The sequence below is a fragment of the Pangasianodon hypophthalmus genome, chromosome 8 (assembly GCF_027358585.1).
Source record: "Pangasianodon hypophthalmus isolate fPanHyp1 chromosome 8, fPanHyp1.pri, whole genome shotgun sequence".
Lineage (NCBI taxonomy): Eukaryota > Metazoa > Chordata > Actinopteri > Siluriformes > Pangasiidae > Pangasianodon > Pangasianodon hypophthalmus.
Genome location: NC_069717.1, coordinates 7,992,010 through 8,136,188, shown reverse-complemented (window position 1 = coordinate 8,136,188; position 144,179 = coordinate 7,992,010). Strand labels below are relative to the sequence as shown.

The 144,179-nt window shown below is 38.0% G+C and overlaps 6 protein-coding genes across 10 annotated transcripts; 4 read left to right on the top strand and 2 right to left on the bottom strand.

Annotated features, from left to right (window-relative positions):
* Positions 1 to 18,859: 18,859 nt before the first annotated feature.
* Positions 18,860 to 25,718, bottom strand: LOC113534163 (transmembrane protein 26). Its single transcript, XM_026926795.3, has 3 exons — positions 24,786 to 25,718; positions 22,383 to 22,524; positions 18,860 to 20,964 (listed from the first exon to the last, which is right to left on the bottom strand). The coding sequence occupies exons 1-3, from the start codon at positions 25,016 to 25,018 to the stop codon at positions 20,299 to 20,301; spliced, it is 1,041 nt and encodes a 346-aa protein (XP_026782596.2). The 5' UTR covers positions 25,019 to 25,718; the 3' UTR covers positions 18,860 to 20,298.
* Positions 25,719 to 43,393: 17,675 nt separating this feature from the next.
* tmem115 (transmembrane protein 115) lies at positions 43,394 to 50,815 on the top strand. Of its 2 annotated transcripts, none has more exons than XM_034306868.2 (3): positions 43,394 to 43,458; positions 46,101 to 47,113; positions 48,534 to 50,815. In XM_034306868.2, exons 2-3 carry the CDS (start codon positions 46,257 to 46,259, stop codon positions 48,757 to 48,759), a joined length of 1,083 nt encoding a protein of 360 aa, XP_034162759.1. In that variant the 5' UTR covers positions 43,394 to 43,458; positions 46,101 to 46,256; the 3' UTR covers positions 48,760 to 50,815. The 2 variants fall into 2 exon arrangements, with proteins under 2 accessions (XP_034162759.1, XP_026786133.1); XM_026930332.3 differs by lacking the exon at positions 43,394 to 43,458 and adding an exon at positions 45,013 to 45,377.
* A 3,009-nt stretch (positions 50,816 to 53,824) lies between these two features.
* On the top strand, positions 53,825 to 61,574 carry rhoab (ras homolog gene family, member Ab). The gene is made up of 5 exons (XM_026930345.3): positions 53,825 to 53,968; positions 57,969 to 58,126; positions 59,573 to 59,693; positions 60,321 to 60,451; positions 60,812 to 61,574. Exons 2-5 carry the CDS (start codon positions 57,971 to 57,973, stop codon positions 60,983 to 60,985), a joined length of 582 nt encoding a protein of 193 aa, XP_026786146.1. The 5' UTR covers positions 53,825 to 53,968; positions 57,969 to 57,970; the 3' UTR covers positions 60,986 to 61,574.
* Positions 61,575 to 69,938: 8,364 nt separating this feature from the next.
* Positions 69,939 to 101,195, top strand: sema3h (sema domain, immunoglobulin domain (Ig), short basic domain, secreted, (semaphorin) 3H). Its single transcript, XM_026930949.3, has 17 exons — positions 69,939 to 70,400; positions 77,977 to 78,131; positions 78,972 to 79,034; positions 79,120 to 79,239; positions 82,908 to 83,001; positions 83,129 to 83,248; positions 84,190 to 84,335; positions 84,611 to 84,725; positions 91,233 to 91,302; positions 94,462 to 94,606; positions 95,207 to 95,426; positions 95,547 to 95,635; positions 95,721 to 95,762; positions 96,255 to 96,409; positions 96,579 to 96,640; positions 98,723 to 98,865; positions 100,101 to 101,195. Exons 1-17 carry the CDS (start codon positions 70,301 to 70,303, stop codon positions 100,518 to 100,520), a joined length of 2,259 nt encoding a protein of 752 aa, XP_026786750.1. The 5' UTR covers positions 69,939 to 70,300; the 3' UTR covers positions 100,521 to 101,195.
* A 5,647-nt stretch (positions 101,196 to 106,842) lies between these two features.
* borcs6 (BLOC-1 related complex subunit 6) lies at positions 106,843 to 116,038 on the top strand. 4 transcript variants are annotated; one of them, XM_053236400.1, is made up of 6 exons: positions 106,843 to 107,033; positions 108,973 to 109,463; positions 110,585 to 111,053; positions 111,341 to 111,504; positions 114,832 to 114,915; positions 115,027 to 116,038. In XM_053236400.1, exons 2-6 carry the CDS (start codon positions 108,981 to 108,983, stop codon positions 115,150 to 115,152), a joined length of 1,326 nt encoding a protein of 441 aa, XP_053092375.1. In that variant the 5' UTR covers positions 106,843 to 107,033; positions 108,973 to 108,980; the 3' UTR covers positions 115,153 to 116,038. The 4 variants fall into 4 exon arrangements, with proteins under 4 accessions (XP_053092375.1, XP_053092372.1, XP_053092374.1 ...); XM_053236397.1 differs by having other exon boundaries at positions 106,848 to 107,033; positions 108,970 to 109,463; XM_053236399.1 differs by lacking the exon at positions 106,843 to 107,033 and adding an exon at positions 107,051 to 107,306.
* Positions 116,039 to 117,879: 1,841 nt separating this feature from the next.
* On the bottom strand, positions 117,880 to 124,069 carry si:dkey-72l14.3 (Glyco_hydro_56 domain-containing protein). Its single transcript, XM_026914400.3, has 4 exons — positions 123,408 to 124,069; positions 122,889 to 123,284; positions 122,661 to 122,750; positions 117,880 to 122,303 (listed from the first exon to the last, which is right to left on the bottom strand). The coding sequence occupies exons 1-4, from the start codon at positions 123,906 to 123,908 to the stop codon at positions 121,749 to 121,751; spliced, it is 1,542 nt and encodes a 513-aa protein (XP_026770201.1). The 5' UTR covers positions 123,909 to 124,069; the 3' UTR covers positions 117,880 to 121,748.
* Positions 124,070 to 144,179: the final 20,110 nt, after the last annotated feature.

Sequence of the window (144,179 nt, the reverse complement as noted above, 5' to 3'; positions counted from 1 at the left end):
CTGCTCTCCATTTTTTTTTTTTTTATTGCAGCACAAGACTTTATGTACAATCCAAGTTAAATACTCACTTACCAGTTAAATACTCACTCACTTATCGTAAAACTATTAGTAACAATCACACACATTTGGGCTCTTTTATCAAACTGGATATGAATTCATTTTATTTGTAAATCATTTGCAAGATCATTTACACAAGTAATGTGGTATTCATGAAAGTCATGGAAAATTCAACCTTGGAAAAAACTTTGTTTCCTATGAGAGCTCCTCAGTTGGTGTAAATTTATGTAAATATAAGAATACTCACTAATAACTAAACTTGACCGATAGGCTTCAAATCGTATCTGTTTTTTTTTTTAAATGTATGGATAATGTTGTATTGTAATCTGTATATAAATCTATTTATTTCCATTACACACAAGAATTTTGTGAAAATTTTGTGAAATCACTCGTCTCCTATTAATGATTTGAAAGAAAGTTAATCCAAAAGAAATTCATGAATTAAAACAAATAAAAATAGCTGCAATGGCTGAACTGCATTATTGGAAATTTAGCACCACATAACATGCATACATGGCGCTCCTTCACTGTTTAGTCATTATTTAGTCAAATTCAGCTCTCTGTGAGTTTTGTGGGCATCACTAGATGTGTATCAGCTGTGCCATGAACACATGTGGTAATTTACAAGTGATTAGCATTTATCAATATAGAAGCCAAACTTTTGTACATCTGAGATTTTTTTTTTTTTTGGTTTGACCTGCGAAAACACTTACACACAACTTTGTTAGATTGATTAGATCTGAAAGACTGATAAATGAACCTATTGCTGGACAACAGCTTTTTCAGGGGCTGGCAGTAATGAAGTGCAAGGCGCCAAGAGGCCTTCTCAGACTGATACCCATAATCACAGGAAACACTTTATACTGAATTAGCGTCAGCTCCAAATTAAGCAATAAGCAGGTAATCAAAGTTGTTTGGCTCTGAAAATAACTCCTTCCCAAATAACAGATATATGATAGTGGCTTAGTGGCAAAATAAGCCTTTAAAGTCCTTAAAACAAATTCAGCCTGCACAACAGAATTTATTAGCCAGTGATGATTGACAAGAAGAACATGATCATTAAAGGAATATGCAATAACTTTTGAGTGAAGCTAAAAAAAAAAATGTAATTTAAAAAAATCGCATTCATTTAATTGTTGAAATAAATGCCAAGCATCTACAGTGGCTCTAAAACCAACTAAATAAGAATTAACGATAATGATTATAATAATTAATAATTTAAAAGAATTGCTATTAAATAATAATAATTGTAATTAATAATAGAAAACATTAGTAACAACTATTACTTACTGTCTCTTTTTGTTCTCTCCTCAAAGGTTTAAGAAGTAAAGCCTTATTTATTTCACCTTACTGCAATATTTCTATTGCACTCTCAAAGCCTGCGGTTTACAGCAGTGATAAATCTCATTCAGTAACTCTTACTCATGACTGCTTAATGTTTTCGGAAAACAAAAACCCTATCCCTAGCACATTTAGCATTTCAAAACTGCATCGGTGTGTATTTATATGCAGTATTGCATGTCCTTTGTTTGTTTTATGAGTGTGTTACGTTGCGTTCTACTGCATGATAAAGTGCTTTCTCTTCCTCCGTGTGTCAGATTGCTTAGGTAAACTGCACAGTGGCTTATTATGTATTCACTGATTGTTTACATGGATCAGGTACTAAGCTCAGTAAATACTGCTACCAAAGTGAACCTGTTTGTGTTGTTGCCTTGTTGGTTTGTTTGCTTAGTACTTGCTTGTCTGCTTTTCACTGATACCCAGGAGCTTCTACAATATGTCAGTGCAGAGAGTGTGAGACAGTATTAATTATTTAGCTTTGCTCAAGAGGATACATGTAAGAAAAAAACAAACTAAATAACCTTCCTTATCAAATAAAATGTTACAGCTACACTTTGACTGTTAGGAGTTATAAATTATTAATCTTCAGCTTGATATGCATAGTTTTTAATAGCCTTCTCTATATTCCACAAGGCTAATCATCATCTCCCAATCAATTTTTCATCATATTTCATTATACTTAGATGTATGCAATAAAAAATAGATTATGTCAACATACTTAGAGATAAGTAATAAGAGATAAGATGATGTCATTATAAGAAAGAGATTATGTCACTATAATTAGACGTAAGTAATAAGTAAGAGATGATGATGTCATTATCCTTAGACATACTGTAAGTGATAAGTAATGGAAAAAATAATTTAAAAAAAACATAATGTAGTGATACTTCAACAGAAAATGTGGATTAAATACGAAATAGCTTTTTTTCCTTTGTTGGGCAATGTAATACAATTTAAAAAATAAAAAAAGATTAATTCAGTGATGTATGAATAAGACAATGGCAAGCATTGAACATTGGGTAATGTCTATACTCAGACATAAGTAATAAGAAAAAGATGATGTCCATGTAGATAAGTAATACAAAATAGAGAATGTAATTTATTTTACTGTATTTACTACATACAGTTAAATGTATGTAATAATAAATACATTAGATAAACATTAGATACATCCAAATAAATACAACAGGACTGTGTGTTTTGTTCTACCTGGGGCCATAACCATGCCATAACAGAATGATCAAAATGACCTTCTCTTTATTCTGTTATGTTAATCTTTGTACATGGCATTGAAAACCAGGCCTGAAATTGTTAATGGGAACAAAACATTATATTATTAACTTACATACATTACATAAATATGCTGTTTTTCAGGTTTTTATTCAAACTTAAATATTGAGGTGAAATTGAGATGGGAAATAAATATTTGAGAGAAAGGGAATGAGTTTCATAACTTTCATTCTCTTTAATGCTGCCTGTGTTTTTCTTTCCAAAAAGCTTAAAAAGCTCTTAAATGATGCAATTATACCCTGTGAGTCTTTGAACGTTACCCAGACAAACATGTGAAGTCTTCCTAATTGAACATAATCACTGTTTAAACAAGCCCGTCTTTTGTCTTTTGCCTTCTAAGGAAAAATGATTTAAGTGTGTAAGATTTTTTTCTCTAGTCTTTTTCTTCTGTTTGCCTCTTTATCATAAGCGGCTCCTTTTCTACAGAGACATTATCTAGCTTGTGTTTTGAAGTAACAGCAAACCTGCACTCCCAACTACATTGTGCCACTTAAACATCTTCCAATTCTTCTTCAGCCAGTCAGCTCAATACCGTATCGACATGCATCTTAGACTGAGGCTTAGCAGGTGAGAACACTCTGAATGCCCCGGTGACCCGAGGAGTGTGAGAACGTGTTTTGATGCACTGAGCCACCCTGATAATAAAACTGCATGATTAAGTGTCAGTCAATGTACAACAAAACATTTTAATGTGGAATACTTCTCGCTTAGTGAAAAGGTAAAAATGTCCACTACCCTTCTTGGGTTTCGTGTTGCAAGTGTGTTACATCAGACACCTGGGAATCTGATCGGGGAGGGTCTGACTTCATCCAGTGTTAAATGTACTTGTTCTTTTATAATTGCCTTTTTGGAAGTTCTTATTGACTGCTAATTATACTGTTGTACATGCTTTTATTCTGTACAAATGGGGCACCAGTGAAAATAAGATTTTTTTTTTTTTTTGTCTCGGAAGAGATAATCCCTGTGGAAATAAGTCAAAATAAATTAAAAATATAATAAGGAGCCAGCATTTCTCTTGAGAATGGCTATACTCCATTCATAATGTATGATTTTAGTTGTTCTTTCTTTATTTCCTGCCATTTAAGTGGCATATTAAATATGTATGTACAATTCAGAAAATGCAAAATTTTGCATCTCCCGTGGTTTTGGAATGGAAAAAGGGGAAATGTACCTCTATTTTAGTGTATATATAACAAAAAAAGGAATTAAATATGTTTTAAAGAATAAAATGTGTGTGAATCCTGAAACAAGACAATGCAAAGCATATAGCAAGAAAGAGTTTTTAAAAGAAATTCTGTCAGGTCTGTCTCTGTCATAACAAATGATATGAAGAAGGAAAATATTACAGCTGAGAAGATCCAAAAGCTGTGCAATGGATACAAAAGAGGCTGGAGGCAGTTATAAAGGCAAATGATGACATATAACTTATTGCAATACTCAAAAGCAGGGTGCAAAGTTTTGAACTGATATAATTTCGAGAGTTTTTTCCACGCATAATATCTTAACATATACCATTTGAAATTTTTAGCATGTTTGTAAAATCAGGAACATCTATAAAACCTTATCAATTATATGTTCTTTTGCTATAAATTAAATTTGTAACCACTCAATGCTATGACTTTGATGCTCTAATAATCTCTGTAAATTGAGGTTTTGGTCTGTGGGAGCTATATATTTTTTATAATCATTCAGACAACATCCGGATTTAATTTTAATATGTCTCAATCTCAGCCAATCGTTAGCAATTATCTCTGTTTTATTTCCCACCAACCTCACTTTTTTATTCATATAGTTTCAATAGTATCATGTAGGACAATGGCTGCCAGGATTCTTCTTGGTGCATCTGAGAATATGAATGGGGAGGATCTAATTCAGGAAATAGGTTAGTGGTAAGAAGACTTAGCTTTGTTTAATAAACAGACACACTGTTTTTTTATTTCCTGTTCCTATACAGTTGAGTTCAGGGATACGTGTTTTGCAATGTGCTAAAAACTGCTTAAGTGCTGTAAGAAAATTATATACTATATTGGGATGTGGGGCAACTCATCAAGTCCCTTTCATTTCGTCTTACTTAGTTTTTCCCCAAAGGAGGCCCAACAATCCAGTCCACTAGTTTATCAAACAAGCAAACACACTCACTCTCTCATACATGTCAGCACAGCTGAAAATCCAGTTATTAAAGAAGCTGAAGTTATAATTCACACTTCATCCTGGCAAAAGAATAGTGTAAGTAGAACAGAGGAAGACATCAACCTACAAACTCTCCTCATGATTCAGTCTTCCTGATAGTTCCACATGGAGAGATGTCATTTACATGTTAAAGCATACAATCTGAGGCATCAGTATCAGCATTGCCCTTAGAAGAATTGGTTTGATTGTTTTTTGATTGGCACTGCATTTTTGTAATTGAACTCTTGCTCTAATTTGTTTTATTCTACTAATTTATTTTCTCCCATCAAATGATGGTGAAAATCAGCTCCCCAAAATAAACAAGTCACATCTTGGATAAATCTTAATGAGACAAAGCGAAAATGGGAAATATAGCAGTGGAGTGACTGCGAGGGCTGAAACTGGGTTAGTTAGTTTGATTATGCATCTCAGAACATCATTTCAATCTTCTATTATTCATGTTACACCTTTAAAATGAAAATGCAATTCAGGTCCTGGCTGTCAGAGTGAGTGAGAGGAAAGAGAATGATGAAGGAGGCAGAACATGGACCAGAACAGCACACAGCATGGAAGACGAAGACATGCAGCAGACACGTTCTTCTTACTTTCATAAAAATGTAGTTTAAATTTTTCCAAGTTTTATGTTAAGAAAATACTGTGGAAATGTGCATGTTTAGCTACATCCAGTAGGAAATGACATTATACAGTACTGTGCAAAAGTCTTAGGCATCCTATTTTTTTAGTACAAACTTTGTTATAGAGTTTTATTTTATGACTTCTGCATTATCGAGTCAGTACAAAAACATTTGAGATTTCCAAACATTCGTTTTCCAAGCACAAAATTTGTAGAGAAAAATATTCTTGTGACAGTAAAGAAAGCAGCATATTAAGCAGCATATTGCGTAAGAGACATTTTTTAGACAAAAACATAATGAAGGCTGCTGGGTTTTGCTGCAAACATAAGAAACAAGTGCAATAGTCAAAGTCTCCAGAAGAACTGTGGCTGATTCTGTAAGATGCTCAGTAAAACTTACAGCTCATTTCCTTATAAAACTGCACAAATTGTACCTGAGACTACTATTTTTTTTTTAAGCAAAGGGTCATCACAGCAAATATTGACTTAGTTTCATTTATTACTGTTTAGTGCTCTTTATAGAATTTTTTAAATGTAGAAACCTTTAATTTGATTATTTTTGAAGGCATCTTTGCTCTACAGCTTTTCTTTGCATGTGCCTAAGACTGTACTGTATATCTAGTGAGTTGGAAATTAAGCCACAACTGACTCCATGAACCACCTGTCAACTTGCCTTTAATCGTGATCACATGCTAATAATAAAACATATGGAATGATTTAGTTTCTAAAATTGAAAACTTTAGACTTTTGAATGGTTAATTAGTTTAGGGTTAATTAGCTTGTTAGCATATCTATGACCAGGGTTAACTGGAATACAGGAGAAAAGCATTGATGGCTGAATGCTGAATACATTGCACGTGTTCATTAACATATTCATTTAAATGCTTAAGAAGAAAATGCAACTGTGTGGGATGGTGATTCACCCTTATTACTCAAATTACATGAAATGCTTCTGTATGGTGAATTTGCTAAATATAATCTTCTACTAAAATTAGTCGACATGAATGATATCGAACTGCGTGTCCAGACTGCTTAAAGTAACTAATTTTACTGTACCATCTGCAGCTTCAGGTTAATCCTGCCTAAATTTGAATATAACAGAGGAAAAGTTTAATTAAAAGTATGAAGAAAAAAGTACATCTTTGAAATCTTAAAAGTGTTTCACTGAGGAAACCCTCTGTAACTGACAAGAGCTATATTCTGTAACTATAAAGGTTATATTCTCTCACTTTTATGTGAGACTTCAAGATAGAGACATGTACACAGCGGTCTCTCTGGATTACAGCAAAGATGCTATTTGTGTGTTCTTTTGTTTGCCACTGTGTTCTGTATCTTCTTGTCTGACATTATTTCATGTTAAGTGTAGCACTGTGATTCTGGGGGGAGCTATATTTCATCTCTAACTTTATACCTGTCTGTGAGGAGAGGAATGACAGTAAAGACTACTCAGAAAAGGTCCCTGGAGCTAGAACATGTTTAGCTAGTAAAGAACCCGTATTTATACAATCAAACCCTTAAGGAACCTTTGAAGAACCTTTTTTCAAAATGTGTGTATGTATATATATATATATATATATATATATATATATATATGTATATATATATATATATATATATATATGTATGTATGTATCTATTGCTGTTTGGACCACATTGCCAAAAAAAAAATAGAAAGCTATTCAAATGTTGTGCACTTGGATTGCTTGGTAGCCTCAATGTCCCATTCACACACCAACAAGCTGTCTGCTAGACAGCTTCGTATATTGTACAAAATAGTGATGGAAGCACTGATCTTGATCTTGAAAATTGTCCACAGTATTCAATAAACTGCCAATAAAGTAAACATGATGTACAAGTGGAGTCTTTCAAAGCAGAGAGCGTTTTTATTGCAGGCAGGCACAGCTGGCATTTCGCAGTAATTTCTTCCACTGCCTGAATGATAATTTTAAAAATCGTGCTGGTACTTTCAATTCTCAAAGGTGTCACAGTCTTACATGGTTGTGACCAACTTTGGAAAGTGTGCCTATGTGTTATTAACCTACATTGAAGTGCTTTTTTAAAGCAGTGAGGTGTTTGAAAAGTATTCCCTGACAAAGTCCAAATTGTAATCATAATAAGCTATTGCCTTACCAAAATGTATCCTGGACTAAATACAAACACTGTACCGCCATCTTAGCTAGCTGGCTTGTCATACTAGGACGTAAATGAACCAATGCAGCCTTATACTTAATTTAATTGTTAATTCCTTGTTAGATTTGATCTAGGTTAAATTGGTTTAGCTAGTTAAATGTCTTCATGCTCTGTAACCCACATACTGCACACATACTGTATACATAGACAAAAACAATGCTATTAAGACTTAAAAGCTAGCAGTTAGTAAGCACATTTGGTGTTTCTAGCTGAGTTTAGTTTCAGTTGTTTGCGTGATGGTGGTTTAATTTGCTCAGAGTTGTCATATCATCTATTTAAGTCTTTATTATTCCATAAATACTTTCTATTCATTTAATAAATAAAAGTGTACCTGCTGTGTTCTGCCACAGTCGTAAGTGAATCAGGTAGCAACACTGTCAACAACATTTTCCTCAATGACCAAGGAAACTTATAATGCAGCATGTTCACAAGGTAATATTGGGGGTGTTGTCATATACATTTATATATGACAATATGGTAATATTTATATATGACAATATGGTAATACTGGGGGTGTTGTCATATACATTCAGTGTCCACTTTATTAGAAACACCTGTATATCTGCACTTTCATGCATTTATCCAATCGGCCAATCATGTAGCAGCAGTGCAATGCATAAAATCATCCAGATTCAGGTCAAAAGATTCTCTGAAACTGAGCAGTTGAAGATTGGACAGAGACAAGGCAACATTTTTCCAATCTTCAACCGTCCAGTATCAGTGAACCTGTCCCTACTGTAGCATCAGATTCCTGTCCTTGGCTGTCAGCTTGAACCAGTCTGGCCATTCTCAGACTGGGATATTTTCACCCATGGAACTGAATGATTTTTACATCAATTCTGTGTAAACTCTAGAGAAATTTGTGCATGAAAATCCCAGGAGATCAGCAGTTTCTAAATTTACACAAACCAACAACCATGCCATGGTCAATGTCACTGAGATCTCATTTTTTCCCTCATTTTAATGTTTGATGTGAACATTACCTGAAGCTCTTGACCTGACTCTGCATGATGTTGATGATTGACTGCATGAGTGTGCAGGTTTCCAGATGTTCCTAATATAGTGATAAAGTAAGGTAAGTAATAAACACCTGAGGAATTATACAATTCTACATATTCTGCACTGTATTCTCCCAGATAGTTAGTTGAAACTAGCGCTTCTGTCTGCATACCTGATCAATAGATGACAGATATGAAAGATTTGATTCAGAATTGTAGAGAAGTTTGGATAAAGGGTATCACTTTGGGAAGTGCCTTGAACTGCTTCGAATAAATGTGTAGTTATGGTAGGCAGTAATCAAAGAGTAGGACATGAGTATTTCAGAAAGGATTGGTGTCAGACTCACATTCCTCAATCGCTTTATCTTATCAGCTTTGATGAGCTCAGGTTCCCTTCGAAAGCTTCGTGCATCACATCTAAGTTGATTGCTAATCATTATGCTCTGTGTGATGGTTCAGATAAAACCATCCAGGTTTTATCCAGGTCAGATAAGTGTCCAGGTTTCACACTGGATCTGGAACTGCAGCTATAACTGCAAACATTTCAGTAGAGAAAATGATGTTACATCACACTAAATCTATGTTAGGTTTAATGCAGAGTTTATTGAGATGTTCAATTCCTGACAATATGCCATTACCGTTTTTTTCACAGATGCATTTGGAGAAAAATTCAATTTATCCAAAGCCTGTTATATTCTGCTCGATATTATTGTAATGTTATGATGTGTATAAGTTTATAAAATGCCATAAGTGGTTTGAAAATGCAACAAATGTTGATTCATGTTCATTTAGATTCATTCCAGCGTAACTGAATTTGTCTGTTATCTAAGCTTTTTTATTGTCATATTATCATTAGTCTCAGCTTCAGATAGACTGTTCATGTCTCAACGAGTGTCTGTTATCTTTTTTTTCCTGGTAACAAGCTTCAGATTTCTTTCTTTTCTGGTAACAAGCTTCAGAATCTTGAAGGTTGCAATCTGATTGGCTCTCCACACTACCATGTATATTCACTTCTGTGAATCCAAAAACCAACTTATGAACACCATAACACAATGACCTTTGGAGCAAAATATAGTCACTGGATGAAACAAAGCACTCTTTTTTTTAGATTTGTGTTTAAAATGGTTAGTGGCAAGTAAACAAGGTCAGCCTTTTGAGTGTCAATCAGAGAGGCTTGAAAATCCTTGATGAAACACTCCAGGCTATCAAAAGCTAGCTTATCTAAATTGTCACACATTCTGTAAATGTCTGTTTTCTAGCAGTAGAAGTTTTACAGGTGGTCCAGGGGGACAGTGTGTCTGTAACAACAAAAATAATGAATTAGATATAAATAATAGGAACCATGAATGTCAAATAATGGCAATTAGCTAATAAAAATTTCTTGCAATGTGTATGAATGGGCCAAATTAAGTCACTATTTAGTGACCTAGCTAATTAGCAGTATATATATATATTATCAGTATATATAGTTCAGACTAAATGGTCTTACCTTGACACCCCAATGACGGTGGTCTAGAGTCTCCACTGCAGCCAAGACCTTTGTGCATCAATTCGGATATGTGTGACTTTGAGTGAATAAGAAAAGCTTAAGCAGACTCTGTAGTCCTGAGTGGAAGCAGAGATGGAAAAACATTTTCTGTTTATTTGCTCTCCCAAAAGCCTGAATCAGAGATGACATCAGGAATGGGTCACCCTTAACAAAAGAAATGCAATGAACTAGGTCAGTCATATAATTAGTCCAACTAAAACCAAATGCGATGTTCAGCTGTGATCACAAAGGACTTATTTCCACCTTTTCATCAGTGTTGTTGGAAATTTATAATGAACGGGAGTTTATAATGAACTTTATAATGAACTGAATAGAGCGCAATCTCATACGTTCTGTCCAGCATGGTCAGATAATAGTGTCCAAAATGATTGTCAGTAAATGTAAAATGCTGCGTCTTGCAAAATTGCTGCATATTCAGCCTTCTGGTTTTTAACTAGCTAAGCTATTAGCAATGATGAAGCTGAAAGACAAATCATGTTACGTGCAAAATGGGTTTTGAAAGAATCTGCTTAGTCATTTCTGAGGTATGTAATTTGCATTCAAAAGTCAATTGAAAGCCATTTGATTAATTGAACAATGTTACTTCCCAAAAAGGAAGCGCTGAAGGCTGCTTAGTGTGCAGCAAATCCAGCAGATAACATCAGGCTCGAAAACTGAGACTGGAAAATGCTACAGACAATTCAGGTCTTCCATAGTTTGAAAGGTATGTAACAGCAGGCACCTACGCACAGAGTTTAAGCTCTTAAAAGCCCCTGGCATATTTTGTCGCTCTCGGCTAGACCTGACAACACAAATTACTCTTTGCCTGTAATGGACAGGGAATATGAGTAATTATGGTGGATGAATCATCAGTAAGGCTAGCTTAAACTAAGCACCTTATTTTCTCAAGTCAGTGCAGATGAATGCAGGTAATTGAGTCAAACTTACTGTGTCTGTGGGAGGCTGGACAAAGACCTAATAAGGGACTGCTACAATAGCAGCACATCCACTCCTGGACATCTCTGAAGCTTATATATGGACACTGTTCTGAGATTGTTTGAATGTTGAACCAATAAATACTATACTATGTGATCTCATAAAAAAACAACCACTAACCCTAACATTAACTTTTGCAACTTTTCATCTGAATGAATCCATGCCATTGTTAAAAATTTACAAGACCAGATATGCTTGAACCTCTATAATGGTGGTTCTCCCTCACTCTCAGTCCCTCACTCTCAAAGATTCTCCCTCACTCTCAGTGCTAATGCTAATTGTCAAGTAGGTTGTTCTCGATAATAATATACTCAAATTATACAGATGTTTTAGGACAATATGATATGGAGGTCATGTGTTATGTGATAATTATCACTGTACTAAATGTGTTGAATGATAGTGGAAAAACTGTAGCTACTGCAGGACTCATAATTGTTATACATGGACAGATAACTGATGATGACTCAGGGTGCTGAAGATTCATGGTACTGTCAGCTTTTGAAACCTCTCACCATGATGAATAAGTCCATGCAGTTACCTGTATGTATAATGGCTTAAATGTGCTTCGGCAAATGGAGTACTGCATCTCGAATGTAACTTGTATGTAGTTCCAGCCACTCATGCATACTTCATTTAGGTTTGCTTAGAAAGGGCAGACCTGTATTATCTTCAAAATTAATTTTAAAAATTAGTTATTAGATTATAAAGATTAATATAACAGGGAAAAAAACTGATTCTTGAAGCAGAGTCAGAGATAATGATCTAATTTATATTCATTTCTGATTAATTTGAGGACTGTATGTCACATCCCTATAGTAGTAGAATTAATGGACTTGGGTCAGGTAGAGTATGAGTATAAGACTTAGATAATATAGCTTACAAATCTACTCGTTATGTTCCAAGATGTACACTTTTTCTTGCATTGTTTCTTTCTCAACTTTCTCACATCAGCATAATTGACATCACTGTGATCCACATTGCCAGTTTTCTAGCTGGAGAAGCTTAATTCTAGTTGGCCTGAGCTATTTATCTGAGCACTGGTTTCAAGAATTAAAACGGGATGCCAAAACTAATGAAGCGCTGTGAGTTCTTTGGAAAGTTAGGAGCTCTTAGCTTCTAAAAGTGGTTCTGATTGAATCCTGTCTATGTAGAACGCTACAACAGGAAAAGTCCCTGTTGTAAGTTTCCACATAGAAACTGTATTTCCCCAGAGGAATGACCAAAGTGATGCTATATGAAACCTTTTTTGTTAAGTGTATGAGCTTAATTTGGAGTTGATTCATCTGAAGTAACCCCTTTATCCTGGTCAGAGTTGCGTTAGATCTGGAGTCTATCTTGGGAATACCAGGTGCGAGGCAGCAATATATACTGGATGGGAAGCTAGTTCATCACAGAGCCCCATGCATGCACACACACACACACACACACACACACACACACACACTCCTTCACACCTACAAATCCACCCATCTGGGTGGTGGGTGGAAACTGGAGAATCCAGAAAAGCCCACACAGGCATGGGGAGAACAAACTCCACATAGACAGTAACTTTGATTGTGACGTGGATGTTGGTGTCAGACGGGCTGGTTTGAGTATTTCAGAAACTGCTCATTTCCTGGGATTTTCACACACAACAGTCTCTAGGGATTACACAGAATGGTGCAAAAAGCAAAAACATTGAGTGAGGGACAGTTCTGTGGTGGAAACACCTTGTTATGAGAGAGGTCAGAGGAAAATGGCCAGATTGGTTCAAGCTGCCAGGAAGGTTATAGTAACCCAATTAATCGCTCTTTACAACTGTGGTGAGCAGAAAAGCATCTCAGAATGAACAAAACATCAAACCCTGAGGTGGATGGGCTACAAGAGCAGAAGCCCACATCAGGTTCCACTCCTGTCAGCCAAGAACAGGAATCTGAGGCTATCATGGACACAGGCTCACCCAAATTGGACAGTTGATGACTGTAAAAAAGACCAGGTGATTTTTTTTCTAATCTTTAACTGTCCAGGACAGATAATAGCCATTCTGGTCAATCTGGTCATTTTCCTCTGTCCTCTCTTAACAACAAGGCATTTCCACCCACAGAACTGTCACTCACTCAGTGGTTTTGTTTTTCGCACCATTCTGTGTAAACTCTAGAGACTGTTGTGTGTGAAAATCCCAACGATGCCATGGTTAAAGTCACTGAGTTCACATTTTTGCTTCATTCTCATGTTTAATATGAACAGTAACTGAAGCTCTTGACCTGTATCTGCATGTTTTCTGCTGCTGCCGTGTGATTGGCTGATTAGATAACTGCATGAATGCGCAGGTGTACAGGTGTTCCTAATAAACTGGATGGTGAGTGTATATAAACTGCAAATACAGGAATGGAGAAATGCTTAACCTGGACAAGCAGACAAGCAGACATTCTTTCCAGAAGCATGAATATGAAGACACATGGGAACAGTGACAAATTGAGTGTCTGATTCACCTTGTGATTCATGAGACTGTCATATGACATCAAAGCGATAGTGAGACAACATACAGTCCCCTCGCATTAAAACACCTCATCAAGTGAAAATGAAGATGCTAGTCAGACTCAAATAACATTTTTACATGTTAGAGAGAGAGAGCAAGAGAGAGAGACCACAGCTCATAACCAAAATGTTAGCCAGAGACATTCTGCCTTTTGTCGAGGGTGCAAACATGATGCTTCATCATCAGAGATATTATCAGGACAGAATCAAGACTGCTGCTACATTAAGTCACCCTCTCCCAGGGAATAAGGTACTTGTTTATTTACCATAGTCTGTATTAATGCACATAATTACCTGTACATACACACATGTGAGTTAAATGTTAGGTGTTGCTTTTTAAGCTAGCTAATTGGACTTCTGGATAAGTATAATATGGGACCAGGCAGGCAAATTGGAGCTTTCACCTGATAATTAATTGGCTAACTAATACATTTATTATTTGTTCACCGCTAAAATAGGTTGTAACATTGGGGGTTTGAGATGTCTCACAATTCAAGTGAAGATAATACCCCTAGAGACAAAATGTACTCTTTTAGATGTCAGACAGACAAGGTTTGGAAAGCAGCCTAGTTTCATATGCCACAGGATGACCACCCCTCTGTTCTCTGCTGGCTTCTTGAATTCTTACATAAAGTCCTTGTATAAGCTTTGATCCTACTTGAGGCCTCTTTTTAAAAAGACACTGATTACAGGTAATGTAGCACCTGACTGATGTTTCTTTCTTTCTGCCTTTACAGCTGGTTCAAAACTGTTGAGAATAGAAAATTGGAAATCACTGCCCACAGCCTAGACGTCCAGCAGAGTCAGGAAGGGAGGGACAAGTAGCTCGTTTTAGACAGCTCTTGTGCTTCACGCAAAAGACTTGTGTCCTCCCTTTCACCCTGTGTGTGATTTTCATAGATGAGTGAGGTGTCTGGTGAGATTTGGCTTCTTAATAATTCATTTTGGCACCTCCGAAAAAAGAAAGTGTTTATCTCATTTATCATGTTCCTATGTCAAGCTGAGGCACAGAGGCAAAGTTATTATAGTCTGCATATGAATTATTAGCTTTAAACTCTATTAGGATCTGAAACATACACCCTGATATATATGTGCTTAATGTACAAGATTTTAAACACTGTATGAGAAATTTGGTGAGATTTTTTTTCCTCACTCACGGTTTTAGCCTTCAGATGGAATATACAAATAAAAAAACAGCACAACTGGCTGTGAATTTTGGTGTGTAATGAGGCAATTCCAGCATTATGGATGTGACATTTGGACTCATATTGACATACGAAATGTCTCAGAGCGAGCACAAGCTTAGCATCAGTAAGACAGTCTGAATATCCTGGGCTTTTAGGGGAGAATATAGATACGTTTTAAGATCTCAGATATTTGTTTACATATAATAGGTACCCAAAAATGATCAGTGTTCCAAATGTGGATTCAAATGACCAGGCTTCTTGTGGGAGATAATTCATTTTGTGCAAACAGCAAAATTTAAAGACCATCGCAGCAACAGTATAATATGTCGTGTTTAAACACGCTACAAACACGCGCCAATCTGTCATGAATCTGTCATCAACTGATGCTGAACAAGATGCTACCTATCTTTCAACATGTCACATAGTTTATTGATTGAGTGCACATGTACTTTATTTGAAACTGTAGTAGCATTATGGAGAAGTTGTTAAGATATAGATTATTTACAAAACATCAACAGCCAAAACCAATCCAATTAAATTTACCGGAAAGCGCAAAGTGCAGAAAACTTACTGACCGTTACAAAACGCTGACTCTGGAGACTCCTTCCATAAATATTAAATAAGCATCTCGTAACAGAAACTTCACCATATCAATGATCATGTTTTTCGTGGTTAAATATCATTTTTATTCCTTTACTACTTAACCTTAGATTATGTGGCACATCCACCATAGACATCCCTGTGAATTAGTTGTTACTATAGAAACAATAACATATTAGAATAAAAATTCTGACCAATCAGAATCAAGAATTCAGCAGTACTACGTTATAAAAGAATATTGTTTTAAGAATTATTATTAGAATGCAGTGTCCTGTAGGTTCTGCAGTGTTTTATTAAAAAGATTTACTTCATAATTAGTCATTTCTGCATCTTGCTGTTGGCCACTTGCCATTTCAGGAATATATTTTCGAAATGTTCCTATGTTATGTAAGAAAATTAGTTGCTAGTGTTAATGTCGAGTTAAAAGCAGCTTGCTTTATTTGTCAGTCATCTCTTTGCGCTCTCAGTGCACATGATTGAGATGGAAATTGCTCTTATGTGTTGAAGGAGAAATCAGAGTGAGTCAGTGAGACATGTGGCTCAGAGTTAATTCAGAGGACAGGTTAATCATGCCGGCAGCTCTGCTACAGATGTGCACCTGCTCACTCAGCAACCTGTTCTCTCCCGAGAAACCCAGTCATTACCCTGTCTGTGTGGATGTGTGTGGGTGTGTGGAGGTATGTGTGGGTGTGTGTGGGTATGTGTTTTAGTGCGTCTGTGAAGTCTGAGTTCATAATTCTTATTGTTTGCCCATGCATTTTTTTAATTTCTTCCTATTCTGTTTTATTATTTCTCAATTCTTTTGCTTTTTTCACGTTTTTCCTCCCCTCTCCTCTCTCTATGTTTTTCTAGGGCAGATGAAGCTCTTTTAGCGATCGTTGATCAGCTGACTGTGTGCCATCCTCCCACGTCACATTATCGTTAAAGCTCCTGTGAGCGAGAGTCGCTCTCTCTGCCTTTTTCTTTTCTCATCGCCTTTGTTTTTCTTCTCAGCCTTCCAGGTGCTCCCAGCTAAAACGCACATCACACACACACACACACACACACACACACACGCACACACAGACACCCCTTCCTACCTCTGCTGCCAGCCTACCAGCCTACCACAGTGCCAGTCTCATCACTTTGAGAAATTGCTGACATCTGATCCAACTCTGTCTTGGTGTGAAACTCCAGCATTGTACCACATGACTGATTTATAAGTCGTGATCAGAGACAGACTAAGTGCTGATCTTCAGGAGGTCTGTCTTTCCTCTGTAAAATGTAAATACGTTTTGATGACTTTGTAGCCAGGAAATCTTTCCCTAGCCATGAATTCCTATTTAACTGCATATTTTTCTGAAGGCAAAAGCCCTGTGTACATCACTGCACTGTGGAAAATGTCACAGCCCCGCCGAATCAAAAGCACATCCTAATGCAACTGACATAATGGTTTCCAGGAACTATCATCTCATCAGTACATGATGATTTTAATGGATAATAGAAACCATAAGACCAAACTTATAGTACACTTTTTTTCAGCAGACTCATATTGATAATATGATAATATAGATAATATAATATAGATAAGATTGAAACGCATTCTATGAAGGCCATATTCACTGTTATAACTGTGCTTTTCATTATTTGTACATTGGCAGTGATTCACTGTAAGCATTATTATAGATTTTAACAATGCCTTAAAAAGCTCTAATAATATGCTATAAGTAATTCCTTGATAATTTTGTAATGCAAGTGCACTATTCATTATAATGCCATGTGCTGTACTGCACAACCTTAATGACATGTGAATAATTATAAAATCAACAGTAATATTTGTTAATACTTATAAAACATTACAAAAACTTTATTTCATATTAACTACAAAAAAAAAAAGAGCCACAGTATGGCGGTTTGAACACAAAATTAAAAGGCACGTTACAAAAAAAAAAAAAAGTTTCCAGCTAACTTCCTAACTTCCGCAAAGCAGCAAACTCAGTGTTATAGATTACAAACTAATAGGTCTGTATGTTAGAATACTAGTATATACAATAAAATTCATTTAAAAGTAAAGAAATGCTTCTTTGTTTACTAGTGATGCCGTGAGCAGCCATGTTGATTTTACGCCTGATATGTTGAGGAGACCTTCCTGACATTTCGAGTAAGAATTCCGAGTAGAGAGGCATTTCTTTGGCTTTAGAAGGTTGGAAATCACACGCTTTAGTCAAACACAGCATATGACATCCAAAAATGACATGTACACACATACAGTATGTCACACTTTGCTTCTTGTCCCTCCAAAGTTAAGGAGGTGTGTGTGTGTCATTTCTGTAATGAATCTCGTATTAAGTGTTTCCATATTATATTACATAAACAAATCGTGTCTTTCACCCTACCTGTAATGAAGAATAACTGGACATATTCACTTTACTTGATGCACTCAGAGATAACATTTTAAACGTTTATAAAGTTTTACTTGTTTATAAATATTACAGTTGCTTTATAATTATACACAGGTCATTATTAGTTATAAAAGTTGTGCAGTATACCACACTATTATCAATGAATTACTTATGAGCCATTAATAAGTTTATAAAATGTTTACAAGGAATCATTACCAACTTGATTCCTTGTAAACATTTTATAAGAATTATAAGCACATTTATCATTATTTATGGACATGGGCTTAAAGATTAAGGTTACATATATAGTTTTATAATAATAATAATAATAATAATAATAATACAGCAAGAGACAGAGGAAGGTGTGTGTGTGTGTGTGTGTGGTGGGGGGCAGCAAATCTGCAGATTTGAACAGCTAATACCCTCAAACAGCAAGATGTGAATTAGCAAACACATCTAGTCTATTTGCCTTCAGGCTTTTTTAAAGACTGTACATTTGCATATATTGCCTCTGACTTCACACAAGCTGCTATAGATTTCCCCACGCTTTCTCTCTGACTTGCTCTGCTTTTCCGATTCAAAAATTGCTACAGTGAGTAGGACTTTGAAAACAATACTGTACTTAGAGAGAGAGGGAGAGTGTTTCATTATGTTTTATTGTTCTCAGGAGACGTTGCTGCTTTTTTATTGCAAAACAGCACGAGAGAGAGAGAGAGAGAGAAAGAGAGAGAGAGAGAGAGAGAGAAAGCCAGCCATTACCAGTATGAGTACTGTGACAGTATAACACTGATAATAAGGCAGTGAGTGTGAGACTGAGGTACTGCCCATTTCTTATTTTAGACAGATTATGGAGAGTATGTAAAAATGAGAAACAAGCATGGCAGTATGATATATGTTTTTATTCGAACTCACTGTAGTTGTACACAATTATAATATACATACGGTATGACTATATGACACTATCTCTAATTAATCTTCAGGTTATACCTGGACAGTAGATTTTGAGGTAGAAAGATTTTCCCAAAAGCTTTGAGCATAGAGAATACTCTATATCATGGAAATGATGTAGTAACTGAGACTGAGACCATGTTCACAAGACCTGACACTGAATGATTCTTACTGCGCGTCTTCAGAAAAACACAATCTGCCTGATTCGTGTTCTTCATAAAAGCTGTATGAACAGAGGGTTTTTGCAGCTCTTTAATCAACCCCAGACAAAAAAAAAAAGGTTTCATTTGATGTTAGCAAGCAAGTAGTTGTGCCCTGTCTGTCTTTGTTATGGTGGCTTAAATAATACGCGAACACTGCCATCTCATGGTTCTTAAGGCTTCTGTCCAGTTCACACTGTTCCAAATGACTGTTTTCAAGAATGTTAGAAATATGTTTTTGGAAGCATTCAATAAAAATCCGTATTGTCTAAGTGAATGTTGTTATTAGTTAAAATATAAACTTTTTGGACAAACTATGGTGGCATTTCCAGTTAAACTTTAAGCAATGGCTTATATTAAACTGTATATATAAGAAATAGTTAGTGACCTTTTATTTTATTGGAAATGATCAACATCTAATTGGAAGCAACCAAGATCTTGTTCTCTCTCATTAGGCATTTGTAGTACACAAGATATATTTGTATTACAATTAATATTAGCAATATCTATGAATCTTTTATCTATAGAATTAACTGCTGTAGCCTGTCTTTAATTAAATAATAGGATCTGAGAGCAGCCAGTTAATAGGTACTTAAATACAAAGATTTGGGCCTTTAAAAGAACATTTGTTTGCTATTTTCCTAATTTAATTGGCTCTCTGTAGCTTTTTTGTTTGTCTCTGGCACTAGTATTGCTTATTCTGTAATAAAACTCCAGGCGGTATATAATGAATAACACCTCTGAACCATACAGAACTAAAATGGCACAAAAATAGTCCCATGAAAAACTTTTTTCAATGGTTTATTCCGCCTTTTTTGCTATATCAAGTTAGAACAGCAGGTAGGAACAAAAGAATATTGAAAAATCATAATTAGAACTTGGAATATCATGGTGAAAACCAGAATGTTTGAGATAATTTAGTGATGTACAAGCCAACACATAATACAATGTGAGGACACGACGACAGGAATGGCTACTCTACATTGTCCCTAGGTGTGAATGAGTGTGTGAATGGCATCCCATTCAGGGTTTATTCATTCCTCATGCCCAGTATTCCTGGAATAGGCTCTGGATTGCCCTCAACCCTGACAAAGGAAACGCGGTTCCTGGAGATGAATGAATGAACATGCAACGTGAGGTAGAAAGCTGAAACGTCTGTGAACTTACTATGCCTTTCAACTGACTGTTGAAAATCTGTTTACTCACAGTATTGTAGATTCTCACCTAACCTTAATCTGAACTTTAAATTGAAAAGTTCAACTTTAATCAATGCTTTCATTTACCCCTTGGCGGCTAGACTCTAAAACTTCGAATCTTTCACCTTCAACTCTTTCTGTCTGTCTCTGAGGTTCATTAGGTGATCTTTCTCTCCCCCCAGGCCTGTGCAGCTCAAAGTGTACCACACCAATCCTGTACAGCTCCAGCATTACAATGAGAATGTTCTTACACGTGAAGAAGATCATCAGCTGATTCAGAACGTTTTCTCTAAGCATCAGGTAGAGGCGGTACACGAGGAACGGGCCATCCTGAAGCCCCACAGTAAGAAGAAGGCTCCAGATTTCACTGGAGCAGCAGGAGGTATAGGGGCAGGGCAGTAACTCAGGGCTGGTGGGTTTAAGATGGATCTTTGTATGGGATTTAGGGGGATTTGTTTGTGTCAGAACCAAAGGGAATTGCATTAAGGCCCAGGAGAAGAGGCTCAGCCCCACAATAATTACAGCACGGTTGGTTTTCACTTCAGGCTCCTTGAAAGTGTCAAAAATGTCCAGGATGTCTGCACCCAGGCCCACATAGACCATGAGGAGTTGTGAGAGCTGGTCACGTGACATGTCACCTTTGGGCATGAGCCAGCGTCCTAGTACCAGTACGATAAGCATGGTCTGCTCCAAACCAGCTGCCCAGTTTTCAGGTTCCAAATCTGCTAATCCCTAAGACAGATATAGATGCAGAGCACAATTAGAATATAACATCTGGCAAGAAACACAACTGAAGAATGTAATACTCTTTTCCAATGCCATTATGAAATTCTCACATACAAGCCAGAACACATACACAGAAATAGGAGACACCAAACACTCTGAACTACTTATATATTAATCTTTATAATTAGCATGCAATCTTCAGTGGTATCCGAGATTTATTTTGTAATGAAAACCTTTTAGTTTAAATTTAGTTTATCAAAATGTTGGTCTATTCTCACTTTGGTTAAAAGTTTCCTATATCTATATATTCCTTTATATATATATCAATGCCATTTTGCTTGTCATCTCTTAGATTGCTAACTAAGTCTTTGGTGCAACTTTGTGCAACTGCTTTGTGTACCTGCATTGCATTCTGGGGTCCAGTGTTTGCTGTCTCCACTACTTCTACACTGGCTTTCTCATTAATATCACATTGAACATCTTGCTTTTTTATTTTTAGCTAACAGTGAAAACCTCCTATATTGCACTAGTTTGATGTGATCGGAATAATGAAAACACAGTATCAACCAACAAATTAGCACCAAAATCACTAAGCATATCACAAATAATTCAATATAAGCACATTAAATGTGTTTTTTTCCTTTAACTTCTTCTCACTGCATTACTAAAATGTCTAGTCCAATGTAAATCTCCAGACTCATAAATCCTTGATTTACATCTACAGGGCTTAGCTCATGCCATGATGGCTGACTGGCCTTTGCTTTAGCCATATCAGCAGCAACATGCTAACCCCATCAGAGAGCAAGAGCCAAAACCCTGTGATGCCTCTCATTTAATCTCACTCTGACAGTTTCAGATCTTTCAGCTTCTGAAAAGAGATCAGAGGAAGGATTTGGGGTTTGGGAGCTCTGCTGCTTGGAGATATCAGCAGCTAAAGTGATTATTAGCTGCTTCTGATGATGATGCAGGCTACAAGCAGCCTACAGGTTAGTCAGACAAATTGCTAATCTTTCAAGGAAGATTAAAAAAAAAACAAAGATCAATAGGTGGTCATGGATATGAGGTGAAATCATCGCTTTAGCTCTAATCAGATTGCAGTGTTGACAATACAGAACAAACCAGATACACATATACAGTATGTGTTTGATCATGCTTTGTGATTCATGTGTCATTGCTCTACAGCTGACAGAGAGCATCAAATATCCGAGAGCATCAAGTATTAGCTGCACCTGCACCTGCTTTTTTGATGCTAGGAATAAAAGATCAGGCAGATTTTTGTACAAACTCCACTTTGCCTTTCATATGCAGGCCAGTAAGAGTACACATGATGCTGGGTAATCACTCTGAGATCACAGGCCCATACAGTACATTTCATATGAAATAGAAAAGTGATGTTTCACTTCGAGAAATTTCACGACACCCACCGCTGCTATGGGGATATGAGACAGGAGGAGAAGATCAGGTGAAGACGAGTTGATTGGCAGCTTGAACTGCAGCAGGTTTAGCTCCAGGAACCAGATGGAGGGAATCACAGTACTGAGATAAAGGAAGACCATGGGAGAGAACCTGCACAGAGGAACATCAGAGAGAGGGAGTCAGTGGGGGATTTCTCAGCACAGTCTTTCAGATTTAGACATGTATTGATCTATGCTTCTTCTCACAAAGCTTGCAGGCAAATTGCCAGATTTTTTTTTTTTTTTCATTCTTACATTGTCTATTGCCTGGATTGGAGGCATGTTATTTTCTCTTAATGTTAGTTTCATGATTTGTAGTACTTATTCTCCCAAATATAATATTGATCTGATAGATAGCTAGATAGCTAGCTAGATAGCTAGATAGATAGATAGATAGATTTCTGTTAATGAATGTGGTATTTTTTTTATCCTGCATGCTACATATCTGACAGCATGACTCACGACCGCACATAAGTAAATACCCCCTTCTACTCATATCTACTGTGTATCTGTATTCAGAAACCATATTTTAATGCATTCAAGTTAGATTACATGCATAGATAGATAGATAGATGGATAGATAGATGGATAGATAGATAGATAGTAGGGGTGTAACATTATGACACTGTATTTGTATCTGAATCTGTTTAGTGCTTCAAATATCCGTACCTATATTCAGATGTAAACCCGGAGTAGGTGTGAACTAAAGCAGAAGGGTGTTTTTGTTTTGTTTTGTTTTGGCACTGGAAAACACGGAAAAGAAACAGATGCAGAAATGCCAGTTTTGTTTGTACCTGCCCACTATATTTTTTATTTAATTTTATTTTCTAACTAGCCAGCTAGCCGATGAGCTATCAGTGAGTGTGGCTTCTTCAGGAACTATTTTCTTTCACAGAGCAAAATTAAACAAAATATTTGGCCATATTGTGTCTGAAATATCAGTTCTTCCATATTAATAAAAAAAATTTTGTTCTGTTTCCCAAAATAGAAACAAACCTGTAACCAAATTTAAACCACTATGACCCTGCCCAGGCAGTTACTAAAGATGAGTGAATGATTTCTGTTAATGAATGTGGTCTTTTTTTATCCTGCACACATATAAGTAAATACCCCCTTCTATTCATATCTACTGTATATCTGTTTAGAACACATTATGTTCATTTCAAATAATGTATACACATTAGATTACATGCATAGATAGATTGATTGATTGATTGATTGACTGAGTGACTGATTAACAGATTTATGATTAAGACTTAAAAACAGCACAGAAACAGAAGAGAAAATGGTTAAGGATTAACAATGAGCTAGACCACAGAGGCTCTTACTGCTGCCAGAAGGGACTCAATTCAGACTGCAAATTACTCCCATCAGCTATGCAAATCCCTTTCGATATAGCCAAGCCTCTCTGGAGAAGAGAAGGGAGACTTCAAAGTGTGTGTGAGAGAGAGAAAATGAAGAGAGCACAGTGTCAAAAACTGGAATGTGAATAAAAGAGAAAATGAGTAGGAAAAGGAGAGCAAATGAAGGCCAGGAACATCATGAGCTATGAGTCGGTTACAGGCCCGAAGACAGTGGAGGCGGTTAGGATCTAGAGATATTTAGCACTGAAATCTCCAGTGATATGATTTTGCTTAGCAAGTTTTTAAAATGTGATCAAACAAGATCATTATGTGAATGTAGATATTATAAAGACACTGTGAGCTGAAATATTAATAGCAGTATTAATAGAAGCATCACTTGGACACAAAGGAGATACAGAGGAGAGTCTACATGTGTGCTCCACTCTCACAAAAAAAAAAAATTCAGTATACCATGGTACCATGACTTTGGGTTGCCTCAGTTAAATTACAATTTTTTCTTTTTTTCCCATTTTCTCCCTCATTTCATCTTGGCCACTTCCCACCCAACAGTGTGCTTCCTCTGAGACATGAGAAGCCAGCCAGTGCTGCTCTCCTAGTGCTATGCCACTAGGCAGCTGAGCACACCCAGACAGAAAGCGCTATCTACCCTCTTCCATATACATGAGCTCGCAGATGCCCCTGATTGGCTAGTGTCACTCTGATTGACAGGGGAGACAGTAATGCTCCTCTTATCCAGAGAGCATGGCCAATTTTTATCTCTTGGACTTCCAGCCACAGATAGTTGTGGATTTGAACTCATGATCCTCCGAGCACTAACCCATTTCTTACATCCAGTCAAGAAGCAAAAGCTTATACTGTATGTGGTACAGATTAAATCTTTTGGTGTGGACAGGCTAGCTGATTTGACACTATATGATGTGAAGTGCTGTATCAACAAATTGTGAAATTTAGTTATTTCTCAGTCAAACATCTTGCTTAGAAATAACACAAAATCCATATCGAATATCACCATTTCCACTCTGCATTGCGGGTGCATTTGATAGTAACGGCCATCTCTACACCCAGCAGTGCCACGCCCATCAGCAGCAGCCAATAGCAGGGATCACCCTTCACCACCACAACACGCCACACCGTCACGATGCCATGCACTGTGAACAGGAAACGACTTAGCAGAGCCAGAAGGACGTCCAGAACTTTGCACATTGTCCCGTCGTTGCACTCTGGGAGGGGGGGAGAATACATTATTCTCTCTGAGAACCATTATGCCTAGTTAATACACTTCCAGCCAGAAGTTTTTTAACAGTTTTATTACAGTTTTAACATTATTAGTGCCACATATAAAACGAAAAGGTTGCAGAATGGCAATTAAATAAGGGAATATATTAAATAAATGTTCAGCCAAACACCTCAGTCTTTGAATTTCAAGACTAACGGTCCACTCTCAGATCGTAATGGGACTTTAAATTAGGGCTTTATTAAAGGCAGGTGCACTTGGAGGGTAAAGCAGTCAAGCCTGTAGATAAAAGGCCCATAGACAGTGCAGGAATTACTTATGTTGTGTGTTTAATTAGTAATTACAAGATCTAGGGCTTTTACAATTACATCCAGTTAACTTCCAATGAACTTAAAGATCAAAAAGCCTTTTCTGTTCACTTATACCTATTCCTTCCTTACTCGTTTTTGAACGGTTTAAATAATAAAACTCAAATAAATAATGTATATTGTATCATATTAAAGGCAAACTAATGAATGCATGAAGTTTATACAGGAACAATCTCCAACACATAATTTTGCATCTATAAATGTGCAAGTTTAACATAACACTGAAAATCATACAAACCACAGTAGAATGATTTAAATATTTGGCTCACTGGTTAATTGTCCTTGACTGGACTACTGATTCACATTTGCAGTACAGTGATCATTCCTAACATGCCTGAAAGGCTTGGATATAATTAATTAAAGAGAAAGAAGAAGAGAAGATGGAGGAGAAGATGAAGAAGAAGTAGAAGAAGAAGAAATAGAAGGAGGAAAAGAGAAAGAAAAAGAGGACAACGAAGAAAACAGAATGAAAAGAAGAACAAGAAGAAGGAATACAATACAATAAGGATAGAATAGCATAAAAGAATGAAAAGAAGAAGAAAAAAATAAAGGAAGAAGAAGAAATAGAAGAAGAAAAAGATGAAGAAGGAGAGAAACAAATAGAACAGAATAGAATATAATTGAGGGAGAAGGAAGAAGAGCAAAAAGAAGAAAGGGAGGAAGAAGAAGAAAAAGAAATAGAAGACAAAGAAGAATAGAATAGAATAACTTTATTTAATAATTAAACATATTTTAACACTAGTCAATTAGAGGATTATCCCAGGAATGCCATAAAGAAATGACAGATGCATTTTTATATAGTGTTTTTGTTTTCAGTTTATTAACCAACTGAGAAAGGTCATATTTTAAAAGTCAAGTTGAATTTGATTTTCATTCGTTCAAAAAGCAGCAGATATCAGACGATATATCACTTAAAATATAAGATGAAGTCAAATTAAGTAAGATTGAATACTCACCCAGTCAATACTAAAACCAAGGGACTAAGTCCAGATCTCCAGTGAATGTCCTTCTGAAAAAGTCTCTCTCTTTTACGTGTGTGTGTGTGTGTGTGTGTGTGTGTGGTGTGTGTGTCATTATTGTGCTGCTGATAACATTTCCTGTTGGTGTATTAACATCAGTCATGATGTCATCTTTAAGGGCCTCAAGAACAAAGTTATCATTAGTATGGAGCTGGCTTGCAAGAAGGAATTTTCACACACACACACACACACACACACACATTTTCATGTTTTCACAGCAGCCTGACTAGGTGCTAATGATAAATAAATAAATAAATTTCTCTCTCTCTGAATTTCAAAATGAAGCTATTCTGATCTTCCTCTTTAGGATTTAGTCTAGTCAAGTGAGTTTTTATTGTCATTCCTCTACATAGCTTATACACTGAAATGAAATGTCATTTCTTCAGGACCATGATGCAACACATGACAGTGCATACAGTACATAAAGTGCAATACACAACAGTGTGAGACGAGTGCAGGACAATAAATACACAGAACAGAACAATAAATACACAGAAGAATAAATACACAGAACATGGGCTGTAAAGTGTAAACAGTTGGTAGGGTAGCAGCAATACGTTTAGTGCTGCAGCTTTGTAAAGTGCAGTGTGCAGTGGTATTTAGTCATACAGGGTTAGGTGTTTGACTAGCCATTGGGTGTTGATTTAGCACTTTTTATTAACATTTATGAATATCCAGCATGCAATATATGTGCCAGACAAATGTAATTATGACCAATTGGAGAGGCTCTTGAAGGAATGACTGTTTATAGCTGCTATAATGTAAGCGATAACAGGAACTGACTTCATTGCACAATGTTAGTTATAAACTAAATAAATAAATATATAAATGTAGTTATAAACTAAAAAAAAAGTATGATGTGCTATTCTTTAATTAATAAATAAATGTAATCCTTGGTGAACTGCTGTGGTATAAGAAGAATAAAACACTTTGGGATGTGCTGTTACAGGAAAACAAAAAACATCTATTGCATTCCATTGTTGATTATTTTCTTATAAGAGCAGGTCCTGTTTTATTCCTTCCATAAATCAAGTGCAGTAACACTTCCTATGAATCCAGTGTTCATAATGCATTGTAAATGCATTTATAACATGTTATAGTTATATGAATGCCACTTCAAAAAGCATGAGTTTATGACGTGATGATGTCAGGTTAATAACATGTAATATCTAGTCATAAATGCATTGTACATAGTAATGTTGTAATGCACTATAACACAGACTGTGGTTATATGTGTACTACAAGTTATATAATGCATTATAACATACGCCCTTTATCAAATACTTGGATAAGGTGATATCTGTACATAATGTGAGTGATTTTACTTACACATCTGGATTTAATAGATCTTGACTTGCAATAACATGAACCTCAGGGTTGGGCTGGTACATGTGCTGTGTAATTTTAATGATGGTTTACAGATCTACCCATATTTATGTGGTATAGTCCGAATAAATTAGGTCTGTTCATGTGGACAGAAGAGAGTAATCCATTCAAAAGTTGTTTTGAGTAATCTAAAGGCAGACGCAACTGGCAGGATGTGATAACAAGCTCTGCATTCAGCCCTCAAACGTAGTGGAAAAACAGGTGGAGGACTTAAAAGACAAGGAAAAAGGAGGAGAGGTGTAGCGGAGAGAAGAAAGTGAAGTTAAAGCTATACACCCTTGTTATCTGTTTCAGGCTGTTGTTTTCATTTCCTATCAGATTTTACTATGTAACAGCTGTGTAATATGTGTAATATGTGTATTATGTGTACTAAGAAATAAGAAGAAAGTGAGTATTTAGATCTGGTGTTGTAGATATGGTGACATAAAATGTCTTTTTAGAAAGGTTCAGATAAGCAACTAACATGACTGAGTTGCCAGAACAGGTACCTTTTAATTCTTAACCATTAATGCTTAGTTCATAGATATAAATAAGACAATTTGAAATGGTTATATTTTGTTTCACAGTGGCATTTCATGTTACTGTTTTGACAAGCATCATGGAATGTACACGACTGTTCTTTTAATCCCACTTAAATCCTTTCCTACAGAAAATTTGACCAATCCCAGCCGCTCCTGCAGTTATTTTATCTGATTGTACCCCTGGCCATGATATATTCTAACAAACTTAGTTGGCTCTATTTCCCAAAATATAAAAAAATTATTCATTTAAACCACGATAACTTCATATCTAACTTAAATTGAAATCCACCCACTCACAAGAATTTTTTGTCTCAATACACACCTCTACTGAAGAGATGAGACAGATAAGTCTATTTTGAACTCTATCCATTCATCTTTATACATTCTTTTTTATTATCAGCTTTTTTAAAAAGTCATGTCATCATTTCACTACTCAGACCAGAAAGGGTAAATGAAATTTAAAAAAAAAAACTTTCCTAGCTTTAGTTCTCTCTTTGCAGCAAGTCTGTGGGGCAGTGAGGTCCCTTCACCTAAATTATTCAAATAAATGCATGTGATTGGATCATTTGAAACAGAGGATCTGCTACAGAAGCAATAATGATTCATGTTTAGGAAACTAAAGTTTTGAACTATGCCATTTTGTTTTTGTTACATGTTAATTGGTTCTGCTACAGTATTTTTCCAGTGAAATACTCTGCTGGGTTGACATCCGGACTCCACCAGTTGACAGTCTCTGTTTTAGAGGGTACCCAAATAAATATGCTAAATATTCCATTGTTTGAAGAAAAAAAGTCCTTTTCAGCGCATCTCGGAATTCTCATTTAATCAGGACATTTATGAGTATTACAAAATCACCTTGTTCTGCGTCAGTGTGAAATGGTAGTTTACAGCAAAAGAGCAATTCATTAAATGATTAACTGAGAGAAGATAAGCTTTTTCAACAAGTTCTTGTTTTTAAAGGAATACTCTAGCATTCTTTTCAGCCTAATCTCTACCTGATCTGTAGTGATTGTTCACTTACAGCGAGCATTAATGTCAACATGGTCCCCTGTACTGAGAAAATAATGGAAAACTCATTTGTGGAGTAGAAAAATGGACATTTGTTGAATTCATTCAATAATTGTCAATTTCAGAAAGTATTTTTTTTAAAAGAAGGCTTTCATAAATTCTTTGTCTGGTAACTCCTTCTTTCAGAAATGGCATTACTTTTTCAGAGGGAAGAATCTGTGCTTGTGACTGTGGTTATATGTGTACTACAAGTTATAATGCATTATAACATACGCCCTTTATCAAATTGTACTTGGATAAGGTGATATCTGTACATAATGTGAGTGATTTTACTTACACATCTGGATTTAATAGATCTTGACTTGCAATAACATGAACCTCAGGGTTGGGCTGGTACATGTGCTGTGTAATTTTAATGATGGTTTACAGATCTACCCATATTTATGTGGTATAGTCCGAATAAATTAGGTCTGTTCATGTGGACAGAAGAGAGTAATCCATTCAAAAGTTGTTTTGAGTAATCTAAAGGCAGACGCAACTGGCAGGATGTGATAACAAGCTCTGCATTCAGCCCTCAAACGTAGTGGAAAAACAGGTGGAGGACTTAAAAGACAAGGAAAAAGGAGGAGAGGTGTAGCGGAGAGAAGAAAGTGAAGTTAAAGCTATACACCCTTGTTATCTGTTTCAGGCTGTTGTTTTCATTTCCTATCAGATTTTACTATGTAACAGCTGTGTAATATGTGTAATATGTGTATTATGTGTACTAAGAAATAAGAAGAAAGTGAGTATTTAGATCTGGTGTTGTAGATATGGTGACATAAAATGTCTTTTTAGAAAGGTTCAGATAAGCAACTAACATGACTGAGTTGCCAGAACAGGTACCTTTTAATTCTTAACCATTAATGCTTAGTTCATAGATATAAATAAGACAATTTGAAATGGTTATATTTTGTTTCACAGTGGCATTTCATGTTACTGTTTTGACTAGCATCATGGAATGTACACGACTGTTCTTTTAATCCCACTTAAATCCTTTCCTACAGAAAATTTGACCAATCCCAGCCGCTCCTGCAGTTATTTTATCTGATTGTACCCCTGGCCATGATATATTCTAACAAACTTAGTTGGCTCTATTTCCCAAAATATAAAAAAATTATTCATTTAAACCACGATAACTTCATATCTAACTTAAATTGAAATCCACCCACTCACAAGAATTTTTTGTCTCAATACACACCTCTACTGAAGAGATGAGACAGATAAGTCTATTTTGAACTCTATCCATTCATCTTTATACATTCTTTTTTATCATCAGCTTTTTTAAAAAGTCATGTCATCATTTCACTACTCAGACCAGAAAGGGTAAATGAAATTTAAAAAAAAAACTTTCCTAGCTTTAGTTCTCTCTTTGCAGCAAGTCTGTGGGGCAGTGAGGTCCCTTCAGCTAAATTATTCAAATAAATGCATGTGATTGGATCATTTGAAACAGAGGATCTGCTACAGAAGCAATAATGATTCATGTTTAGGAAACTAAAGTTTTGAACTATGCCATTTTGTTTTTGTTACATGTTAATTGGTTCTGCTACAGTATTTTTCCAGTGAAATACTCTGCTGGGTTGACATCCGGACTCCACCAGTTGACAGTCTCTGTTTTAGAGGGTACCCAAATAAATATGCTAAATATTCCATTGTTTGAAGAAAAAAAGTCCTTTTCAGCGCATCTCGGAATTCTCATTTAATCAGGACATTTATGAGTATTACAAAATCACCTTGTTCTGCGTCAGTGTGAAATGGTAGTTTACAGCAAAAGAGCAATTCATTAAATGATTAACTGAGAGAAGATAAGCTTTTTCAACAAGTTCTTGTTTTTAAAGGAATACTCTAGCATTCTTTTCAGCCTAATCTCTACCTGATCTGTAGTGATTGTTCACTTACAGCGAGCATTAATGTCAACATGGTCCCCTGTACTGAGAAAATAATGGAAAACTCATTTGTGGAGTAGAAAAATGGACATTTGTTGAATTCATTCAATAATTGTCAATTTCAGAAAGTATTTTTTTTAAAAGAAGGCTTTCATAAATTCTTTGTCTGGTAACTCCTTCTTTCAGAAATGGCATTACTTTTTCAGAGGGAAGAATCTGTGCTTGTGACTGTGGTTATATGTGTACTACAAGTTATAATGCATTATAACATACGCCCTTTATCAAATTGTACTTGGATAAGGTGATATCTGTACATAATGTGAGTGATTTTACTTACACATCTGGATTTAATAGATCTTGACTTGCAATAACATGAACCTCAGGGTTGGGCTGGTACATGTGCTGTGTAATTTTAATGATGGTTTACAGATCTACCCATATTTATGTGGTATAGTCCGAATAAATTAGGTCTGTTCATGTGGACAGAAGAGAGTAATCCATTCAAAAGTTGTTTTGAGTAATCTAAAGGCAGACGCAACTGGCAGGATGTGATAACAAGCTCTGCATTCAGCCCTCAAACGTAGTGGAAAAAAAGGTGGAGGACTTAAAAGACAAGGAAAAAGGAGGAGAGGTGTAGCGGAGAGAAGAAAGTGAAGTTAAAGCTATACACCCTTGTTATCTGTTTCAGGCTGTTGTTTTCATTTCCTATCAGATTTTACTATGTAACAGCTGTGTAATATGTGTAATATGTGTATTATGTGTACTAAGAAATAAGAAGAAAGTGAGTATTTAGATCTGGTGTTGTAGATATGGTGACATAAAATGTCTTTTTAGAAAGGTTCAGATAAGCAACTAACATGACTGAGTTGCCAGAACAGGTACCTTTTAATTCTTAACCATTAATGCTTAGTTCATAGATATAAATAAGACAATTTGAAATGGTTATGTTTTGTTTCACAGTGGCATTTCATGTTACTGTTTTGACAAGCATCATGGAATGTACACGACTGTTCTTTTAATCCCACTTAAACCCTTTCCTACAGAAAATTTGACCAATCCCAGCCGCTCCTGCAGTTATTTTATCTGATTGTACCCCTGGCCATGATATATTCTAACAAACTTAGTTGGCTCTATTTCCCAAAATATAAAAAAATTATTCATTTAAACCACGATGACTTGCTGTGACCAGGATAAAGCACTTTTTTTTTTTTTTTTTTTAGCTAGTAGCTGAATGAACAAATGCAGTAACTGCATTGCACAGATCCATACATTCCCCTGTTAATGAACATGGCCTTCCTTTGTCTCTTCATATCTAACTTAAATTGAAATCCACCCACTCACAAGAACTTTTTGTCTCAATACACACCTCTACTGTAGAGATGAGACAGATAAGTCTATTTCGAACTCTATCCATTCATCTTTATACATTCTTTTTTATTATCAGCTTTTTTAAAAAGTCATGTCATCATTTCACTACTCAGACCAGAAAGGGTAAATGAAATTAAAAAAAAAAACTTTCCTAGCTTTAGTTCTCTCTTTGCAGCAAGTCTGTGGGGCAGTGAGGTCCCTTCAGGTAACATATTTAAATAAATGCATGTGATTGGATCATTTGAAACAGAGGATCTGCTACAGAAGCAATAATGATTCATGCTTAGGTAACTAAAGTTTTGAACTATGCCATTTTGTTTTTGTTACATGTTAATTGGTTCTGCTACAGTATTTTTCCAGTGAAATACTCTGCTGGGTTGACATCCGGACTCCACCAGTTGACAGTCTCTGTTTTAGAGGGTACCCAAATAAATATGCTAAATATTCCATTGTTTGAAGAAAAAAAGTCCTTTTCAGCGCATCTCGGAATTCTCATTTAATCAGGACATTTATGAGTATTACAAAATCACCTTGTTCTGCGTCAGTGTGAAATGGTAGTTTACAGCAAAAGAGCAATTCATTAAATGATTAACTGAGAGAAGATAAGCTTTTTCAACAAGTTCTTGTTTTTAAAGGAATACTCTAGCATTCTTTTCAGCCTAATCTCTACCTGATCTGTAGTGATTGTTCACTTACAGCGAGCATTAATGTCAACATGGTCCCCTGTACTGAGAAAATAATGGACAACTCATTTGTGGAGTAGAAAAATGGACATTTGTTGAATTCATTCAATAATTGTCAATTTCAGAAAGTATTTTTTTTAAAAGAAGGTTTTCATAAATTCTTTGTCTGGATAACTCCTTCTTTCAGAAATGGCATTACTTTTTCAGAGGGAAGAATCTGTGCTTGTGCGTTGTAGTTGTGTTCATAAATCTGTATGTTTCCAAATAGCTAGGCGTCTAGCCTAATGGCAGTCTAATCACCCATCTCTGACTCTGATCGTGTTAGCCTGGCTACAAAAGCACAACAAGAGAGACAGAATAGAGCCACGAGATGATGTAAAATCTCCTAAGAATGACAGTGATTCAAATACTCAAATGTGCACATAGACACCACACGAAAGCACGGTTTGCTGCTCGTGTAGCCACGGCAACTAAGAAATTGTTAAATGCAGAGAATGCCTTTAACAATAACCATGTAAGTGTAGATGAATAATCCATCTGTTACATCATAATTCTGTTCTCAAAATGACTGGCTTATAGTCAAAGACAAAAATGTTGGGTGCAAGGAATTTAGCAAAATCACATCAATAACAAATGACAGAGCGTGCTGAGTGGCGCATACACACCACCAACACACCAAAATGTAACAAATGCCTTTACACCTCCTTTATAAGTGAGTTTCAACTAACGTAGAAATTCCTGTCTGTGGTATTCATCCATGCGTTACAGACGTGGTGAATAGAGACTAAGTTTAAAAGTGCTGGCCTATTCGTTTCTCAGTAATTCATCCACAAAAAAGTAAACTACCTTAGTAATTTGAGCATTCTGATACTGGGCCATCTACAGGAGTGAGAGGCACATTTTAGTTTATAAATGTGTAGTGCTGCGGGCTTCACATAGGAACATTAGTTCAGGAAAAGACTGACTGTCAGGAGAGATTTCAAGAGAGGACAAATGGTGTTTGTGCAGCAGTTTGAGTGGCCATTAATTCTGTCCATTAAGAAGCCCTTTGCTTTCCCACCCAGTCACCTCCAACTGCCTCTGCCGTTAACATGCTCTGTCTAGAATGGGGCAGTCGCATTGTGGATGGAGTCATCAGCATTTTTATGAGGTAGGAGAATGGGAAATGCCAACGTCATTATAACTGACTGGCAGACGGGCAGATATCTCTCTAAGGCTTTGAGGTGGTGCTTAAATTGGCCTTTCTACTATCACTGGATCATCTTTGAAGAGTTTTCTCTATATGTGAGCTAAACATCCAAGGGTATACGTTTTAATGGATATTTGCACATATTTGTGTCTGAGAATGGGTTGTAAGGGGTTTTAAAATAAATTTCACCCAGTGCAAATGGGTCATATGAGACAAAATTGGCTTGTACTTTAGTGTAAATCTGCATAAACTGCTTTTATGTTTTGGACTGTGCATATTCCTCATATTTAAATAATGCAAAAATAACCCAAACATGCTCATTCAAACTATTCTAAATCACAGATGCAGGACAGAGATCCAGTGGATATCTGGTTATTGCCCCTTAAATTACACATACAGTACATACACATTCATATTATAGACAGATCTTAAATTATGACACAATCATGAGGCAAATAATGATTGTGAAACAAAAACAGTAAATATCATCATATTAAAACAATGTAGTGATGGAAAGAGGTTGTAAAAACACAAGTAATTGTGATTCATAATAAACAGCAGGCCCTCACCAGGCACTTTATCAAGGAAAGAGGCAAATGTCCAAGCCTTCATTAAAACCCCTCTGTAGTAGTGTCTGGTGTGTAAGTGTTAAAGGGTTCTGTCCTGAGAAGCTAGACATTCAAATCATTCACTCTACGAGGTGACCACAAGAGGCAATATTGCTGTACACTGTATGCCAAAGTGATCAACAACTGAATTTTTATGGCCATGGCTTATTATTGTGCTTCTATATTCAGTGATGCTTTATCCTGATCAGGGTCATGGTGGATCTATAGCTTATCCCATGAACCACCATGCACACACAAATTAATACACTGATTCTCATCTAGGAGCAATTTAATGTAGTCAATCCACCTACTGGCATGTTTTTGGGATGTGGGAGAAAACCGGAGAACCTGGAAAAACTCACATGGAAATGGAGAGAAAAAGCTGACAGACAGTAAGCTGTGCTCAGGATCTAACCAAGGACCCTGGAGTGGTGAAGTGGAAATGCTATCCACTGTGCCACCCCAATAAATAACCTTTCCTTTCACTTTTTACATCAATTTCCAGTATGACAGTTTTGGAAATATTTTATTTTGCATGTTGTTATACTGCTTACCATTTGGACATTTATAATTCCCAATAGATAACTCACTGAGAAAACAACAGATGTTGCACATCAGCTCTTACTAAAATGTTTTGTAGATTGGTGAGTCTTTGAATACAATGTGATGCTTATCCAGACCATTTGTACAAAACTGATCACTGACAATAATATTTACATGCTTCCTTTGGCTACTAGAGAATATAGTATAGAGAACAAGCAATCTTCAGCTCAGGGTCTTCTCTGGTCCAACTGTTTGGACACTGCCTCTGAGAGATATTTTGAAAACTGATCAGTAATCCATTCCTTAGCATAAAGAGCATTAGGACAAACCATAATGTTTACAGTTTCTATCTGAGGGGTTTTGTATAGGATTTATACAGAAGTCCACGCTGACTGAATGTTAGAACCAATGTCAAGCCAGTACAGCTCAGACTGAGTAAAATCCATAGTAAACAAACATTAGCATTCCTGAAGGTGTGGAAATCAATCAGGTGGTCCTTACTCATTATATATGGTATCATTTCCACCACAGAATAGAAAGCAAAAAGGAATTGTGCTGTTGGTTATATATGACATCCCACCCAAACAGGCCAACAAACAATGAGGCAAAGCATTTTGGACCCCATTCTGACCCCTGATACCTGCAGATAAAAGTAGCTAAGTAAAAAGTAGAAAGTAAAGTAAAGTAAAGTAAAAGTAGCTAAGTAACCACTATACTAGTGATATCTTATTTCACCAGACAGCAGTAGGAGGACAGGTGGTTTAGGAAGAACTCAACTGCCTTCAAATGTCACATTCACATAAAAAGAACCAGTAGATGTGTTTAAAATGGCATACGTCTTAGTGATGTGTGGTTTGTGAACGAGTTGGCCCTTTTAGCTAGCTCGTCGCAAGCCAACTGGAATTTATGAGCTGTTGAGGTTCATTGCTTTTGTTTATGGATGTTGGTTTTTTAGATGTAGATAATGATGCCTCCAAGGCTTGGATGGAAACATAAAATGTGATTCACCACCTCCAGGTAACACTTATAAAAAAAAAACTTTCACATATTTATGTTAAGGGCAATTAAACAAGAAGAGATAAAGTTTATGCAACAGTGTCAGCCACAGGCAAAGAAGAACAATCAGTGGTCATGATATCGCAAAATAGTTTCATCCTAGATAAAATGGCAAGGTGATATCTGGGAGCGGAAAGGGTTAACTCTTATTGATCATCTTATTGAGCCAAATAATCTGACTCACTGAAAAGAGTCATGATTCCCATGGCTATTTCCATGTCTGTGACTGTTTCTTGTAGTAGAGTACATTGTAGTGTAGGTGTTCTAAAAGTGTAGGTGTTCCTAATAAAGTGGACAGTGAATGTTTTCTATCATTATCTATCTATGGTGACAAGGAAAATTGGTCCAGTTGAAAGTTGTATAAACTCTATATTCCCTATACCTCCTGTAATGTGACTCAGTAACCGGTCACTTAATTCATGGAATCAAGAATCTGTTTCTAAAGACATGACTAATCATCTGTGTAATAACACATGACAGCCGACAGAGGACAGTGTCACACTCTGGGTATAAAATCGAAGAGGAATTAGATGGTCCACAGCACATGATAAGCCTAGGAGCACATGTCTAAACACAGATTTAAGAAAATAACAGAGGAAATGGGAAGGCCTCTAGAGGAAGAGGATGGGGAAGACTGTAATGTTGCCCGGCTCTCTGATTGGGCTCAGGGGATTAGACTAAATGGCTGCAACCCGTGCTCAGCTTCAGTGCCCTGACAGCAGCGCAAGTTAATTTCCTATTTTCTCCTCGGCCCTGCTTCCTCTTTAATTCACGCTCATTAGGCTGGGTTCCCTGTGAGCTTGTCTTACTGTCCACCTCAGCATGAGCGAATGCACCAGGGTCAGACAGACAAAAGACAAGTCACGCACGACAGCAGTGTCTGCACTTCTGTTTAATATGTTCAATTAACTTTGGACAATGCAGCTCATTTGTGCACACCAGTAAAGAAAGCAGTCAGTCTTCCCACATTTGTATTGCAAATAAGGAGCAGGTGTAAAATATAATTAACAATCAGGTTGGCCCTTAGAGACGAGGTGGAAGGAAATAATGAACATGGATTTTATTGTGCCAGAGCATAGAGTGGAAGAACACTAGATCTGCTGTAAGAGGGCTGAATATGTGGTCTGATTTTTATTGCATGTAAGTGTCAAACACAAGGCAAGGCCATGACCTGATGCTTTTGAGATGAAAAAAGGCTACTGTAGCCATATAATTAGTTTCAAACAAAAGACTAGAGTCAATAATCACAAGAAAAATCTTCCACTTCTGCACATTATGTAACTGAAATGCAGTCAAGAGTTTACTACATAATTAGAAAGCTTACTTCTAGCTGTCTGTGGTTCTAGTAGAAGTACTTTTTTCTTCTTATTGGAATTAAGTAGGATATTTCTAGGCATCCAGTGTCTAAAACAACACAAAACAATTAATTAATTACTTTGTCTGTGGTTTCTAAAGTAGGGGAGAGCCGGTACAATTGTAACTTTTTTGTTTGCTTGTTCGTTTGCTCGTTTGTTTGTTAAATGACTCTTCATAGACAGATTTCATGCTTCCCACAAAACATATATTTGCTTCTTTTATCAAGCAAATAAAAATCTCTTAACATTCGAGACAGCTATATCACAACTGTATCCTCAAAGAGGCACAATTGTAACATGGAGTGGGTCAATTCTAACACTAATCAATAAATGCTGTAAACTTACATGTGCATCAGGAAAAATCAATGTTGAACCGTCATGCATTCATTACTCTGTGTGATATACCTTTTTCACCCCAAGGTAATAAGGCCTGTTAATAAGCACGTGACAATGCTACAAATTAGCAGCTTGCCTGATAGCTAGCATCCAGCTTCGTTTTTAGCAAAAAGTCTGATGAATAATAAAAGACTTTACTGTTCATGTGAAAACTTTTAAGTACTTTCAGAAACAACAGTCATTGATTTTTCAATATGCTGGATACATCAAGTCAGTCAACACATCCCTATGTCTCTCGTTATTCTCACAAGACAGTAACCCTCCGTTCATGCGTGACCATGGCAAGCAACAAGTGACATTTGAGCTGAGATTTTCACACTTCTATACTGGTTAGGTAAGACGCAATAAAGCAACAAATCCAAACAAATGATTCCTCTGACCAATCCTATGGCGCATGCTGTCCAATGCTTCTTCAGTTCACCACTCACAACTTTAATTCCTACCTGCAGTTAGTTCCCATTTACTATTTGCTGCACAAAAACTGAGGAAAAAACATGTAAGGTTTCATCTTATCCTGTCATAAACAGCCTTTATGCATTATGTCTTCATGCATGCATAATGCATAAGACATAATGGGTGAAACATTCATGCATAATGTCTTTATACATTAAATGCGTGTAAAGCCATTATGAAGAAAAATAAAGCTTGTAAGGAAGTAGCAGAGATTGTTGGTGTCTCTGGTGAGTGTATTTAGCTATTAAAGTTAGCTTGCTTTGCTAATCTGCCAACAAAGCCAGTGCAAAGCCTAGTATGTAACATATAAATAGAACAACTCATTTTCACTAGTTAGGTTTAGAAGTTAAATATATCTAGTACCTAGTGCATGCCCACAATTGACAAAACTAGCAGTCTATAACCCAAGTGACTTGCTAGAGCTTGCTAGAGTGAACGTAGGGTCAGGCATTTGGTATCTGCTGTGATGTTTATGCTGTGATCACTAACATTTAATCATGTAAGTAATCACTGCATGTAACATGACATGTAACATCTTGGTGCTTACAGAGAATTTCAGTTCTAAAATAACATCTAGATTGTTTTATATGATGTACCATGCTAGGTATTTTCTGTATTTTGAAAATACAAAAATACAGAGCACAAAAACATGTGCCAATGCTTTATTATGATCGTCAAATCCAATTGCAAAATAGTTGTTTGTATCTCAACCACATATATTGGAAATACCGCTCATCCCTGCCTGAGACAGTCCTGGGATTTAAGTTCACAAAGTTCCCTTGTCTCCACTTTGCATGCGTTTGAATTCTTTACAGAGCTCTTGTAAGCTGGGATGTGGAGCACAGCAGGTGGAAAGGAGTAAAGATGAAAAATATACCCATCCTGTGCAGAATGACTCAGTCTTAAGAGGGTTGATTATAGTGCTTGCTTAGAGCTACCTGAGAGCAATACATTACAGGTTTGTCTTATTCAGAGGAACACCAGTTACACTGATCCAGTGACTTGGATCACTTCTGTCTACTAATATCTGTTTCATATAAACTGTCAGTAAGATATCCTACTCACAAGGAGGTATTCCCTCTCTCATTTCTCTCATCTCACTCCTTCTCTTTTTCTGTCTCTTTCTGCAACACAGTCATCCATCTCCATCAATCAACACCCCAGGAGGAAATGGAGAGAATCAGGATGCTACGCTACTGCTCTAGGTTATGGCCATTTGAAGAACAAATGAGCAAGATGAATTAGAAATCCAATGAGACAATTGGACAGATGGGGGTTGGAGGGAGGGAGGGAGGGAGGAAGGGAATGAGATAATGAAGGACGGAGGAAATGAGAGAATGATAGAGGATTAAATTATTTGACAGGCACTACCACAGCAGCTGTACGTCTGCATAAACAGGACAGAGCAATCCACCAAAACAAATACACACTTTTTCTGTCGGAAAAATATGACTCACTGCAAAGCTATAGTAAGTTACATAAAACTGAGCTCTGTGATCAAAAATAATGGCATTTCAGGTAAATAGTCTTTGTGCTTCGATGATTTTATTTAGCAAAAATGTGTGGCGGCCTGGGAAAGCTCTTCATATGATCAAATTTTGACATTTTATACTATACATAGTTCTGAAAACTTCAGGCTTTCCTGAAATGATTGTTTCTCTTTTGCACATATCTCAACCAGAGGTAAAGTTCAAGCATTTTTAAAGCTTGGTTACCCCCAAAAATAAACAAAATAGAAAGCGTTAAATGATTCAATTCCACTGTAAGGTGACCCATTTATCACTACATTTATAGATTTATCTATTTATGGAAAAACAACATTAATGCCAAAATTTTAAGAATTATAAGTTTACAATAAGAAATAAGTTGAAAATCCCCCTTCGGCGCAAGCATCAGCATGAATCAGCACTTCTGTGTTTTTGTTCTGGTTTGATCACTGTTCATATGCATTTTTTTTTATTCTAGTTATGCCTCCGCCCCATCTTGTCATTGGTTTATTGCCCTACTGTGTCATTATTGTGTTCACCTGTTTTCAGTTAAATTCTGTTAGCATATCTGTGTAAGCCTGTGTGTTTCTTTGTCTCATGGTGAGGTCTTATGTAATGTGTGGTGAAGTCTTAACGTGCTTTCTATCCACTAAGTTTAAGCCTTTTTTCCTGTTTTTATCTAGTTCCGTGTTCCTTGTTCCCTGTTCCCTGGTATTGACCCATGCCTGTTTCCCCAGTTCTTGATTATGGATTATCCCTGTGTTGTGTTGTGTTCTCTGCCTGTTCTCTGACCCCTGCTTTGAAATGTATTGATGATTTTTTGAACTGCCCTAAATAAACTAAACACTGATCTCAGACAAATGCATCTGGCCTCTTTAGCTCTTAGTTACATACATCAGTCTCTGTCTCTTCACCTGAGGTAAAAGTCACTTATGAGCCTCATTGTCGTCTGTTCACTCGAATGATCTTTGTTCACGCCAACATTGCTGGAAAAAATCACTGATTAATTCTGTCTGTTCTCTTCTGTTGACTATATTTTTGATTATTGATGTCTTTTATTAGCTGTGGGGTATTAAACCTGTAAGTCAAGTGCATTTGTCAAGGAGGGTCTGAGATTACAAGATCCATTTTTAATAAATCTATGGCTCAAGCATGTAAGTGAAAAAGAGTCCAGTAGTCATAAGAGGTTGATTATATTCCACTAGAGGGGTGCAGCGAGCTCGTTAAAAGTCTCCTTGAATAAGCAGTAATGTAGCACTTTACTGTAAGTGTTTCTTTTTATGCATTTCTCGATATTTGAAGTAACCTTAAAGTGTAGGCCTTGTGGAGTTGTAAATGTATATTACATTACCTTAGAGTTTTGCTAGCTGGAATGTCAAAACGTTAATGCCTTATATCTCAAAATGGCTCCTCACCAAGGTAAATTTTATAATACCAAGGTCAGAATAAATATGGTCAGAGAGAAGTGATTAAATATTTTTCCTTCTGTACAGCCACAGAGACCCGAGTTTTCCCTCCGAACAGATATTTTATTGACAGCTGCGAGGAGAATTCAACCAAGTGTTCTGACTGAAAAATCCCTGACCCCTGTATGTGATTGCATGTGGGAGAGAGAGAGAGAGAGAGAAAGTTGTTAATAACCACCTTGCTCAGTCATTATATCCAATTTGTATTATTATCTAGTGTATTTTAATAACACTGTGATCTTGTGGTAAAAGCCTGCTATTAAGCTTTGATTTAATAAAGGGTTGAACACTAATGAACGGTAATTGCAGAGTTACTAAATCAGCTTTTGTGCCTGTGTTATCAGTGAAGTAGTGGAATTTGTTTAGTGTGTGAGTAGATAGCCTTATTCTGTAAATGTTTTTTAATTTTTTTTTTTTTTAGTTTTTTCATAGCCACTCCAGAATCGGGGTTAGGTGGAAGTGAAGGGAAAGAAATGGGCCACTTTTAACAAGCATTAAGAGAATTTGAGAAATGCGTGTGCATCTGCAAATGTTATGAGACAAAAGTAAAAAGTATGTGTGGTATAGATGTAAACAAATATGAATACGTTATTTGAAATTATTTGCTGTAAATGGATACAAATACAGATGCATATAGGAGGCATACTATTCGGTTTTGTTTCGTTGTTTTGGAAAGCTTGCCACGAAGGTCCACAGGGCAACTGGTTGAGACTAGAGCTGTGCATCGGGACTGGGATCTTGAGGGATGCCATCAAAAAGTCACTCAAGGTGAAGGTTTTTACGTTGGAGTGGGCGCGAGCAAGCAGTCAGATATGAAGCTCACAGGACAAACACAAAACAGGTTCATTAAAATGAAAGTACAGCTTTCATTCATCCTTAGTAACTGCGTGGTCAGGTTTTGGAGGTTTAGAAATTAAAAAAAACCTTTTTTATTAGTCACATATAAAGTGCCTCCAGAATGTATTCACCCCTAGTGATTATTTTTCTTTTTGCTGTGATGCAACATCAAATTTAAGTATATTAGAATGGGATTTTTTTCTTCTTCTTCTTCTTCTTTTGAAGTGACTGTACAGAAATAAAATTAAATAAATTATTTAGATGTCCTCATCTAAAAAAATCTAAACACTGCTTAACTGCTTAAGTGTCCATCCCTTACATTCAATACTTTGCATTGTCCTATTGCAGTAATTACAGCTTTGAGTTGTCTCGGCTGTTTCTCTATGAGCTTTGCACATTTCGATTTTGGTATTTTCTCCCATTCCTCAATGCAAATTTTCTCTCCCACATTAGAGGGAGATTGTTGGTGGATAGCAATTTTCAGTTCATGCCACAGATTTTCAACAAGATTTCAGTCTGGGCTTTGACTTGGACATTCCAAAACACAAACTTTCTTTTTTTTTTTTTCAAGCCATTTGTTTGTAGTTTTGACCTGTGCTTTCGCTCATTGACCTGTTTTGACCTGTACTTTCGCTCATTGACCTGAATTTCTGCGGATTTCTGGCTGACTGGAACTTGTATTTGGCGCCATTCATGTTGCCCTTGATTGCAGCAAGATCTCCAGTTCCTCCTGCTGAAAAGCAACCCCAGAGCATGATGCTACCACCACCATCCTTGACACAGGTAGGAATGATGTTACCAGGGTGTTGGGCTGTATTTGGTCTGTGCGAAACATTTGTGTGAAAGATTTTGACCAAATGGCTCAAAATCTTTTTACAACAGCTGTCAAATTTTGTCAGTCAGCAAACTCAGCAAACTCAGACGTGCCTTTATATTTCTCAGAAGCGACTTCCTTCTGGCCACTCTCCCATACAGACCAGATCTGTTAAGAGCTCATGATATTGTTGATGTCTACTCAGGTTCTCCTTTGTCAGCCAGTGAGCTCTGTAACTCCTTCAGTGTTGTAGCTAGCCTGTTGAACACTTATCTGACAATTGCCCTTCTTGCCCATGTGCTCAATTTGGAAGGATGGCCTGATCTTTGAGGTATCTGGGTTGTTTCTTACTTTTTTCCGCTTCGTTATAATGGATGTCACAACGCTCCTAGGAAGGTTGAAAGCTTTGCAGCCTTGCTGCTCTTTTTCTCCACCTCACCTCTTAACGACTTCAAAGCTTCACAGGCAGTTCCCTAGTCCGCATGACAGCAGAACTAATGTGTCATTTTAGCTGTGAGACCTCCCAAAGTCAGCAGTATTTATTGTGCAACCGTACCGTTGGACATGTGGATTTGAAATGAACACAGGTGTACCTTAACATAGTTAGTGTGAGTCCTCAAAGAAAATAAAATACTAGTCCTAATTTAGACTGTCAAAAGAAAGGGAGTGAATACTTATTAATTAAGCAGTTTTTAGATTTTTAAAAAATAATTCTGAGGAAATTTAAATAATTTATTTAATTTTGTTTCTGTACAGAGTCACTTCAAGAGGAGCAGAACAAATCCCGTTCTAATATACTTAAATTTGATGTTGCAGTACAACAAAAAGAGAAATAAATAGGGATAGGGATAAATATTTTGTAGAGGCACAGCAAATTACATTACAGCGAATGGGCAGTGCAGTGTAGTCCTTGATGCCACATGTGATCTTCTTGTGGGCAAAATACAATGATCACGCCTTATTAAGCTGTGGCGATGACTTAATTATCTTGTTCCCTCATGTTACTAAATCGTGACCATGACTTAATGATCTCATTCTCATGCCTTACTAAGTCGGGCCACACATTAGTCTCCAATTTCCACGTGTTAATTCTTTATTTATTTATTATTAAAAAGGGATGTCACAAGCTGGGAGGTGTACTATTGCATTTAATGTTTGGCAAAAATGTGCATTTGTTGGGCAGTGGTGGGTTACTGATCAGAAGGTCAGGGGTTCAAGCCCCAGTGGTGCCAAGCTGCCACTGTTGGGCCCTTGAGCAAGGCCCTTAGCCCTCTCTGCTCCAGGGGCACTGTATCATGCCTGCCCCTGCACTCCGATCCCAGCTTCCTAACAAGCCGGGATATGCAAAGAAAAGAATTTCACTGTGCTGTAATGTATATGTGAGAAAAACAGCTGAACAACTGAGGAAAAAATGATAAATAAATAAATAAATAAATAGACATTTGCACTACGTGCACAGTTACATGAAAACTGCGTGCATTACTGTTACTACGTTTCCCAGCAGCCTTTGCGCCGAGCTGCCGTAAAGCGATGCTGTTATGGTCCGACGGTGACGTTTGCAAATCTGGCGTTTGTGCTTATCGCAGTGCTGGGTTTAGCTGGGAGTGCCTTGCAGCAAAGCGAGTGTATTCTCGGTACACGTCAACGTGTGACCTGCAGGAACGGATATATATTCGTTGATACGCTGGACGGACACGTTGGACGGCTGGTTCGAGTTTCACGGACATCCGAGTCGATCAGAATTCCTTCTCGAGGCCTAGTGGAAGGCGTGAATCCTCGGGCTAACCTGCGCGCTCCGGCCGGGATGACAGGACATGCTGCCGGGGAGAGCTGTTGATGTCTTACGCTAATCTTGCCCATACGAGGGCAAGCACCTGAACTCAGAGAGGTTGCTTAAAAACTGCTCGACTGTCATCTGATAAAAAAATGAAGCAACATGTTTTAAAACATACTGAGGGACAAAGTTCTTGCTAGCTAGCTGGCTAATCAGTGCTTGAGTCATAGTCAGAATTGAAGGTTTTAATGTGTGTAGGTGTGTTTTGTAACTATGCTAGGTTTCTCTCGTACAAGCCTTTCTATAGACCTCAACAGTTTCACTCTCTTAGCTAACATTACTTTTAGTTAAGTTAGCAAGCTAGTGACGTCATTTGTATTTTTACATTGTTTTGTATTGTTTTCTCTCTCTCTCTCTCTCTCTCTCCTTTGTGAAGTTAATTGGACAGGACACATCTGATCATGTTACTGAGAAGTCCTCTGTTTTGAAGACTCTCAGACTGCAGATATCTTACTGACTATCAGAAAGCACTGACACTGGAGACTCCTTCCATAAATGTTAAAGAATTGTCTCCTTACAGAAAACTTCATATCAACCATTATACGTTTTTCTTTTTTAAATTACTACACGTATTATCCGTTTATTATCACTCTTAGATTATGTAGTCCATCTGCCATACAAGTCTCTCTGAATGGCCTTAGATTTCTATTATAAGTCAGTTTCACACATATACATGTTCTTTTTCACACCACAGTGAAATATGTGTAAAAAATTTTCTTGGTAATGGCTGGTTTGTTTAAAATAGAGATGTAATTCTGTTTTATCTCATCAATACAGGAAACGTAGGTGGTTTTCTGATGAGGCTGCCATGGTGTTTCTGGATGTCAGGGTTTGAAGTCACTGCTCGCTCCTGTGGACCGTGTTGAGACCTGCTGCACTTGAGGCTCAGATCGCCACACACTTACGACTGAAGACCAGCCAAACCTGACAGACATGAACCGATACCTGCCGGTGGCACGGCAGCACTTCCTGACTGCTCTAGCCAGCACAAGTGTGGTGGTGAAATGTATATGTGTCACCGTGTTTGTGCTTTACCTCATCTCGTGGCTGGCGAACACACAAGTGGCTCTCGCAATTACACCCGGATACCTCTTTCCTCCCAACTTCTGGATCTGGACTCTGTTGACACACGGTGTGGTGGAGCAGCACGTGTGGGACGTAGCACTAAATGTGGCCACAGTGATCACTGCAGGGAGACTGCTGGAGCCTCTATGGGGCGCTCTGGAGTTACTTGTCTTCTTTGTGGTGGTGACCGTTGCTGCCGGTTTGCTTTCGGGCCTCTCCTACGTTCTCGCCTACGCTGCCACCTTCGACCTAAGCTACCTGTTTGATGTGCACATCAGCGGCGCGCCCACGTTTCTCGGTGCCGTCCTGGTGGCTCTAAAGCAGACGTCAGGCGACACGACTGTGCTTCGAGTGCCTCAGATTCGTTTGAAGGCAGCCCCAGCACTGGTCCTGCTAACATTAGCTATCTTGCGGCTAGCTGGGCTGCTGGAAACCTCTGCACCGTTAGTGGGATGCAGCTATGGTGCATTAGCAGGGTGGGTATACTTACGCTTCTACCAGAGGCACAGCCGTGGGCGTGGCGACATGTCAGACCACTTTGCCTTCGCCTCCTTCTTCCCAGAGGCACTTCAGCCGGCAGTGGGCCTCATCGCCAGCCTGGTGCATGCTGCCCTTGTCAAGATGAAGGTGTGTCGCAAGATGGTGAAGCGCTACGATGTCGGCGCACCGTCATCCATCACGATCAGCCTGCCTGGCACAGACCCACAGGATGCCGAGAGGAGACGGTAAGAGGCTGAAATAACGTCATACAAACAATGAACACTGTGTCAACAGGAGCAAATAACACAAATTTTTGAAAGTGGGGCAACCATAACACACCAGTCAAGAAAAACTTGCACTGCAAAATGTACCAGAACTTTTGACACTTTAGACCTGGATCTGTGCTTTTTACAGTTTCCTGATATTTGGTACATGTTCACAGTCGGCTCTGTTGGTACTTGGCAGTAGGCCTTGTTTGTTGTTGGGTGGGTGCACACAACCTGTCGCAATGTGTGACGACATACACACAAACACAAAAATAAATATTGTTCATTGGTGCGTTATTGCACAGTCCTCAAAAGCTGCAGCAGCACAAACAGGGATTTTCAAGGCACAAGTTCAGCCTAAACAAACAGAAAAGCTCAAACAGACAGAAACTTTCACAGTGATCACTAACAGTATTCTCAGTTTATTGGGAAATGAACTAGAAGTTCAACTGGTTCCTGTTTGGCTCTCTTTCCAAGAGAAAAAAAATCTATGGGTAAAAATGGCACTTATATTAAATCAGAAAACTTTGTATTTTGTGTCAAATATTGTTATTATGATAGTTTGCCAGCCATAAAAATTTGTTAAACACTATATCATTATTATTATTATTTTAAAAAATGGCACTCGTCATGTTTTTGCTCACTGTGCATATGATAGAATAGTGTTGAACTGTTACCCAGCCGTATTTTAATATTAGAGTCATAAAGGATATAATAAAGTTGAAACCTGTTATGCTGCTAAGACCTAATTGTATTTAAGGATAGTAAATTACAATAGTGAATCTTTTCAGAGTCTTTAACTGACTTCCTTTCATCTTACCTGCTATTCAGCTTCTTATTTGAAATCATATCAAGGAAAAAAAACAATAATGAAAGTTATTCCTCATCTGTACACGTTTCATTACAGAAAAATGCATTATTCTTTTTGATAAATTTAATATCCAGTCCTACCTTTCACTTACACTACATCAGCCATAAACAGCTATGAATGTTAATTAAGCAGGATCTTTCTTTTGCTCTCTCTTGAAGTTGATAAGACAAAAAGTACAGCTTGTCTTGTTTCTGTCAAACCACAAAGGACAAGTCCTGACCCTGGAGACTTGAGAAATGTTTAAATAAACACCTCCTTACCAAAGACTTCCATATCAATGATTTAGATGTTTTATTTTCTAAATATATAACAGTACATTTTTTTAAAGTTGATTATATAATAAGACTGAGATCGTGTAGAGATTTTTGTCTGTCATACAAGCCCCTGTGAACGAGCTGTTACTATAGAAACAATGACATTAGGAAAAAGTGCACTAATATAAACCCGTGGAAGTGCTGTCAGAGCTGTTGTTATAGAAGAAGATCTTTATAAATTCTTCAATATTTCCTGTTTGTGATTGACCTGCAGGCAGCTGGCGCTGAAAGCTCTGAATGAGCGGCTAAAGCGAGTGGAGGACCAGTCTGCCTGGCCCAGCATGGAGGACGAGGAAGACAACGACGACGACGAAGTTCGGACAGACGCGCCCCTGCTCCCGGCTCGTGACCCCTCGCCGCCAGCTCCCAGCACTACCCAGAATTCCACAGGGCAAGAGTCGAGCATTATAAGCTTTGAAGACGCCCCCACTCACTCCTAACACACACGCACAAACACACAAACACACGTGTACATGCGTACAGGAACCGTCGAGTTCAGCCCTCTGAATCTGAGACACAATCACAACACCTGCTGAAGAGGCGGTGATGATTTACCCTCGAGAGCAAGACGGCTTGCCATAGGTAGTTTATAAATCTTGATCAGTTCTAATAAACGCTCTTACACAAACAAGCCTACAAGTACACTGATTATGTTCAGCTTAGACGTTGTACAGATGAACTTTTCTGAAAGTGTGTATCTGTAGCACTCATTTTTTTTTATTTGCAATGTACAAACAAACTCACTTCTGTGTGTGTGTGTGTGTGCGTGAATGTGTGTTTGTATTTGTGTGCGTAAGGATTCTGGATGGAGTTTGTTCTGAATAAATGCTTCAGCTGCTGCTGGGACATATTACTTCTAATTTAAATTAGCTACAAGCTTACAGGCAGTTGACTGATGGGTAACTCCGAGACTTTGTAAACTTTTTCGCCCACCCCAGCAGCAGGTAACAAAGCAATTGAGGAGGATTTTTTATGCATACACCTTTTTTGCTTGGAAATTGGGTTTAAATGCTATTCGTGCCTGTTCCTCACTGGCAGAGACTTTCAGAAATCATTTCAGACATTAGCTGGTTTGCCAAAGGTGGACAATTGTCTGAGGAAAGAAATGGAAAAAAAAAAAAAAAACAAGTTGTGCTCTGTGTTATATTAATGTTGGTAGGTTCCTTACATTGAGTTATTAACCACAGAGGCATCTTTTCTCGTGTTTAATTATTTGCTCACATCCACACGAATTAAAACTAGCTATGATTCACGATGATATCTTGTAAACGTAATTACCTGCAAGAGGTAAGGAGCTGCAAAATATGTGCAAGTCAGTAGGATGCAGAAATTTCAGTACCTGAACATTAGTCACAATAACATAAGTAGGTTTTTTGTTTGTTTGTTTGTTTTTTACATTTTTTAAGCACTACTCCCTGCAGTGTTGTGGTTCCTCACAATCCTGAAGTGTGGATTAAGAAGTTTGCATTTTATTGACATTATGAGGAGCTGAATTTCCAAAACAGACTATTTTGTAGCCACCAGCAATCCAAAAGCCTTAAATATAGGTGCAATGATTGTGACTGGAACAAGTAAACAACAATTAAAGCATGTTTAACATGGTGTAACGTGAGAAATGAGTAAGACATTTGCTTTTTTTTGTCCCCTGTCTGTCGTGTCATGTGTCTTGAGGCTCATTCTTTCCCATGGATAATAAAGCAAACATGCCAGCTGTGGTCCATGCACACGTTTGTACAAGATGCACCTCTAGGCTATAACTTTATGATTATCATCCATTTTCTTTTGTGCGAGTGTGTGTGTATGTGTAAAATCCAGATTTCAACTAATGACAGCAATACAGCCGCATACTCCAGTTCTACTGTCCACTCCACCTTCCTTCTCTGTCATTATCTATCAAGCTTCATGAACTAAGGAATCATTAAGGAATCAGTTTATCACTTCTATATGCTAATTTTTTTTTAAAAAATAAATAAAATCTACACGGTGTAAAGCTGAACCTCAATCATTAATACACACTATAATGTTTGATGTGTATTGCCGTCATTCCCTATGTTGATCTGCGTGATTTTTTTTTTTCAGTATTTTTTTTTTTTTAAAAAGCAGCATTCAAGAAATCAACTTACCTGCTCTATCATTCTGTGTGAGGGAAAGACGTTTTGTACGTTTGAATAAAAAGTGAATGTATTCGAGAGAGCAAAAAAAGAGAGAAAACTGAGTATGTTTTTATAAAGCAGATTTTTTTTCTCTACAGATTTGACAAATGTTCAGAGACAGAGGGAAAAGGCTTTGGGAACAGTTTATAGTAACTGGTTGTATTTCCTCACTAAATAATTTTTGTTTGTTTAGGCTGTTTATTTTCTGCTGTTAATCTTTTCCCCCTTTCTAGCTCTAAGTCTCAACACTTTTCTTTACTCTTTTTTCTTTACACTTTTCACGTCTCCCGAGTTCCACTTCAAATTCTCTCTCTGTCTCCAATAAAAGGTTCTATGGAGAACACCTCAAACTTGTCATGTCATTATACACACAAGCAGGTTATGTGTGTTGTTTTCATTTTCATACACTTTATTAATTGGACTAATTTTTTTTTAATGGTACTAATTTTCAAGGATATTGCTTTTATTAATGCATGCTCTGGGCCCAGTCTCTAAAAAAATTTATTTTATATATATATATATATATATATATATATATATATATATATATATATAGTGGTTTTCCAAGGTAATCTAACCATGTTTCTGTTTATTTCAGCAGCAAGAAGTCACAATGCAAAGATAGTGTTGCTTATCCAAAATTGCTAACGAAGCTCTGTGTGTGTGTGTGTGTGTGTATGTCTTTCATTTTTATATGCAGTGTCGATAATACTGAGATGGTGGTAAATTTCATTTTTACTAGTACTACTATTTTCCCTCCACTGCCCTTAGACAACAAAAGCAGCACAAAAGACCATTGTGGTTGGGAAATGAGTTTGCGTTTATGAAACACAGAAACCAGAAGATGTTTATAAAAGAAATACTGTTTTTTCCACACAAAACCCTATCGTGGATCAGTCTCTACAGAGGGACAAGCTGAAAAACCCTTAAGGGTGCTGATGGGACATTTATAAGCGTGTGTGTACTTTGAGAACCAATGCTACTGTACACAGACACACAGGGTTAAATGAAAATCTTTAAAGCACCTGACTCTGGTCCTGGAATACACCCTGTCATGTATAAGTTTATGTTTTCCCTGCTCACACCCACTTCAGCTCAGGAAGAGTTGTTAATTAGTTGATTAGTTGAATCAGGGAGTACTTCAGGACTAGGGTTAAGAACCTGTACCCTAAAGCATGTCCAGGGGTCTGTAAAACATTGCCAGAGGGTCCGTGATTTTCAAAATTTTTGATATGTCGATGGAAATCACAAACCAGTGTGATTTCCAATGATAAATTATTAATAGTTATCATATTTTTTACTGAGTTCCAGGGTTAGACAAAGCACTGAGAAATTTTACTAAGGTGAAAGTACAGAAGTCAAAATCTTATTAGTTAAAAATTAAAGTAAAAAAAGTTGGTACTTTTAGATGTACTCGAGAAAAAGTGAAAAGTAAACAATTAAGTTAATGCCATGTTTCATGAGAAAGGTAACTATAATTAATTATTAATACTGATTTTTGCACTATAGCAAGTATACATTTTGCCTGAAAACATCATTCATTCAAAATATTCATTCATCCATTCATTCATCCATTCATTCATCCATTCATTCTTTTAGTGAAACTTAGAGTTCATGTCTTCTAGAGAGATAAAAGGGGACGCCGCGGTTATATACAAATGTATGCTTACTCCGTCATACTGAAACATTTTGCTGAGGTAGGGCCAGGGTGCTCATCTTCAAGTTCAACATTGTTCCGCATGAGAAGGTCAGAGCCAGTGAAGAATTGGCATGATTCTTCATATATACAATTATATACTCTGATTTTTTTTTTTTTTTTTTTTTTTTGCTTAAAATTGGAAATAAACCTAAGGTTTTAGAATTTTGAAATAAAGAAAGTAAATGTTCAATATATACTTAATATTTAAGATTCTGCATTATTTCTAGGTCTGCATTATTTTCTTAAATCTAAGCAAATTTGTGATATTGATCATGTTAACTGCTTTGTACAAAAGGTCAGATTTTCCTCATGCCTAATCTCTTCTATTGAAGCATGTGCTGGATGCTCCGATGGATCTGATCTAAAATGGATCATAAGGTTTTGTACAAATCTGTAGAGTTCATGTCAGCTCAAGGGCACACTGTCACTAAAGCAAAAAGGGGACATGCCAAATACTGAGAAACTCTGAAATCCATGTAAATATTTCAAAGATTCTACTATTTCTCAAGTTGTCAATAATATAACTTGTAATGAAAATTGTTGTATTAACTTAGAAAAGAATGCAAATATGCATTTTCACTAGAGGTCTCAGACTTTTGGACCCCACTCTAATTTTTTTTTAATTGATTAACTTGATTAGATGTTAAACTGAAATGACAATGCAAATTCTAGCCCTCTCAGTTGATGTACTGGATGGATGGATGGATGGATAGATAATGTAAGGAGTAAAAAGTAATTTTTCTTAAAAACGTAATTAAGAATACAAGTATTCATTTTCATTTAATACTCAAGTAAAGTATAAATATGCCAAAATAATTCTTAAATGTAGTAACTAAGTACAACTACTCAAGTATTGTCCACCCCTGTTGAGTTAATATCCTGTTTGATTAGTCACTTAAAATGAATGGCTTTAATTCAAACCTCAGTAACTCAAAAACAAGTAAGCCTATAAATAATCTGATATATAAACTTGGACCTAGTGTGTTCAGTGCACCCTTGACACTCAGATGAAAAGGCTGTATGGCTCAAATAAATAGTGAAAATATTACTGTACACGTTTAAAAATAATCATAAAATAAACCTGTCCAGAGGGGGTCTGTGGAATTTATTTTAAAGGGTAATGGGGTAAACTCTGCCCTTCTGTTTGGGTAAATGAGTAGTGCTGGTGGTTTGAGAGTGTAGTGTCTCACCTTGACCACTAGATGGCACCAGTTACATGGCTATTGGTTGGATAAGATTAAATACAAAGCTGTTTCCTCACACTTTAGCTACTGTATGTTTGTTTAGGGATGGAGTCTTACTTTCCTCAGCTTTTTAAATGTAGAGTCAAATGCTTGGAAGTAACACAGGTCATTTAATAATAATATTGTTGCCCTGTTGATCAGTTTACACACTCTGTACATAAATGATGTTGCTATATTCAGACAACTTGTGAGAATATTTTATTTTATCAGACACACCTACTAGCAATACTACACAGTATATGAATAACATGATGGTCCTTTAATGGACTGTGCGGAGGATGCAGTAAAAAAAATTATAATCAGTAATGAATGATAAAATGGTCTAGGTGTATGTAAAGTTCTGCTGATGTTCTTGGAGGTATGCGAAACGGTTAAATGAGGTAATCACTTCGCGTGCACGCGCAGGCGTGGCCCACGCACGTGCACGCGTCCCTTTAGCCCTTGTATGAGTGCCCGCCCTGTGCGCGTGCTCGTGACTAATTCATTGTATGTGGTAGGAGAAGAGGCTGGCGCAGAACTGCTGGAAAACGACGGACAGAAACTTAACCTTCAAGTAAGAATTTTATATTCCTCACTAATATTTGTCTAAGGTGAAGTTTTCGATTTTGTTACCTGTTTCGATGTTGGGGTAAAACTTCTTATTTGAGAGCTGAAGCGAGACTTCTTTCAGAGAGCCAGACCACAGGAACGTTAGCCTGCTTTAGCTGAAACGCTAACTAGCTAACCGGCTAAATAAAAATAACTACCTGGTTAGTCAGGCTTTTGGATTTCATTATTTGTGTTTGAAGTTTTCTTTGACTAATTCTCAAAAACACGAAGGAAAGTGTTTAGAAAGGGGTTCATTGTTGTCTGTAGGAAGGGTTTGCTAGCTAACTAGCTAGCTAAGGTTAGTTCATTGTGAAAGTAGTTAGATGTAACAGTAACGCCTCGCTATTGTTATCTCTTTTTGAGACGGCTGTATTTTTTATTTTTTTTAACTACGTTAGTGTAAACGTATGTGTATGTAAATTGTTTTCCATTTCCCAAAGATACCATGTTAAGTAAATAAAACGAGCCAGCTCTGACTAACTATAATAACGTTATTTTAAACAGACTGATAAACTGTCCAAGTGTGGCTTAATGAATCCCGGAAGTTACTCCATGTCGCATTATTCTGGGAGATTTTTATCATTTAAATATTATTTCTACTACATTTCTATCTAGGTAATAAATGAGTAATGTAATTGGTAATGTAAAAGGATTGGTTAGTTTGCTGACTGGTAGCTAACAAGCTAGATACAGCTATAAAAGTGATGAAAGAAGTGTTTTCCTGTTGGTGAAGCTATATGGCACTGTGGGAAGATGTTTTAGATATATAACTCTGTTTAGTTCCCTTTTATTAGGTGGTTGTTGTTGTTGTGTTAGTGAGATTGTATTATGTGTCAGGATAGAAAAGATTGGATTGATCCGTGACTTGTACAAACGCCCCACAGTTGAAACGAGATCATTAGAAATCAGTGAAATAATCAGCAATCCGCTTCATTTTAGGTTTAAATGCTTAGTGTTTTCTGTTGCACTGCACTGTATTAAATCACCAGAGATGAAGCTGAGCGCTAAACAAGCAAGTTGGCCGGATGGTATTTGTGTATAAATGGTAATGATTTGTACACGATCAGCTTTATTAGGCAGCATGTTAACGCCAGAACTCCGTTTGCAGGCGTTAATGAGTAGTGAAGCCTGCTTTAATGGCTGTGTAATCGGGTAGAGGTAACGTGTAGGACAGCGTGTACAGCCATCTGTTGCGCCTTGACGCCATCTTAAAGCCGGAGGGCTCTCTAAGACCCACCCAGTGTGTTTTTACTCCTCAACATCCATTTATTTTTCCGACGTCTCAGTGTCAAATAGAGACAACATGTACTCTGTTCATTCTCTAAAGCATTAAGCTAGCTTACAGAGCCAGCAGTGTTGAAGTAATCTACACTGAGCTGGCTGCTCTGCCTATCCTGAGCTCAGTGTCAGTGGATTTCCTTCCCAGTGTCCTGTGATAGATCAGTGAACAAACCCTGCTCAGTTCCTCTCAGCTGACATTACACACTCCTTAGAAGTCGACATCTATTCCCAATACTATACCAGAGCTGTTTTCTTTTGGCAAATGTAGCCTTTAAGCAAGAAAAAACAGTTAGGAAGTTGTGTACTTCTGCTTCCCCTGCTGAAAACACACAATACAAACCATCACAGAAATTCTAATGGTTTCCACTACAAATACCATTACAAACCATCAGCTTACCATTCCATTACCATTACCAGTCCTTATTGGTATCCACTAGATATAACATGCCACCAGTAGAAGGCATCAGATTACCAGTAGAGACCCACAGGGTCCATTACAGTTTCCAATACAATTCCCATTATAACCCTTACAAATGCTATGAGGGTTTCTGGTTTGGTTTTGTTTTGTTTGTTTGTTTTTTTTCCTTCTCTCAGCAGGATCTCTAGCGTGTGAGTAGGGAAACCACAGATTCCCTCTAAAAATACACTGGCACAAGTACACTTGGTGATGTACATGAAAGTACAAATGAATTTTGTGATGTGATTTGAAAGTGCTTTTTTGATGTCAAATAACACCCAGTTTTTATGTGAATGTGTTTTTTTTTATAAGCAGAAAAAGCCATCTAACTACATGATGACATAACAGATTAGTACAGAAGATATCTAGTTATTCAGCTAATTAAAACAGGGTTGGTGATATGAGTTGTTTTTTTTTTTTTTTATAAAGATATACTGACATGATGCACTTTTCTGAGTATTGTGGTTATCAGGAATCAGGAGTTTATGATACGTGGTCAGACTGCTTCTAAAAGTAAAACAAACCACAGTTCTCAAGCTTTCAGGACAGTACGAGAAGCTTAGTTGTCTATTAAACATTGAGGCAGATAGTAAACAGCAAGGGGTGATATGTGAAAATGCATGTTTTATTGTTGTCAGTTCAAATAAAAATGGCGGCTTACTTCAACTCTGAGGATGTTGCAATTCTTGAGGAAGATTACACAGAATCCCATCATCCAGTAGAAGACTTTTATTAAAATGCATGATTTGAGGTTGTGAACTTTTCTCAGGCCTTGATTAAAGCAGAGTGCTTGTATGATTTTTCTCCAACTTTAGACAGTTATGGCCAGCCTAATTTTAAGTATGTAGTTAATGGTTAAGGTATAATTTCATTTATGTTTCTAAATTCTGATTCCTTATAAATGGCTGCTGCACTTATTTGAGAGAAAAATGTCTCCAGCCACCCTTCAAGTAAAATCATTTTTAAAGACACATTTCATTTCTAGAGAAAAAAACATGAATCTGTTAAGAAAACGGAACACTGTATCAGTCATCTCAGCACCTCGGGTTAATAAAAGTTTCACTATTTAGTAGCTGTCTTCTTTAAAAGGAACAACACTATGGGAAATTTGTGTGAAGAGGATGTGAGACACGATATTGGAGATCCTGTTGATTTCTGCTTCTCTTTAATTTGCGTATCTCTAGCAGTAGAATAGAGAGGCTTCAGAAGAGTTTGAAGAGTCACTCTTTCAAACTGCCGTGCTCTACCACACAGAGCTGAAGGGCTTGGAAGTTGTTTGTTATTGTTATTGCCTGTGATGAGTAGCTGACCAGCCTGCTATGAATGTGCTGTCTTGTCTTCCAAAATGGAAGTTCCAAAATTTCCTGTTTGCACTTTGGAGTTTAGGAAAATGTCTGTTTATTATTACTTGTATTACTTACAAGTTATTGTCAGTATTGTATAAAATTAGTTCTAGTCCAGGAAGGATGTTGTTGCTCCATGATCCCTGTATCACAAACCACGCTCATGTTCGTCTAATATAATTCAAAATTTTCTGTATTATCATCCACATTTCCACTTAGATTCCACATGGTTGATGGTTGAAGTAACATGATCTGCTTCCCTGAAACAACTTACTTAGAGGCTAAAGTTGTACATTTTAATGTTATCAGTTAATTTACATTCTAATAAGTGAAAACATATAATGTTAATTATTATAATGAAAACAATACTAGAATTAATTATCCACTGACTGCTTAATATTCAGAGTGTTGGATTATGGTTATAAGATAAATCATCATATTTATATTCTTGAGGATTTTTTATTTGTTCTTTTTATCATTATTATTTTTATTGTGTTAAAGGTTAGTGTTTTAGATTAAACCCATTAAATACAAGTGACCAGTCAGTCAGACCCATAATTATTTAGAAACAGCTTGTTTTTTGATAATGTTTGATCTCCTTTGTGGGATTTTTAAGGTAATCCAAATGGTTTTTACAGAATTTCACAGCTCCGTGTGATTTTCCAAAAGTATGGTGTGTATTATAGGTTTACCGTGGTAAAGGTCAGCGTGTGTGTGGGGGTGTGAGATTCACAGATCACATGCTGGATGACGCAGACTTCACTGTGAGATATCATAGATGTGTGTGTGTGTGTATGTGTTGTGTGTGACCATAGCAACTATCAGCAGTAAGCTGATGCTGCAGCATGTGTGTATCTAACCTGTAACCTATTTGTGTGTTGTAGACATGGCAGCGATTCGTAAGAAGCTGGTGATCGTTGGTGATGGAGCATGCGGTAAAACTTGTTTGCTGATCGTCTTCAGTAAAGACCAATTTCCTGAAGTCTATGTCCCCACCGTATTTGAGAACTATGTAGCAGACATTGAAGTGGATAGCAAACAGGTAACGCATGAACACACACTTGCACATTAGCTTTATTTAACCTGACTTCTTGCCACAGAATGTACTCAAAACAAACACACACTACTCCTGAGTTCCGCTCAGTATTGCGTCTTTCTAGATGTTAAGGACAGGTGTGTGGTTTGCTGTTACACTCAATATGTACTCGCAGGAAGTATTAGTCAGTGTATTTTGCCTGTTTAGTTAATGGGGTCAACCTAAGACTAATTTTATAATGGACGTGTCACAGGTTAAAGTCCCGAGAGTAGAAGCACTGGTTTAATAAAAGTCTCATAATACATTAACGTTCTGAGTGGATTGATCTGGAATGTGGATGTGGAACACCACAACTGTCCCCTGGAGCACTTTGATATGAAATTATTTTCAGTTGTGCTTCCCTCGTTTAATGTCCCTGTTCAGAATGATGTCCTTATTTCTCTTGCAGCAAGTCACCAGTTTATGAGCTTGTATTATGAATGAGCAACAAATTTCATAACACTATACCCAGATATTTCTATGATGCACAATATGTGTCATGATATACATTATTTGGCCAAAGGACTGTGGACATCTGACCCTCACACCTATATGGAAGCACAGAATTGTACAAGACGTTTGTGTGCTATAGCATTGCAGTTTCCCTTCACTGGAACTAAGAGGCGCTAACATGTTCCAGCATGACAATGCCCCTGTGCACAAACTGAGCTCCATGAAGACATGGTTTGCCAAGGGAAGAACTTGAGTTGGCTAATGCTAATGCTGTTGTAGCTGAATGAACACAAATCCCCACAGCCATGCTCCAAAATCTAATGGAAAGCCTTCTCAGAAGAGTGGAGTTTATTATAACAGCAAGCGGGGACTAAATCTGGAATTGGCTGTTCCAAAGCACATATGGGTGTGATGGTCAGATGTCCACAAACTTTTGTCCATGTAGCATAGCAAACTGCCAGCAAAACAGTAGTGTTCCATTAAAAAAAGTTTTTATTTACTATCTGTAAAAGATTTTTTTAATTAGTAAAAATTAAATTTAAAATAAAATTTTAATTTTACAATTTTAAATATTCAAAACGTTTTTAATCTAACATCTGATCTGCTGTTTGAAAGTTTGTAATTGTTATTAAAAATAAACAAAGTTATAAGGAAACCATAATACCTGTGATCTCAAAAATGTATCGTCAGTGTCAATTGTGAAACATTGTGAAGCTATTTAACAATGTAATTTAAAACTGCATGAGCCTGTTACAGTTTAGACCAGGATGCAATACGCTGCAGAAAGTAATATCACACACACTCATGAAAGATTTATTTAGCGGCTGTGTGTTGGTTATGAATATAGTAGTTAGCGCTAATTAAGCAATTGTTCTGTTTATGTTCTATGGTACAGTTCTGTTTTAATTCTGATCTGAGGAATGTGCCAGTAGAGTTACTGAAATTGTTTGTGTGTTTCAGGTGGAGCTCGCTCTTTGGGATACCGCAGGGCAAGAGGACTATGACAGGCTCCGCCCACTTTCCTACCCTGATACTGATGTCATTCTCATGTGCTTCTCTATTGACAGTCCAGACAGTTTAGGTGATTATGAACTCTTTTTCATGCCCTTACAGTGATGTTCCAAAATCACTTTAATGCCCAATTTTACTCATTGTCTTTCCTATTACTCATTTGTTGTAATTACAACAAACTATGTATCCAGTTACTTCAGAATGGGATTTTTGACCCGATGGTCGTTCTGTTAATTGCGTCTGAATATTTCTGTATTCAGATCTTGATGCCTTTTAAGATCTGCCATTTTGCCACAGCATTACAATAAATGGATACAACTATCATTTGTAGCATTTTGACTGAATCATTATTTATGGGGATTCTAGGTAAAAAAGCATAATGCAGTTATTTAGAGAGCCAGGCCCAGTGAGAAAGAATACATTTATTTCAGCAGTACTGAGAATTTTTCCTAAGAAGCTATCTGTCATAGGAAAAAAAAATACTGTTTAGCTTATTTATTAATAAATGTGCCATGCCAATGTGTGGTCAGTGATTTGTTTAGCAAATTTGGTTGCCTAAGGGATCTGTCTAACTTCGCAGATTTGAATAAAAGTTTTAATTATTGACGTAGTTTTCAGGGTTACACCCAGCAAACTAACCACTTTTAAGTATGAAGGGTTTTAGTCAGTGTCTCACCTATGACCTCTGTCTGTACAGAAAACATTCCAGAAAAGTGGACACCTGAGGTCAAACACTTCTGCCCAAATGTACCCATCATCCTCGTGGGCAACAAAAAGGATTTACGAAATGATGAGCACACACGCAGAGAGCTGGCCAAGATGAAACAGGTAATCTCCCTCTTGTTGGGTGGTTACACTAACTGCTAGTAATGCAAACTCCTAAAAACAATTATGCTGTCACTGCTTTAAAGTACATTTCAGAACTGTAAAAAAAAAAAAAAAAAAAGTCTTTGGTCTTTACTGAAAACCCTTGTGTAGATGTAGTGGTGTGAATCATTAGTGGTGTAAATGTTTATCCTGATGTCTGCCTTGTGTAGTCAGTCTGGTATTACTGAAAGGAAATTAACTGTATTTGTGATTTAAATATTTGTGTCCAGTCAAGTAGCAGCATTGTGGGATCACCCATAAATAACCTGTCACTGACACACTTCCTAACGTCTACATTCAAAACTCTTCCTTCTCAAACAGGAGCCAGTCAAAGCTGAGGAAGGACGGGACATGGCTAATCGGATTGGCGCTTTTGGCTACATGGAATGCTCTGCGAAGACAAAGGATGGTGTGCGGGAGGTGTTTGAAATGGCCACCAGGGCAGCGCTGCAGGCACGCAGGGGCAAAAAGAACAGCAAATGCCTTCTACTCTGAACACGCAGCACTGGACTCAAACCCCAAGTAGGGGTGCAAAATGTGTGTAGATGCACACTCATTCCTCAAACTCGCCAAATGTTTTGGAAGAAAGAGTAACTGCTCAGAAAATAGTTTTTGTTAATTTTATTTTTGATTCTTCAGTTAGTCATGGAGTCGTGTTTTATCAGTATTTAAGAAATTGCAAAGGACTTGGACTTTTGCCTGTTTTGTTTATTTTTTGAGGTTTTACCTGAGTTTTGTGATATTATTAAAGCCACACCCACCTGCCAGATGCTGTCATGTGACTCAAGCCTGCCAATCAAGTGCTCATCACAATTGCTGGGATTTTTTTTTATTCCCCCATGAAACAGGGCTGAAAAGTGAACATGATTTGTAATGTGTGTGTGTCATTTTTATGGTTTGCTTTAGTTTAGGAATATAAACACCACCAACTTTCTTTGGAAGCAAAAAAAGACGGGGTGGGGGTTAGATATGTATACATGTACATATGTAACACGTGTGTGGATGCACACGGTCATGACTGGAAGTCCATTTGTAAACTAGACTTGGTAATCTTATGTAATAAAAGACTTTCTATAAGGAATAACACGGGTCTAATTTTGTTTTATTGGTATTTGAATATTTCATATCACAGGCAGTATTCAGAGCAGAATTATGCTCATGTAGCGTGGAGGTAATACTGAAATTGTGCATTCAGATTTAGAAATTGTGCTATCAGTATTTAGACCTCACATACTTGCAGATGTAAGTGATATTCAGACAAAATATGGAACTGGAAAAAAATATGGAATGCCATTTGTTGCCAATATTAAGTACAAAAATATGTAATATAATACATATTTAGGGTCATATTTATACATTTGTATCTGATATAAAAGTATGACCCTAGTAATTAATAGTATTGTCCACAAAAAAATTAATAATAATTAATCAGAGACACTGAATTAAATTAAAATGAGCTATGTGTGTAGCAGAGGAATGCTGGGTCAGCTTATCCTTCAAACCATATATCAACAAAAAACACTGGCATTATTTTATTAAATAGCAAGATAAAATAGATCCCATTCACATGTTCTGAATTCATGACCACGATGTGGTATCTTGTGGCTTCATTGAGTTGTGCACCCAATTAACTGTTGGCACGATATTAAAAAATAAAATATCAACTAATCGCATGTGCTGGATCAAGTGCTATTTTATATGGTGGAAGTCATATTGTTAAATTAAACCAATATATTACACTCCTAATATATTAGGAGTCTAATATAGTACTTGCAATGTTTGAATTCATACATCACTGTATTGTTATTTTTTAATTGTCATATTATTCATATTACAGTTGATAGCAAAGAAAAAAACAAAATTACCTTCTTTAGTTTTTTTGTATCCGCATTGTAAAGGCAGTTTAATAGATGCTATTGAAAACCTTTAGTCAACACTTTTAGTCAAGAAAACTTGGGCAGCCTCAGAGGCTGAATCAATTTATGCAAGGACATATAATAAATATATAAAAAAAATATTATCATAAATATAAATATTGACACAAATTGTGAACCTAATTACCTATTCTGAATACCGCCCCATTTTTCCAGCTGTTTAGGTGCCACCTACTTTGTACCTACCCTCCTTGGGCATTTTATCAGTTTAAACCTAGCATGCAGTAGATGCACAATAACTGGTGTTCCATCTGTTCCTCTGCACAAGATATCACCCCCATCTACCCTGATGATCAGTGGGAAAGGACCACCACGGAGCACATTTTATTTGGGTGGTATGTCATTCTCAGAACATCAGTGACACTGATGTGGTGTGTGTTGCCTTGGTATCAGAGCAGTAATTCTGCGGGTTATAAGCACCTTAATGTCACTGCTGGGTTCACAACAGAAAATATCTACTTAACAACAGTCCTGTGGTCAGAAACTGATGATGAAGGCTTAAGAATTTTTTTTTTAACATGTGGATGGAATAATATAATCTACAGTCTTTGCTAATACACCAACATTGCTATGTCTAAAATCCTGGTACCAGTGACACCATCCAGTGAACCTCCACCCAAATATCAGCTCAGTGGTGGTCATTAAGTAGAGCAAAGGTCAGTCCTTGTATACCCAGTATATAGTCAGTAACATGCCAGTATAATAGGTGACAAACTGGCAAAATGTGGTCTGGATATAGATCTTCAGGACAGGTTTGAACATCTCTTGCCTGAATCGCAGAGCCAGATGCTCAGTGGGTCTCCGGTTTGATCTTGAGCTCCTTTCGGAGTTTTGCATGTTCTCCTGGTGTTTGCATGGGTTCAGTCTGGGTTCTCCAGTTTCCTCTCACCTCCCAAAAACATGCATGTATGTGGACTGGCTATGCTAAGTTCCTTCTAGGTGTGAATGCTTGTGTGTATGGTGTATTATGTGTATTATGTGTAATGGACTGACGTCCCATCTTGGATGTATTTCCATCACACGCCTGCAGTTCAAGCTCTAGATCCACAGCAACCCTGACCAAGATAAACAGATTACTGATAATGAATGATTGAAGGTAGGAGGCTTCTCGGAAGTATTGGATTTGGTCGCAAGCTTGCTTCTCAAGCCTGGAGTTGACAAAAGAACAAGAGAGTGCTAACTTGCTGACACCTTGACTCAGATGTGTTAGCTCACAGCAAACACTACTTGAGCAGTGGACCACACCTAAACCCACTGAAGCTCTGTTTGTGGCTCTATAAGTAACTTACAGTCTGTTATTTATATCTCAAACAGCCCTTTTTCTTATATCTAGTTGATTTTAAAGTGAATATGATATGGGGAAAGGGTCTACAAAAGTGTATCATGATTTAGTCAGGCAGAACAGGCTCTTAGTGAAAAAGGAGAAAAAAAAACCACTTCAGGAAGGAACTCGTCACGCTGCCGCCCGCGCGAGCTGCATTCAAAAGCTGCTCGCGTTTCCACACAGCGTCTTTTCCTGAGCAAGACAGTGAAGACTGAGACCGACGCCCTTTCTAGTCTCTCTCTCTCTCTCCCTCTCTCTCTCTCCCTCTCTCAGCCTCTCTCGCTTCCTCCGGGGCGTTTTTCAACCTCAACCCGCTCCGACGGCGGACTGCAGCGCGCCTCTGCGAAAGTCCCGGCCTTTTATACGCGTCTATTTTTAGCCACCAGCGAGTGAGACTATTTTTAACCAATGAGCTCATGGTTTTCTGTCGCAGCCAATCAGAGAAAAGAACACGTGTTTATGAGAAAACGAGAGAGAGAGAGAGAGAGAGAGACGAGCGGACAGCTGGTAGAGAGCGCGAGGACCGGCGGGCGCGCGCACGGCTCGCGGACCTGTCGTCGACGTCACGGATTTTCCTCGCGTGACAGCGGAAACTCGTCTTTGGCGTGGCCCGTCTCTCAGACAGAAGACAGGTTGTGCAGTATATGGAGGTCTGATTAAGACGTGTTAAACATCTCCCCAGTCTACTGCACAGTATAAGTTATAAAAGCACAGAAAGGACGCCGAGCACGTCTTCAATACAGGCTGTGTAACACCAGCAAGTGCTCATGAGCAAACTTTGTGACAGTGTTTTATCCTAAAGCGACACCTGGCGGTCGAGTTTAAAATTTCAGCCTCGTCCATAGCAATTTGCAATTTTCATTTTCAACTACTTCATTAGCATGATTGTTTACATACAATACTGCCAAAACATCCATAGAAAAGTAAGGAGAATTAATAATAATAATAATAATAATAATAATAATAATTATTATTATTATTATTATTATTATTATTATTATTATTATTAAATAAAATTTAAAAAAATTAAACTGACAAAATGCAAGGTGCCAGTGTGAGACAAGAGTGTAAGGGTTACAATAATTATGTACATATGCACCATAAAATAGAATAAAATAATATAAATAAAATACACTAAAGTAAATTAGAAATAGAGTAAATAAAATGTTTGTTGAATGTGTACAGTTGTCCAGTGATATACAGCATAGATCAGCTATAATGTATTCAACTATAATACACTATTTTAGCCAAAAGTATGTGGACACCTGACCATCACATCCATATGTGCTTTTTGAACATCACCTATTCCAGATTTAGTCCCTTCTTTGCTGTTATAATAAGCTCCACACTTCTGGGAAGGCTTTCCACTAGATTTTTTGATTGTGGCTGTGGGGATTTGTGGGGATTCATTCAGCCACAAGAGCATTAGTGAGGTCTGAGGTGCAGTCGGTGTTCCAGTTCATCCTAAAGGTGTTCAGTGGGGTTGAGGTCAGGGCTCTGTGCAGGACACTCGAGTTTTTCCACACCACACTTGGCAAACCATGTCTTCATGGAGCTCGCTTAGTGCACAGGGGCATTGTCATGCTGAAACAGGTTTCAGTTCCAGTAAAGGAAAATTGTAATGCTACAGCATACAAAGACATTCTAGACAATTTGTGCTTCCAGTTTTGGGGAAGATCTACATATGGGTATGATGGTCTAGTGTCCACAAACTTACTACTATTACTGTTTATGACTATAAATAAGACAGGTTGAAATGGTTGTTTGGTTTCGCAGTGCTGCTTCACGTTACCACTTTGACTAACACTGTGGACTCTGATCAGATGAGACACATCTCTTTGAATTTAAGAACATATTTCTTTGTCCAATCATTTTTAAACAATCTGTTTTCATTTAATTTTTTTCCCAAACAAACCGTGTTGTCAGTTCACTAATCAAGCCAGAAAGAAAATGTATCAAACAGAAAAACATGTGAAATTCCTCTTTCTAGCTTTAATGCCTCAATCCCCATAGCTACAAACACAGAACATTTCCCTAACGTTGCCATTTGGTTTTTTTAAGAATCATTTCATAATGTTATCGAAATGTTCCTTTATGTTTAACAAAGTCAGTCTTTACATGGTTATATGAAAACTGCAGTTCACCAAATGTTGCTTTTAGGTATTAATAGAGTTAGAAAGTTAGTAGCAGTAGCTGTAGATAATCATTATTAAGTTATTAATTAATCAATCCCTAGTTATATATGTCCATATACACAAATACTGTATACAGTATGTAGAATATTATATGTTAGTGTTCTTTCTTGTTATCTTTATTGGCTATTATCTATTAGCCATTAGGCAAAGTTATGTAGAATAGCCATAATTTAGACATTTATCAATCACCACATTCACGTTCGTCTGTGCTAACATTAAAGTTCACATATATAATAGTTAGAAAAAAGCTCATTTAAGAATGAATAACTTAAATAAGATTTTGAATTACCTATTAGCTAAGATTTTTTATTTATACTTCCAAAATAATCGGTGTTTATTTAGACTAATGAAATTCTCTGGACAAGATAAGTTTGGGTATTTTCCATGTGAAATTGGGAATATCATGGACCCTGGTTATGTTTGTTTGTTTCTTTCAATGTTCTTGATGTGTCTTGCAACAAATGTATTGTTCTTTGCATTGTGTCTCTGTTACATTATCACTGTAATTGCTCCAAATTAGTTTAGCTAAATATGAAAAAGTGTAGCTATTCTGCTATCTAGTGGCATCAGGTTTATGCTTTATGCTTATCACATCAAATTTTCCTTACAAATGTATTATATATCCATATCCATTTTCAGTACCGCTTATCCTGCACAGGGTTGTGGGGGAGCCAGGAGTCTATCCCAGGGGGACTCAGGGCATAAGGCGGGGGACACCCTGGACGGGGTGCCAACCCAACGCAGGGCACAATTGCACACACACTATAGACAATTTGTAAATGCCAATCAGCCTACAACGCATGTCTTTGTATTGGGGAGGAAACTGGCGTACCCAGAGGAAACCCCGAAGCATGGGGAGAACATGCAAGCTCTGTGCACACAGGGTGGAGGCAGGATTCAAACCCCCCAACCCTGGAGTTGCGAGGCAACAGTGCTAACCACTACATCCCCATATCTCTCGTATCTTCCAAAGATTATTTAAGAGTCTAAACACTTACATAAATCACTGAGCACTTTATTAGGAACACTATACTGATACTGGGTAGGGCCTCCCTTGGCTGTCAAAACAGCCTCAATAATTTGTGGCATGGTTTCCACAAGATGTTGGAAACATTCCTTTGAGATTCTGGTCCACGTTGACATGATTGCATCATGCAGATTTTCCAGGTGTACTTTCATGCTGCGAATCTCCCGATCGATCACATCCCATAGGTGTTCTGTTGGATTCAGCACTAGTGACTGGGAATTGAACTCATTGTCATGTTCATTTTGTGCCATGGTGCATTATCATTCTGGAAGTAGTCATTAGAAGATGGGTAAATTGTGGCCATGAAGGGATGCACATGCTCAGCAACAATACTCAAATAGGCTGTGGCATTCAAGCAATGATTGATTGGTATTAGCAGGCCCGATGTGTGCCAAGAACTTTTGGACTGTTGACACAAGGCAGGTTGGGTCCATGGATTCATACTGTTGTGCCAAATTCAGACCCCCATCTGTGTGCCTCAGCAGAAATTGAGATTCATCAGACCAGGCTATTTTTCTCCGGTCTTCAAATGTCCAGTTTTGGTGAGCCTGTGCCCACTGCAGCCTCAGCTTTCTGTTCTTGGATGACAGAATTGGAACCCAACATGGTCTTCTGCTGTTGTAGCCCATCCACCGCAAGGTTTGACATGTTGTGCATTCGGAGATACTTTTCTGCTCACCATAATTGTACAGAGTGGTTATCTGAGTTACTGTAGCCTTTCTGTCAGCTCGAACCCATTCTGTCTGCCCATTCTCCATTGATCTCTCTCATCAACAAGGTGATTCCATTCATGGAACTGCCACTCAATGGATGACTTTGATTTATTGCACCATTCTGAGTAAACTCTATAGACTGTTGTGCGTGAAAATCCCAGGAGATCAGCAGTTATACAAATACTCAAACCAGTCCGTCTGTCAAAATCACTGGGTTCACATTCCCCCCCCCCCATTCTGATGGTTGATGTGAACATTACCCGAAGCTGCTGGCACGTATCTGCGTGATTTTATGCATTGCACTGCTGCCAGACGATTGGCTATTTAGATAATTGCACGAATGTGTAGATGTACAGGTGTTCCTAATAAAGTGCTCAGTGAGTGTATGTTCATGCTGTGTCTCAGTCCTGTCCACTAGAGGGCGACATGGTTACGCTGTCCATTACAGTCAGTTTAATCGCGCTGTAGTCCTTGATATTGCTGTCTCTCTCACAGAGTGTCTCAATCTGATTTACATGAAATGTGTCTCTTCTTTAGATTGCCTTAGATTTGTATTAATTCTCTCCCAGACCTTGTCTCTCAGATTCTAGTGAAGTGTCTGGTCTACCTGAATGATGTCTTTCTCTCACCGCATGTCTTTCAAGTTACGTCTTAAGAGCGAAGCTTAAGAGCATCCACCTCTCAGTGTGTCACACTTGTTCAGCTTAATCATCTCTTTTTTAGATTGTCCCTTAAAGAGTCCTGTTAAAGAGTCTCTCTCTAAACATGTCTCTTTATTTTCTTAAAAAGATCTCTCTCTCTCTCTCTCAATTTCTCTATCTCTCGCTCACTCTCTCTAATTCTTCTGAAGAAAGTCTCTCTCTCAGATTGTCTCTCTGATTCCTCTAAGAAGTGTCTCTCTCAATCAGACTGTCTAATTTCACATTAATAGTGTCTCTCAGCCAGTCTCTCTAATTCTTCTGAAGAGAGTGTCTCCCTCAGATTGTCTCTCTGATTCCTAAGAAGTGTCTGTCTCTCAGACTGTCTCTCCAATTCCTCTGAAAAGTGTCTCTCTCAGTCAGAATAATTTCTTTAAAAGGTCGCTCCCTCGGACTGTCTCTCTGATTTTTCTGAAACGTCTCTCCCTCAGACTGTCTCTCTAATTCCTCTGAAAAAGGTCTCTCTCAATAAAACTGTCTGTCTGATGCACATTAATAGTGTCTCTCTCTTCATAGACATTATTCTTGTTAATTTCTCTGAAAGATCCCCCCCCCCCCCCCGCCCCATTGCTTTAATTCCAGGTATCTCTCTCTCTCAGACTGTCTCTCTCGTTCCTCATATAGATGTCTCTTTTAGACTCTCTCTTATTCCTCATGAAAAAGTATCTCCAATCTCTCTGAATCAAGTCAGTGTTGTCTCCTTCAAACTCTCTCTCTCTGTTTTACATTAATACTGTCTCTCTCTCAGCCTAGGGTCACTGATTCCCTTTAAAAGATCTCATTGATTCATGGGAATAATCTCTCTCAAGCCTCTTTAGTCTCGTTTGTAATGTCACTCTTTGAACCTATCTCTCTGATGCACCTTAATTGTATCTCTTTCAAACTGCCTCTCTAAAACACCTTACCACTCTGATTCGGAGTTTCCCTGTTTCTAATCAGTAGTGTCTCTCTGATCAAAACTGTCTCTCTGAACCTGACTCTAATACCCACCAGTACTGTCCCACAGTCTGTCTGTCTCTTTGAACATTAAAGCTGTCCACAGGTGGAGATTAGTGTTAGCCCGAGGCAGATTTTCAGTGGTGAATTCCTATTGATAAGATATTTGAGTGTGAGATTAGGTTTAATCTGCAGCTGGACCCCCACTCTAAATCTCTTTCCCTGCTGTCTCTGAGGAGCTGCACCACTCACTGCCATAGGGCTCACTTCTCCTTACTAATCTCTCTTTCAGGACCTGTTTGGGTATTTAATACTCTCATTGTAGGTGCAGACGGGTTCGTTGGAATTTTGTGTTCATATCAGGGAGTGATTCTGTGTGCTCAGCTCATAAGTGTTTGTAAAATTCAGATAAGAATATAGGGAAAATGAGCAAAGGCTTTAGAGACATAATCAGTCAGCGAGGAGTCAGAAGCACAGCTATACAGAGAGAAAGAGAGATGTGGAATGAGATGAAAGGCACACACCAACTGTCATATCCCTCTTTTTAAGAACACACTGAGGAGGGAGAGAGGCGTGGAATAGTTCCCTCCTTCTTTACATAGGAGTGTTTGGATGTAAGGAGAGAGGGAAGGCAAAAAGAGGAAGAGAGAGAGAGAGACATCAACTGCAAGTAGAGGATTAACCAACACTACTAGATATTCAAAAGAAAAAAAAAAAAACGAGACCAAGTGTGTGTGTGAGAGAGAGAGAGAGAGAGGGAGAGAGAGTGGAGCACTTGACAAGAAGACAAACAAGAAGAAATAGCAGAGAGATATTAAACCAGGCTGGATTAGATTTCTCTGCACCGTGGAGAAACACACACACGCGCACACACACACAGTGGGAGGTGTGTGATGCACCCTGCCTGAGTCTCTGCGTTAGCTGTATGCTGTTTGTTTGTGTTCAGGTTGTTTAGTGTGTAAAGTGCACAGTGTGTGACAGCCATGAGGAGGATATTATCTATCACCTTTGCGTCGCTGCTGGCAATTACTTTAACTGGAGCATGGAGACCATCTCAGCCCAGACTGCAGTTCACACACTCGGGTAAGAACACACAGCTTTAACTCTCTCTCTCTCTCTCTCTCTCTCTCCCTCTCTTTCTCTGTCTTCCCCTGCACCACTGCTGATTGGAGCCTTCTTTAGCGTTAGTGTATATAAGTATTTGTATGCGTGTTTGTTAATGTGAGCTAATCAGAGAGAGATTATATAATCAGTGCACTCTCCAACTTCTGACCTTAAGGTCTTAATTACTTGATGATTCCTCTCATTGTTCCATTAGAACGTGTGTGTGTGTGTGTCTGTGAGTGAGCGAGTGAGCTTGTGAGCTTGGCTGTATGCACGTGTGTATGTGGGGCTCTAGATTATTATCCAGGGCGTTTTGGCCTGATTTCCCAATTGATAAATGACATCTGGTGGTTTGTGTCATGCCACACACACACACATACGCACATATGCTTGAAACACTCATTCATACTGACAGCATTAGGACGGATGGTTGTGTTATGACTAATCACACGGGAACTCATGCGTGTTATTAGGGATTTACATACTGCATGCAGTTGTCTCTGTCTCAGCGACACGGATGAGCAGTACCTCTGATATATGTACTTGTAATACATGTTTGAAATTCAAAATACTATTTACCATTTTGAATTCGATCCTTGCAAAATAAAACAGCATGTAATTACTATCATCGTGCATTGCGTAACAGTGTAAAGTGAGTCTCATGTGATTCTGGTAGAGCAGATACTCACACAAATTCTCTGCAGCACCATTTTCTCAAAGGCACCTTGTGTTCATGAATAGCACAGCTGGACAAATGGAGACATAGTGCTGTGTTGACTGGAATCATCATGTAGGAAAAGACATGAGGCGTGCTATTTTCCAATAAGAGCATACTGTTTTATTTCTTCTATGCCACAGCAATTTGCCAATAACTATGGTTTCTGTTTATTAAAGAATGACACGTCATACATTTTATCTGTTTATAGTTCTGTTTAATGTTGTGAAACATTAAACAAGTTAGTTCCTGTTATCACTTACGTTAAAGTAGCTCTAAACAGTTCCCTCACTAGCTTGTCTTCTCTTTCTCTCTCTCTCTCTCTCTCTCTCTCTCGCTCTCTCTCTGTTTGTCTCTCTTTCTCTTTCTCTCCCATTTTGGAAAACTTAAAGTTAGCATTATCTCTGACTGTGACAAAACCCTGACACTGGAGACTCCTTCCCAAAATGCTAAATAAACATCTTCTCACAGAACCCTTCACCATATAAACAATTATTCCCATTTTTTTAAAATCGTGTGTGTGCTGCGACAGCCTTACAAGTCCCTGTGTAAGTTGTTACTATAGAAATGATCATGTATTAGAACAAACACATTCATAGAAAGTCATAGAAAATGAATCAACACCTTCTGACCAATCAGATCCAAAAATCCAACAGCGCTGTGGTATAATATATTTTTAACAGATTTCGTCTTATCACTAATCTACTTTATTATTCATCATACATACATTATTTTCTAGATGGAGGTATAATAGATGTTTGCTAGCAGGCAAAGCTGCCAAGATATTGTAACTAAGTTATGCTCTCACCAAAACATGTGGAAATCTGTGACATAAAAATACTTTAGAAGTCAAATGGCTGTATAATTGATTGACTGTTCATGATTTAGTGTGGACCATCAGTGTTTTTTGATGGATGTTTAGCAGTACTTCTCATCCACCAGAGTGCTAACATTGCAGTTATCAACTAGCACTACTCATGTCACGTCCTCCATATAAAATGTATTTCTTTCTATTTATTTTTTTTTTTTATTTGACCTATTTTGTTATTTTTATTTTTATTATTATTTTTATTATATTTCACCCAGACCTGCTCTTTGCTATAAGCTGCTTTCCCAGGCTCTGCACTGACTCATCCATGCAATCAGTGCTGATTATCCATCAAAAATCTTTCGTACTCTAAACCGGACATGTTGTATTCCCATAACTTAATGCCCCCCAAGACATTTCAGTAATGCTTTGATTGGTCTGGTTGTCCTTCTACATTAAATCATTATATTTGATTGCTTAGGTAGCTGAGGATAATAGATTTGACTAGTCGGGTTGCTTTCAATAATGAACTGATTGGTTAGTTTGAGTTCGAGTTGCTGGGCATTTCACCATTTAGAAGCATTGTGGAGTGTTTCAGCACGCTCAGAGAGCTATTAGAGCTCAGTAACCCAGCAGATGGATGATTTGCTGCTATGTGACAAAGTCACTGGGGAAAGTGCCAGGCTGCTGGTGTTTATTGGCCAGCTGGCGAGAAGCTCAGTTCTGCTTTCCCAACTGCAGGGTTCAACAGCAGCGCTTTTACAGAGTGCAGCACTGAGAGAATGAAATGAAAGTACGATAGCAAGAGAGCAAGGAATAAATAATGATACTCGAGAAAATTAATGTGTGTACATATTCAGGGTGTTCATCATGAGTGGGAGAAATGGTAATCATGTAGGGAATGTTTTGTAAATAAAGTCACATTTTGATAAAAAGTGTTAATTTCCTCTATGTATGGAGACTTTTGGAACACCCTGTACTGTGGACATATATTGACTTGTTTATGCTCCTTCCCATTTCCATTTAATCACTTTAAAAATATCGTTTGATATTTTATTATTGTCTATTATCATTATTATTTTAGAATATCATAACTGATATTTATTTTATATTATCCCTGATATCTTGTGAATATAAGTTGAATATAGTGGAATTTATATAATATTTCCTATTACGAAAGTATGATAAAAGCAATATGATTATTATACCTATTTCTAGACATTTTTTATTAATTTCAGCTTTAGGATTTAGTATTACTTGTTATTATTTAAAATAAATAAATAAATTTAATGTAAATTACATCTAATTAATGTCTAAATTTATTGTTCTAAATTGAATATTGTCTTAGTTAATATATTACATTTAATATTATTAGTTCTAAATATAGTATTATCTGTCTCTATTAACTTTCTAGAATGAATAAAAATCATATGTCAAAAAAGTCCATTTTAGCTTGAAGTTAAAAAATGTGCACAAATTGGCTTAATAATCTTATATTTCTTTTTTCATAATCTCATTTTCTTCTCATAATAATGAGAAAATGAGAACTATCTCATAAATCTGACTGCATTCAAGATTTTTTTATTTTTTATTTTTTGGATTGAACACTTATTATTCAGAAACAGCCTGGAAAATATTGCAAGCTGATACTACTACTACGTAATGAGAAGGAGGACTAAAAATGTGTACAAATCTACAGTTTCAGAAGTAAATGCACTACTTGGGTGTGCCAAGCACCAAAAATGAACAGAGACCTCATTATGGCAATAATAAGATGTGTGTGTGTGTGTGTGTGTGTGAGGACTATAATTATGATGTATGCTCATATTTAAGAAAGGTTGTAGGTAATGCTGAAAAGGTGTTTTTGAGTGACAGTTGACAAATTCCAGACATGAGCAATGTGTGGTATGATGTTTGCATATGTGTTTGTATATCAGGATGTGTCTGTGGCTTATGTGTGGATGTATTTGTGTAAGTGTATGTGTGTGTGTGTGCATGTGCCTTTCCCAGCCCTGCTCTCCAGACCTCTTTTCTCTAATTAGGCCATAATTGTGGAAATGATAACCCCATTTCCACAGGAAGTGTGGTGCTGTTTCCAGCGGTCCCCTACAGCACAGGAGGGAAACTCTTCCCCAGGGGAACACTGCCCCAGACAGGGCTATCCATTCAGATACTCTCTCTCTCTGTCTCTATGTCTCTCTCACACTCTCTTACACACAAACACACCTACACGCACTCAAGCAGACGCACTAGTCCATTCCCACATAATGATATGTTTGAGAGTGACTATGCCACAAACTGACTTTTCTGCTGGTTTTTTTTTCATGCTTGTCTGTCATTTTAGCCCAGCAGATGACATGACTGCACAATAGTGGTTAAATCAACTGCCAGTTGGATATCTGAGGAGTTCGTTTGGTTAAACAGTGACATTTTGTTTTTTCAGATGTCTTGTATGCAGGGACACATGCATATTTTCCCACTGAATAAACTTGAGACAAACATTGCATCTCATCATCATGATTTATTTTTGATGTGCTTGTTGTTGTAGATATTATTTTAGTTAAAGTGACCATTGGGTACATCATCAAGTTCTTCTAAAGACAAGAAAGAAATCTGAAGACGCGAAAGAAATCAGTCCTCTAAGGCCTTTCAGTCGAATAACAAGTGTGTGTGTGTGTGTGTGTGTTGTCTCTGATATTGGAATATATTTAGCAGTATCACACACAACACATTTGCAATAATCAGATATTCTAAAATGAGCATCTCCCATGACTAAGGTAATCCAATACACACACACACACACACACACACAAACATACAGAGAGAGAGAAAGAGAGAAAGAGAGAGAGAGAGGGAGGTTGTGGTTAAATATTGGATACTGTATACCTTCTGCTGATGTTCCCACCCAGATTTAAATGGAATGCTTCCTCTTACCAAGTTGTCATGTGTGTGAAAACTTGGTAAGTTCTAAAAGTCTGAGCAAAGAAAGAACTAAATAGATAAATAGATGAATTGACAAGGAAGGATGAGTGACGTATGGATAGATAGATTGGTGACTGCTGTATGGGTAGATGGATATATAGATGCATAGATAGCACTATAATGGATGAATGATGGATGCAGATAGATGGGTGAATAGATGGATGGATGGATGGATGGAAGAGAATGGATAAATGAACAGGTGATGAATAGATTGAATGAATAGGTGATGTATGGATGGCTGGATGGATGGATGGGTGGATGGAAGAATGGATGGATATGTTGTCTAGGGATGGATGGATGGATGGATGATGGGTGGATGGATAGAGAGCTAGATTGTGTATGGAAATAGATGGATGAACAGACACATGGATGGAATGATGGATGTGTGGATGGAGGGATGGACAGTCAGCTGGATGAAAGGATGAATGTGTCTGAGTATTTCTCTGATTTTGTAAAAGGTCAAACATGAAGCCATTGGAGGTCAAAGGTTACTTGATTAACCTTAGTAACTAGTCATTAAGGGGTCATATGAGACTGAGCCCAGAACCCAGGCCATGCATGCGCGCACACACACACACACACACACACACACACTGGGAGACAGGTGGAATACCAGCCCTAATCCTTTGGAGGGGTTTTTAGTTTACACACACTCAAGCAGGACTGAAATGTTCACTGTTGCTATAGCAACTGCCCCCCAGGCAAGGGTGGGGTGGGCGCAGCTGGTGCTGCTCTGACTTAGTCAGGAATCTGTGTGTGTGTGTGTGTGTGTGTTTGTGTGTGTGTGTGCATGTGTGTGTGTGAGGAGAGGGGTTGTGAGGGCAGTACAGTTCTGTGGGCACCCAAGAAGAGTCTGGGAATAATTATAATTAAGGAACTATGTTTGTCCACTTTAGAGGTGTGTGTGTGTGTGTGTGTGTGTGTGTGAAACAATCTGCAAAGGTCATATTCATCTTAATACGGCAGCTCCAAACTCTGTGTGTGTTTTGTACGTGTGTGTGCATGCATGTAGGTAGTGTTACTGCTGTCATATTTTAACAGTGATGTGTTAATCAATTGCTACACTCACCACAGGTCTTCTCTTGTGTGTGTCATATCGCAGTGCTTCATCTCTTTATTTTTTTTTTACTCATTAGTTTATCCTTCGGTCATCAGCAGCCAGAATGAATCTGTAGATTATTGGATTTCAGAGCTGGTTTTTCTGGCCTGGCCGTCTGGCTTCTTGTCCTTAGACGTCCTAGAATGTGTCTGTGATCTTTTGTGTGTGTGTTTGTGTGTGAGTGTGGAAGTGTTGTCTTCCATTAATGTCACAAATTCATGCAATGTTGTACAGAGAGACGTGGCACTAGAAAAATGCACGTTTTGGACGACGTTCTCTCGGTTCCACTCTGTAACACAGACTAAACAAATCCAGATTCTTAATTCTTACAGTTTTGATCTACTGTATAATGTATTGATCCAAGACATACGGTCTGTGTTTTATAACTAGTCTGTCTTTCTCTTCTAATTTTAGACAGTTTTCTGACTCTGACTCTTTTCATATTTCAGGAATATTTCCAAGCCATTTGTACTATGTAATATTGGGCTGTCTATATCAAACATGTGTTAAATCTCTCCCTCTCCCCCTCCCTCTTCCTTTTCCTGTCTTATGACACATGCATCTGGAGTGTATGGGTAATTACCATAGACAAGAATTTTGACACATTTCCCTGTATTGCAAAAAAGCAGACAAAACCTGTTTTTAATGTTTGTAAGTTTAAGATCAGTTTTATTTTATTAAAATTTTTTAATAAAAAAAATCTTTAATAAAGTAAAACACATGACTATAAATCCAAATCCAAAACTACAACTGTTTCACTACAACAATAAATCCATTACGATGAGGCTTATATGAGAAGAAATCTTATCAAACATATACCGATGTAAATTTATTCAACTAGAGCAATATGGTAAAAAGTAATTTCAGTAACACACACTTTCCTGAAGGTTTTCTGGTATTTATGAGCATTAAAACTTTTCTGGTATCTAAGTACTTAACCACTGTTTCCTCTATAAAATAGTGCAATCTCTGAAACAACATATTCTGTGCATTTAGAACATAAACCTTTACATTCCCAACATCTGGCACGCTTAATTCTTCACTCTCATAACTACATACCATACATGGGTATGTACTCTTTTTTTTTTTTACTAGAATTACAAAATAAATCAGAGTAATTACTAAATAATATGCTTTAGGATTCATAAACAAAGACTTTAAGGTATTCATTTTCAAATACCTTTGAATAAAGAATTCATTCTATTAGAATGTTGTACGTTTCACTTAAAATCCCCTTGAAATGGCTTCTTAGCTGTGGTTTGGTTCCGTATGTTGATACATTTCCTTCTGAAACAGGAATCTTGTGTTGAAGTGTTTGAATGAGTCTTCAGGTCAGTCTTTAATTCAAAACGCATAAACTCCAACCATTTTTTTTAACAGCCAAGGGATGGTTGGAAAAAGGAATAGCGTGTGGGAAACCATACAGCCAAAAACACACAGAAGAACCATTTTTTGCTTCTTCTGAGGGTGGGACATACAGTATATGATTCCAGACAGCATTTCATTGGATGACCACAAAGATTTGCACAAATCTGAATATTAAAAAAAAAAAAAAACTTGATCATTTTCCCTGAAGAGACAAACTATAATAATAAAATGAGAATATCTTTTTTCAGGATGTAGTATTGTAACTACATCCATAACACTAAGGGACAGGTACGAAAAGCTCTGAGACACCAATTTTGAGTTCAGGGGTGCTTTAATCATTTATTATTATTTTTGTCTTCCATTATAAGTGAGTTTGGAATAAACAGCTTTTTCTCAGTGTAGGAAAGTGTGTTGAATTTCCTGTATGTGGTAATTGCATATTACACAACAGTGACAGTAGATTAGAAGATTAGGACGAAAAAAAAAGAACAATGGAGTATTTCTTTAAAGCAGTTTCAGATGTGAACCAATGTTACTGGCAAACTTTTCTTAATATCTGTCCCTATCTGTCTCTGTCCCTCAGAGCTGGTCCGTAGTGGCAGGTTGATGATTCTGCCGCTCTCTGCGGGGGATCTGAACTCTCTGCTCCCTGATGAAGATGGCCGCCGTCTGTACATCAGCATGAAGGATTATTTACTGTCAGCCAGCCTGGATGATGTTACACAACCCCATCGCAAGGTGATCACACGTCCTCATTTTGTCTCAAACACAGCTCTCAGTGATAATGAAAGGTCTGCCACATTGCGACTGCCACATCAATGACACCACCTTGTGCTCTGTGTGTGTGTGTATGTGTGCGCAAGTGAAGGCAAGAAGCTATGCAGTATGAGGTGCTATTTACGCAAACAGTACCACTTACTGGGGCAAGAGCTTGGTCATTAAAGTTCTGTCACCAAAAGGTTGTGAGTTTTAATGCTTGTCACTTTGTCTGAAGAGGTAAAAGTAGTGAATGTTAGATAATGTTTATCTGAAAGGTTCAAATGGTGTATTTGAGTATTTTAAGTGAGATAATGTATGAATAAAAACCCTAAATATCAGCGCATACTGCAGCATTATGTTGTAACACATTCACACGCACAAACACGCACACACACATATGCACGCGCACATACACACACACAGATCCGGACACAGACATCTATCTGCATTAGCAGTAAAATATGTGCAGGAATCCAGAAGCAGAAACTGCCTTATCTTATCAAAACTGCCATTTCAGACCAGCCCTTTCCATTTAAGTGACTAACTGTGTGTGTGTGTGTGTGTGTGTGTGTGTCCTGACCCTACATGACTAACTGTACATTTATACAGATTAAATCTGAAAGATACAGGAATGCCAGTACAGTAAGGTCTCATGAGTGGGAGCTGTTCTTCATGCACTGACTCATCCAGCTTTAATATATTAACCAAACATTTAAACAATCATTTACACCAACAGAATTACTGTTATTAACCTGAAAGACATTTGACTGTGTGCATTCTGTTTTTATGACTTCTGTTGCTTACATGTTTCTGATTCAGATTTACTGGCCTGCGAGTCCAGAACGAATCCAGGACTGTTTGATGGCTGGAAAAGACCCACAGGTAAAATACACACTTACTGTATAAATAAACATTCTCATGCAATATATTCATATATTCATTTCCTGTTTTGTTGTACCCTGTCTAGCTGGAGTGTGCCAATTTCCTGCGTGTACTGGAACCTTATAACCAAACACACCTGTACGCCTGCGGAACGGGAGCCTTCAACCCCCGCTGTGCCTACATCCCCACCCGCCTCTTCCTCATGGTATAAAATGCTGTATTATCTGTAAGATGGGTGATATATAAGGAATTAAACACTTCAGGACATGCTGTTATAGGAAACTAATCAACAAAGGAATGGTGTGATGCCTTACCAAGAATTTTGAAATGTTTTATCTCTCTAATAGCACAGTAATTTGCCAACAACTACAATTTTTATTAACTAAAGAACAGCACATCATCCTTTTTATCTATTTATAGTTACATTTAATGTTGTGGAATATCTGTGAAACAAATTAGGTCCTGTTAATACGTTTGTGTCATTCCTTCACCTGTATTTTTTCATCTCTCTCTCTCTTGAAGTTTATAAGACAAGAATGCAGCATTTTTGGCTTTAAACAGAAAACTTAAAGTTATAGCTTTACCTTACCTCTGACTTTTACAAACCACTGATGCTGGAGTCTCCTTCTAAAATGTTAAATAAGCAAACAAAAAACTTCACCATATCAATAAAAGTTTTTTTAAAGCCATTTATTTGGAAAGTCCTTCGTACAAGTCCTTGTGTAAGTTGTTACTACAGAAATAATGTCTATGAACTACTGTCAGAGCTGCTGTTACAGAAAATTATTCAATACCTTCTGACCAATCAGAATCAAGCATTCAACAGTGCGGTGATAAAAACTGTCACAATATTATTTTTTTGAGGTATTGTCAGGTCTTATAATACTATAATACTGACCAACTCTATTTGCTGCACAAGCAGCTGATTGGACATTAGACTATGTTTCTTACAAGCTTTTTATATGCAGCACTGCTATTTTGCTAGCATACCATGTATCGAGAAGTATCATGATATGATATTTTTTATCAGATTACCCTCCTCACCATGCAGTAGACAATAGATACTAAAAGGGAACACACACTCGCTCTTAGTGCATTCACTCTAAGTGTGTCAGAAAACACACCCTATTTTCTATATAGTGCACTATTTTGGGCGTGTTGCCATTTTGTTGTCAAAAGTACAGTATGGAATATCCAAAGCATTTAAGAAATCCCACAATTCAGTGCAGTAGGTTAGTGTCTGAATGCTATGCCCTAGTAGGTATAGAATATTAATAATTCACCTTGGTAGGCTATAGGGAATAGGGCACCATTTCAGAGATATGAATTGACCATTATATATAGGAGTATAATATAGTATGGTGTGTGTGTGTGTGAGAGAGAGAGAGAGAGAGAGAGAGAGAGAAAGGGTATATTCATGTACATGCTTGGTCATATGTAAATGTGTATAAATGTATGAGTGTGTATGGGTGCCGATGTGTGTGTGTTTGTGTGTGTGTGTTAAGCCTATAAAAGCTAGAGTGGAGGTTTAGGTTAAACTGACAGGACATGGTGCTTTGTGCAGGTGGTACTGGGAATTTGAATACTATTCTTCTTTATGGGATTAAACAAGAATCACCAATGGCATCTGTGTGTGCGTGTGTGTGGTCTGTTGCTTATTAATCCCATGGAAAGGTGGTGATGTATGAACTTCCTTCAAGGTTAAACCATTACAATTTAGAAAATCAGTGCTGTAGCTATGAAAGCAGTGAAGCAGGAATTTCAATTATTCACCAGTGGTAACTATCATAGTAACAGTGTTATAACAAGCAGTAATTACCATAGTAACAGTGTTATAACAAGCAGTAATTACCATAGTAACAGCGTTATAACCAGTGGTAACTATCATAGTAACAGTGTTATAACAAGCAGTAATTACCATAGTAACAGCGTTATAACCAGTGGTAACTATCATAGTAACAGTGTTATAAAAAGCAGTAATTACCATAGTAACAGCGTTATAACCAGTGGTAACTATCATAGTAACAGTGTTATAACAAGCAGTAATTACCATAGTAACAGCGTTATAACCAGTGGTAACTATCATAGTAACAGTGTTATAAAAAGCAGTAATTACCATAGTAACAGCGTTATAACCAGTGGTAACCATCATAGTAACAGTGTTATAACAAGCAGTAATTACCATAATAACAGCGTTATAACCAGTGGTAACCATCATAGTAACAGTGTTATAACAAGCAGTAATTACCATAATAACAGCGTTATAACCAGTGGTAACTATCATAGTAACAGTGTTATAACAAGCAGTAATTACCATAGTAACAGCGTTATAACCAGTGGTAACTATCATAGTAACAGTGTTATAACAAGCAGTAATTACCATAGTAACAGCGTTATAACCAGTGGTAACTATCATAGTAACAGTGTTATAACAAGCAGTAATTACCATAGTAACAGCGTTATAACCAGTGGTAACTATCATAGTAACAGTGTTATAACAAGCAGTAATTACCATAGTAACAGCATTGTACAAAGTGGTAACTATCATAATAACAGTGTTATAACAAGCAGTAATTATCATAATAACAGCGTTATAACCAGTGGTAACTATCATAGAAACAGTGTTATAATAAACATTAATTACCATAATAACAGCGTTATAACCAGTGGTACCTATCATAGTAACAGTGTTATAAAAAGCAGCAATTACCATAGTAACAGCATTATAACCAGTGGTAACTATCATAGTAACAGTGTTATAACAAGCAGTAATTACCATAATAACAGCGTTATAACCAGTGGTAACTATCATGGTAACAGTGTTATAACAAGCAATAATTACCATAGTAACAGCGTTATAACCAGTGGTAACTATCATGGTAACAGTGTTATAACAAGCAGTAATTACCATAATAACAGCGTTATAACCAGTGGTAACTACCATAGTAACAGTGTTATAACAAGCAATAATTACCAGAGTAACAGTGATATAACAAGCAGTAATTACCATAGTAACAGCATTATAACCAGTGGTAACTATCATAGTAACAGTGTTATAAAAAGCAGTAATTACCATAGTAACAGTGATATAACAAGCAGTAATTACCATAGTAACAGCATTATAACCAGTGGTAACTATCATGGTAACAGTGTTATAACAAGCAGTAATTACCATAATAACAGCGTTATAACCAGTAGTAACTATCATAGTAACAGTGTTATAACAAGCAATAATTACCATAGTAATAGCATTATAACCAGTGGTAACTATCATGGTAACAGTGTTATAACAAGCAGTAATTACCATAATAACAGCGTTATAAGCAGTGGTAACTATCATGGTAACAGTGTTATAACAAGCAGTAATTACCATAGTAACAGCATTATAAGCAGTGGTAACTATCATGGTAACAGTGTTATAACAAGCAGTAATTACCATAGTAACAGCATTATAAGCAGTGGTAACTATCATGGTAACAGTGTTATAACAAGCAGTAATTACCATAGTAACAGCATTATAAGCAGTGGTAACTATCATGGTAACAGTGTTATAACAAGCAATAATTACCATAGTAATAGCGTTATAACCAGTGGTAACTATCATAGAAACAGTGTAATAACAAGCAATATTTACCATAATAACAGTGATATAACAAGTAGTAATTACCATAGTAACACCGTTGTAACCAGTGGTAACTATCATAGTAACAGTGTTATAAAAAGCAGTAATTACCATAATAACAGCAGTATAACAGGTGGTAAATACCACAGTAACAGTGGTACAACCATGTTTGCAATCCATGGTAATGAATGCACAGATGTGATGAGTGTAATGTAATGAGTGTAATGTGTGTGTGTGTGTGTGTGTTGCAGGCTGAGGATCAGACGCTGCAGCATGAACAGACAGAGTCCGGAAAAGGAAAGTGTCCGTATGACCCCCACCAGAAGACTGCTACTGCCATCATTGGTACATTTGTGTTTGTGTGTGTGTGTGTGTGTGTGTGAGTGTGTGTGTGTGTGTATGACCTATAACCCTCATTTTCAAGTTTGAGGTCCTTTAACCTTTGTTTGTGATTGTGTGTGTGTTACTGCAGATGGAGAGCTGTATGCTGGAATCACATCTGACTTTATGAGTCGTGACTCTGCATTTTTTCGTAGTCTGGGAGAACGTCATGTGATCCGCACAGAGCAATATGAGCCAACCTGGCTTCAGGGTACACACACTCCCACACTTTCACATGTACATAATAATAAATAGATCAATATAAACCAATGCAGAGAAGCAGATGAATAGAAAGGCAAACACACAGACACAACAAGGCAAAAGACAGGACTAATTAAAAAATTACATTTACACATTTTTATTGCAAATGTTGTTATAGTTTGATATCTGAAGTTTGCTTTTGCACCAGAGCTATGACGCTAAACAAGGATAATTGTTGTAATTATCTGATGGCTAAGCTTCCCTTACTTGTTAGCTACATTAGTCTTGTGACTCCAGTGTATAAATAAAGAAGCAGACATTAGAATCTAGACATGTCTTGCTGGACCAGTTTCATTTGTAGCAAGTGGAAAGTTGTATAAATTTCATTACTGGCTAAACTATTAGTTTAATACACTTTAATATACTTTAATATAGTACTATTAATTCTCAGTTCTTGAGTTGCCAGTGTCATTGCATGATAACAGTAGAAGGAACATTATTTCTTTAAGTGTTCTACTACAAGAGAAAGTGAAGGAAAGACTGTTTATAGCTGTCACAATGTGAGTGATAACATGAATTAACTTGTTCGCAGACATATCACAACATTAAAGGGACCTAAGTAATGGATCGAAAGGATGAAATGTTCTTTAATGAATAAAAAATTGTTAGTGGTTCAAGAGGAATAAAACACTTTGGGATGTGCTGTGATAGGACAATAATCCACTTTTGGGTGGTAAAAGTAATTCTGCTTCACGTCAGGCCACATCACAGCACCCCATCACTGATTTTTTTTTTTTCTACAACAGCACAGCCCATCTTGTTGTTTAATTCACACATAAGTACTCTGACATACAAATAAATGGCCATATTAAAAGTCCTGTTTCTTCTAAATCAATGAATCTTTTCACTTTCTTTTTTTCTTTCTTCCTTCGGTTCCTCTCTCTGTCTCAGAGGCTGAGTTTGTGCGTGTGGCCATGATGAAGGAGAGTGATAATGAGGAAGATGATAAGGTCTACTTGTTCTTCACTGAGCGTGCTCAGGAGGCTGAGGGGCCCGCCGGCAAAGTCCTGTACGCTCGAGTCGCCCGCGTCTGCAAGGTGTGTTTGTCTGTGTGTGTGTGTCTGTTTGTGTGTGTGTGTGTGTGCATACCTTCACTTTTGGGACTGTACGCTTGCATATCTACCTGCGTGTGTGGAGGTGGACATGCTCGTCTGCATTTCTGCCTGACCCAGACGTTTGAGCAGTACATCACTGTACTTTAATCAAAGAACTGAAAACACAGATTACATAAAAAAATATTATATTTGATGTGATCATCTGATCATCTGACCATGGGAAGTTTTGTGAATTTTGTGTGTTTGTGTTTATGTAGAATGACATTGGTGGCCAGCGCAGTTTAGTGAATAAGTGGAGTACGTTTCAGAAGGCTCGAATGATCTGTTCTGTGCCCAGACCTGACGGCTTACAGACACACTTTGACCAACTGCGTAAGTAGTGCACACGGATAATTAAAATAACTGATAATTAACACAAAAATAAAATTAATGTTAAGCACAAAATAATGAATGAATGAGTGTATTTATGCAAAATAATGAATGAATGAGTGTATTTTCTGTCTGAAAGAAATACCTATGATTCAGACAATGCTTAGAAAACATGCCAAGGTGTATCAGAGCTCCACGATCAGTGTTTACACACATACACACACACACACACACACACACACACATACAAACCAGTTTCTTATCATTCAGTCTGTGTAAGCAAAAGCTGTCTGTAGAATAAACAATTCTGATTGGACTAAATGAACTATATCAAACATGCACACACATACAGTCATACACACACACTCACGCATGCACAACACAAATACACTCCCACCAAAACTTTTTATTGTATCTTCACCAAACAATCAAGCTATTATATCTGAATATCTGATATCTGAATAAGGTTTTTTTCACATCTCAGCCTGCTTCTACACTAAACTCTCCCTCTATCTTTTCCACTTAAATGTGTAAGGATCATGCACTTCATGCAGAGGCATGGTAGTTAGTGGTTAGCATTAAAGAAAAACCTGTGACCACTTTCTAACAGATTTCATATGAACAAAACAGTCTTATGGTATTCGCAGCTTTGGAGGTTCATTTTTCTGTTTCAAGTTTAAGAGTTGTGACATAATGTTAAGAATATGCCAGAAACCATGAAAATCAAAGCTAATTGTAATTGCAGTGTGATTTTAGTCATACAAAGTCTTTTCTTAGTAATTTGGCAACATATTTGAGGAAAATGTTGATATTACCAATTATTTTATCTTGTTTTCATTGTCATTTCACCTTCACTTATCAGCTAAGAGCCAGCTAGCTAAATTATTAACCTTAGTCTTTCTAGCTTATGTTCAGCCGCCTTATTACCCAGCTGCCTATCACTGAGTGTTCTTATAAATTTATAACTTTGGAATTCAAGAGCAAGTTCAAATTTGTTCAACTTCCCATGTTGAACACACAAATTCACTAGACTGATTAAATGTCACAAATGCAAAATGATGTCCAGCTAGATTGTTAGCAATTTGAAGAAATCCAATTGTGATTGTCATTCATTTTAAGTGTTCATACAATGTTATTCTCACTGCATGAAGGACTCTATTTATTACTCATGAATCACTGGAAGTAAATGTCAGTATAAACACTAGGAATTGGCTGCGAGCAGTGATGATGCGATTAGTGGTGTATTATCTATGTTTTAGCTATGTATTAGCTGTGTATTAGCTAAGTGAGCTCTGTCAGGCCTGGCTGGTTGTGTTAATTATGTAAAGTGGTATGGATTATCAATCACTAATCAGCCAATTTGCCAATTTCTAAATTTACTACAATAGTGCAAAGTAATGTTAATCTTTTCAGGTTTTTTTAGCTTTACTGACACACTCCATAGGAACTTTTTGAGTCTGTTAAAGTTTAGTGGATTATACTACCAACACACTTGCCTCTAATATTCAGATGCTCCTGAAGGCATTGGTTGCTTGCATTAGGTGTGTTTACCTGAACTACACTCTTCATTGTTAAAGATCTCAGAGCAGGTTTGAGCAGCCTTGACATACCTTTTCTGATGATAATATAAAGACTAAATAATGTCTCATACTCTTACCAAAGTTTCCATGACCACCTAATCCAATAAAACCAACTCTCAGCTTCCAATCGCTCAATCTTACATAGCCATGACAACGTTATTACAACCATCTTGTGCTGACGGCGCCATCAGCGTGTCTGTGAAAATTCCATCAGTGTGATATTTACACTATGCTCTGTTGCCTGGAACAACTACATCTCCCAGCAGGTCCTTGTGGCACAGAAGCCCTCATGGTGCAGAGCTTGCAGTGTATGGGTAGACCACACTGCACTCAGTGTGTGGCCTATGGTACCATAACGGCTGCTAGAGCTAGTGTCTAGATGAAGAAGCTTAATCTGGATTCATATACAACAGGGTGCAGTGGATTACAGAATGACTTCAGTTAATCTTACAACATACACTGTTACACAATTATAGCACACATTTAGCTAAGAATTATAAATAACATCCACCTGCCAAATCATAAAAATATCATAACTTCATTTATCAGCCTACTTGGTGGGTTATGGTGCTGCTTATCTAGAAAAAAAGTCCTGTATAATATTACACTTTATATATAGCACATGCATCATGTCTGTGGGCATTTATGTGCTCAGCTTTCTAAGGTCAAAGTTACATATTAGATTGTTTTGTCTGTGTTGTAGTTGTAATAGTGAACAAAAAACATCATTTAGATCTTCAATTGCCATCTCTTTTATTCTTTTATTAATGTAGCGCACACTTGTTATTATTTTACATCTAACGTAGCATGATTAAAAATCACGCACATTCATACATACACATAAACACTCGCATATCCTTCTAGCACTTTTGAATCGCTATGTTTAGAATAAATTAATGAATAATAAATGTATTTTCTCATTTTCATTTTAGAAATTTAAAGAAATATTTCTGCATTTTTAAACATAGTCTCTTACCACAGACAAGAAATGTAATGTTGTGTCTCTGTACCGAGAAAGAATGGAACGTTTGTTGGAGAAGTCAGCATCTGCCCTAAAACATCCATGATTAAACAGTGAATAAAATAAATAAAGTAGGGTTTGGCTAAACAGGCTAATCAGACCAATTTCCTACATTAAATACATTATAGACTAAATACACTATAGATGCAGTCAGCAGGAATGAGGTTTAAAGGTTGAAAGAGTCCTTTAAGATGTGTATAGTTACGTTTGGGGTGGAGGAGTAAAAATTGAATTTATAAATCAAACAGCCAAAGTTTGCATGTAAGCTGCAAATGTAATCTCGATCCTAGCTTGCTATAAAACCAGCTTTTCACTGAATATTTTATATATATCACTCTCTCTCTTTCTCTCTCTAATGAATCATATATGGGGATCAAACATATATATATATATATATATATATATACATATATATATATATATATATATATATATACATATATATATATATATATATATATATATATACATATATATATGTTTGATCCCCATTCTGGCCAAATCTTCCATACAAGCATATATACATATATATATATATATATATATATATATATATATATATATACATGCACATATACATATGTATGGGGATCACACCTACAACACGGTTAGTGAAAGCCTCACTAAAAAGCAGACCTGCTTTGACTGTGAAGTGGCATCCGCGGGCTCTTTCTCTCATAATGACTTTTCCACTACAGCAGATTGTGCCTACTTTATTTAGTTACACAGATTCATTATTTCTCACTTGCATTTTTAATTAAATCATGATTGAGTGGACTCATTTCTGCTCCAGTTTGAATAGCCATCTGCCTGTTGATGCTATTAAAAGTAGAACCACGGTTTAGTGTGTGTGTTACAGCGTATGCACTTCAGTGTTATACCACGGCACTGCTGAATGCTCGATTCTGATTGGTCAGAAAGTGTTGATTAGTTTTCTGTAACAACACAGCTCTACCATTAAAAAACGGATCTAAAAACTAAGTGTAGTCATTTATATGGTGAGGTTTTCTGTGAGGAGATCAAACGTAACTATGAACTGATAAATAAAAATATATAGTGTATTTTATTTTTTTGTAGTATTTCTATATTTTGTTTTTAGTCTTAGTACTTTAAATTTTAAAAACAGATTGACAGTTGTGAGGTGGTTTTACACAGTACACATGTGTAACATCTTTGGAATGTGCAAAACATGTTTAAGGTATCATTATTGGCCTAAAAAGTATGTGCTTTGCCTGGCTGACTATGAGACGTGTGGTGGATTTGTGTTTTTCATACAAGTCCATAATGTAAGTGAATATTTCAAGGACATTAACAAACTTAGCTTTAGCACAAAATAAATAAAAATCTGCATGAAGTGCCGGACAATGTGTTTTGATTAGAAACCCAGCATACTGTGTATACTTTTCCAGCTAAGAAAGCTATTTGAAAATATTGCCATAGTACACCAGATCTTACCAGCTCTTCCTGCCAGCCATCAATTTTAAAAACTCAAACAACATTAAAAAAAAATGTAAAAAAAATTTGGTTTATCTTACTTCAGCTCATTTCAAAGTTAATATCTCTATTTTCTTTTTAGTTTTTATTTCTAGTATATTTTATTCTCATTTATGAAAATGTTTATTTGAAGGTTTAGTGTTTGTTGTGTGTGAGTTATGTAGGTGTTGGCATGTATGATGCAAGAAAATTTGCTATTGTCCAAGTTCACAGAGTTTACACTGTCTGTGTGTATCTATTTGAATATGTATGGTTTGAGATAGCAGAAATTTTAGTGGCTTTTAGTGGCTTGTGGTTTGGAAGTGGTGAGACTTTAAGTTGTTTGTCTGAAACATGTCTAGGATTACTGTATTGTCACAAGTGTTTGTGTGTGTGATTGTGAAGGTTTAGCAACTGTTTTATTGTGTGTGTGTGTGTGTGTGTGTGTGTGTGTCACCCTCATCCTGTCTCCAGTTTGCCTGGATGTGGGGCAGATAGATTAGCAGGGACGAGAGGGAGGGAAGGAGGGAGAGAGTGAGAGGATGAGAGGGGGTTGTTTACAGGGATGGTGGTGAATAGGGGCAGGATGGAGGGGTGAATGAGTGTGGGTCAGACAAAACTATCTCACTTTCAAGAAGAACCGGGCTTTTTGTTTAGACAATCTGCCACAACTCTGGTTTCCCACTGAAGATGAGGGGCGAGAGAAGGGAAAGAATGGGGGAGAGAAAAGGGGGAAGGAGAGAAAGAGGGAGAAGCAAAAGATAGCATTGATATTTTATATCAATGAAGAGAGCCTGAAGGATCAGGAGGATCAACACTGTCTTTATATTTGATCTGTGCTGCTGTCAGTTAGGCACAGTGCGCCATTGTGCTAAACTACTATAATCATTTCACTTCATTATCGTAGATAAGCTATTGTGATCACAAAATCTGTCATTATTCATTTCAGTCTCATTTCAGAGCAGAATGATGCCTGGGTCACACAGCTATAAATGGTTAACACAGTTATAACACAGATAATACAGCTATAAATGGATTAGCTGAACTCCTGAAGCAGTAAAGACCATCCTGAGCACTTATCTGAGACAGGCCTACTTTACTTACTTACTGTTCACCAGCTCTTTTTCTTATATTACCTCTACACTCCAGAATTATTTTCCAGAGAATATTACAAACACAACCTCTCTAAATCCAATAGTAAAAAAAAAAGTGTTTAGTCTTGCCTATTTAGTTATTAGAACTATTTTCTTTTGTTTGATTTATTATTATTATTATTATTATTATTATTATTATATATCTACTTTATCCCATTATATATAGTAGGTTTTTTCATTAATGCATTTTATAAATGAAAACTTTGTTTAATCTTTTAATATTTTTAATCATAAAATCTATATACTATATGCATAAAGATTATTATTATTATTATTATTATTATCATTATTATTATTAAGCTCCTTCTTGTTCACACTTTAATGGCTTATTGATAAATGGACTTGAATGCACTTTATGTGGTCATGTGTTGAGTGACTGTGTTTTGTCTTCATATCACCCCGTGAGATGTCTATGTGTGATGTCAATAAAAATCTACTCAACTATTTCTTACATTACACTGATCTTTAAGTAAACTTCAAGTCATCAACAAGCCATTAGACCAAATCATACCATGTGCCTGAGATGTTCATCGTCATGGAAAGGCAGTTTCCATGTCTTTGACCTTGTCTAAAACGATTCACAGTATCAGTCTTTGAGCAAGAGAGGAAAATGGAACATTGTGAGCCGAGTCTGTACTTTCAATTTCTTCTGCAGTTCATTCTGCAGTTTACACTGGTGTGTGTGTGTATGTGTGTATCTGTCTGTCTATCTGTCTTTCGATGTGCGTACATCTGTGTGTGTGTGTGTGTGTGTGTGAGAGAGAGAGAGAGAGAGAGGTCTGATTTTATCTGAAATGGTAGGACTCTGAGAATGCAGAGATGTACCAACGTGCCTTCTGATCATATGAGTGTGTGTGTGTGTGTTTTTGGGGGGAGGGAGTGAGAGAGCTCACATGAAACCACAAGTATGTCAGATTGTGCAAGTTTATTTGCAAAGAAACAGAGTGTGACAGAGGTGAGAAAGCTTTGTTTTCCTTTTGCATGTATATGCAGGAGAAATGTCTTTACATTCAGCCACATCCTACTGTCCCCTACTGACTCACTCCATCACACTCTCACACTTCCTCTTCACTCTCCAACCTGTATTAAAGACAGGATATATCTTTTTTCGTCCAGTGGGGGTTCATATAAGTATTAATATAGATAAACATTACATAATATAATACCACAGGAAATAATATACATATTATATACATATTAAGGAATAAATCAAGCTATAAAGTGCAAAAGTTTGTTTTCGTTTTTTTTACTATTCTAACCATGCACTGATTTCTCTCTACAGAGGATATTTTTATTCATCATGGCAAAGACGAGAGGAACCCACTGATATACGGCCTCTTTACTACCACCAGGTAAACTCACATACTCCTAAAAGAAACCCAAGCTCATGCAAAATACAGAAAAATTTGCACAAACAATGACAATGTGGTTAGATTTCATTTGATTCATTATGAATGACATAGGAAGGTGTGAATGCTAACTTTGCTCCTAACACTAACATTAAATTTTCATGCAAATTGAGTTTGAAATTCTTAGACTTTTGTAAGCATGAGCCCATGTTTGCTTTTTCTTTCCTTGGCTTAAACACAGTTGCAAATCCCTTAATTCAGAGAAGCAGGTGGCAGTGTTTTCGTGGCCCACATACAAAAACAGAAGACTCTGACTCACCCCTTATTTACACCATAAGTGAAGCCTGAAAACTGCTTTTTACTTCAGTCTGTCAGAGGTTTACAGCAAGGGTGTAGCGCGATGGCATTATTTGTAACTGTATCTGTTTAGTGCTTCAAATATCTGTATCTGTATTTCTGATTTAAACCTGAAGTAAGTGTGGCCTATACCAATTTTTTTTTGACATGTACCCTAAGACTATGCCTCTAGAAACACTAGAAAACACTGAAAAAAAGCCAACACTTTCACTTTGAATTCTGGCTCTGACAGTTCCTCAGTCTCAGCTACATCACTCAAGTCACTCTTGTTGGTCTCAACTAGAGATTTTCACATATTTTTTTTTTTTTTTTTTTTACATCCCACTCATGCAGTTATTTTTGTTCATGCCCACCTACGATAATGAATTAAGTTGGTTCTGTTTCCCAAAGTATAAATAACGTAGTAGCCTAATTTAAACCAACCGAAACCCTGACCAGGCAGTTTCTAAGGATGCTGTAAATGCATCATACAGCAGAGCACATTCACTTTAATAACATTGTCATTGCCCTGCAACTTCATAACTTCATATCTGACCACTTGCTCATGTGTGCATGAAAGAAAATACTTCTCACTAGTTACACATCTCTAATCTCAACCAGATGCCCTGTGAATCAGAAAAGACCTAATAATGCTATTTGTCTCTATATTCACATCCATTTAGAACACATTATCTGTTCTTTCCAAATAATGTATTCATACTCGGTTACATCGCTATTACAATTAGTGTGGCTTCCGTAGTTGTACATGTGCTCATGTAGTTTATATGTGTACGTATGTAGCAAAGATCAATCACATATTCATATTTTCCAATAAGCCTTTACAAATTATTTCCATATATTTCCAAAATATAAAACATATGACACATCACAGTGGTCAAATCAAACTTGAGTATGGGTGTGGCAACTTACTGTACTTTGACTTACTTTGAAGGGTGTGTGTGTGTGTGTCTGTGTGTGTACAGATGTGAGCCTGGCCACATCTGTTTGAATTAATTTTATTTGTGTGTGTGTGTGTGTGTGTTTCGGTTTGGTCTGAAACAACCAAATCAGGCAATGGAATCAAGCAGCAGGGTGGAGTAAGGTTCTAAAGTACAGCTTCAGACTTAAGCAAATGGAAAGAGTGAGTGTAGTAGTCAGACTGACGGTAAAGTGTTTACACGGCTCACGGTAAAACACACCGGACTCAAGTAGCTGATGAAATAACTTATTATAGTTGCAAACCTGTGTTAAACGCAACATGTAATAAGTCATTCTTTCACTTCTGAATTCTAAAATAATCAATTTCTCAATTTCTCAAGTGTGTACAGTCTTACTAGAATAAAACAAAATCATAGTTACAAAAATGATTAAAGTTAAACTAGCTACAATACTGTTATTGGATGCACTTGTACTGACTCATAAAGACGTACACTATATGGCCAAAAGTATGTGGACACCTGACCATCACACTTATATGAGCTTTCCTTTTGTGACTATAACAGCCTCCACACTTCTAGAAGGTTTTCTACAAGATTTTGCAGTGTGTCTGTACAAATTTGTACAAGGTTGGTTACTGATGTTGGATGAGAAGGCATGGCTCCCATTCGACGTTCCAATTCATCCCAAAGGTGTACTGTGGGGTTGAGGTAAGGGCTCTGTGAAGGCCACTGGAGTTCCTCGACACCAGACTCATTAAACCATTTCTTTATGGCCCTCGCTTTGTGCACAGGAGCACAGACATTCTGGAACGGGAAAGGACCTTCCCCCAACTGTTGCCACAAGGTTGGAAGCATACAGTTGTCTAAAATGTCCTTGAATGCTGTAAAATAAACATTATTCTTCACTGGAACTAAGGGGCCCAAACCCTGAAAAACAGCCCCAGACCATTATCCCTTCTCCACCAAACTTTACCTACTTCTGGTAGGTAGTGCTCTCCTGGCATGCACCTAATCCAGATTCATCACTGAGACTGACAGATACTGAAGTGTCAATCATCACTCCAGAGAACACATTTCCACTGCTCCAAAGTCCAGCGGTGGTGTGCTTAAACATGATTCAAACTGACGCTTAGCATTGCACAGAGTGATCTTAGGCTTGTATGCAGCTTCATGGCAATGGAAACTTATTTCATGAAGCTCCTGATGCACAGTACTTTTGCTGACGTTGCTTTCAGAGGCAGGAAACTCTGGAACTCTGTAGTGAGTGATGCATCAGCAGCCCCACGCTGAGTTTGTATGGATTACCGCTTGTCATGGTTGCACTGTTGTTGCTCCTAGACACTTGCATTTCACAATAATAGCACTTACATTTGACTGGGGCAGACTGAGCTCTAAAGTGTGACCCATTCTACTGCTAAGGTTTGTCTATGGAGATTGCATGGCTATGTGCTTGATTTTAGGCACCTGTTAGCAATGCGCATAGCTGAAACTCCTGAACTCAATAATTAAGATGTGTTTCTACATACTTTCGGCCACATAGTGTATTACGAGCCCATTAAGATGCCTTTAAAAACCTACCATTTATTCCTATAATATTTCTTATCACAGGTGGTGTGAGAATCTTGGCGCTTGGGATATTGTTAAAAATTATGTGTAATGAAGGTATACAAAGTACAAAGTACAAAGTTCAAGCTTATTATTCAGTTATCCGTCTTAAAGCATATCATTTTCGTAAATGCTATGAACTATACAGAAACTACACTGAAACATAATAGCCTGTAGGTACATGAGTTTAAGAGGTTAATATCCAAGGTGTTAGCTTACTGTAAATGTTAATAGTCAGTATGGTAACATCTGTTAAAGCATATGTCCTCTGTCTCACACACAGTGATGTGTTAAATGGATCAGCAGTGTGTGTCTACCGCATGCAAGACATCATTCGTGCCTTCAAAGGAAACTTCTACCACAGGGAGGGGCCACAGTATAAGTGGGCGGAGTTTACCGGCAGAGTGCCCTATCCCAGACCTGGAACAGTGAGTTCTCTTTCTTTCTTTGAAGGTTAGAATAGCAAGACTTAATGTAACCATGATGTGCCTTTATTGGCTTTGAGGTTTACTCTTGATTTGTTATGTGTGGCATGTGATTGCACCTTATTAACAGAGACTCAGAGTCTGGTACTTTTTTTAATGTTTGCCATTCTACACTCTGAGTAACTGTGAATGGTTTCACATATTTCCTACCTCTAAGTCATAATATTTGCTTAATTGTTTTGCTTTGTGGTTACTGGGTGATAAGTCACAGGGTTTGTAAATTTAAGAGGGTTGATTTTTCGGTTATAACAACAGATACTGCATTGAATATTATCTATTTTGTTTGGACATCCTGTTCTATCCTATCTATTCTGAATGAAAATATTATGATATCTACTTAGCATGGCTCAGTCTTTTGTTTTAGATTAGAGTTGTTACTTCATGCTCAGTAGAACCAATATTTTTGGTTATTATTTACATATTATAATGTATAAAGTTTGAGCCCTGGACCGCCAAGCTGCCACTTTTAGGCCCTTAAACCTCTCTGCTCCAGGGCCACTGTATTATAGCTAACCATAGTGCATTCTCCATGTTGCCACTTAGTGTCCAAGCAGCACTTATGGAAGTTTCCGTTCCACACGGGAATATCCTGATGACGTCATCTTCTTTAGCCGCACCCACCCACTGCTGCAGGAAGTGGTGCGTCCTGTGGATAGCCGACCTTTGCTAATTAGAGTTGGTGTTGATTACAAGTTGACCCGCATCGTTGTGGACAGAGTGGAGGCTGTGGATGGACAATATGATGTTCTCTTCATCGGGACAGGTGTGTGTGTGTGTGTGTGTGTGTGTGTGTATGTGTGTGAAGGCTCCATATATTATTATGTAAGAAACTTTAAAAATTCACTTGTTTGTCCATGTGTGTGTGTGTGTGTGTCTTATCTAGATTCTGGCCTGGTGCTGAAGTCCATTCATCTCCCCAAAGAGCAAGGACAAAGTCAAGAGGTCACCCTGGAACAGCTGCAGGTCTTTAAGGTACAGTGTGTGTTTGCATTCCTAATGTGATTGGATAACCTCTGCAACTTAAAACTTAACCTTTGATCCGTCTCTGTCTGTGCAGCACAAGTCACCAGTCACCGCCTTGACACTGTCCAAGAAGAAGGTACGGTTACTGTCGACTGTGGACAAACACACATACACATAAGCAAAAGAAATACCCTATTCCCAGTATCTTTTATACAGTGTTTCTATGGCAACCTGAGACTAGGCAGACTAGTCAATTCCAGAAGTGTGAGTTTTCACACATTTAAGTAAGGAAATACAAAGGCGAATGCACTTGAGACAACACAAAGCAGCAGTGCATTTTCAATGGTTAAGGCTAAGCATGGAGTGAATGCCTGAGTTTGTGTGTCTTAGATATTCAGCATATAATTCCTAATCTCTGAAATATTTCTCTAAGGTTGTGCACTGCAAAGTAAGGGTAAAGATTTGGCTGAGATGATAGCATAGTGATGTATATGTGGAGTTGCATGATAAAGTATTTGGGCACAGCACGAAAGCAGAAAGCTTGAGTGATTTATATGCAGAGCATTTGCAGATGTGCATATTATGTCCATTTATGTGCATATTTTCACGTGTGTGTTCTCTTGAGCAGTGGCTGTTCGTGGGATCTGCAGAGGGCGTGTCTCAGTTGGCGCTGTATCAGTGTGACCTATACGGTCAAGTGTGTGCAGAGTGCTGTCTTGCCAGAGACCCATACTGCAACTGGGATGGCCATGCATGCAGCCCCTATATGCCAGTTGCACGCAGGTAAGCACCAGAACACATACATATACATGTATGTGTATGTATGTGTATGTACATGTATATACATGTACATACTGTACATTTGGTTTTCTTATTATAATCCACAGCTCCTTTTTATGTATCTGTCTATCTATCTATCTGTCTATCTACCTATCTATCTATTTATCTATAGGAGAAACACTCGTCATGTTGGTGATTACAGGAATCCATTAACTGAATGTGTCAGACAGGGAGGTAAGAGACAAAAAGTTCAAAAAATCTATAAAGCTGTTTTGTGACAATGTCTATTGTTATAAGTGCAATACAAATAAAATTGAATTGTTTTATTTTACACTCAGTTCTCAGTTGCTGAGTTGCCAGTTCATTTGTTAACCCTAAGCCCCACCGACAAACTGTATCTTCCAAAACGGCATACATCATGTGACTGCAGTGTGTGATGTAAATCAGGCAGTCCCTTAGTGTTAAAGAAAAAGCAAATGAGCAAAATAAGTGACCTTTAAGGCTTTGAATTGCAAAAAGTATCCGGACACCTAATCATTATACCCATATGTTGAACATCCCATTCCAGAGTTGGTTTCCCCTTTGCTGCTATAACAGCCTCCACTCTTCTGGAAAGGCTTTCCACTAGATTTTGGAACCTCACTTTAAATACAGGTTATTGTCATCCTAGAACAAATCTGGACTCCTTAGTTCTCCTGAAGAGGAATCGTAATGCTACAGCATACAAAGACTTTCTAGACAGGAAAGCACACATATGGGTGTGAAGGTCAGGTGTCCACATACTTTTGGCCATATAGTGTAGCATGATAATTAATATTAAGTGTACTGGTTTTAGCGTCTCCTAAATGGATGTTGTTCTAGGCCAGGAGTTGTCAACTGCCAGACTATGGTCCAGATGCACATCCAGCAAAATATTTTAGCAGACTAAACCAAGTACCTGAAAAAATATTGTAGCTAATCCTAACCCAATAAACATGAAAAAATGGCGCTGTTCACGATTCTAAACATGCACTAGCACAGTTTCTGTAGCAGATCCTCTGTTGAGGCTCATCCAATCATGTGCATTTCTGCAAATTATTTAGCTGAAGGCAGCTCATCAGACTAGCTAGACTAGCTACAGGGCTAGAGACATTCTAAAAGGGAGAGCTTTCACAGATTTTTTTGATTTTATTTACCCTCTCTGGTCTGATTAGTGACTGACAACATTGCTTGTTTAAAAAAAATGGGATAGAGAACTATTTTTTATTCTCACCACATCGAATACAAAACATATATGTCTCATCTGTTCTGAGTTCATAGCGCTAGTCAAAAGTGATAGCATGAAGCTCCCCATGAAGCAAAACACAACAATTTTGAAATGTCATATTTATAGATACAAATTGACGATGATGCTGGTTAAGCATTAAAAGCTGACTGTTGTCGTCATTCAGTCATGCTAGTTGTTTACACATTTGTAAGAAAGGGATTTTATGTAGCTGGACTGTTACAAATTTTAGATCGTTTTCATGTTACAGAAAGCAAACTACCACTTAACATGGATCATATGGGCAAAAACAGCTTGTGCATCACATGTAGAATCTCAGAATGCACCACTTATTAGATTGACAATAGCCTAAGACCATATTGAGTGCTGAGAACAAAGAAGCAAGTGGACAAAACTTTCCTAGTAAAAAAAAAAAAGGTTGCTGCTGCATCTTGATGATGGAAGCATCAGAATTTGGTATGAGGAACATAAGTTCATGGAGCCATACTATATTTTCAACAGTACAAGCCAGTGGTGTGGGGAATATTTCCCAGGCACACATTAAAGTGCTAATACCTACTAAAGAGTGTTTATACAGCACAGGCTTTCAGAACATTGTTGCATGGGTAGTGTTTATCATCTCTAAGATGGACACTTCCGGTCTTTTAACTTGAACAGACCCTGAATCTTTGAGATGAGGTGGAGAGGGCTGTTTGCAGAAACACACTGCAACTATGCAAAGCAATCACATCCACATGTTATAATATTCCTACACAAAACATCCATCAGTATGGAGAATCCATGCCCAGTCATTTCCAAGCTGTTCTGAAAGCAAAGAAGACACAAGTTATTAGATTGTCATATGTAATAAACTGGCAACTAAGTGATCAATAATAAAATAATAAAGGTTCTTACAACCTACATCTGGTATTATAACACAAGATTATAATTGTGATATTATTCCAGTATTGGTGTGACTCTCATATTTTATAATATAATGGTTTGTATGATTCAGTACAAATGTTATTATATAATAATATTAGATTTATTCATTTTCATGTCTGTTTGCATAGCTGGCCTGGAGGTGCAGTCAGAGGAGAAGGAAATAGTGGTGGCTGTAGGGAACAGTACCTACCTGGAGTGTCTGCCTAATTCACACCATGCCAAAGTTACCTGGTTTAAACAGATCGGAGAGAACAGTCTGGAACAATATGAGGTACAAACACAACCCATACATGTGCATGCATACAGCTGAGGCCAGATGTTTATATACAACAAAGCTAAAGACATTCAAACCCCAATTTTCACTACTCCACACATTTCATTTACCTTACATTTAAGTCAAATAGGGTATCTACTTTACCTCTGTAACAGGTCATTTCAAAATAATACCCTAGAGACAGATTTATTTTAGTTTTAATTTATTATATTACATTTTCAGTGGGTCAAATGTTTACATACACTTTGTATCATAAGTTTACATACACTTTTTTTTTTTAGTTCAGTCCACAAATTTTATGGGATTCAGGTCAGTGTTTTGTAATGGCCACTCCAACACTTTTACTTTGCTGTCTTTAAACCATTTTGTTACAACTTTGATGGTATGATTAGGCTCAGACCACGTTGTAACTTTCTGGCTGATGTCTTAAGGTATTGCTTTAATATTTCTAGATAATCTTCCTTCTTCATTATGATACCTTTTTCCTCAAGTGCACTAGTCCCTTTCCAGCAAACCACCCCCACAACACAATGCTGCCACCCCCATGCTTCACAGTTGGGATGGTGTTCTTTAGATTAAAAGCCTCACCCTTTCTCCTCCATAAATAGGCTCATCATTATGGCCATTATAACAGTTCAATTTTTGTTTCATCTGACCAGAGAACAGTCCCCCAAAAGGCTGGTGATTACCTGCAAACCTCAGTCTGGCTTTTTTATGTCAGTCTTAGAGTAAGGAATTATTCCTTGTGCAACAGTCTTTCAGACCATGGAGATGTAGGACTCTCTTATTAGTGGATGTACATACTTTGGTACCTGATGCCTCCAAATCCTTCACCATTTCCTTTGTTGCTGTTTTGGGGTTCGGTTGAACCTTCTGGACTAAAGTTCATTCATCTCTGGGAGTTATTTTGTGTCTGTGTAGTCCCAAGACTTTAATATTTGCATACAAATGTTTGTACAGATGCTCATGGTATGCTATATTTAATATGATGCTAGATTTAAAACCATCTTTAACTGATTGTTTTAAAATTCTCTCTGATGTGAGCAAAGTAGATGCCCTAATAGACTTGCCAAAAGAAATGTATGGTAGCATCAAATGTGTGGAGTTGTGGACAAACTGAGATTGAAAACCTGTACCGTAGGTGCATGTAAACTTTTGGCCTCAACTCTATACATCTAGGCAGACATAATACACATGCATAAATACAAACAATATCTCCTTCTCTTATTCAGGTGACCTCAAGGGATCAGCTGGTGGTGATTGACAGGGGCATTCTGATTCCGAGGGCGGAGCTTAACCACGGTGGGATTTATCACTGTCAGCTGGAGGAGCACGGCTTCCGTTGGACAGCCGTAACAATTCGATTGAGTGTGTGGAGTCCCAGCCGGCACACCATCGCAGACTCCACCCAGCCCCGGCACCAGGAAGTGATGTCTCTGATTCACCACAGAGACTTGGAGCACTACTGCAAGGAACTGGGCAAACAGCGTCATGAGCACAAAAAGACCAGGGAAAAGGAGCAGGCACAGGAGAGAAAGAGAGGAGACAGACAGAAACATGGAGGAGAACGAGGAGAGAAGGAGCGGGGAAGAGGCAGGAAGAACAGAAGCAAAATGGGGAGTTCTGCCTCAAGGTTTCCGAGGAGCGCCTAGAGACATTCATACTGTACACAAAAGACACTCTACCAATAAGAAACTGAATAGCAAATACCTTCACAAACTTAAGCATGAACTCGCATATACATGAATATTCACAGACTGGTGACAATATTGTTCTATTGAAGCTAAATGAGAGGACTGTTGCTAAGCAGCGATATATGAATGACAGGGGGTGTGGCTTTTATGAGGGATGATCTCGAAGCCAATGGACACATGGACATATCCTGATTATGGCAAATAATGACTGAGCCCTGAGAGCTGAAACCACTTACTAACATACAAAGCGTCTTAGACATTCTTGTAGTTTGTGTAAATAGAAAAAAAGACTCCATAATTTTTGGAGCACCTATAAAAGCTCTTTGTTTTAAAAAGACTGCTGGCTTTGAAGCACAAATGTTACAGTTATTGCATATTAGCTGCATCTAAATGTATTGTTCTGAATGTTTTTTTCTCTTTTATCTTATTTATCTTTATATTTATTTTCATGTCCTTTGAGAGAAACGAAAGCTGTATATTTGCATTGATCATTTTCTTCAGGCATTAGGAATGGACAAAAAATATTCCTACAATGACCTTCTAGGTAGTTAAATACTTAGATAAATGATTGCTGTTGAAGGAATGTCCTTTAAATATTAAGAGTCTTGCAATACCCACATATATGTGAAAACTCTTGATGTTTTGCTTGACCATTCTTGGCATAGGGACTGCTCTAAAATGGACATGACTAAACATAGAGAGAAAACTCAAAATTCATTTTCTACTTAACCTTACATGAACTGTTTGGTATACTTCATGCAAAACAAAACATACCTGTTCGCAACCATGCATGATAACGTCTAGCTTCATGATAACAGCAGGGCCAGCAACCGAACCCAAGCAGGGTCATTTCACCCAGGTGCAGGCTACTCTTATGAATCTTATGAATTTATGAATAATGGAATCCTGTGATTAGAACTAAGCAGTTAACTGTTGCACATCTACAGTACCAGTGGAAAGTGTTTATTCACCTGCTTATAGTAGGATGTTTACTATTTTTACACTTTAAAATAACAGTGAAAACGTTAAAAAGCTATATTTCATATTCTTTACACTAACCATAAGGAACCATGATCATCCAGCTTTATGAAGGAGCCACCTTTCTGACAGTCTTAACAAACTTCTCACTTACGCTGAGCACTTTTCAGCTGTATCTCTTGAAGTTGTTACTCAATTTCTTTTCCAGGTTATTCATTCATTCATCTTCAGAAAATATTTGATCCTGGTCAGGATCATGGTCAATCTGGAGTCTATGCAGAGAACAATGGGTGCAAGGTGGGAGTACACCCTGGATGGGATGCCAATCCATTGCGATTTAGAGTCACTAATCCACCTACTGGCATGTTTTTGGGAACTCCACACTCTCTCTCTCAGTTTTGTCATTGCTAATTCCTACCTGCTAGTTAGTTCTCCCCTTTCAAGCAACAGGTACCAACCTGGAGGGGTGAGGGCTAACATACACTTCCTCTGAGACGTGGTCCAATCACTGTATCATAAGAAAGCTAAACATACTTGGAGGAGAACACAAACTTGCCTGTTCTGTAAAAATAACTAAATAAATAAAGGTTAAATCTAGACTCCTAATGTGTTCTTCAGCTTGTCATTCTGTGGGAATCCTTAAAGGCTCTATGTAGAACCCTTTAACAGAGGGTATTTCAAGTAGAACTTCTTTAGAAACCATGAGAAACGTATGTACAGTACATGCGCTTGCAGACTTTTTCCACTGGCTATAAGATTCATCACATCAAACATTTAGTCAAACATTTGATCCTGTAACTATATATATATTAAACATAATAACAAAATAGCACACTCAGCTTTGATCAAACCACATAAGTGCTTGGTTAAAAAATCTTTCATTTCTTCAAAGTTTAGATCATTTGAAAAAGTGGGTCAGACTGCAACTCAGCCGCTCCCCAAGGCTGGAATTCTCAGGCGTCATTGAGGTAGAACTGCTTTGTACAATAAACTGTTTTGTGGATTCATGAGTAGATTTGGTTGAACCTCTGTGTACATTTGGGCTGGGTGGTGTGTATCAAGTGTCTGAGTCAGAATACCGATTTTCAGATCAGTTTTCACTTGGGTTATGAAAAAGGCAAAATCTGGGCCTATGTTCGTGCTCTTAATGCAAAGGTCAGGACAGGCAGTCATTCATTCATTCTCTTTTTCTTTCTTTTTCTCTCTATCACTCAATCTTGCATGCATGTGATCTCAATTTGTTGAGAATTGTGAAGTGTGTATAAAGATGCCAGCTAATACAAATGTGCACCCCCTTAAACATACTCATGACTGACAGGATATTTGGAATAAGAGAGAGAATGAGTTATGAGTTTTGATGTGTAAAAACACACAATGGGCCAGAGGAAATGAAAATGTTGTCAGAGAGCAAAAAGCCTTGCCATTATAGTGGATGGATGGATGGTGTGTGTGTGTGTGTGTGTGTGTGTGTGTGTGTGTGGGATAAAGATAAAGGATAAATATGAAAGCGAATGGTGCAGATCTTGCCCTTAAGTTAACAAATCACGCCAAGTTCATGCCAGTAGTGGTATGTTATGATAAACAGCAATAAAGTAGAAACAAAGATGTAATTTTTTTTCCCGGATTATATTTAATAACAACAATATGTTATCTGAATTTTGTGTAATAATATTTTGTATACTGATATCCTAGTGAGCACAAAGAAAGGGAAAAGAACATACATCAATTTTTGATCATCTGCAAGATACTAAAGATGGAGGTGGCCAGGATTCAACTCAAATTTGCAAAATAACAGCAATAACTGGATAACCAATATCTTTATAGACTAATTTAAGGCAGCTTTCCCCAGTGATGTTCTATATGGCAACTGGGATCTTTGGCTAGCTTCCTTGTAGGATGTTCACTATGAAGTACTTATTACATGAGCAAGCCTACTAAAACTCTGTTTAGTCCAAATAAACATGATCCTATTAAACCAATTTTTATATCACACACAAACATACCCACACACACACACACACACACACACACATACAGTTTACTCAGCCTGGATCACCGTGCGTCACCCACAGTATCCGCAGTGAGTGGTGTGTAAATGATCGGGTTGCGCCTGAGGAGGCAGGCTTCCTTGAACTCTGTGTGACCTGCCGGAATATGATGTGGGCTCAGCTTGCTGCAGTGAGATTATATTCTACCCGCCTTCAAAACAGGAGACTGTGAAATGAACTAGGCGTGTTGCCTTGGATACGTAAGAACTCTATAGGAGCATGCACACAGATGAATATTAAATGTAGTGCCAGCGAGAGAGAGAGAGAGAGAGAGAGAGAGAGAGAGAGTTTACTGCATCTAAACATAAGTAATACAACATTATGTCCAACCATCAACAACAATAACAATATAGTGTTAGAATAAGCATAAATGGAAATAGATTTTTTTAAATCTGTAAATCCCTGTCTTTTCTATCCCTCAACAGATGTTAATTATAACGACAACATCACATCTGTCCACACTGTATATCGCCCCTGATGTACTGCTGACACTTGTTACAAGCTGAAAAATGTAGTTAAGCATGGACATGGTGTAGAAAGATGAAAAAGACTTACAGATCAAAAGGGAACTAAAGACATGGAAACTCCTTTCATCTTCCTGCTCCAGTTTATTAAGTACAAGGTGTGTGTGTGTGTGTGTGTGTGTGTGTGTGTGTGTTTGCATGTTTTTGTATCTTGGTGGACCAAATATCCATCATTGGATATCTCTGACCATTTTGAACTTATGGGGACATTTTGCTCATCCCCACTAAGAAAACTGTATTTTTCAACAACTACAGCTTTTATTAAAATAAAGCTTAAAGAGCCAGAGGGTTTCCTTTTGGTTACTGAGGTTAAGGTTAGGGTTAGATTTAGATGTAGGCATAGTATTAATTAGCTGCATTAATAATTATATCAGTTGAAGGTCCTCACAAGGATAGTAAGACAAACATGGGTGTGGTCCATGGGTCACAGTCAGCGTCTGCTGAGGGAGGTTTAGTGGTAATAACAGACTCACTCATTTCAAAGTTTTTGGTCAGGCACAGGGCTCTAGACCAAAACCAAAACTGACCTATGGCTTGGAAAGACCCTGTAAGCCTCTAAAAATAGCTAAAATGTTCTTTTTAGCTATCAAACATTGCCAGGAGCTGTAAAACTGATCTAAAAGTTTTTGGGCTTATAGGTAGACGCACTGGGTTTTAGTGCTGAGCCCTAGGATAAGGCAAGTGGTTGTCGCCATCTTTGGCCAAATGATGATACTACAAGTCTGATATTTGGTTGAGGATATTCTCTGCAAAGAACATAATATAGAAGACATACTATATTTTGTGGGATTTTGTGTTGTTGTTTGATAAATGGATAGCCAGGGTGGTGACCCAGGAAACCTGCTTTGGTGGGTGAGCAACAGCAAAATGGAGTTCTGTATTTTTTGTTGACCCTGTTTGATTAGAAATTTAAAAATATATAATATATTAAATATGCAGCATGTTACAGCAGTTAGCATTGCTGCCTCACAGCTCCAGGGTACTGATTCTGATCCTGAGTTCAGGATCAGGAGGTTCTCCGTGTTCTCTGGCTTCATACAACTGTTCAAAACATTCCAGTAGGCAGATTTGCTACTCTCAATTGTCCCTAGACATGAATAAGTGTGTGAATGTGTGTGTGTGCATGGTGCCTGGCTGGACTGGCATCCATTTCAGGGTATATTCCTGCCTTGTGCCCTGTGTTCCCAGGATAGGCTCCAGATCGACCATGACCATGATAGATAGAGCAATTACTGAGGATGAATGAATAATATATTAAATTCCACATTGTTAATTTACACTGAGCAGAGAGGAATGGGAAAGCGGGGTGTACGGATAAATTATTTGGCTATAATCAGAAAAATGTACACAACAATCATGTACAAAATGGAGAATGGAATATATGACAACTTTACTTTTTTGAAATTTTTCATTATTGTCAATGCAGAGGTTTTGTGTAACTTGCACCTTTTTGTGTGATTTGCACCAAATATGTGTTTTGTCTTTTATGCGCTTGCATTTTGTACTGTTACAGGAGGTTGATATATGGAGTTTAGCAGATGTATGAGCAACTCTGCCAAAAAATTTTGCATACATTTAGGACAACATACAGAATATATTCATTCATTCATTCATCATTCATCTTCAGTAACTACTTTATCCTGCTTAGGGTCACAGTGGATCCGGAGCCAATCCTGGGAACGAATCCTGGGCGCAAGGCAGGAGAATTCATCACAGATGGGGTGACAGTCCATAACAGGGCACCTTGCACACACACATTCATATACTCACTCATACTTACGTGCAATTTAGTGTAGCCAAATGGCCTACCAGCATGTTTTTGAACAGTAGGAGAACTTGTGAAACTTCACAAACAAAGTAACCTGAGCTCAGGCTCAAACTGAGAACACCAGAGCTGTGAGGTGGCACTGCTGCCCACTGTGCCACCATTCTGCCCATACAGAATACAGAGAAATCTACTTATGTGGCAAGACATTTAGCAAAAATCATCTATTGATTTTTCTTTAGGTTGTAACAAGATACACCCACATTAATTAATTCATTCATGTATTAAATAGATAGATAGATAGATAGATAGACATGGCCAAAAGTTTGTGGACGCCTGACCATAACACTGATATGTGCTTTGGAACAGCCAATTCCAGATTTAGTCCCCGCTTGCTGTTATAATAACCTCCACTCTTCTGAGAAGGCTTTCCACTAGATTTTGGAGCATGGCTGTGGGGATTTGTGTTCATTCAGCTACAAGAGCATTAGTGATGTCAGTCACTGATGTCAGACGAGGAGGTCTGGGGTGCAGTCAGCGATCCAATTCATCCTAAAAGTGTTCAGTGGGGATGAGGTCAGGGCTCTGTGCAGACTACTCGAGTTCTTCCACACCAATTTTGGCAAACCATGTCTTCATGGAGCTCGCTTTGTGCACAGGGGGATTGTCATGCTGGAACAGGTTTGGGCCTCTTAGTTCCAGTGAAGGGAAATTGCAATGCTACAGCACACAAAGACATTCTACACAATTGTGTGCTTCCAACTTTGTGGTTTGGGGAAGAACCACATGTAGATAGATAGATAGAGGCACAATTTTTTCATGTTGGATGTAGCTGTCCCATTTGGGCATACAGCATTATTTTTTATTATTCCGTTATGACCCAGTTCACAACTGCATATACATTACATAAGTAGTACATTCATAAGAAGTGGCGTCGAAAACTAAATATTTTATATACCAGACGACACAACTTCTACATTTTCAAGCAGTGGCGTCAAAAATTAACTTTTTTATAAGATACGAAACTACTTGTCACTACTTCCATCAGAGTGATTAATGCGGAACCAAAATTTCATTCGGCGGGTTTTTACACGACAGATATTTATGACGGACTTAGTTTCCTGGCAACGTTCATCCTCCGGAAAGAACTGAAGAGGTAAATATTTATCTGGTTTGTCTGTCACAGCACTGCGCGTATGTCACGTTTTCCTGGCAGTTAGGAGTTAAATCTTTCAGCTGGCTAAAGACTAAGAGCCGCAGAGCCTCTCATTAAGTTAGCGAGAAGAGAAGTTCCAGGCCTGCTTAGCGAACGCTAACAGGCTAACAGGCTCCACAGCCCTACTGCTTCTCCCGTCAGTCAGGAAGCGTTACTTAACGTCAGATGACTTGTGTGGCACCACTGAAAAATTCTACTTCAACTTAGCTCTAAGTGAGTTCTGTTACATTTATGCAATTCAGCAATACAAATACGTTTCTCTTTGCTATTAAATTATCCAGCTTGTTTGGTTAAGGCAATTCTGTTGGCTAATGCTAGCTAGCTGGCTAATGTCGTCATATGATTTCAGTTCCTCAATCTAGCTAACTGTAGCTGATTAAAAAGACTCGATCACGTGAAATACAGTAAAATGGGTGCTGTCAGGGTCACTAGTTAAATATTTTACGACAAATTTAGCCCTTATCCCGTGGTGGATGATGTTAGCTGGTGAGCTGTGGTTATACTGTGGGACTGTGTGTCATGAAAGCTGGGATGTGATTCAGGATTCATGTGATTCAACTCATTATAGCTCAGCTATGGCAGTAATAGTGCAGTGTCATTCAGTGATTCATACCACCTATACATTGCCATTTTATCTGTATGTACTTACTACTGTGTATAGGTGCACTTTATAGGTCAACAATTTGTCAACACCTCTGATCACTTTCCATCAATGGATATGGACAGAGATGATTTGGGTGGATGAGCATTCTCATATCATGATAGAGACACTGGCATGGGTGTGTCTGTGTGCTGCTGGTATAAATGTATCAGACGCAGTAGCGTTACTGAGATATTTAACACCTTGGATTGAGTACGGTGTGCCAGCCAACAGTGGTCCTGTGGGCAGGAGCTGACACTGAGAAAGAGCTAGAGGATGGTAAACACACTGTACTTGTAAAAAGGGAAGCTAGTCTTTCTATTCAAACAAAACTGAGAAAGGGCTAGAGGATGGTAAAGACACTGTACATGTAAAAAGGGAAGCTAGTCTTTCTATTCGAACAAAATCCAAGCACCACCGTTGCACTTGATATTCTCATGCCAGTGCCACACACACTACCATTTCACTGTCACTACTGTGCTGAGAATTGTCCACTATCCAAATATTAAAATATGTTCAGTGGGGTTGAGGTCAGGGTTCTGTGCAGGTCAGTCAAGTTCTTCCCTTGGCAAACCATGTCTTCATGGATCTCACTTTGTGCACAGGGGGATTGTCATGCTGGAACATGTTTGGGCCTCTTAGTTCCAGTGAAGGGAAATTGTAATGCTACAGCACACAAAGACATTCTATACAATTGTGTGTTTCCAACTTTGTGGTTTGGGGAAGAACCATAGATAGATAGATAAATAGATAGAGGCACAATTCTTTCATATTGGATGAAAACTCAGCTGTATTTGTAAGACATTTGGGCGTACAGCATTATTTTTATTAAGACAGGTAGAATTATTTTTGAATTGTCCACTACCCAAATATTAGCTGGTTGTCTTACTGACCCTTTCCTCTAGTAAAGGGGTAGAAGGGGCTGACATGTTGTGCAGAATGTCTATAGTAATTGTGCGCACATAGGGTGGGAGTATTTTTTTTTTTTATTTTTTTTTTTTAAATCGCAGGAGCTGTCGAATGAACCTAGGTGTACCTTATAAACTGGCAACTCTATGTAGACAAAACGTTTGCTTGTTTCACATTTCTTGCAGCGTACATAAGTGAGATAAGAATTGTTTTCATACATTTGTTCTGAACATCCCATCAAGGAAGAAGCAATGATAATGTGGACGTGCAAAAGTAAACTGACACAGGAGATACGATGGTAGTGCACTGATAACATTTTTTATGTAGCAGGTTGAGGGATGAGCCACTCCTCTGGGATTGGCCACCATGTGCAGGAAGAGACTGATGGGACAGACACTCCTGACTCTCCAGAGGCCTGCGATTGGACAGCCGCTAATGGCTCCACCTCTCAGGTGCAGAAGTGTCGAGATGGAGTAGCTTGCCCGGAGCAAGACACACAGGAAGGAACTCCTGAGACACGCATACACTCGCCCCACAGCATGGACTCTACGTGCAGACACGCACACATAAACTCAGCGCCTCACACTAACACACACGCCTGCAAAGGTGGCCCTACACACACAGACGAACACACATCTCACTCACAACCAGTAACCAAAGACAGTCCATACATGGAAACTGCCAACACGCCACACAAACAACCCAGTGATGGGTGGGGAGGAGTGGAGGAGAAGGAGGTCAGAAACCAGAATGATGAAAGAGATGATGAGGAAGTGGAAAACAGTGAGGAGAATCAGCAGACAGCAGACTTTACTGTGCAGGTGAGAATTTAGCTAAATGTGTCTGCTGAATGTCATCCTGTTTAAAAAAAAAAAAAAAAACAGTTTTTTTTTTTATTTTTTTTTTTTAAAGCCAACTAATCAAACTAAACACCTATCAGAGTTCAAAGGTTTATTTGTTGAGGTCACAGAAAACCTTGTACCTCTGAAGTGTTAACTTTTGGCATTGTAGCCCCAAAAATCAGAAACACTATTCCAAAAACACACAAGTCTTATAACTTTAAGTATCTGGTTTTATTATATTTAAATTTGCATACTTTTAAATAGTGTCTATAAAACAATGGTTGTCTTTTTGCCTCTGTGTGGGAGGCACTATGGAATTAAAATCCTCCAATGATCATGACAAAGCTAACTTGGAAGAAATAGAATTACAGCCATAATTACAAGGCATGAGACAGAAATTCATTGTCTCGAATATCATGATACAAAATACTGGTGAGACAAATTTTTCTTCTCTGAGGTGTACTGAGGTATTTCAGTTTAATATTCATTATGAGCGTTATCTCTTCGTACACACTAGGTGGCCGCACCAGAGGTAGTAGTATACAGAGGACGAAGTTCGTGAGTGGGAACCTCACTGCCTCAAAGCATGCTTACTTAATAGTCCACAAAGTTAAGCTAATCAGAAAAAATGATGGCACATGTGTCAAACACAAGGCCTGCAGTCTCATTTCATTTGGCCCACGTGAACTTGGAAAACAAAATACTGAAACGTTTCATAATACATTACTGCTCAACATTTTCATACTATTCCAGAATTCACAGCAAATGCGTAGTGTGGCCAGAAGGGCAGTTACTGTAAACCAGCTTATATACGTGCACTCCGGTTTCCACTGCGGTTTGAAACATGGGTTAAAATCAACACCTGTGTGCTGAGTTTTTTTTTTTTTTTTAAATTTGACATCGTATTTGCGTCAGTATCGTCTTGTGAAATCTGTATTGGGATATGTCTCGTATCGTGGCTTTAATGTATCATCTCATGCCTATTAATGACTGTTATGTTGTGTTGGGCATGTACATGGGGGGACAAGACATTGAGTCAGTCTGGGAAAATGGCGTCTATCTGTAAAGTGTTATGTGCATTTGAACTTCTGTCTCCTCAGCCAGTAAAAGAGACCACCACTGAAGACTCAACCACTTCCCAAACTCCACCTACAGAACCAGTCAACTGTAACTTTTACGATAATGGCCATTTGTCTGCTTCCACGCCTCCTGACCAGGCCCCGCCCCTGGTCCCAGCTCCTCCCCCGAGCTCAGTCCCTCCTCCCGTGCTGCCAGCACCTGATGATTGGCCACGGCCAGCTCATGTGATGGCAGAAGTGCGGGTGCGTTCTGCTCCTGGACGGGAGCGGGTGGTGCGGGGAATGCAGGACAGTAAGAGTCTGGACGGCATCAGTGAGGCGTGTGGAGGTGGCACGCGGGCTGCGGCAGGCGAGGGCCGCAGGGCTACTATCTCCAGCGCTCTGGAACTGGAGGGCACAGTGAGCCATGACGGAGATCTCACCCACTTCATCACCAAGAACTTGGAGCAGAAAATCAAAATGAGTTCACGCCCCAGCCTTGACACCGACTGTGAGTGTGTGACAGTCCCTTATCCGTTCTATTTCTCCTTATTGTTTAAACATTCTCACTGCAATATTATATGACTGCAGTAACTTTTTGGTAGTGTTAAGCAATCATATCAGTCCTCCACAAGTAACACAATACTTATTTACTTATCATTTAAAACGTAAATAAGTAAGGAATGGCAGAAGGTTTATTAATTAAATGTTAACATTTTAACCTGATAGTGAGAGCAGGCAGTACACTCTAGAGCTGTACTGATCAGTCTGTTCCCTGCATGTGTGTATTGTGTGCAGCGGACTGCTCAGGCCCAGTGGTGCGAGGCCGTGGTTCATTGCGTCGGCCAGCTGACATCCCGCCCATAGACCCCAGTGTGCTGCTGGACCTGCACAAACACACACAGGAGGTTGCACACAGCGTGGAGATGATGCTCCGCAGTCTCAATGGAACTATCCAGAATGTAAGCTCTAGATCACTAGAGCATAAACACAACTCTTATACACACACACACACACACACACATCCTTTTCACATCTGCTTAAACATACAAGTCAATACATCACTGACCTAGTTTGACAAGTGGAAAACCAGTTGTTTTCCAGTAAAATATTGCTACACTACTCTTGTGAGATAACGTAGGTACTTGCACAAGTACAGTATAAACCATTCTCCACAATGTGGATTAGTCTCACAGCTGCCAGTGCAATGTCCAGTGCAATGTCACATTCAAGTCAAGCTGTTAAAAACAGCATCTCAAACCACATAACCTGCACTAAATAGGATTCCTAAATAGTAATGATGCCAAAAACATGCCACTGGCATACTATTTAGCTCTGTAGTATGCAGTTTGGGATGTGGTCCAAGTGTGCACATCTCTGATGCTGTAAGTAATCTACTTTCATTATGGTATTATAAAAGTAGAACTTTAGCATGTCTGTCACATTTACTGATTATTAAGTTGGTATTAAGCTCACTAACTCAAAAAATACAATATAGAGAATAAAACCATCACATCTGGTTGTTAAAAGACACAGATTGGTGGCCCACTATCCTGCTATCATTATCTCTTTAGCTGAAACAAATTTGCAACTGGGCAATGATACAAATTCCTCAGCAAGGATGTATCAGATGATTATCATTCACTAGCTTCCCTCCAAATTAGAGAAGCCTTATCTGTTTGGCAAGAAAAAAGCCCAAAAATCCATTTAGCTCTAATTTGATTATGTTAGACCATTTCACTCTGTCACTTTCTTGCTCTCCCACTCTCTTTCTCTCTCTCTCTCCCACTCTCTTGATTGGCTGCCAGCTCCTGTCTGTCACTTTGTAGTCAGACTTCTTTTGTGCCACCTAGCTGGGGTGTGATGACGGTTTACATATCTAAGCTGGCATATGACGTATTTATACAAATTCGAAAACATCATATGATAAAGTATTTTTGTTCCCTGACTCAGTAATAAGTTTTTTTTTTTTAATTTTTAACAAAGTCCTACACAATCTTGCATCCCACAACACTAGATCTGTTGACTCATTCCACATTCTGGGCTGTACTACACTCAGCCCCCTTTACTGACATCACTAATCTCACAAATCCTGTTGTTATGCGCTCTTGTTAAGACTCTGCTGATGCCTTTCCTTGGTTTACCTCTGAACTTTGTGCCATTAAATCTGCAGGTAGGCGTCTTGAGCACTGGTCTTCCTGTTTATGCCAAGGCCTACTTCAACCATTTGATTAGTGTTGCTCACTCCTCTTATTGCTCAGCTCCTGAGTTAGAAATTTACTTAAAAATGTCACACTTTGAACCTTGTACTTATTTCTAAATCAAATCCCTTCATCTGCCATCACCTGCTCATCTGTTATTTCTTGCCCTATCTCTTACTTCATTAATAAGCCTCTTGATTTGTTCTGTGTTCTATTAGAAAATTCACACTGATTCTCTTAATATCTAAAAAAAAATTAAAAACTAGACCCAGTTATCATTCTTATCCAAACTGCCAGTTTGAGCATTTCCAGTCTGATTTTGTGTAAAAATCAGTAATGATTTTCAGTCTGCTGACCTCATGCCTTTAGTTCAGCCTTTGACACAGTGAATCATTCTTATCTATTGTCTCCTTTTCATTGGAATGTCAGACACTACTCTTGCATAATTTAAATCTTATCTCATGGGAAACTTTACTTTGTATCTATGATGAACCTAAATCCTTAATCCCGCATATTACACAAGAAGTCCCTCAAGGTTGAGTTCTAGGTCTGCTCCACTTCATCATATTCTCCACTCTGCTGAGATAATTTGGTGACCCTCAGGTCTTAGATCAGATATTAGTATTAGGCTCACCACATCATTAACTGCGTCTGTCTAGTTAAAAATGTTTAGACTCCATTCCTAAGGTAAAGTCTAATAAAACTGAAATTTTGCTTGTCTGTCCCAAAACCCTGAATGTAGCTCAGTCAGTCAGTTACCCCAGCTGTCTGTGTCATTCATGTAATTTTAAAGCACTGCATGCTCTCCTTCTCCTTTATCTTTTTGAGCATTCTTACCCCCTCAGCTCACCCTCTACGGTCCGATATGATCTACTGGTGCTCTGCAGGACGAGACTGGCCATAGTGGGAGGCACATTGTTCAGTGGCATGGCCTGTGAACTTTGGAATTCCTTCCCACACAATCACCATGAGTGTTTCTCTGTCCTGTTTCAAGTCTCAGCTCAAATCTCAGTGTTCCTCTCCCCTTAACTTCTTTTCTTCTCCCTTCTGCCTGTTTTTTCTTTTTTTTTTTTTTAATTCTTTTTTTTTTTTTAAAGCTGCCTTACGTGTCAGAAATCCACTATTGTTTCCTTATTAATTCATCAAACATGGTTCAAGCAGGCCTCTTGACGTTGCTACAGTGTTAGATATGTAAGGAATAAACACTTCAGGATGTGTTGTAGGAAAGTAATCAAGGATGGGCTGGTGTTACTACCATGAAGTTGATTATTTTCTGATAACAGCATGTCCTGATCTTTTTATTCCTCTTATACCAAAGCAATTTGCCAATTATATTTTTATAAACTAAAGAATGACATGTCTTAAATGTTAATATTTATAGTTACATTTATTGTTGTGGCATGTCTGCGAAACAGGTTAGTTCCTGTTATCACTTGTGTTATAGCAGCTGTAAACAGGTTTTCCCTCACCATTCTCTCTTTTTTCTCTCCTTCTTGAAGTTTATAAGATTAAAAAAAAAACACAGCTTGGAATGTTACCTAGTAGCCAAGGAGCCTACTTCAGCTTGGTTGTCCAAATGCTGTGGAATAAAATGTATTATAATAAATGTAGTGTTTATTCCTGATTTTTGACAGCATTATCATCATTAAGTGGAGTGACCTGTGGCCAAGTATGGTGACCCATACTTAGAATTTGTGCTCTGCATTTAACCCATCCAAGTGCACACATACACCCTGAACACACACTCGGAGCAGTGGGCAGCCTTTTTTGCTGCGGCGCCCGGGGAGCAGTTGGGGGTTCGGTGTCAAGGGTCTCACCTCACCTCACCTCGTATTGAGGGTGGGAGAGGGCGCTGGTCATTCACTCCCCCCACCTACAATCCCTGCCGGACCTGAGACTTGAACCCTCGACTTTCAGGTTCACCATTGGGTTGCCAGTCCGACTTTCTACCCATTAGGCCCCAACTGCCCCTATTAGTTGTTACTAATAATAATAATAGGGTTTTCAACCCTAATTTTCCCCTCAACCTTTAGTGTGAACTTGTTTTGGTAAGTGTAAGTGTTTAACCCTTTCTTTCTCTTTGTGTAGATGACAGCATTGAGTGTGGGGTATATTCAGACATATCGAGACTCTGTGGACAGTTTGGGGGAGTCAGTAGATATGAGCATAAAGGTATGAGAAATCTTTACTAATATTTATAAACCATTATTTACTACTCATCTCATCATCTGTGGTTTCTGTTATTTTTGTTCATGAAATATTTTATTGTGCCTGTGTATGTAGGGAATGTACACACTGATGGCACGTTGTGAGGAACTGGATCGCTCCATGCAGCCCATCCAGACTCTCGCGGCTCAGATCAGAGACATCAAACGCACGCTGGACGCTCTGGAAGCCATCTGCAAGTAATATACATGAGCACGACTTCGCCCTGTAGCTCCAGGAGATGCTCTGCGACAACTCCGCCCTCTGCTAATTATCACGCGACCGAATCACTTTGCTAATGATCATGTCTCCTAGAAACGCTCCGTGAGCGCTGCGCTCCTACTTTCTAACAGCTCTCAATGGCAATGATCCTCTTGTTGTGGCTCCGCCCCTTTAGAATAATTGGAAAGAGAAATGGACTCCAGTCAGTGAGCTCACACCGTCCAACAGATTGATGTCACGACCACAAGAAGGCACGCTCTCTCTCTCTCTCTCTCTCTCTTTCTCCCTCTTTCTCCCTCTATCTCCCTCTCCCTCCCTCTCTGAACACATGGTACTGGGATTATTTATTTTATGTGTGTGTGTGTTTTGAGAGATGAGTTGGTGATGGCATTGAAGACCTTAAATTAGGTCAGATGTGTCACATCTGTATTTGTCACTATGGAAACATGTTCTAGAAGCCATTCTCCGTTTGTTTTCTTCTCCCTCTGGCTGTTTGTGTGTCTGCAGATTGGATGCTATGTATCCCCTGTTTCCACCGTGACTACTGATCAATTCTAACACATGTGACCTATTAATCGTCCTGAGAGCTTTGGACCTTCTGTTGCCACGGTGACAGTCACGAGGGATGTTAGCACAGAGGCTAAACTTGCTGTCATTTTGAAACGAACCCTCAGACTGAAGAAGGGCATGTGAGTAAAATGAGAGAAAAAATGGACAGAGGCATTGAAGAGGAGTGCGGGTCAGTCCCTGATCGCCAGCCCTTGTCTGTCTCGTTCCGTGTCTGCTTCCAATACGCCAATTTATTAAACTGTCTGGCATATGTGTATGTTTTAAAGAATGCAATATAACAATAAATTTACTAGAATTATCCAGAACTATGCTTTTTGATATTTAGGATGAAAGCCTTGCATCCACTCTTTGTGTATGAAGCTGAATAAGTAAATAATTGATGCTTAAAACTAAATGGGTAAACAGGATTGGAGAATATAAAGCAAAAATTTATTGGGAGATAAATTAGTGTCTTTACTTTTTTAATAGGAAACTGTTGTGTGAATGATGTTCTGATTCTTTAATGCCTCCTAGGTTGTAACTGTTTTAGTTCAGAGGCATCAGTTTGACTCAATGGCACCTAACATCAACAACCTTTTTTTTGCATATACATTCCATTCCAGAAATATTGATGTCCAGAATGGGGAAAAATAATTGTAATTGGAAATAAACAAGATATATTAAAAAATATATATTTATGTTTTCCATTAAACCACCTTCCTTTCTTTTAAAGAAAAACCCATTCTCTTTCATTCATTCATTCATCTTCAGTAACCACTCTATCCTGGTTAGGGTCATGGTGGATCTGGGGCTTATTTCGGGAACACTGGACATGAGGATGGAGCACACCCTGGATGGGTTGCCAGTCAGTTGCAAAGCATCAATTCTCATAAGAACTTTTTTTAATAGTGTGGCAAAATTATTGGCACTGCAAAGAATTTCTGTACTTACTATAATGCACCTGTAAAATCTCTTTGTCATCCATCTTAAATGGTTGTTGTTGATGTTTCATTCATTCTTATTTGCCAGGAATCTGACACATGAGTGCACTTCCCATGTGCACAGTAAGGATAATGGTGTGTTAGGAACAGTTTTGTTGATTCTTAAATTGAATATTCAGTTGATAATTTGGGTAGCCTAGTTTTAAATTTAGCTACAAAACACCACATCTATAACAACAAGCTGTTTGGAAGAGTTGCAAGAAAGAACAAGTATCATGGGAACTACAGTTGGACTCATGTGATGTGGTCTGATGAGAACACAATTGGAACATTTGGTCATGCAGCTGGCTCAACCAAACCAGTTTAGCTAACCTCCAAAAACCAGAAAAATATTGAGTTCAAATAAAACTATAGCCCTGCAATGAACTGTCTTCTGCAGGGTGGATTTCTGCTTTGTGCCAGTGATCTTGGGAAAGTTCACTGTGACCCAAGCTAAATTGGTTACTGAAAATGAATAAATATAGCATTATAGTGCTCCATATGTTTGAACTCATACATTACAAATGGCATGTTAATGGCATGTATACGCTTGTTCATTTTCATGAAGGGTGCCAATATTTTTTAGTCACGTGTAAAACCAATGGGCCTCATTTATCAAGCTTTTAGTGAAGTTGTTTGTAAATGCTTTTGTAGGGCCAACTGAAAAAAAAAAAAAAGTCTGCCAGATTTTTTTAAAGTTTTGTCAATGCTGATTTTCTTTGTAAATTATTACGCTTGTTCATGGCATAGCTGATTTACTGTAGCCAACAGGACTCAGGAGATTTGTTTGACTCAGGAGGTTTGTTAACAAAACAGTCCATAGTTCAAGAATCAATATAAGCCAGCCTCAGTAATCCACAGTAACCAAAGAGCAAATCCAAAGAGTATTCCAATAAGAAAGGCAAGGGGCAAACATGAAATCTTCCAGTAATGCAGCTCAGCCATTGCGGTGTGCCAGCTACAGACACACACTAACTCTTCCTCCATTTATAGGGTGCCATTTCTTTTGTCCTAATTGAAAAGCTAGTCTTGTCTTAATTTATGTATTTCTGCTGAATTGTTTTCTTTCAAGTCATAAAAGTTTCACAGAATTTTTTACAGAACTTGCTAACATACTCTGTATATAAAAGTGCAGTAACCCATGCCAGTTATACGCCAATCAATCAAGGTTCATATTAGTAACTTTCCTAATATGTAAATTCTCAGGAATCTCGGGAGCTCTCATAGGATATGAAGCTGGATTTCCATGAATACTACATTTCTTGTGTAAATGCTCCTGCAAATGATTTACAAATAAATCTGTTTGTATCCAGTTTGATAAGTGAGGCCCACTGTGTGTCTAGTCTTGGTCAGGTGGCATGAAGCGTTACAGCTCAAACTACGGTACCGTCTGAAGTGAGACAACACAGACAGAACTCGCGTGGTGAATATCAGGTGAGCTCCCTGTACGCACAGCACATTCCTATCAGCTGACTACTGCTTCTGCCTCATGCTGCTCTGTATTATAATGTCTTAATTAGAGACGACTGTGCATGTGTGAGTGAGTGCGTATGTTCCCTTGGCCTCTGGCTTTAAGGCAGCCGGTAGGCCACAAACTGCCAGTGAGAGCACAAACTTGTTATTAAGAGTTTAAATTTGAAAACGTCATTGTGTTTCTTACACATTGAAGCCTACAGCACTGTTGATCATCCACTTACTTTAACCCAGTTCACTTCCAGAGAGCCTGTAATTAAACGTGAGATTGTATAATGCAGCATCATAATGCACATATTTTACCTTTGAGACAGTGAGAGATACTACAGTATGTCTTTCTGCTTTTAACTGCTGTTTATTGTTTACTATTGTTCAGTATCATTTCATGCTGTTTTGTGGTGGTGTAGCAGATGGTTCAGATTTGCTGTAAACATGGCTAGATCTGTGTGCCTGTCCCAGATTAACGATAAAACGAAGACTAAACATGAGATTAGAGGTTAGTTTGGACAGCTTGGACAGATGGATTGATAGAGGTGACAAGACTGGCTGACCGGCTCTACAGCATTGTATAAATATGATGTTGTACCACAAAATACAGGTTTTAGACTAGTTCATGTGTTTGTACATGCGTCAAAGAGGAGACGCTGGTTATTCATATGCACAAACATATCCCTACGCTTACTTCTTGATCATCTCATAACGTTTGCACAAAATTTGCGCATATAAGGAAGAAGGGATTAAGAAGTGGAAAATTGCCATTCAATTCTAATAACCCCTTTTTAAAAATGGTCACAATGAAAGTACAAAATTAAAAGTAAATTTTTTCCCTGTTTGATAAACCCTTTTTGTCTTTAAATGAAATTCTTTGAGAGAGGTGCATGGGTGGGTGAGTGTATTTGCATGCATATGGATGCTTCAGTCATGTGATATTTGTTTACACAAACACCTGTAGGGATGTTTTTGTTTCTCAAAACTTTCGGAAATCATGTCAAAACTTGTTTACCTTCACAGAGCATTGCCCTTGTGTAACTCTGTGTATCTCGCACAGATGGGATTTTATGACCCATGACCGTTATCATGTGATCACAACTTTCATCTAGCTGAAATCTGCATTGCAGCCATACACTAAGTTAAGCAAGGTCATAATATCCATTTTCACTGTCCATATAATACAGAAGGGCATTCAGCAATTGTTTATGATGCCAACCAGTGCAGTTTTATTGCTCTCTAGGTCGGGTTCCCATAGATGAAACTGCTCTTCTCAACTGGAATAACAATTAAACTGAAAACACAATTCAGCTTAATCTAGATTTAAACAATGAATTAATTTTCAAGTTATTTCAGGAGTATATGAGGGTTTAAACTAAAGGTTTAACGTCAGTCTAATGCTGTTAAAGGTGAGAAATGGATTATTTGGACTACATCAGTAAATATGAATAGACAATGGCAGTCACACAAATGACGATTGACTCTACATGATTTAAGATGATGCATGCTTGCAAATGTAAAGTAAAAGCAGTGGTCTTATTAATTTTGGTGCACAAGCTCTCATCTGTGAGCCAAAGAGAACCAAAGAGAATATGACCTTGTCCTCAAATCCTCATAATTTGAAGATTTTTGGTGTGTGGCACCTTCCATCATGATGTTGTAAATTATGTAAAGTTGGTCAAGAAATGCCATTTCTCTGATGCACCAGCACAGGCTACAAATGTCTATGAATATGAAAATTTCCCAGGAGAAACAGACAGTTTACATGGATGCCATATCCCCAAATGTCCTCCTGCACCAGATTCTGATGAATAGAGGAAATATGAGAACTTGTTCTCAATTAATGTACAGTGTGTACACTACTAAACACATCGGAAAGTTGCAACTCATGATTTACTACACTTGTCTCTGTATGCAGAAGTTTTAAAGAGGAAGGCATGCTGGGATTTTGTCTGATGACAGTGTTAATGCTCAGACCATGCATACAACCAGCAACCCCTAGATACCTTCACTACAACCAGGTTCTTAAATTGTTGCATGGCTCTTTTAGATATGTGCTCATCAGTGCTAAATTCATTTCAAACTGATGTCCAGGCTTCTGCAGGTAATGTGTCTTTTGTCTTCAATGATGTGGTGCTTTGCAATCTTTTGCTTAATAATATTTTTCCTCAACAATGATTTTTGGTTTTCTGTCTTTTTCTGCTATTGATTTGCCTGAATTTGAATTTCCGTTTCCCCATAATATTATGATTTTCCAGGTTTCTGAATCAGCCTTAGCACAACAAATCCACTAGCACAAGTTTAAGCTTGTTTGATTAATGTCAGGCCTTCATAGTCTGGAAGTAATTAATCTGAAATTTTGTTTCATAATGCCTTGATTATATATTCTGTCTACTTCTGGCTTAATTTCAATCCTGTCCAGGAAAATGCACCTTGTTTTTTAAGACAAATCTCCGAAGGAGTGGCACACACATTATTATCTGAGTAAAGTACTTCAGAAATGTTAGACACGTGGTGTGAGTCTACTATAGTGAACTTCTATTTTATTTTACCATTGTCACATGCCTGCAGAAAATGAGTAATGTTACTGTAATTAAACTTAATTTGCATAAGTTTCCATGGATAATTCTAACTACCATTATATAGACTTTATACTGATGTTATTATGTGTGCCATCACAGGCTTTACTACAGGTTAATCATCTCCTCCTGAGAGCTGACATGATCAGGTTAGAGCAATTGTTAGAAAATGAACAATCACCATCTAAATTGTTCTTTTAATGTTTCTCTTTTCACTGAAGACATTCTCTAAGTGACCAAAAATCAATTTAAATATGTACAAACCCATGAGAATGTCTTACAAATGTTTAAGTCTTACAGTTTTAAGTGGCCATTAATTACTGCTCACTGAGCAGAACAATAAGAAATTGTTGAGTTTTTCAGTGCATACCTGCATTTGTGTCTGTGTTTTATCTATAACACAGACTGGCTTTCTTAGCAAGTCGGTCTTCTTAAAGGTCAAAGTTGTGATGCTCTGAATCCTGATTATGTCATAGCTGGCTGGGGAGTCCAAGACAGCATAATTGGCCCTGTTCTCTGACTGGAAAGGATGGCTTTCCTCAAACATACAGAAAAGGGCAGCCAGTGTTGTCCTGTAAGTGCTGTCACCTTCTCGATTACGTTGCATAGGGAGCTGTTTGCTGGCTTTCTGCTTGCATCTCAGAGGAAGCATATGTTAGCCCTCATGTTCCTTGATTAGTAGCTGTTATGTGATAAGGGAGATCTAGCTAGTGGTGGGGATTTGTATTGGCTAAATTAGAAGAAAATGGCGCAAAAAAAAAAAAGTTTGTGAAGCTGATGGATCTCAAGATAAATGGACTCATAGATTTTTTTTTTTACCATGTTCACCACTTTAAACTGATTGTGGTGAGTATCCAGTTCACCTTCCCACACTCACATCTCTGTTACCATTAAGCAATATTAATTTGTTTTATGTTGCAGCTATTATTAGTTTTGATGGACAAGCAAAAGAAACAAAATCAAGGCCAAATGGTTCCTCTTGTATGCCCCATCTGTCAGAAAGACAGATTTAGAAGTCCAAGTTTGTGAGGCTGAAGAACGACAGAACACAGAGAAGGATGATGGTCACAAAGTGAGTGGGGGAGCCACTTTTTGACGGTTCTTGTCCAGCAGGCATCATGGGAACCACTGTCTCCTCACTTTGCCCAAGTGTCTTCTCAATTCCTTCACTTTGACCAACTGTCCCCACAGTATGAGCAACAATATTGGGTGGCTTTATTGTGGACAGTGACCTCTGACCACCATTCTCAGTCCCAAGTGACTCCTGATCAGCAGCCGCTCCTTCAAAAGCCTCAAACCAGTGGCAGTGAAAGTCCCGTCTCCACCCATCCAGGTAATTTGGGGGAAGTTGCCCCATTGCTCGAATGCCCTCTGCTCCCTGGCGCAGCAGCAGGAAGTGGCCAGGAGGAAGGTGCAGGTAGACAGGGTCTTCTGGTTTCTTACGTACGCAGCGGCCAAGTCCCTTGCAAAGTGACATGCTGCAAAGACGAGTCGCCATGGTTATGTTGACAGCATAGGGGCCAAGGACCTCTCGCACGTATGAGGTTAGATCAGAGCACAACTTCTGGTGGGGAAAAAAGACATGCATATATGAATTGGATTATACATATTAGTATAATGGAGGGCTTCTGCCATGCAAGGGTTGGAGGAAAATTGGGTTGCAAGGAAAACTGAAACTTTGCAAGGCACTTCCTACAACTCCCTGGTATAATGATGGATGGATGAGTTGTGGACAGATGAATAAATTAATGGAAGCTGGGCTGATAAATGGGGAAATGGATGGATTGTGGGCAAATAGATGGAGATATGGGCTAATAGAATGATGGATTGATGGATGGATGGATGGATGGATTATGGGCGGATGGATGGATGGATGAATGCATGGACTGTTGACTAATGGAGCTGATGGATGGCTGAATACCTGTGTTTTAGTAGTAAGGAATCTATCCCAGATAATGACTCCTGCTGCACCCATAGCAGCACTCTCTCCTACAGTATTCACCAAATGAGCCTGACATACATACACAGTGTACATAGTTATGTATACAGTGGACACACACACACACAGTTACACCCAAGAATTACAAAGTTACCCATTATTACTGAAAGTATATGAATTAACTCTCAATTAACTCTCTTAAATTATTACCTCAGAGAGAAAGCTACTGGATGAGATGTACATACTCTTGACCAGTGGAAACACAGGAAGCTCAAATGTTGTCCCTGCTAGAGCGGCCACTCTTAATGCCTCTCTGATCTGATTGGATGCATACAGCCATGCACCCTTAGTTCCTTCAGGGAGTTTCTCCAGTGCGAGGGTGGGGTAAAGTGCATCGCTTCGCTTCCATAGCCACATGAGCTCATCATTTAGTGCCATCTCTGCAGCCGGGCAGCGGCCTGTGTAATTAGCTAGCAGCATCTGAGTGAGATCAGAGTTGTAGCAGCTTGGGTACGGAGCCATGCCCCACAGTCTCTGTGGGCGGAGTCTCTTTAGCTCTCTCAGGGTCTCCATGAGAATGAATTGGGCTGCTGCTTCAAAGTCCACCTGGCAGGAAATGACATCAGTATGTCGACATTCTGCTTAAGACAAATTGGGTACACCATTTCAATGATAAATATGGGCACAAGATGTAGACCTGTGTGTTTCTATTTGTGGTAGCTGTTTCACCTGAGCCCATTTCTCCACCTCGTCTGCACTCCAGCCTGGGAAGAAACCCCGGAGCAACGCTCGCGATGTCTCCAAATACCTCCGCTGATTTCCCCGGTTTCTGCTCCACTGCGGCTCCCACTCCTTCCACCTCAGCACTCCGAGGCCGGGTGCCCCAGCCTGTGGCAAAGTTGCTGTGAGGTCCCCTTCCACTTTCTGAAGGTGGTGCTCCAGGCTGGTGTGCTGGGGCAGGCCGCCATTCACAGGCTCTCCCTCTGCACTGAAATATGGGTAAAGACCCAGTGAGTCCTCATAAAATTCAGCCACACGTCCCTCCCACTCCATCCCAAAAGCTGCCGGGTCAGGGCGACCAAGACAGTCCTTGTTTGGTACAGCCCAAAGAATCAGGAAGGGCTGACCGGGCAGGAGAGGAGAGCGGGCTGGCCCACCAAGACACGGACAGGGGACAAAGAGGAGCAAAAGGAGAGGGAAAAGGGGGTTGGAGGATCTTCTACGATCCATGGAGGTGATTGAGAAGTGTCCCCGAGCTCCTCATCCACACTCCCACTTCAACTCCATCTGAGACAGAGAGAGGGTTATAACACACTTAGCTTGTGCTTCAAGCTTGATTTTTGGTCCAAGTCTTTCTGGTATCTTTTGATCTTTGAAAAATAACATTTACATTGGAATATTTACATTTACAGAATTTAGCAGATGACCTATCCAGAGGAACTTATAAGTGCTTTGTAGTCTCCAGCAAAAACATATCCTAATGCTCATGGTCTAAGAGTACTATCAGGCAACAAGGTATCAGGCAACAAAAACAATACAAGTAACTTTTTTATTACTGCTCATTGTAGTGCTTGGTGAAGAGGTTGGACTTCAGTCTTTGGTCTTCTATTCAAATACCACCAGTGACTCAGAGGTGAGAATCTACAGGTGGATGGAACAGCACTCCTCAGAGCTGCATGATTTATGCATATTTTATGTGGCCTTGTTTGAAAGTTGGGAAAGCTAGGAAAGTCTTCACCATAAGATTTTGATCTTATAATTCTCAATAACATCCTGTGGAAATGTTTCAACACACAAATCCCAAAGCACAGGAAAGAGCAAAACACAGGCCTCTGAAGATATTTAGTGGTACCCTAATGAGATTAATCAGTGCTGCCCACGCTTGGAGGTAATGACTCTTTAAAAAGATGTCCACTTATGTTCTGGTGTTGGTTCACAAGCTAGCAATAGAGGGCAGCAATGTGCCACACAAATTATTTACTATACAGTAGGTGGTGTACATTTGGATGTTCGAGAAAAAATATGATTTTTAGCAGCTGTATGTAAGATCTGTTATTAAAATTGGAATGTATCCTAATTGATAAATGTTTGGAGAATTCATGCATTTGGTCACTTTATTTCCCTGATACATTAACTTCAATAAATGTCACCTTCTCTTTCAATAAGTGTCGGAAACCATAGAAAATTTGCTAAATTTAGCAACAAAAAAAGGTTGAACATCTTGGTTTTTACTCTAAAATGTGTTCCCTATTGTAAAAAAATCTCACTCATTCTTATTACTCATGTTCAGTAACCACTCTATTCTGGTCAGGGTCACAGTGGATCCGGAGCTTATCCTGGGATTCCAGTGTACTGCAGGGCACCATGCACACATAGTCACACACACATTCACTCCATAGGGCAATTTAGAGTAGCCAAACCACCTACCGGTAGGTTTTTGGGAAGTGGGAGGAAATTGAAGAATCATGAGGAAACCACATGGATGCTGGTAGAACATGAGAAACACTGAACAGACAGTAACATTAGATCAGTGTCAAACTGGTGATCCTGCAGCTGTGAGGTGACAGTCCTAATCATGCCACCTCAACAATAAAAATGGGACCTGATCACATGCAAAATCTGTAAGAATTTGAGCAAGTGAGGAGGAAATGGTGGAATTTTCTATGTTGTTTATACACATGCAAACAGAGTAAATGATACAACCAATAGCAGTAAAACATCTTCATTCATTCCTGAATGGGACGTAAGTCCGTTGCAGTGTACCATGCACATAAAAGCGTGTTTAGCATAGTCAATCCACCTACTGGCACATTTCTGGGCCATATCAGATACCTTTGAGTAAAGGAGAATTCACAGATCTGCATAATGCCAGAAAGGTAAGTGTACATTTTCTCTGCTTATCAAACACAGCCACTATTTTGCAGACCTGTGTAAAATCTTCATGTTCAGGAGCTTACTGTCAAAAATCACTCACTTCCAAACACTTGCTGGATATAGTCACTAAATCCCACTCTGACTGAGGGACGGCTGAGGAGAGGCTCTGTTCCACACAAGCCTAAACCTCTGAGTTTAGAGAAGAGAACTGAAACTAAAAACCGTAAAACATTGCTAAATTTGGCGCACTGAACCGATCCTCGAAGTTTTTATGCTGAAGTAAGTTTTTTTAAACGTATGCCTAGAGGCTTAAGTCCTATGAGGAAACAGTTATAGAGCCAGCGCCTTTTTGTGCCAGCAAACCTAATGAACCGAATGCAGACGCTGAATGAGGAAGATATGTGAATTGGGAACAGGATTTGATCTCTGTGGGCCAAACATCGCCTCTGTGAGCTGTCATGCTTTTTCTCAGCCCATTTTAAACTTGGCAGTCAGACTCACTTCTGTTGATGCTAGTGATAGTTTTAGGTCACTTCCCCCCTCTGCTATAAGGAAACAAAAAAAACTAATGCAAGCTCAGACTTAAACCTTTGAACTAGACTGACATCAGTTTACTGCACATTGCAAATTACAATCTTTTATTACAAAGCTCTCCATTTTCCATCGCAAACTGAGAGGATGACTTGCTGGGTTTTTTTTTTTTTTTAAACAATGTTACCACACTGAATCCAGTCTCACTATACGAGCAATGTTTTTAGTGAAGATCCTGTGAGGAGGAGGATGGTGAAGGATGTTGCAAGGTTTGAAGGTCAAGCTTACCTCCATGTCAGTACATGACTCTGGACCGACCGATTCTGGAGAAAGGATGATGATGGTAAGTGTGAAGGCTTCTTTAGTTAAATATGAGAAGATATCAGGAGAGAATATGTGAAGTACACATACAGATGGAAGGAGGGAAGAAGAGATAGAAGAAGTTGCCTCATCTGCTCCTGCATAATCTGGGTAATAAGCAGGGTCACTGCATGTCACATGACCAGTCTGATTGTAATCCCATAATCCAGCAAATAGCCAAATGCACAGATGCACACACTCGAATCTCATTCTATCAAAACAGACACAATATAAAATAACCCTTGAAAATTGGGTTTGTCCTCAACAGTAGCAGCTCATGACCATAGATTTTGGTGTGGCAGAATGAAGACATAGTCTCAAACAAAATTAAGTCAAAAGGCTATCACAGTTGACTTAAGCTACAGTATAGGCTACTATCTAGTGAATTTTTAGAGTAACCCCATAATACACAGTTGAGAGTTGACAACATGATCCACCTATCATACTGTCTAGCAGTGTGTTTTGAATGGTTTTAAACATAAATTGTTCAATTTTGTTCCATACAGCAGGTGAATTTCTCGTCACCAAGGTGGCACACACAGAAAATCTAATATCATTAACCAGTTTTGGCAGATTTCAGCAAAATTTGCATCCCAACTAAATCTCAAAAACCACACAAAAGATCTAAAACTAGCCCAAAAATGGAAAAGGGAGGCATATTTTTCTATTTTTTCTCAATCTCTCAGAGTAGCAAACAAGGACACTGTGGTGTGTACACATTTCTGATGTATCGACATTATCCACTCCTTAACCTCCTTTTTCTTCTCCCAATAATTTGCAATATACGGTATCTTACAATAGAAATGGTTCTGTACATCCTAGACACAATAACTGCACTTACACTTGTTTTTGTTTGCTGAAGTTTATTAGATTTAATTCAAATTATTTGCTATACCTAGGAATTTAACCCAATTTAAAAAAATTCAAAAATTACACTTTTTTTAATAGTAAACACTAAAATGTATTTTTTTTTTTTGCAATCATATATAAATTACTGTCTTGAACACCACCATAACAGGAAATACTGTTTGTTAACTGTTGACACCATCTCCACGTGTGTATGTACAGTATGTATGTATGTATATTTTGAATATTATGAATTTATATTTTGTATTTATGTATGTATTTCACCTTTAACAGCCTCTTTAGACTTTTAGGTCTTTGTGTCCCCATTACAATTAGATTACATGTACATGTACACATGATATTGTGGCCGGTCCCTATAAAGCTTTTTCTTTTACTGGTGTACACTGAGGATAATGTTAGGCTCGTTTCCAGAAGTTAGCATTAGATGTACACACAGCACTATTTGCTACAGTAATGCACACGTCAATGAAAATACCCCACAGAGATAGTAATGTGGGCATCTCTGTGTGTGTGTGTGTGTGTGTGTGTGTGTGTGTGTGAGTTGAGATTATCTGGTTGAGGTATCTGAGGTGATGCCTGCTCCTCATGTCCCGTTGTCATAGAAACGGCTCAGATGAGCCTGGCCCACACAGCGTTAAGGAAGAAGGTAGGGTGAGCTAGTGTGTGCGTGTGGTAGGGCAAGTCTTGACTGATGTTATGTCAAAACACAGGATGGACAGTGTGTGTGAGAGTGAAACACCCAGTTATGTGGCAGACATTGGAACACTTTAGACACACGTGGTGCATTTTTATCTTGGACTTGGGGTACGGGTGATGATTGCAGAGCAGTACGGGTGATGGACGTGCGGTTTGGCATCTCCGACTGATGCGAGCACAGATCGGGCCCGTACAGACAGGCACAGCAGATAAGAGAAATGATTTGTACAATGAAGTTAAATGGGACTCTTTATATTGCAACAAAGTCTTCTGAATTGATCTCTGTCACTGCAAATGGCCCATTTACTGATGAGCAGATCATCAAAGAATGTTTAAAAGTTGTAAAAGTTGTAAAGTCTCATTCTGGTGCCACAAATACATGTTTTTGACTGGCATGTTACTCATATTCACAAGTCAGTCCACTTATGAACCAAAAGAGAGTGTTTTTGGTGGATTTGTGTTTTATGAATGTTGTCGGGTAATTTTAGACTATCAACAACAGCACTGTGAGAAACAGATCGAACTCCAAGCGGCAAATGGCTTCTGCGTCTTCAGCCTGCTCTTAAAAAGAAAAAAAAGGCTCTAGCTTTGTTTGCTACACTCAGAATAAAATGTTTCAGTCACGTTTTAATCCATAAAAATTGTGGAGTCATTTTAATGAATTGTGGAATCATGGATTACAGCCTAGTTTTCACTAGTTTCTTCCGATTCTTAAGTACAGATGTATACATACACTTCAACCAGGAGACTGGGCACAATAAAAGGCACAGCACCACCCTCTTGTGGAAACAACTATCACACCTGGAGCTATGAAGCCACTTCTCTGCTGAATTGAACTCTTATGAACTCTTGCTGTATGAATCAAGTGTAATGTTAACTACTATGATCATAAGCACAGTGTTTTCCAATGTATTCTTTAGCTACTGATTCTGCGGTGGATGTGCAATTGGCACAAAAGATAATTCTTCATTCGTTCATTTCGAGTAGTCCTGGTCAGTGTGGTGGCGGATACAGAACCTGTCCTGGCTTTGAGGCAGGAATACACCCTGGATGGGACATCAGGGCCATGCACACACACTTTCACAGATTCATTCACATCTAGGGGCAATTTAGTGTAACCAATCCACCTATTGGCTGGTTTTTAGTATGTGGGAGAAAAACAGAGAACCTGGAGGAAACACACATGGACATGGGAAAACATGTAAAACTCTACACAGACTGTAACCAGAGCTCAGGATAGAACGAGGGACGCTGGAGCTGTGCGGTGGCAACGCTACCCACTGTGTCACCATGCCACCCACAGACGGTCATTTCTGCACCGAGAAAAGAACAGAAAACCTATTTACAATAAACTTACTTATAACAGTTAAGTCTAGTGGTGCTTTTGACAGTCAATAAATTTTTATGTGAAGCACCTATTTTGGAATCAATAAACTTTATATCCTTTCAAAGACAGGACTACTTTTTCAAATGGAAAAGAGCACACATTTCTGTGAATACCTGCACACTGAGAGCCACGCAGTCATGCCAGGATAATGTGTCATATCTTTCAGCATTGTCTCAATTTCTGCATTTTTGCATGTGGGGAAAACGGTCATTAAGCAAAAAGATACAGGCTTTTACTCTTGTGATAGACGTATGGCCAAAAACAGCATGTTCTGAATTGTTTTATTCGCCTTGTAACACAGCAGTTTGCCAACCATTACATCTTTTTATTAATTAAAGAATGACGCATCATACAAACTCTGCAATCTAATTCATCTTTTTTTATCCATGCATCATTGTACATCTATGCATTATCTGTACTGGAAACAATACGGCAACTGTAACTACCTCATCAGTGGAAAACTCATTTGGGGTTAATACTGTATGCATGCATATTACACTGTATAGAACTGCAACACAATATACTGTACTTCCTGCACCTTGGCATAGCTATAGATGTATATAATACATACTATATAGGTTTACTGTATTTATTACTGAATATCTATGCTGTGCATACATTTTTTTACTTCTAATTTTTTTTTTTCAATATTTATTTTACTTTATCTTATTTTATCTTAATTTTATTCTTACTTTATTCAATGTGTATTTGTGCCTAGTCTTTCATGCATGCTGCTGGAACACTGTAATTTCCCCTTGGGATCGATAAAGTGTTATTTATCTTATCTTATCTTAACTGGTTCATTTTAATTTTTTTTAATGCTGTAGAATGTCCCCAAAACTAGTTCCTCTTTTCAATTACATTATAACAAGTATACATAGTCATTCCCTCATCAGCCTCGCTTTTTTTCCTTTTCTCTTTACCTACGACTGTTACAAAGCACTGACACTGGAGACTCCTTCTAAAACTAAACGTCTCCTCACAAAAAAGACTTCACCATATCAGGCCATCCCAAATGGAACAACAAAAAAAGGCGCCGGAGTTTGTGAATCCCAATGATGCCAAAGTCATCCACTGGTAGCAGCCAAGAGAGCAAAATTGGCCATGCTCTGTGGGTTGGAGTGATCACATGCTCTCTCTCCCCTGTCAATCATAAGCCAGTCATGGGCATCTGTGAGCTCATGCATGTGGAAGAGGGCGGATAGTGTTTTCTTCCTTGTGTGTTACCCTGCCATATGACGCAGCATAAGCAGTAGTTTGGCTTCACGTGTCTTGGAGAAAGCAGATGTAAGCCTTTAACCTCCCTGGTTGGTAGCTGTCATATGATGGGAGAGCTGTTTGGTGGGTGGGAAATGGCAGAGACTGTTGTCGCTATAGAAACAATAACCTATCAGAAGAAACACATTAATAAAAATCATACAGCTGGGCCTACTGTTATAGAAAATTAATCAGCACCTTCTGACTAACCAGAATTGAGCATTCAACAGCACTGTGGTATGAATAATAATGATGGGTAATTTGTCAGTTGTTTTTTTCATGGATGGTGCAGCAATAGGCAGTGGTGCTTAGTCATTCTGATGGTGAAACCAGTCAATGTAGGTGTTCCTAAATTGGATGTACTCAGCATTGGCATTTCTTTTTCATTTGTATTAAGGGGATGGCAAACAAACCCATAGTCATTGCTGCTTTCTGTGGATTTCAATTTGTGGTTCTGTTTAATGATATCTGGAACATTGGGCACTGGTGTGAAAGGTTGTGATGTAAAATAATAATAATTGTGAAGGTCAGTTGCTTCACATTTGGTGTGAATGGGTGTTTCTGGCTGTAGTTTTAAATTTGTCTTGTATTTGTGTGTTTTAAATGGTTATTGCCCTTAGACTTCCATCATAAGTCTTGTTCTATAATTTAGCTTATTTTAAGCATTTATTTCTAGAAAGAAGCAAAATTATCTGCCAATAGAAAAAGAAAATCTAAAGCATGAATTTAGTAAAAATTAAAAAGCTCTAGAAATAAGTTTACTAATCTCATGTTTGGTTTATTGTGATCTTCTAATAGGAAATACTACATAAATTTGACTATGTATAAGATATTTTCATTTGCTAAGATGCCATATGTTTCAGTGTACACAGAAATGTTTGTGGAAACCAAACTAGTGGTCAGACAATCAAACTTTCTCACTACTAGTGAAGTCCTGAATGTTTCCCTCACCATCACGCCGCCTTTGAACTGTACCGCGGCTAATCCCCCTACTCCTCAGGTGGTTCGTCCCAGTGTGTGTGTGTGTGTGTGTGTGTGTGTGTGTGTGTGTGTGTGTGTGTGTACGTGTGTGTGGTTGTGTGTGTGTGCACTGAGCCAGATGACAAAAGGAGAGTTTGGACGTGGCATGAAACCGGAAAGAGTTACACAAAGCACGAGTGACAGAGTGAAGGGAACCATAGCGTCTGGAGGAGGCGGAGGGGGGATGCTTTGATCTGTCCCTTACTGGAAGAGGAGGAGCAGGATCACAGGATAGAGAAAGAGAGAGAAAGAGAGAGAGAGAAGAAAGAGCAACTACGGATTCCTCCATGAGGTTGGTGGAGGGGGTGGGCAGGTGAATCATTCGGGTCTGTGAACAGCGGCCGTGGGGAGAGAGAGAGAGAGAGAGAGAGAGAGTTGAAGGTGAAGAGTGGAGGAGAAATCTGTGGAATTTCCAAATGAAAGAAGTTTTTGGCTTTAATGCGATTAAAGTTTTCCATCTCACTGCATCTCTTGTGGACAATCATCTGAACTCTGAACAGTGTGTGTGTGAGAGAGAGCGTGATTTGAACTTAGTGAGTGTGTCAAAGTATGCATGAGTTCAGACAGAACTTACAAAGTTGTTAATTTCTAAATTCATCATTAAAACATATGTTTAATGAGGAGATGATCGTGGTTCTAAAGCCCATGTTCTACCTTTCACGTGTGTGTGTGTGCGGGTCTGTGTGTGTGTGTGTGGGTCTGTGTGTGTGGGTCTGTGTGGTGGGTTGAAGCGGCATATGGCCTTTGCTTTGAGGTTGTTGGTCAGTGCTAATTATATGCTGATCTGCTCTCCTCTCCAGCTGCTCTGAAACAACTCCTCTCACATACTACACAACACTGTGAGCAATTAATTATACCATGGACAGGTGACCGAGCACAAGCTCCACCAAGGGTTAATATATATTTTTGGTTTTAGCCATTGTCTGTGTGTCTGTGTGTGTATGTGTGTGTGTGTCTGTGTTTCACGTCCCTTGCAGAGACCATCCAAATGTCTCCACAAGGATAGGAATGACCTTCACTACAAAAAAAATAATATTAAAAAGTGAGGATTTCTTGAATATAGGAAAGGTTATCTATTATTTCTCATTATGAGATTATTATTATATAACAGATATAAGACCATTAGACATTTGTATTAATTTAAAGCTTATAATTGTCTTATTCTATTGGCAGATAATTTTGCTTCTTTCTAAAATTAAACACTTTTAAAATAAGCAAAATTATCTGCCAATAGCATAAGACATTTCAAGCTTGAAATGAGTACAAATATCTAGAAATATGCATAATAATCTTGGATTAATTTAAAAACAATCTAATGAAGAAAAATGTTAGTTGGGTCTGCCTATATACAAGACCTTTTTACTTGCTGTCAGTTTTTTGCAGTTTTGTGGAGACATTCGGTTGGTTCCCACAAGAACAACTCTTTTTTTGTTTTTCATTTTTTGTTTTTATTTTTTAAAAAAAACAGCCGAAATATTCTCTTTTGGTCGCCAAGGCTGCAGTTAGTGTTAGATTCAGATGTAGGCATAATTATTTCAGTGGAAGGTCCTCACAAGATTGTGTCTAGCTAGATGTTTGGTTTGGTTGAGCCAGACTTGGTTGATGATTAGGGTGAATTGTTCTTGTTTCCTTTTCTTGATTCCCTTCCTCACTGCTTAGCTCCTCTCTCCGAGGAAGCGAGGAAAGGGTCAAGGAACGAAAACAAGGACAGAAGGAGAGAACCAACAGATTTGCCAAATAAAACGTCCAAGCTCACTGAAGCGTCACTTCAAAGCAGCTTTAGTGAATTCGTTCATTTGCCCAGTTGTGTTAGGATAACTGTGACCAGATATGCATGTACACAACAGTGATTACACTCTGAGTTAACAAAACTTTACACAAATGTACATCACACAGTTAAATGCTGATTGATGTTTTCACGTAAACACCTACTGCTCATACGACCATTTTTAAAGCCGTGTAAATTTTAACTGACTTTTATCCAACAGTTTTATTTGTATTTACTTTTTATTTAATGAATTTAAAATTTTGTAAATTTTGTATTTATTATTCTTATTATGATATCATTCACTGGAATTTGTTTTTTGAGAGAAGTGGAGTATTCATGCCATGTAATCATGTCACACTCTACATTTAAAAAAATACTTCCTTTGTAGGAAGCATTAATATATCTTTTACAGATGCCTCCTTGATTCCTCTGAGTGCATTTTAATTATTATCCTTAATCGTTAATCAGTTTCCTTGTCACGGTCTGAAAGATATAGGATTGCGGAATTAAGGAGGCAATAATTAGAGTTTTGGGATATTGTCACTTGTGGGCGTGGCCTGTCTGGCTTTTTTAAGTTCTAATATGAGATGGTAGCAAGAACAAATAGATTGTGCTGTGAATCTATGCACATAAATTTTGTTAGAAATGTATTATATACAGTATATAGTGCTTAATGACACTGTGATTTTTGTTCAGTGTTTAAGTTCCAGATTGAATGGAAACTAAACGCAGGTGAGCAAATCCCACAGCCACACTCCAAAATCTAGTGAAAAACCTTCCCAGAAGAGTGGAGGTTGTTATAACAGCAAAAAGGGGATTAAATCAGGAACAGATATGTTCCACAAGCACATATGCATGTGATTGGTCAGTTGTCCTCATACTTTTGACCAAATTGTTTAGGAATGGTTTGAGGAACATGACAAGGTGTTGAGTTCAAGCGTTCAAGGTGTTGAGTTGGCCTCCAAATTCAATTCAATTAAATTTTATTTGTATAGCACTTTTAACAATGGACATTGTCACAAATCAGCTTTACAGAAATAAGTACATTCAGGATCTAACTTTTAAATGTATGAATTTAAAAACTCCCTGAGACAAAATATGAGGAACCTTGAGAGGAACCAGACTCAAAAGGGAACCCATCCTTATCTGGGTTACAATGGATAGTGCAATTCTAAATAAATCCCATCTATAACTGTGTACTACATGGACGAATAATGCAATTGTGTGACCAGTAAATTCATCACAGTTTTCACATGAAGTCTGTTTTGTTGAACCTATCCCCTGTCCACTGATGGAGACCTGAGTGCAAATCTGCTCGTGGCAACCGCAGCCCCAAGCCATCACAGTACAACTGCCCAACTACACAGTCCAAAGCCATCTCCATGGTCCCCAAGCAGCACCATCCCCAGCAATCCCAATGATCTTCAGGCCATCCATGTGGGGCCACCCCCAGCAGCAGAGAGTCATCTCCAAATGACAAGAACTCCAACCAGAAGTAGGGCATCAGGATGGATCAGGCAGGTCCACATTCCCCAGAGCTCGATCCAATCAAGTATCTGTGGGATGTGCTGGACAAATAAGTTCGATCAATGGAGACCCAAACTCGCAACTTACAGGAATTAAAGGATCTGCTGCTCAAGTCTTGGTGCCAGATACCACAGCACTCCTTCAGAGTTCTTGTAGAGTCCATGCATTGACGGGTCAGAGGTGCTGTTTTGGCTGCACAATATTAGGCAGGTGGTTTTAATGTTATAGCTGATCACTGTATAACATAATTTGCACACTGCGTATTGCTTGCTGCTGTGGCTTTAACCATGCGATCTGTGTTGCAGTCGCCTGCCATTTTATCCCTTGTTAGTGTGAATGCAGGGTCAGTGGCCAAGGTCAAAATTGTGATATGTTTCTAATGTAACTGCCACACTGTATTAAAAAACAGGTGTATTGTATTAGTCTATAGTATGTTTTCATACTTTCTTGACTTTCCCTGCTGGTTTATTGCATATCCATATAAGTAAATTGTGATTTATGCATTGTCGTTCACGGAGCTTTAGCTCAGCCAATACGGCAATATGACTGAGTCTAATAGTGCTACAATCAACAGCATAAAAGCATGGAAAGACCATGATAAAGAAAATGATGAAGGGAGAAATACATTTAAAAAAAAGTATGCTTAACTGAGAAGTCTCAGATATATTTTGGGTAGTGAGTGAAACACTTAGTGACTGAAATTTATAAAACAGCTAGCCACAGTGGCTGGTGAACTTCAAAGTTCATTTCTCATTATGTATATATATGTGTGTGTGTGTATATATATATATATATATATATATATATATATATGTGTGTGTGTGTGTGTGTGTGTGTGTGAGATGAGCCATGTAGTAAATAAAGCCTAATGTGAGCTTTAATCTAACATGTGCATCAAAGTTTTTTCTTCTTTTGACTTCTTAACACTCCGTAACTACCCCACAGTCCCAGCCCTCGTTACACCTCATTGTAACAGCAACATCGTGACTCACACACTTACACACTCACACACACATTCACAGCGGGACTCTCCTCCCAGCATGCACCTCTGTGTGCAAACACATTCCTGTGGCCGCTGACCCCCGGCCCAGCGGTTGCCATGGCAACCAGTGCCCCTCTCCATGGCGACAGCTCCCCCCTCCGTGCGGCTCGGCCCAGGCCAGGCCGGCATCTCCAGGTGACCGCCTCTCTCCTTGTGTTCTCTCTCTCTCTTTTTTTCTTTCTGTCTTTGTTTCCTCCTTTGTCTCTTTCTACTCGTTTAAACCTCATTCCTGCTTCTGTATGTGTGTGTGTGTGTGTGTGTGTAAGAAGGGGAACCTTCTCTTCTCAAACAACCCCAATCACCACCCACACACACTTTTTAAATCTTTGTTTCTTTCTCTCCTATTAGTGTCGCTGGATCTGAGTGCAAAAGTTTTGGCACTGCTAGGCAGGTTTCTTACACATGTGTTTCTTTTGTTTATTGTGTTTCACTTATTTTTCTACATCCTTGAATTCTAAAACGTATATAAGAAAAGTGCACACACATAAATATTACAAAGTTTGTAATAGCCACAGTGTGAAATATAACTTCTCTCTGTCTTTCTTTTTTTATAAAAAGTGACCCAAAAGTCAAAGACTTTATAGGTGTATATGTTTGTACATGGGTCTGTGTGGGTGTGGGTGTGTGTATGTGTGTGCGTATTTGTGTGTGTGTGTGTGTGTGTGTGTGTTTGATGACAGTAGAAGGGGGTTGATTGGCAAATTGAGATATTTACCGCATTCCATTTCCTCTCTGTAGTCATGACAACCCCTCAGCGGGCAGAGCTACATTTCAGCACATAGACACACGCACACGGATACACGTGTGTGTGCATCAGCCGCACGTTAATGGAGAGGAGTGGAGGCTCTGCGGGTTACTCTCTGGGTGTTTTCCTGATCGTGGATTAAGTCTCGTCCTTGACTGAATTGCACTGTGATGTGATTCTCCACTGAAAATGCCCTTCAAATCAAGACTAGGGAGCTTCCTGGTAAAGGAGTACTCCAGCCTTTTTCAACCTTATCTGTAGCATGTGTGATTACTATGGATAAGACTGTCCACACAAATCCCTGCACTTACTGAGACTCACTTATAATGGAAGTCTATGGGCTATAAAAGGTTATGCATAAAACATTTTATGTAGTATGTTTTCATGAAATCTTTCATGAAGCCAAGTCAGGTATTTTTAAATTAAGCTCTAAATTCAAAGATAGACCTATTTTTTGAGAGGGAAAAATATCTTACAAGTATAGTCAACAGAGCTTGGGAACACTGGATGCTTTAAAACTTACTTTTTAATAAAAAAAAGTTGCTAACCTTAATTTCTTTTTACAATAAGGATAAGTAAGTAAGTAAGTAAGTAAGCAAATTTTAATTATAATGCACAAGTTTAAAAAAAACGTTCGTTGACCAAAGTGCTATATATAAACAAGTATTTTCCGCTAATTACTGTTCTAAACTGCATTAGACTATAACATTTAGACATACATATACACTGAAATCATACACACACATAACATGCATTCAACTATTCACAAAGGAATGGAAGAAGCATGTCTGACACTGTTTCAGAGCCTCAGTGCAGAGACGGCAAATGCACCTTTCTGTTTCAGCCGAGATCGAGGAATAGTCAGTACTAGCTGTGTGGTGGACCTTAAAAGTCTAGATGCAGCATGTGTACAAAGCGTGTCTGCATTGCAACAGGGTGCCAGTCCATTTAAGGCTTTAAAAACAAACAATAAAACCTTATACTGAAATTAAAATTAAACTAATGCCAATGAAGGGAAATAAAAAGAGAGAGTTTGGTGAGGAAATGATTAGTTAATAGTTATAACATAAGGAATAGGATATAGTGTTATAGGAGAATAATAAACACTGAAGTGAATTATTTGCTTTTCATGTTTTATTTCTCTTATACGACAATTTGTCAGGTTTTTTTTATTCTACAAAGAACAATACGTTGTATTTTTTATCCATTTATACTTACTTTTACTCTTGTGGAACTTTCATGAGACAAGACACTCCATCACCACGCTCTCTTTTTTCCTCTTTTTATATTAATAATACAAAAAAAAAAACCTCGGTTTGACAGCTTGTTACTGAAAAGCCGGAAAATGCAAAGCCGTCTATCCTGAAGACTTTCCCATGGCTTTATCTCTGACTGTTACAAAGAGCTGACACTGGAGACTCCTTCCTAAAAATGTTAAATAAAAATCTTTTTAAGGAAATCTTTACCTTTTCAACTATTACAACAACACATTTTTTAATCTATTTATTATTAATCTTAGATTGTATGGAGAGTTTGCCATAAAAATCCCTGTGTAAGCTGTTACCATAGAACAGTAACATGTTCGAACACAAGCATTAAAATAAACCTTTGGCTTGAACTACAGCTGCTGTTCCAGAAAATTAATCAATACCTTCTGCTCAGTCAGATTCGAGAATTCACTAGAACTTTAGCATGTTCTCTCATGACAGTCTTACCCTAACAACTGTATTATTAGAGTGCAATGATTGTATTTTCGAGTTTGCTTTATATTGTAACATATTTTTAGCAATTGTTTGCAGGACTCAATGTGTCAAATTCTCATCTGAGGTAAAAACACATACACCACATGTGCCGTGGAGATTACATAAAAAAATACCGGAGTATTTCTTTAAAGTCAATTCAACAGGGACAAATATATCTGTATCCATCATCTAGACATATCCTGACCATGTACAGACTTCCTAACACACATATACACAGAGAGAATAAACCAAAGGGCTGTCTTAAACAAGGAGCAGGACAGGATGTCATTTCTCTGCATTTACATTATACAGAGTGTGTGTGAGAGAGAAAGAGAAACCTGGATTAGTGTACACATGCACATAAGCAGTTTGTTTTTCATACCATTAATGCACATAATTAAAGTGAATGTGAACTCATGCAGCTTTTCTATATATGTCTATAAATAGGACTTGTTTTGATGGTGGAGAACAGAACGTGACAAGCAGAAGAACTGAAAACAGAAAAGAGTGGGAAGAACTGGAGATATCAGACAGGCAGAATGTCACACTGTTTGTCTGTGTATCTCTGAAGAGCTGCAGTTGTTGCTACAGTTACTATAATCATACTTCTTAGAGGTGTGTGTATGCGTGTGTATGTGTGTGTAAGTAAGGGGCTCGTTTCTCTGTCAGAACTCTTCTTCCACAAGCGGTAATGATCAAAGCACTGCTGGACCCCCTACCACACCACCTCTCATCTACAGCAAATCCATCTAGAGAAAATCCATCTCCAGCCAAATCGCCCAGCCATACACACACACACACACACACACACACACACACATAGCCCTGTGAGCTAAAATCAGTTAGTTTGATGTTGGTTTGCAGATCATTTTCCGCATAATGTCACATGCACCCAAGGTCATCAGCATGTGCCATTAGTGTTTTTAAGCTCAGAATGTTCACCGTCAGCTACATTTCACTCAGGCTTCAGTGCTGAATAAGAGTGTGTGCTCAGCAGGAGGTATACACATTACCCATCCACACAAACACACACACACAGAACCATATACCTTAATTATACAGGCACAGCACAAAGGTAAACATGTGACATCACATCCAGCACTTTTATTCAGAGGGATCTGCACAGACGAATAGCAAAAAAAAAAAAAAACCCTGCAAGCACTGAGTAGCAGTATACAAAGATGGAAAGGGTTGTGCAATATTTCTTTACACATGTATTTTAGATACAAAATAATATTTTGTCTTTAATATTTTATGATGTGTGATTTATATCAAAATGCCCTTTTTATTCAGTATTTTGGTATTGTAAATTGATGCTAATGGGATTTTGGTGCATTTTAGATCTGATCCAAGGTTAAAAATTCCCTGCTGCACCAAAGGCATATAAAAAAGAACAATGTGTTTGTAAACAGTTTGGGCCATTTGGTTCCAAAAATTTTGAAGCCTGTGGCTAAGTGTCGGGAAACAATGAAGTCGATTCCAAAGATCACCTGCTGAAAAAAAAACTAAAACAAAAAAAACCCCATTATATTCCATTGGGAAATGTCATGGCTTCTATCACATGAAAGGTATTGACTTAATGGTTTCCACCAGATTCCTGAAGGTTTCCATTAGAGATTCATGGCCCGGGTTCAATTCCTGGCCAGAGAACCTACATCAGCCACTGGGGTTGCACAGGACAGTGCACTTCCAGTGCCTTTCCCAAGCCCAGATAAAATTGGGGAGGTTGCATCAGGAAGGGCATGTGGCATAAAAATTGTGCCAAATCAAATACGTGGAACCAATGATCCGCTGTGGATTTGAGTACTTTTACCACCACGGCTTTTGCTGACACACATGAGAAACATGAACAGTAGGTTAACCTTTGTGACCCAGTAAAACTTTAGAAAACTAATGAGCTATAATTGACTGACCCTTCACAATTGAATGCAGTCCATCAGTATGGTTTCTAACATTAGTGTTAGCATTAAATATCATCCGGAATGCTGTTGTTATCTTTATCAACTGAAGTGGTACCATGTTCTCTGTGTAAAACAGAGTCAGTAGTTTTAAAATCCAAAACACAGTATCTTACTTCAATAACTTTTCGTTAAATTTGTAGTATTTTGCATGTGTAAGATACATTTAGATGGTTTTTTTTTTTTTACCCATCCCTGGTTGATGATTATGTTAACTTCATACTTATTGAATGTTGCTGCCCATGAAAGCTGTTCTAGGGCACAGTAGGAGTAGCTGAGGCTGAAATTAGAAACTGTAATCTCTATTAAAATTCTCATGTGCAAAATTCACATGGCAACAGGTGGGACAAAAAAAAGTACCCATATTAGCTAACCTTTCAAGTAAATATTAATGGAATAATAATTTCTTAAGTGCTTTGTGTTGATCAGCCACGCTGCAGGAACATATTTGTGTATGTGTATGTGCATGTGCGTGAGTGCGTGTGTGTGTGTGTGTGTGTGTGTGTGTGTGTGTGTGAATTGAACATTGAGCACAATGTCTTATTTAATCATATTTAGGCAGTTATTTATGATGGTGTGCTTATTCTTTGTATGCATGTTTGTATATATAATGTGTGTGTATGCCGTTCCACCAGAAATGTTTCAGCTGCTGAATCAGTAATTCTGGAATGTGTGTGTGTGTACATGTATTTCACTACCTGTGTGTGTGTGTGAGAGAGTGAGAGAGAGGGAGAGCAGCAGGGTGGCTGTAGGCTTTTTGTTGTCTAAATCCCGGTTGATTCCACGTCTCTTTGTGGTCTTGTGCTGAAGCGCCAGTTAGAGAGCTGAGTGCAGAATTCTGCCACGGTGCCCCGCTTTAGACCAGATGACGTTCACGTTTTTCTCCTCACTCTTTTTGTTCTGGACGTCGGATCAACCCGGTGTTCATTCCTCCACCTCGTTTTCCCCGCACACTCACAGGTACATCCACTCGCAGTCATCAAAGAGGTGCCTAGCTCCCATACCATGTCCCACTCGGATCAGTCAGGGGGCTTACTTTCTCCGTCTCTGACAATATTTAGTGTTTGTAGTAACACTTTACTATAAGATCCTCAATTAAGCAAACACATAACTAATACGTTCATAATGATGAACTAATACATCTGCTAATGCTTAATGCATCAGGAAATAATGAAGCATTTACATTAACAGCCTCTGAGTCATACATGAACAGCCATAATGATCTAAAATTAGTGAAGTATTATTAAAATTGTGTTAACTTATTCTGTCAAGTAATATCATGACCTGCAATATTAATACACATAATTAATATTATTAATGGTCTTTTTGTACACAATTTGGAATGTCCCAAATAATAGGCTATTTAAGTTTAAGACAGTTTACAATTATTGTTGTTTTGAGACAGCCTAATCAAAATCAAATACAAATTGGTGATGATCTTGCAGGATCTTGAGCCACTGAAGCACATGCTAAGGACTATATTATATTCTTATAAGAGTAGTCATTAAGTTGTGTGTAGAGATGATTTTAGAACACTGTATATAAACATATGATTCATACCACAGATTCGTGAAAAACTTTAACAATATGTTTATTTCATCTGTGGCCGGTATGGTGGCACATCTGGTAATGTTGCCACCTCACAGCTCCAAAGATCTTGGTTCCATCCTGAGCTCAGGTTACTGTCTGTGTGGATTTTCACACGTTCTCCCTGTGAGTTTCCTCTGGATTCTCCGGTTTCCTCCCATCTCCCAAAAACATGCTGGTTGGTGGATTGTCTACATTAAATTGCTCCTAGGTGTGAATACTTGTGTGAATGTACTATGTGTGCAGAGTGCCAAGCAAAGGACTGGCATCCCATTTAGGGTGTATCCTGCTTCGTGCCCAGCGTTCCCAGGATAGGCTCTGGATCCGACACAGCCCTGACCAGAAATTGGGGGTGCAGGAAAAGAAAAATACAAAATGGTCTAAAATTGACGAAACTTATATAATAGCCTATAACATGCTTGAACCTACACACTCTTCATAATACAGAGTGGTTCAAAAAATGTTAACACTCACTGGTCACATCTTTCTTTACATGTACCATTGTCATTTTTGAAGTTACATTTTTTAATTAGTAACCTAAACTCCTTGTGTTATACAGTGTTATAGTGTTGTAGTGTCATATTAAGTAATTTTTTAATCATCTTGTATAAATGATCCTTATTAATACTGCAAGTCACTGGATTAATTTACGGAATGTGTTCACAAGATGTTAACACTTCATTATTGCCATAATTAATGGCTATTCTTATGACTCAGAAGCTGTTAATGTATACACTTCATTATTTCCTGATTACTGCACGTCGTAGTTCATCATCATGAAAGCATTAGTTATTCGTGGACCTTATTGTAAAATGTTACCAGGTTTGTTAAAGACTAGATTTAAATCATGATAAGTGGCAATGTTTTATATAGATTTTTCCATTCAGCTTCCTTCTCTAACATCCCTTGCTTCTATTTCTGTTTGGGCCTAAAACCATTCCCGTGCTATTTCCTCAATTCTTCCCACATGCCAAGGTTTCATTAAACCATCCTGTTACTTGGGTTATTTCAGACACCCATCAGGACTATGCTTCCTGGTTTCACTCTCACTGCCATCTTACACAACTGAACATTAACATATATTAAAAATGACATTAAAAAGATATTGTAAAAGAAAGCACTACAATTAAAGCAACAAATTCGATTAAGCTCATCCACACATTATGTGATGTGAAGTCCAGGAGTCTGCTCTTGCTATTTTGCCGAATACGAGCACATCTTTAGTGTGCCAGACATTCATAGGTTATTGGATTTTTTCTCATTTTATTGGGAAGTGAAATGCGACAGCTCTGTGAAGAATTTCGTTCAGCTCACTGTGTGTCTGAAGATTAGGTGGGTCATGCAGAATCTCAAATAAAGCCACTGGGATTGACTGAGATATTTTGATGTGTGGAAGCACACAGGTATGATTTCTTAATATCAGAGAGTACAGATCCTGGGCATTGCTATCTTTAGCTCTTAAATTCTTACTACCTGGGAATGTAATTTTAATGAGTGACCGCAAATGACGTGACTGAGTAGAAACACTAAAATATTACATGCTAACAAAATTGATTGGCTGATCAAATCTTTAAATTTGATCTTTGTAATGAAATGCCATGAGATTGATGCTTTATGTCAAACCCCACACCAATCACTAATCAAAGCGTTACTGTAATATAACAAGGGCATACTTTTGCTTGGGAAAAATAAAGTCAAAAGAAAAGTGCTTTTAATTCTGAATGTATGTTATTTTGCCAACATAATGGATTAGCTGGGTTTATACTATATGCATTCATTATTAAAAGAATCATTGAATTTACACATTTTTTTCACTCACTCCAAATGTAGATGAGAAGCCAGGTTATTATATTAGTTACAATGCTACTATGAGCTACAAGGCTAACATAGTTAACAAGGAAGCAAAGTCTATAATACCTAAAATCTTTTAAATGAAAGATACATAAATATCATATACATAAATTAATGTTTAAATACAAGCCCAAATCTTGCTATATTAAATTATACTGTTAAACTGCAGTTTCATTCTTAAATAAATCATTATAAAAAAATTAATTTTAAAAAATCTCAGACATAATACATGCAATATTTTCAAATTAAAGGTCAATGTAGAACTCTCTTTTACTCCAAATAATTTTCA

What these genes read in the sequence shown, in the direction of transcription:
- rhoab (XM_026930345.3), top strand. Translation starts at nt 57,971, where the DNA reads ATGGCAGCGATTCGTAAGAAGCTGGTGATCGTTGGTGATGGAGCATGC. An exon ending in TTGAAGTGGATAGCAAACAG is followed by an intron (nt 58,127 to 59,572) that starts GTAACGCATGAA and finishes TGTGTGTTTCAG; the next exon opens with GTGGAGCTCGCTCTTTGGGA. An exon ending in AGCTGGCCAAGATGAAACAG is followed by an intron (nt 60,452 to 60,811) that starts GTAATCTCCCTC and finishes CTTCTCAAACAG; the next exon opens with GAGCCAGTCAAAGCTGAGGA.
- tmem115 (XM_034306868.2), top strand. Translation starts at nt 46,257, where the DNA reads ATGAACCGATACCTGCCGGTGGCACGGCAGCACTTCCTGACTGCTCTA. An exon ending in CAGGATGCCGAGAGGAGACG is followed by an intron (nt 47,114 to 48,533) that starts GTAAGAGGCTGA and finishes ATTGACCTGCAG; the next exon opens with GCAGCTGGCGCTGAAAGCTC.
- LOC113534163 (XM_026926795.3), bottom strand. Translation starts at nt 25,018, where the DNA reads ATGTATTCTCCCCCCCTCCCAGAGTGCAACGACGGGACAATGTGCAAA. An exon ending in CGCAATGCAGAGTGGAAATG is followed by an intron (nt 22,525 to 24,785) that starts GTGATATTCGAT and finishes TCCTCTGTGCAG; the next exon opens with GTTCTCTCCCATGGTCTTCC. An exon ending in CTCATATCCCCATAGCAGCG is followed by an intron (nt 20,965 to 22,382) that starts GTGGGTGTCGTG and finishes TATCTGTCTTAG; the next exon opens with GGATTAGCAGATTTGGAACC.
- sema3h (XM_026930949.3), top strand. Translation starts at nt 70,301, where the DNA reads ATGAGGAGGATATTATCTATCACCTTTGCGTCGCTGCTGGCAATTACT. An exon ending in CCACCCGCCTCTTCCTCATG is followed by an intron (nt 79,240 to 82,907) that starts GTATAAAATGCT and finishes TGTGTGTTGCAG; the next exon opens with GCTGAGGATCAGACGCTGCA. An exon ending in TGTTCTCTTCATCGGGACAG is followed by an intron (nt 95,427 to 95,546) that starts GTGTGTGTGTGT and finishes TGTCTTATCTAG; the next exon opens with ATTCTGGCCTGGTGCTGAAG.
- borcs6 (XM_053236400.1), top strand. Translation starts at nt 108,981, where the DNA reads ATGAGCCACTCCTCTGGGATTGGCCACCATGTGCAGGAAGAGACTGAT. An exon ending in TCAATGGAACTATCCAGAAT is followed by an intron (nt 111,505 to 114,831) that starts GTAAGCTCTAGA and finishes CTCTTTGTGTAG; the next exon opens with ATGACAGCATTGAGTGTGGG. An exon ending in CAGTAGATATGAGCATAAAG is followed by an intron (nt 114,916 to 115,026) that starts GTATGAGAAATC and finishes CTGTGTATGTAG; the next exon opens with GGAATGTACACACTGATGGC.
- si:dkey-72l14.3 (XM_026914400.3), bottom strand. Translation starts at nt 123,908, where the DNA reads ATGGATCGTAGAAGATCCTCCAACCCCCTTTTCCCTCTCCTTTTGCTC. An exon ending in AGGTGGAGAAATGGGCTCAG is followed by an intron (nt 123,285 to 123,407) that starts GTGAAACAGCTA and finishes ATTTCCTGCCAG; the next exon opens with GTGGACTTTGAAGCAGCAGC. An exon ending in CCAGTAGCTTTCTCTCTGAG is followed by an intron (nt 122,751 to 122,888) that starts GTAATAATTTAA and finishes TATGTATGTCAG; the next exon opens with GCTCATTTGGTGAATACTGT.